General features: G+C 45.8%; 4 protein-coding genes and 1 long non-coding RNA gene across 5 annotated transcripts; 2 read left to right on the forward strand and 3 right to left on the reverse strand.

Moving 5' to 3' along the window:
• Positions 1 to 8417: 8417 nt before the first annotated feature.
• On the reverse strand, positions 8418 to 10698 carry FOXL1 (forkhead box L1). Its single transcript, XM_061369935.1, has one exon. The coding sequence runs from the start codon at positions 10476 to 10478 to the stop codon at positions 9573 to 9575; it is 906 nt and encodes a 301-aa protein (XP_061225919.1). The 5' UTR covers positions 10479 to 10698; the 3' UTR covers positions 8418 to 9572.
• A 6378-nt stretch (positions 10699 to 17076) lies between these two features.
• On the reverse strand, positions 17077 to 19376 carry FOXC2 (forkhead box C2). Its single transcript, XM_061369934.1, has one exon. The coding sequence runs from the start codon at positions 18834 to 18836 to the stop codon at positions 17343 to 17345; it is 1494 nt and encodes a 497-aa protein (XP_061225918.1). The 5' UTR covers positions 18837 to 19376; the 3' UTR covers positions 17077 to 17342.
• A 466-nt stretch (positions 19377 to 19842) lies between these two features.
• Positions 19843 to 40182, forward strand: MTHFSD (methenyltetrahydrofolate synthetase domain containing). The gene is made up of 10 exons (XM_061369933.1): positions 19843 to 19969; positions 21433 to 21652; positions 25069 to 25159; positions 25279 to 25473; positions 27105 to 27218; positions 27836 to 27949; positions 30001 to 30091; positions 30994 to 31106; positions 31320 to 31445; positions 39650 to 40182. Exons 1-10 carry the CDS (start codon positions 19843 to 19845, stop codon positions 40163 to 40165), a joined length of 1707 nt encoding a protein of 568 aa, XP_061225917.1. The 3' UTR covers positions 40166 to 40182.
• Positions 40183 to 52065: 11883 nt separating this feature from the next.
• On the reverse strand, positions 52066 to 56159 carry FOXF1 (forkhead box F1). The gene is made up of 2 exons (XM_061369937.1): positions 54123 to 56159; positions 52066 to 52679 (listed from the first exon to the last, which is right to left on the reverse strand). Exons 1-2 carry the CDS (start codon positions 55180 to 55182, stop codon positions 52519 to 52521), a joined length of 1221 nt encoding a protein of 406 aa, XP_061225921.1. The 5' UTR covers positions 55183 to 56159; the 3' UTR covers positions 52066 to 52518.
• Positions 56160 to 56423: 264 nt separating this feature from the next.
• LOC133221230 (uncharacterized) lies at positions 56424 to 88980 on the forward strand. Its single transcript, XR_009727941.1, has 4 exons — positions 56424 to 56590; positions 71091 to 71262; positions 73540 to 73712; positions 88568 to 88980. It is a non-coding gene; the product is annotated as an uncharacterized LOC133221230 (long non-coding RNA).
• Positions 88981 to 143173: the final 54193 nt, after the last annotated feature.

The following is a 143173-nucleotide window of genomic DNA, read 5'->3' on the forward strand; positions in this document are numbered from 1 at the left end:
GCTGCTTTCTACTGATACTCAAACCATAGTAGTATACTTCTGAAATAAGCCAAGAAAATAAAACTGGTCAATCCAAGGTTTCAAGAGACCCATCATGCTGCAAAGGAGTTCAGAGCAGCTAGGTGATCTGTTTTAAACTTTAACTTAGCCTATTAATATTTACTCTCTTAAATCCAGAGTCATCTGGCTTAAGTTGGTCTGCCAGGAATTATCCGTTAGGATAATTTAGAGTAGGATCAGAGTAACCAGGCTTTTTTGCCCCGCCTTTTAGACAAGGAATAATAATAGAGGACTTTTTTCCATGAAAGTGCATGCAATTTCCTCTATCGCCATCCAAAACAAATAATCAGGAGATTTCCCCATGTTTACAATGGGGCTTTCTACTGACCTTCCCTGCAAAGCAGTTTAGGAGAAATCATAGAATCATAGAATAGTTAGGATTGGAAAGGACCTTAAGATCATCGAGTTCCAACCCCCCTGCCATGGGAAGGGACACCTCGCTCTAAACCATATCACCCAAGGCCGCTTCCAACCTGGTCTTGAACACTGCCAGGGATGGAGCATTCACAACCTCCCTGGACAACCTATTCCAGTGCCTCACCACCCTAACAGGAAAGAATTTCCTCCTTATATCCAATCTAAACTTCCCCTGTTTAAGTTTTAACCCATTACCCCTTGTCCTATCACTACAGTCCCTAATGAAGAGTTCATCCCCAGCATCCCTATAGGCCCCCTTCAGATACTGGAAGGCTGCTATGAGGTCTCCACGCAGCCTTCTCTTCTCCAGGCTGAACAGCCCCAACTTTCTCAGCCTGTCTTCATATGGGAGGTGCTTCAGTCCCCTGATCATTCTCATGGCCCTCCTCTGGACTTGTTCCAACAGATCCATGTCCTTTTTATGTTGAGGGCACCAGAACTGTACACAGTACTCCAAGTGAGGTCTCACGAGATCAGAGCTGAGGGGCAGGATCACCTCCTTCAACCTGCTGGTCACGCTCCTATTGATGCAGCCCAGGATATGGTTGGCTTTCTGGGCTGCAAGCGCACACTGAAGCTGGCTCATGTTCATTTTCTCATCGACCAGCACCCCCAAGTCCTTCTCCGCAGGGCTGCTCTGAATCTCTTCTCTGCCCAGCCTGTAGCTGTGTCTGGGATTGCTCCGACCCAGGTGTAGGACCTTGCACTTGACATGGTTAAACTTCATGAGGTTGGCATCAGCCCACCTCACAAGCGTGTCAAGATCCCTCTGGATGGCATCAAGGTCCCTCTGGATGGCATCCCTTCCCTCCAGCGTATCAGCCGAACCACACAGCTTGGTGTCATTGGCAAACTTGCTGAGGGTGCACTCAATTCCACTGTCCATGTCAGCGACAAAGATATTGAACAAGACCGGTCCCAACACTGATCCCTGAGGGACACCACTCGTCACTGGTCTCCAGCCGGACATTGAGCCATTGACCACAACTTTGTGTGCAGCCATCCAGCCAGTTCTTTATCTACCGAGTGGTCCATTCATCAAATTGATGTCTCTCCAATTTAGATACAAGAATGTTGTGTGGGTCAGTGTCGAACGCTTTACACAAGTCCAGGTAGTTGACATCAACTGCTCTGCCCCCGTCCATCAGTTCCGTAGCTCCATCATAGAAGGCCACCAAATTGGTCAGGCAGGATTTCCCCTTGGTGAAGCCATGCTGGCTGTCACCAAGCACCTTGTTGTTTTTCATGTGCCTTATCATGCCTTCCAGGAGAATCTGCCCCAAGATTTTGCCAGGCACAGAGGTGAGAGTGACTGGTCTGTAATTCCCTGGGTCATCCACTTTCCCATTCTTGAAAATGGGGGTTATATTTCCCTTTTTCCAGTCATCGGGAACTTCACCTGACTGCCATGATTTTTCAAATATGATGGCCAGCGTCTTAGCAACTTCATTCGCCAGCTCCTTCAGGACCCGCGGATGGATTTCATCAGGTCCCATGGACTTGTGCGCATTCAGGTTTTTAAGATGGTCTCGAACCAATTCCTCTCCTACAGTGGGCCCAAGGTCTTCATTCTCACAGTCCCTGCGTCTGCCTTCCAAGACTTGGGTGGTGCGGTCAGAGCCTTTGCTAGAGAAGACCGAGGCAAAGAAGTCATTCAGAACCTCAGCCTTCTCCAAATCCTGTGTAGCTAAATCAATGAAAAATACTGTGTAAGAAATGGGTCACAATTGTTGTTATTGTTACTTAGAATTTATATAGCACCTAATCTGAAACCAGACACAACAGTTAAGGTGTTCTCTTTGTCTTTTTGGTAACAAAGCGGTTATATTTAACAGTAGGTACAGTTAAATTTGACTGGTTTTTATACAGCGATATTTCATGTTTATTAATACTCAGTGTTGAGACCAATTCCAAACATAAGCTATAGTGATGTATAAAAACTTTTCTCATTGGCATAATTGAGTCAACGTGACTGGCTTGGCTCGCCCACTCTTTTTGAACAACTGTAATTCTGTCAATGCAAAACTGGGTACATGAACGTCAATTTGTAGCAAGGCAAAGATGAAAAGAAGTGACTTTAATGTTTTCAGATCACATGAGAAAAGAGGTTTATTTGGCCCATATTTTGATGAGTCTTTGCAAATGTCTTTACCTAGTACCTCTGTTTGGGGAAGCAGCTACTGGGCTACTTTGAAATCACATCAGTGGTGGTCGACTGGGAGTCCCTGCTTTAAATCTTCAGTAGAACAAAACCAGTGACATCTTCCCTCCCCTGCATCAGTCCATGCTCCAGCAAAGACCTCTGTAAAGATCTCACTCATGTGGAGCTTTTAGTGAGAGAGGAACAAAAGGGGAAAGAGAGCTTTTTCAGATTAATCACTATGATATAAATGAAATGTCTTTAGATCTGATGTGGCTCCAAACAGACCTTCTAGAAAAGTGACCTAATCTTTTCTGCAAGGACTGGTGCTGGTACAGGCAGTGGGTGCTGGTTCAGAATAGGCCAGCACTAGACCCCTCATATACTTAAGTTTCTCCAGGACTGTCACAACCATTAAAGTCAATGCTGCTCATCTCAAGTATACGGAGGAAGGTACAGTGAGAAATAAGAGAGAATAAGGGTGATGAAATACAGCCTCCTGCTATTCTGTTGATGCTATCAGTTGCCTACTCAGCATCTCACTCATTAGGTTTCTGCTGTACGAACAGCTGAGACAAGTGGAAAGACAACGCCAGCTTTTGCAAGAGATGAAGAGCTCCTTACACACTGCAAGATCACAAATACATCACACAAATTCTAATGAGGGGGCTGAGCCAGTACAAATACAACTGTTCAACAGCTTACTTCAACCATCCAATAAGAATGAAATAACTTAAAAGGATTCACGTTGCCAACAATCTTTCTTTTTTTTTCCCTCCTTGCATGGTATTTGTTAGAAATCAGTATTTTCCTTAGCTAAATGTCTTGTGGTCTCCTTAGCTTTGTTTCTTAACAGGGTTGTCTTTATGTTAGTTTTCTTTGGCTTCCCAATAGAAGAGTAACAGATTTCTTTTGAAGTTTTTATTGATGAATGAGCTCCTATAAATAACTCTCTGTGGCAGCAGCTTGATCTCAGAGTTTACTCTGGAATAATAGTAGCAATGGGAATGGAGGAAATTTATGGCAGCATGACATGAAATAGTTTAATGGGCTTCATACTGTTTAACTTAATCTTTACAGATGTAAAAACAGAAATACAATTATTTTAACAACTATTACTACATATTGCTTTTCTAATGAAAACAGCAACTTAGTAAGCAATTGAAGATAGGTACTGAAGAATTAAGGAGTCCACCTCACTGTAGATACAGGAATTAGAGTGTTGAGCCAGTTCACTTGCAAACCTTCATCTGGAGAGCCGATGTGGCTGGGAAGGAAGAGTCTACAGGTGGAATTTGGTGCTTGCAAGTAAAGCTGACTCACAGCACTTCAGATCGTGGTGTAGATGTTTGAAGCTGCCTAAAACGAGTGGAAGCAATGGAGCCCTGTCTTTGGAGTTAAAAAAAACAAACCACCCTCAGTATTTCCTTTCATGTCCCCTTATTTCACTTGTCTGCTTCATGAAGGAGCTCATCCAATCCCACCAAAGTTCATGGGTATCTTTGGTGACACCAAGGGACACCCAGCCACATCCCTTTTGTGATCTCAGGGGCGGTACAGCTCTAATCCTCTCGCCATATGAGCCGAAACAGGTATTACACTCACCTCAACCAGAGGATGGAAGGAGATGCTGAAAACTGAGCATGATTTCCAGCTCTCTGATACCAACCCAATGAAAGAGCATTTAACTGCTTAACGTTATAAGTATGATCATCTTCCCATCTCAGGTTTCCTTGTTTCTCTGAGGCAACATCTCCTAATAGGAAGGTGGTCCAGAGGTGCTACTTTTACCTGGGTAAACTAAGGAAGGTGAAAAGGAAGACCTTCAAATCTTCTGCCTTCTGTCTAAATGTCCAACCCACAGGCAAGCTGGTATTTAACCCAGACAAGGATCTGGCCAGAGGACTTCAGCAACCTATGTGTGAGAGGTAAAAATCCAATATCATAATTGCTAGGAACAGGCCCTAATTCAAATGTAAGATTTCCTTTGTAGGAGTTTGAACATGGCTTGTAGCCAGGCACAGCTCCCTTGCACTTTCTGGTGCTTTGCAAAGAGCTCGAGTAAATACTGAAGCGTGTTGATGCTCTGTGCAATTTCTAGTACAATAGCTGACAGATATTGTTTCCTCCTTGAGGGAGCATTATTTCAAATGAAATTGCAATAAAAATTATTAGCACAGTTTTCTCAACTGTCTGTTTAGTGAGAAACTTGCATTATTAGCAACATTTTCAAATACACAGAAATTGCCCGTGCAAGAAGTAACTTGCAAATTCTTACTAGATTTCCAAAAATGTGGGAAAGTTTATTTATTTCTCCATGCATTCCTGATTCGCAATGTGCTCTCTAAAAATGTCGCTGAGATTTTAGGCTAACCAAGCTCATGCTAAATTTAGCAACTATATTTTAAATAAACATTCTTTACGCTTTACTGAACCGTCTTTGAAGCGGGCTTAAAACAAATTGTGCTCGCATGAACATTAACAATGTTTTACTTTGGGCTAAGTGAATCTGAATAAGTAATAACGTATTATTCATTATAAGCCGAAAATGAGATTTAGGCAACCTAGTTCAGCCAATTTAGGAAAGATTCCTAGGAGGAATAACGAATCAGACCCAAGTTTATTTCTGGAAGCATCCGTTCTGTTCTCCTTGACCACACAAAAGTTTCTTCTGGTGTCTTGTTAGACACTGCAAGCTACGAGCCTCGGTGAAATCAGCTGTGACTTAGCACGCAATGCGTTTGAGGAATCTGGCCCATTTTAAAGCACTTAATGATTTGTCTGGATAATGCACTAAAAATATACTGTGGGGAGCAATTATGCAATGTCCAGACTGATGGATTGCATAACCTCATAGACCTTTTCCATCTGTAACTTCTCTAATTCTGTGATCTTGTCTTCTTGGTCTTTCACTTAAAATCAAGTATGTGATCTGTTTAATATCCAAAATGCTGTCTCCCAGGAGATGTTTTGTGGGTGTGTGGGGTTATGAATCAAGCAACAACACAGGTCTCTCTCCCCTTCTCATTTTATGAATTGGCTGCTCTTCATGACAGACTCAGAAGCAATTAGCAGGAAGCCAGTGGGTTTTGGTGTGGAAAGGGGTGCTGTCTACATCACATGGATTCCTTGCTAAAGGATGGAAAGAGAATTAGCTTTTAAAAGCGGGAGAAGAGAGGGGGAAAGTAGAAGCGGTTGCAAAGTCCCTTAGAGTTATGTGACCCTGAAATCAGACATAGGCAGCCATGTACTTTGAGTGACAAGTCTTGAATGTGGCTTCTGCTCATGTGTAAGTACTTTGTTACTTTTTATATATGCTATGGAACCAACTTTAAGAGAACACACACACTGAACATATTTAAAGATTGGAAGCCCCATTTATGAGAAATTATATTCCTGTATTATTTTATTATGCCAAATTTTCAGTTCCCTTCATAGGAAACCTGTGTTTGGAGTGAAGCCGCTCAATGAACCAAACGAATCCACTATAAGCCTCTTCCACTGCGTGCTCTTCTCTGCTCCTATGAGTTAAAATTGGCTGCAGACCTCAGAGACATGAAACCTTGCTCGGCTGGGAGAGGTCATTCCTCTCCAGTGGAACGGAAAGGCACATAGATCGCCCACACAAGAAGTACGCTGTTTATCCTGCATCACTGGCTATTTTCTGCACTTCTTCACAGTATTTCAGACTTGTGTGTATAGCCAGCTCAGAGAGGTTGGGAAAGCCGGGAGGGGGAAGATTCCGGGGATGAGTTAAATACTGGGTGGCAGATTTGTGTTGGGCAGCTGCTTTTTTGGGTTGTGAAACAGGTGTGAAACCATTATTATTTGCAGCTTGTCAAGTCCTTTGTGTTTGTATGACACATTGTATGTCTGTCCTGTACTGCCCAGCACCAAAATTCACTGGATGTATAGAGGATTAAAGGATGCTCCACTATATCCAAGTGGCAGGTACCGCTGTACTGACTTGCACACTTCTTTCTCCTCCCCAAAGCACAGTTGTTTTTATTGTACTATTACTTCTTCTCCTCTCTATATAAACAGATGACGTGGAAAAGCCGTGTGTGGTTAGTCATTCTGCCTGTTGTCAATAAGACCCTTTTTCTTGGTATTCATCCCCTGCAAGTTATATCGATGGCCTGATCCCAATTAATTACAAATTGCCGTTCATAACTATTCACTCAATTCTGAGTTTATTCGAGTTAGTGTCACTTTTGTGCAGAGCATGTTAAGTTTACTAATTTTACTCTTTCAAGTGAAACCAAAATCAGGCCCAGTGTGGCTTTTAAACATTGCAGCTGTACTTGGTCCCAAGCCACTACAACAAAACAGAAATAAAATCAAATGTCACCACGAGCAGACCTTCACAAAAAAATAAATTCCCTTTTCATAGAAAAAGTTGAATCTCAAAAAAAAACACATGCCTGTGATAAAAACATACATGGTGTACATAGCAGACTGCAATCCTAATGTGAGAATTAATCCTTCAGACTGGGGGGGCCCCCCCAAAAAGGACTCGCCACTAAAAAACTGCCCTTGTACAGAAAGGGCCCTAAGGTTAAGGGGGTATATCTATATGAGTAGGAAAGTGCACAACAGGGTTTGCAGGTCCAAAAAGGTACTTTGGGAGCAGGAATAGCAGCTGAGCAGTACAAAAACTGGGGGACAGGGGTCACATCCGGGATGTCAAGTTAGGCAGAGAAAGCCTAAGAGAAGGGAAAGGAGAAGGGAAGGAACCCAGGAGCAGGCAAAGGGAAGGAGAGGACCCTGAAGACGTTGGTTGCAAACGCTTAGAGGGGGATTTCCCTTCTTGTGGGGCTGTCCTTGCACTCTCTTCACGCAGAAACAAGCGCACATCCTCATGACCTAATCTGGATCTTTTCCCTACTCCTGCATCTTGCTGAGAGTGATGCTGACACATGGACTCTAAGACTGGTGGTGTCAGCCTCCAGGCTTGAGCAGAAACCTTCTTACGAGGTGGTCACTTCTTCAACTGGCTATAATACCTGTCTGGTTACTGTGGCACTGTTGGGACAAGGGATTTCACAGGGGATAACCCTCTCAGCACTGGTGGGAACACACGTGGCTTTTCCCCTTTACAAGTGGGTTGTTCTTTCTTTTGTTCCAGGCCACAGCTTTAAAGAATGGACTCAATAGATATTTGAATAGGAATTGCCAGACATAGGAAGCAAATAAGGGGTTTGGTTTAAATAAGATCTAGCTTGAAAATCTATATTAAAAGCCCTCGTCTTCTTTTTTTATTCTTTTTTTTTTTTCACAGTAAGAAGCCGTAGCTCTGCCTATGCAGAGAACCATCTGTGAGCATCCTTCTTTTGGGAAGCTCAGCATCAGTTCCCACCTTTGGGAGATTTTCTGTACTTACTCAGAGAAGGACTCTTTGCCTCAAGTTGAAATGAGCCCCCCTGAGCTCCTGGTCCAAACATCAAGGCATTTTGATGCCGAAGTTGAATCACAGTGTAACCTAGAAACACATATTTACAATAGTCCAGGTGCTAATTTAAGGACAGGCTTTGCTGATGAGAGAGGGTGGGAGAGGGGAAGGGGAGGGAAGGATAAACAGAACCATTTTGGGAACATTATCTTGGTCACAAGGAGTGGGAGATTTCCCAAGGCCCTGATTTTAGCTTCTCCCGCCTTTTACCTCTCCTGGCAGTGTGGTCCATCGTGTCATCGCCAGGATATTTGCACCAGAGCTCACTGCTGCATCCAGCAGCAGGCACCACTCCTTTGCCCTCTGGCTGCACGAGCCAAAGGGTGTTTTACAACACACCAGCCACAGTCCTGAACAAAATACTTTTATTGGATATAGGTTTGGGTTCATAATGAAAACTGAGAATATAGATCTTTTTCTTTTCCAAAAGGGCATTTGTCCACTAATATACAAAAAGCCTCTATTTATTGCAAAAAAAAAAAAAACAAATAAAATAAAAAAAAAGAAAAATATAATATTCCTGATGGCTTCTACTGTGTCTGGAGTCTTCCTTCTCAAAGAGAAAAGAAAGCTTTGGGAACATAGCTAATGTCTTTTGTCCAGATTGTTAACAGAGCTACTTCAAAATATCAAGACCAGCCTCCATAACCCTGCTTCAGTCTTTTTTGGTCAGAAGCAACCGATCCCAGCAAGATATGGAAGCTGGCCACATCCCCACATCCACAATATTTTTGCTCATTTGTCTTCCTCTCTCTGGCCACGAGTGAGAAAGAAACGCTGTCGCGATATTCAGTAAGCATAAGAGCTAGGCAGGACAACAACTTGTGTTAATACCATATATACAGTGCTGAGTCAAAGCGAGCAGGGTTGTGCAGAATGAGCCTGGACTGTTTGGTCTGCCCTTGTTTCAGGCCTGGTTACCTGCCTTTTACGCGCTCAGAGGACTGGACCAATAGAGCAGTACCAAGAATTACTATGTGCAGGCACCCGTGGGTATTAATAGCAAAACACAACTCAGCCTCTTCCCCCAGGGATGGAAGGGGTGGGTTTGGGTTTTGAAATTAAAAAAGAATAAAAAATACAATAAAAAAAAAAGAAGAAAACTGGAGACCCAAAGAGCTCAGCAGAAACAAGGTCTGAGGAACCTGAGGGATGCAAAGCCTAAAGGTGCAGAACCAACCCGGTGGGGCTGGGGGCCAGCATGAGCCCCCCCTCTGCTCCTCCACCACCGAGGGAAAAGAAAACTGTTTTACCTTTAAAAGTCGATCTGGCAGTAGGGGGTGGGATGCAATCGCTAAAGAGAGCTCCGCAGCAATGCGTGTCTTGACAATGCCCTGAAATCCTGAGTCACCTTTAATATCGCTTTTTTTGGGAGTGCTTTTGGTCTTTACCCGCCTGGCAAGGGTCGAGTCCGGTCTCTCCCTCCCATCACCCCCCCCCCCCATACACACACACACACAGAGCAGCGATGGGAGGAGGGGTGCTAGTTAATTATGGGGGCAACTACTGCAAATTAAACACCGCCTCGGAGAACTGGAGAGGGAAGCAGGAGAGTAAGGGGATGCCGATGTGATAAAGCCTCCCGTGCACCTGGGAGTCGAGCGTGAGCGAGGCGCTACAGGCCGGGCCGCAGCCGCCGGTGGCCACCAGGGAACCGACGGGGCCACCGACGGGGCTCTCCCGGGCCGCCCTGGGGCCTGCCCCAGGGGGGGGCTGCCTCAACCCCCTGGCCAGGATGCTCTCGATGCTGAAGCTGCGACCCCGAGGGCCGCTCTTGGGCGGCGGGGCGGCGGCAGCGGGCGGCCGGGGTGCGGCGAGGGCCGGGGCATCGCCGCAGCGGGGGGGACCCGAAGGGGGAGCCGCTTCCCCCCCGCCCGGCCCCGGCACCCCTTCGTCGCCCGAGGCTGCCGCCGCGCTGCCCTTGGCCCTTTTGGGTTCGTCGGGGCGGGCGGGCTGCCCCTGGTGCCCGGTGCCCTTCGGTTCCAGCGGCCCCGGGGCTTTGGGCTTCCTCTTCCTCCGGCGGTAGTTGCCGTTCTCGAACATGTCGAGGCACCGCGGGTCCAGCGTCCAGTAGCTGCCCTTGCCTGGCCGGCCCTTCTCTCTCGGCACCTTGATGAAGCAGTCGTTGAGGGAGAGGTTGTGGCGGATGCTGTTCTGCCAGCCCTGCTTGTTGTCGTGGTAGAAGGGGAAGCGGTCCATGATGAACTGGTAGATACCGCTGAGGGTCACCTTCTGCTCCGGAGCTTCTTTGATGGCCATAGCGATGAGGGCGATGTAGCTGTAGGGGGGCTTCTGCGGGGGGTCCTGCCGGGATATGGCACCGCTCGGGGCGAACCCCAGGGCAGCCGGGAGGTACAGCACGGGGGGGCTGCCCATGGTAGGGAGGGGGCTTCCGTAGAGGTGGCTCATCGCAGGCGCTGTCCCAGCCCCGGGTCTTCCTCAGCGGAGCAGGGCGAAGGGATCGGGTATGGCAGGAACCTGGGACGAGTCCACCGGGGAGCTATTTGTGTGAGCTCAGATCCCAGCCCTGCCTGAAGGAGCTCGTTCTGCCTCTGTCCCCGCTTCATAGCTCTTAAGAAAAAAAAAAAAAAAAAAAAAGGAGGAAAAAAAAAAAAGTTAAATAATTGTTGTAAGTTTGCTATTATATGTTGACTTAGCACTGGAAAATAAATTGTCTCTGATAAACAGTCGTTTGTGTTCTCAGCCCACCCACATTAATTAAAATTTCATTGCTACAAAACTCCAAGCTCTTTCCACGTGTCTCGCTGGTACCAGCCAATGGTCTCCGGGTTATTCCTTCATTTGTTTATAGAATTAGTCTGTTGATAAGTCTGCCCACCCAAGTCGAATCAAGCTGTGTTTATTTGGAAAAATTTCCGGGCACCCAATATATAAACGCACTGATCTGATGTTTGAAATATCACGTCCACCCTTTGACGCTGTGAGCACACACAGCAGAGCAGGATGTACACTGCTGGAGCTCGGGGAGGAGCAGGCGAGGAGCCCCGCAGGAAAACTGGGGCAACAAACAACAACAACAGAAAAAAAAAATTGAAATAAAGCAAAACCAAATTGCAAGGAAAAAAAAAATAAAAATTAAGAAAACGGGATTGGGGAAGGGAGAAGGCAGCTCTGCGATGGGGAGGAAGGAAAAGGGGCTCTCTGGAGGCCCGACAAAGTGGGGCTCAGGTGTACGGGGCTCTGCTTCGGACCCGGCCCGTGCCCCGAGTGAAGGGAAGCCCCGGACCTGCACTGGGGGAGAGGCCCGGGGGCTGCAGCGAGCTTCATAACGAGGGAATTTGGCAGGACCGGGGAGGAGGGCCAGTATTTGTGAACGCGGGCCTGTTGCTTTATATTATGTACTTTCCTGTTTATAACAAGGAGGGGGATTATAACAACTTTACAAGTGCACACAGCTGGCCGGTGCTTACATTAGGAATTTGTGATGCTCTTTTTCTGTATAAACGTCCAGGTTTGGGGCTGTGTTTTCTGTTGTTGGGTTTTTATTTTTTTCAATTTGCTGATGTAACAGCTTTAATCAGAGGCCCCGAGGGATCCCGATGCAATTGGAGGTGTCGGCTGCTTCTCCAGCCCCCGCGGCTCGGACCTGCTTTAGACCCCAGGGGAGACCCCGTTCCGTGAAGCATCATTTCTTCAAGGGAGGAAAGAGGAGGATCCTTTCTTCCTTCAGAGGGAAATAGCCCGTCAGTGCAGCTCCACCACAGTGGTGGGACTTTAACCTGACAGGGAAAGAGGTAAAAGCTCCGAGGTTCCCTCCTGCAAGCCCCCCTTCACCCATGGGGTTTTTCACCCACTTCTGCTCCCTTCCTGCCGTTCTCCCAGCAAAATACAGGGCGAAGGGGGTTAACCCCAGGGTAAAAGCCATCGCGGTGGCTGCGGACACGCAGAAGAGCCCCAGAGGTTGCCAGAGTCGTGCAAGCCTGGGAAATACAGCAGGGGTGCAAAGGGAGGGGGCTTCTCGGGGGCAAGGGGTCTCCCCGCTCACTGTCTGGCCCCACACAGGAGGGAAACCCGCCCCTTTGACACCGCCCTTGCCAGTAATGCAGCATCCCTCCCCCTCGGTGCACACACCCGCCACCCCCCGGAAACGGCAGGACCCATCCGTGTCATAAACGCAATGAACCCCTAAATAAATAAGAAAAGGAGACAGAAGAAGGGTTGAGGGGCGGGCTCCCCTTATGTCGACGCTTGAGGACCAGCATTCTCGCTGGGGCGGAATAGGGCAGAGCCCAGTTGCTCTAACGCATCCTCAGGGCAGCCTGCTGAGGCCGAGGGTCTCTCCCCTTCCGCACACACCACACCCCCCCCTTCGGGGAATCCCCCCCTCCTTGGGACACTCCAAGCACGGATTATTAAAATAATCAATACTCGCGTGTACGGCGGGAGACAGGCACAAGGGCTTCGGCTCACTCCCTGAGCTCCCTCCCCCAGCAAAATTCCTACTTCCTCCTTCTTTTCCCCTCTTTGCGGTAGGAACTCCTTGGAGGCGGGGATGCGGCTTTTCTCTCTGCTCCTTCTTCCCAGCCTATCTGCTGCCTGTTGTGCCTCTCCAGCCGGTGGCATCGCTGCGTTACCCACCCGGGAACAGCCTTCCGAGCGGCTTCGGTAGCGACGGGGGGGGCCGGGGAAGCAGCAGGCGCGGCGGGGAGGTAGGGGGGGGAATGGTGTTACCGCTGCTCTTCATCTAAACGGACGAAGTAAAAGCCTCGGAGCCAGCGATGGAGGAGCTCCTGGACGTGTTTCCCCTCCTCTCCAGCTGACAAGACTCTTTTAAAGTACCAGCAAGGAGAACTCCGGCTCGGGGCCTCTGAGGGAAGCGGGCGCAAATCAGTGCTCCTCACTCCTTACTGTATCCCGGCACTCGGGGAATCAAAGTGCAAATCAGTGCTCCCCACTCGTTGCTGTATCCCAGCACCCAGGGGGCAGCTTGGGTGTCAATCAGTGCTCCCCACTCCTTCGGCATCCCGGCCCCTCGGGGGGAGCAGAGCACAAATCAATGATCCCCACTTCTTGCTGTATCACAGCAGTGAGGGGAAGCAGAGCGCAAATCAGTGCTCCCTACTCCTGCTACATCCCTTTTCCTCAGGGGGAGCAGAGCGCAAATCAGTGCTCCCCACTCCTGATGTACCCCAGCACCCAGGCGGTGGGAGCTTAGGTGTAAACCACTGCTCCCCACTCCTACTGCATCCCGGCCCCTCGAGGGGAGCAAGGAGTAAATCAGGGCTCCCCATTCCTTCCTTTATCCAGGCCTGGGGGTAGTGGGGATGTAAATCAGTGCTCCCTAATCCCGCTGCATCCCGGCCCACGCTCCCTCAGACGCGACGGGCAGGAGCTGACCACCCCTCGCAGTGCAGGGTGCTGTACAGTTGCAAAGCCGTCCGATAGCGGCCCGGGCTTGGACGCGTATTTCGTCCCCTCCCAGCCCTTCAGCGGGAAGAATTGGTGTGGATTTTCTGCAAAGCCCCCTCCAAAGTGACACATGGGCTAGCCGCCTTCCGCAAAACCCTCTTGGCCGGCGCCTTCTCACAAGCGCGTTGAGATCTCGGGGAGATGGGATGGCCCCGGGGGGACCAGAGAGCTTCTGTTCTGGGATGTTTAGAGGCCTGGGGAGTGGGAGGAGGCCTAAAGGGGTTGTTCTTTACCCGGGTCCTGCAGCCCAGGGGAAAGGGGTCCGTTGGCCAGTCCGTGGGGACACCTTCCCGGTGGGAATGAGCTGGAAAAGAGCCGGCCCTTCTTCCCGAAACCCAGAGTTGCCTGGGTTTTTCGGACAGGTTTGCGAGTCTGTAGGTTAACGGCAGCGCCGCAAGAAATAATATTAATAAGAATAAAAGAGATTAAATAAAACCTCATCTACCACCCTCATCTGCTGCCCCGAGCCACGCTGGGCCCCGACTCGCTGCAAACAGCCATGCAACAGTTTCGGCCAGCCCCCACGCCGGGGACAGAGCTTAGCCCTCCTTTATCTAGTCCTGAAGGGAATAATGCTGGTCTTTCGACTGCGAGGGTCTGTGGGGCCCGATCCTGCTATGCAGGACCAAGGGCTTTCCTCTTTTCTTTCACCCCCTTTGCTCCGGCCGGGCTGAAATCACCTGTCCCGGCAGACTCCTATCGCGTTATCCACCTCCATAACCTAGCTTTTAAATGCAGCTCCAAAAACGATTCCCGTGTCCCGCATTTGGCTTTTGCTTGGCCTGCGAGTCCAGCCCACCCAAAGGGCTCCCCCCAGAGAGATGAGGGCTACCGGAGCTCGGTGGAAGGAGACTGAGGGTCCTGAACCCCCAGGACAGGTCGCAGTGGTGGGACAGTTCTCTCAGCTCCTGTCTTTGGAAGGGGGCTGCATACCCACCCTGCCCTGACTGGGGGGAGGCCTGATCTTACCAGCTCCCGGCCCCGGGACTTTAGGATCATATAGCTGGCTTTCCTTTTTCTGCCAAGCTCGTGAAAATCTCGAATCCTGAAATCCTGAGATCCTAACGGCCTTATATCCTGATATACTGACATCTCCGAAGCCAGAGTGCAATATAGAGGGGAGGGGGGGGCAGCGCCCTGGGGCAGTGCAGACCCCACGTAGCAGCCTCCATGGGGACAGGGATGGAAAAAAAACCCACTGTCAAGGTGTTATGGGAGGAAAGGGGACCCCAAGCCCGGCTCCATCTGCGAGCCCCCAGGAACTGTCCAACAGCGAGGAGAGAGGGGAGCAGGTTGCAGCGCCTCAGAGAGCCCCGGCCCCCAGGACCGCACCGTCCGCTCCCCCGTATCTAAAGGGTCCCGTGGCCCCAGCGTCCTTACCCAGCGTGGGAAGATGTGGGAGCAGTAGTGACCCCAGGATTTCTCAACGCGTGTGGGATAAACCCACAGCAAGCACCTGATCTGAGCCATTTCCAGTGGGAAAAGGGGCTGGACAGGGGGAAGAATTCTTCCTGGTTTGGGGTTTTGTTTTTGTGTTTTTGTTAGTTTGGGGTTTTTTCCTATATTTATTTTTACATTTTTACACTATTTATTGTATTTTTACCCCTTTATTCTATTTATTTCTTTACCCTTTTGCTGTATTTTGCTTTTACCTTTTACTCTATATATTTTCTCTCTTTAAAATATAACTTCGGATTCTGTTGCATTAAAAAAAAAAAAAAAAAAGAAGGAAAAGAAAAAATAAAATTAAACCCACTCTCTGAGAGCCAGGAAAAATGGCACGAGTTTTACAAGAATGTTCCTTAAAATACAGATCAAGTGAGGCTTGGACATTTTTTTCTCCTTTAAATCGAGAGTTCCAGAGCTTTTTGCCAGCTTTCTAGCTCATGAGAAGTTTACCCGATCAAAACCAATTTATATCATCGATTACAGCAGCCTGCCACTGGTGTGACTGCTCCTAAACGCGGCCAGGACTGCGAGGGGCTGCGCGGGGTGGGGGGGGCAGGACACACGGCAGGGAAGTGTCCCCGGTAAATATTGGATAGGTGAGCCTTTGCCGCTGGGAAAAGAGCCGGGATCCAGCGAGCCGGACTTGGGAATTCCCAAAGAACCCTCCTAAAGCCTGCTCCAGGCTTTACCGGCATCCCAGAGCCGGGTTAAATCTGCTTCAACAGATAAAAGATGGTCTGGGGGAAAGGCAGAACATGTGTCAGTGCCCGGCATAGCGAACAGGAGCTTAAGCAGGTAAAGAGAAGGTTAAAATCAGCCAAACCTTTAGACGGGAAAGTGTTTAAAAACCTTAAAACGATTCTGAAGTGAACTTTCCGCCTTGGTTTTTGACTCTGCAATGTGTCCGTGTTGAACAATCGCTCTCATCACCCTCACCCATTTGTAGCCTTCCAGGATTCGCTTTTTATTATTATGTTATGCTTTGAAAGGATGGGATTTGTTCTCTTTCTTTTTGCCATAGGAAAGAGCCGGAGACGCGCCAAGCACCGCGCAAGGCCCGCGCCTGCAGGGACAGGCAAAGGAAGCAGAAATCCTCTTCCCTGTGATCCCTTTCCCTCCCCTCCTCCCCCTTCTTCTCCCCAAACTTCTTCCCTAAGTTTCAAGCTGACCAAGGGTTTGGGATGGAGAGGAGACGAGGAACAGACCCGGCCCTCCCTGCGGTGCCTTATTCGTTTCCCCCCCGCAACCGCCCTCCCGGCAGTGGTCTAAATTCCACCTCTAAGCTTTTTCCTCCAAGAAATAACCATCATCAACCTCAAGGCTCCGGGAAAACGACTCAGTTTTAAAAACAACCAGTGCCACGTTTTCTGCATGAAGGTGGAGGGAAGATTAGAAAAAAATGGAAAAAAAAACCCAAAACACTTATACAGACAGACAAGCGTCAGAATTGGAGAAGAAAAAAAAAAAACCAGCATGGATTTATTTTAAGGTAAGTACAACAATTAGGACCACATAAGACAAACGAACTTTGAAGCAGGTTAAAGCAAATAGTCCTTAGGAATGGTCAAGGTGAAATCTATTATACAAAACATCACACGTCGTAAATAATAGTAGAAAAGTATCAGATACTTTGTCTTTTTTTTTTTTCTTTCAAAAAAAAAAGAGAGAATCCACCAGCAAAAAAAAAAAATAAATTATTTCCTCATCTTGTGAAAAGAACAGCTCTAAACCCAAAGAAAGTATGGCATAATTGTACACAGACGAAAAGAGAAATCACTTGTCATTAATTTGGAAGTTAGGAATTGTTGGGCGAGACAAAAGCAATCCAGTGAACTCAACTTTAAATATTATATTAATGGCTCTGAAAATCAGCCTGATTAGAAATCCACACACTTTTTACAGCACAACAGAGAACTTAAAAAATACCCAGGACATATATTTATATATATATATTTATATACTTCCTTTTTTTTTTTTTTTTTCTTCTCTTGAAAAGTATAAATGGTCGTTGTGATATTGGTCCATAACTTATTTTTTTCTGAGATCCCCTATAGTTTAGCATATAAATCTTGCCACTTCTAGATAGACATATATATATAGAATTATTCTTTTTTTATTCTTTTTTTAATTCTTTTTAAATTTTTTTTAGGAGATATCCCCTTTTCAAGCAGGATTTACTTGTCTGCAGTATAAGGAGGCCCGAAATTGGGCTTGTGACCTACAGACTGTGATCCCCATGTCATATTTTATTTTTATTCTTTGATTTTTTTTTTCCTGCCTCTGAAGTTTTTGGTGTATTTTTATTTCTCCTTTTTTTAATTATTATTATTAATAGTAATCATTTTTTTCACTTTTCTTTCTGGCGGGTGGCCCTAGGCGGGGGGTGTCGGCTACTCAGTACTTAGTGCAGTCGTAGGAGTAGGGGGCGGCGTGGCGGTAGAGGGAGGGCGCGGATCTGTATGGGATCTGACAGGCGGAGTTGCTGCTCACCTGGTGGTCGCTGAGCGAGGCGCTCTCCATCCCCAGCCGGTGCGAAGTGAACATTTCCCGTACGTTGGGAAACGTCTGCTGCTGGGAACCGAACGTGTGCCCAGGCAGGTGGCTCAGCTCAGCCCCATGGTTGAGGTACCAGGAAGCAGGGGGCTGCCCCCCTCCCGCTGTCCCCCCACCGCCGCCGCCGCCACCGTGGGGATGCCCGGTCCCCAGCGCTCCTTCTTGCCCTGCCGGCAGGCCGAGGGTGCCGAGAGGCGATGGGGCACCCGGAGGGTGCTCGGCCAGGCCATCCTCCAGCGCTGCGGGGGGCACGCACATGTGGCCCGGCCTCTCCCCGCTATAGAGGCTCATAGCGCGCACGCTGCAGTGGTAGCTCCCACTAGTGTCCGCGGCCTGGCTGCACGCCGCGCCGTACCCCGACGGCTGCCCCGGTGGGTAGCCCAGCGGCAGAGCGGTGCCCGCCCGGCCTGGGGCGGCACTCACCGGGCCGAGCTCCCCCGCCGGGGAAGTCCTCAGGGTCATGATGCTCTCCACAGTGAAGCCCGGCAGCCCGGTGCTGCCAGGGTGATGCTCGGGCAGCGCGGCACCGGGGGAAGCAGCGGCGGGGGGAGAGCCGGCGCTGCGGGGACTGTCCCGCAGCGCCCCGCCGCTGGCCGGGCTCAGCGTCTCCACTTTGGTGATCACCGGCAGCTCGGGAGACGCCGTCTCGCTCTTGATCACCACCTTCTTCTCGGAAGCCGGCGCCGAGGCGGAGGAGGAGGAGGAGGAAGAGGAGGAAGAGGAAGCTTCCTTCGGGAGGTCGGCGCCGGCCAGCCCGGGGGGCTTAGACTGCTCCTTCAGCAGCCGTTCCCGGGCCTCCTCTTTCTCCTTGGAGACATCCTTCTTCTTGAAGCGTCTCCTGCGGCGCAGGAAGCTGCCGTTTTCGAACATGTTGTAGGAATCGGGGTCCAGGGTCCAGTAGCTGCCCTTACCCGGCTTCTTGTCGTCGCGGGGCACCTTGACGAAGCACTCGTTGAGGGAGAGGTTGTGGCGGATGCTGTTCTGCCAGCCCTGCTTGTTCTCTCGGTAGAAAGGGAAGCGGTCCATGATGAACTGGTAAATCCCATTGAGCGTGATCTTCTTGTCGGGGGCGTTCTGGATGGCCATGGTGATGAGAGCGATGTAGCTGTAGGGCGGCTTCACCAAGTCTTTGGGGGCGGTGGGCTGGTGGGGGTGATAGGGGCCGTAGGAGCGCCCCATGCCCGCCGCGTACTGCTCTGCAGGGCCCGGGTACACGCTCATGGGGTTCCCCATCCCGCCGTACGTCCCCGCCGTCCGGTAGTAGTTCTGTTCGCTTAAATACGGCACCACTCCCAAAGCGTTGGGGTCCGAAACGGAGTAGCGAGCCTGCATCATGGAGAGGGGCTTCCAGCGGCCAGGGAGGAGAAGAGGAAGAGGAGGAGGGTGGAAGGGCCTCACCCCCGTTCGGGACCGCTCTGCGGAAAAGGGAGAGGGCGAAAGCAGGGCAAAGCGAGTCTCAGAGGCGAGCAGAGTCCCAGTGTGTCCTCTAGCAGCGGCACCTCGGCAGCATCCTTCGGGTCGCCGGGGCCGGGTGGGTTCTGCCGGCCTCTTCCCACTTTCGTTATGGCTGTGATTCCTGCCTACACACCTGTGACCCGCTGCGGGCGCTGCTGCGGAGCGGGAGGCGGGAGGGCTGTTCTCGCAGGAAAACGGGACTGTTAAAAAAAAAATATATATATAACTTTAAAAAAAGGGGGGAGAAAAAAAGTAAGAAAAAGCAGTCTTGCGGAAAAGCAGCCCTTGTCACAACAACCGCCCGGGGTCTTGCGCAGCCCGCGTGCCCCGCCGGCTCCGTGCGCGGGTGCGCGGGTGCGCAGGATGCGCGGGGGGCGCGGAGCTCCTCGGCCGCGCTGCGGAGCTTCAAAACTCTCCCCGCGCTGCCGACGCGCTTTTACTCCCCGCTGGCCCCGCCCCCCGCTGCCACAGCCAGCCAATGCGCGAGCGCGCCCCCGCCGCCTCAACCAATGGGAAGCGGCGGCGGCGGCCGGGGATGCGGTGGCGTTGGCGAGCATCACGGCGCAGGCTACACGCCACACAGACACACACACACACACACACACACACACGGGCCGCCTCACCCCGTTCTAAACGCCCGTACTCACACATCAGAAACGGGATCACCCTCCCTGCGTTCCGTAATTTTAGCGTTTTGGCCCCAAAATGAGCCAAAGCCAAACGGCTCAGTCCTGGGGTCCCGCTGGCCCGCGGCGCCTTCCTATGCGATCCCCCCAAAAAGCCAAGATTTTTGGTGCCAGGTTGATGTCGGGGGGGTCGCGACATTGCGCTCATCGTGCCAACAGAACTGTGCTCCCCAGGGCTGCCAAGTCCAGGTTTTACGTCGATGGAAGTGAAAAAGCCCGGAGGGACATCTGGTCCTGTCCCCGCGCTGTTTGCCCGATGGCGAGTGGCACTTCGCCCCCGTGGCCCCGCCGGAATTGGGGATGAGGGGTTCTTCTACCGCTTTGGGGGCATTTAATTATTATTATTAATAATTAAAAATAAAACAGTGAATGCACTCAAGCGGCGGGTTTTTTCTTTCGTTCTGGCCACTTAGGCGATTTTGCCCGTGGCTGTGAAACCCGCCCCTACGCCTATTCCTTAACGATTTCATTAGGGGCAATTAGAGAGGGACAATTAGGGACGCTCGGTGACCAAGTGTAAACTCAGATAGTGGGAAAACTGCTGCGAGCTGCACTGTCCCAGCCGGGAGAAGCGCGGATCTCCCAGGCGAAGAAATAACTGTGGGAAACTGTGAATTCCCCACTCGGGAAAAATGAATAAAATTAAAATAATAAGAATACAATACAAATAGTTACCGCAAAATCGATTCGAGCCCGAGGCGACCAAGATAAGGTTAAAATTAATCAGCTGTCATGTCGGCAGGGCTCCTTCCCGCAGCTTCCCCGAGCCCGGCCGCCTCCGCTCGGGTTTCCAAGCGGTGATCTTTGGGTTTCCTACACTGTAATTCTGTCTTTCCCTCCTTGCAATTTGTGTGGCTTCGGAAGGCTTTAAACAAAGGGGGTTTTTTGTTATTTTATATTCTTTTCTTTACCCCCAAAGTCAGACAGGGATAGTCGCTGGCTGCCGGTAGGAAGGGTCCGGCCGTGGGAACCCGGCGGTGCTGCTAATTACCGGAGATTTTCTTAATAAGAAAGGAAACGATTTTATGCGATCGAGGGGAACAACAAAAAAAAATTTGCAACATAAAAAATGAAAGGCAGCTCCTCTGAAAGGAGGTACGGTTAAAACCGATCTGTGATGGAAAAACGAACAGGAAAGTTTAGCCGGACGCTTCTAAACCGTGATTTAATTTTTATGGAAATAAATGGAAACGTTCTGGGACGGTTTCATCGACCGAGCAAACGTCCGGGTGATTTATTTTCCTTTTTTAAATGAAAACAAATAGTGAATTCTGAGAGGTCTGCTGATGCTTTTCATGTACGAGCAACGAGAAAGCATGTACATAACATTATTATTTCTCTAATAATTTGAAAACGACTTCCCATTTTTACCTTCGGTTTTCAAAGAAATCGTATTTCTGCTAAAAGCTAGGGGGTTATCTGACCGCGCACATATGGATTTTTAAAACAATATAACTTTTAAAATGCAGTATTTCTTTTCCAGTGCAAAAGCTTGACCCGAGACAGCCTCACGCCGCCCCAGCGCTGCCCCTTCCCACAGCCTGGTGCGCTCGGGAGAAATACCCTGGACGGAATCTCACTTCTTCTCATCTGGAAGCTTTAATCGAGATGAGTTACTACAGAAAACCCAGGAGCCTCACCGGGCCGAGCTCCGCGGCGAGGAGAGCCCGCGCTGTGGGTAGCAGGAACGATAAGAACACCCTGTTTGTGAAAATAGCCAGCACCCGAAAGGGGACCGTGGAAACCGGGGTCCCTCCAGCACCGTGGGTTCCTCCGCCCGCCCTCCGCAGGGCGCCGCGCTCGTCCGCGTTACCGGAACGGTGGCAGCCGGGCAGGCAGCGATGTCTCACCGCAGCCTTTATCAGCCTTTGGCGAGCACCGAGGGCCGAAGCGCGGACCCTTCCCCTCCTCGGGCTCTCCCCGCGCCGGTTCCCCGGGCCTCGCGGCCGTGCCGGCGGCCGGTGCGGCGGAGAGCGCTGCGCTCACCTGCCCACCCCGGGGCTCGGCGCGGTGGGTGCTGCCCTCCAGGGGACACTGGGAGGGTTGCACTGCCCCACCGGCACGGTACTGGCACCGATTGCCCGCTCCGGGCCACGGTGTGCGGAAGGAGGAAAGGAGACACGGGAGACAGGAGAGATGGGGAGAAAGGAAGCGAGAGGGGAGAGTGGGATGAGAGAGGCGCAAAGAAAGGGAGAGCGATGGAGACTGCAGGAGAGAAACAGAGAGCAAAAAGTGTGCGAGAAAGGAATGGAGAATGGGAGAAAGAGAAGGAAAGAATGAAAGCGGCAGAGGTCGGGCGGAAAGGAGCAAGGACAGGGAGAGTAAGATTAAAGGAGAGAGAAAATGAAAGAAAGAAAGAAGGAAAGAGGAAGGAAGGAAGACAAAGGAAGAAAGGAAGGAAAGAAAGAAAAGGAACAGCTATGTCTGTAGCTGATACTGTAGCCATCAGCGCAACTAAGACCCTCAAATTCACACCGTTTTCTTTGCATCTGTACTGGTGACTGTCCACAGGGAGTGCACCCACCACTGGCTGCAGAGGCTGACCCAAAGCCCACTTCTATTTTTCAGCAGCAGGCAATGTCCTGACAGGTCAGCCCGGGCCTGCCCCGCCTGCCCAAAAGCGCCTCCTTTGTCGGGTTAATTTTCTTTGCACATGAATTCGCTTGTACATTGTTTATTCACACACAGAAACCCACTTCACAGTGGTTGAAAGCCTAGTTTCTAGTACCCAGCTAATATGCTTTATGAATGAACGCATCATTAATAACCGTTGCCTTCAAAACTTGTAGTCTATTTTTGATTTTCAGTACTGAAACCAAAGCAGAGCGCTATCGCTAGCTTAGTGCCCCTCTTTGGTTGTGTTTCGCTTGTTTTTCATGGCTGCCCTGGTGTGTTCAGCCTGCATGTCAGAGAACTTATTCCCACAGCACAAGGAGTTCCTTTCTGCATTGTTCACAGGGTTTGTATTGATGTGGCACTCCCTTTTTCTAGGTGTTTTCACAAATTATGGGTGTTTCACACAAGTGCCGCATTTTTATCTTTTGTATGAAAGCTCAGGATCTTTTTCAGCCTCTTTCAGTTGAGTATTTTATTCAGTTTGGTAAAATGGAAGTTAGAAGTGATGCAGGTACTTCCAATAGAGTAATTCCATTATATGGATGCTGTAGCCCTGCCTGCTTCCCGCTGAAAAGAGAGGCTTTCCCATGGCATCTGTACAAGCTGCATCAGGATATTAGAAGTAACGCTAAAGCCTGAGTGATAGAAGAGACCCTGGAAAAGTAATTTGGAGCAAATTTAAGACCTGTAGAATCAAAGCAGAGAATTGAACCAGCAGAAAAGCCATCATGTATTACCAAACTCCTCATTTGCTCAGGGCAAATTATCCTGGCTTGTAGAAAACCAGCTCAGGCACACATGGAAGGCAAATCCATGTGAGAATCCATGTGAGAAACAGCTTTACTGAGCATCTTGCACGGAGGTTGGAGGGAGACGTAGGTGGTCTGGTAGGATCTGAACGCCCCTCAATTGTTAATGTATTATTTAACACCACTGTTGCTCCTTCACTTGATTCCTCAAAGGGGAGAAAGAGAGTGCAATGGGGTGGAAACTGGTCCCATGAGGTGCAGCGTGGCGATTTTGGGTGACGGTGAACAGGCGCACAGCGCTGGCACTCGCAGCATAGGAGTGCAAATTGCAGTGGTGAATTAGAGAGAGGTTGTAAATTGCTCACCAAAGGCCCGATCCCAAACTCCCCACAGAGATATCAAAGTTGCTGGGAGTTTTCCGTGAGTAGGAAGTGGAGGAATGAGCTTCAAACATTTAGGCCCAGCTCCACATGGGTGGTCTATTATGCCTGGATGGATTCCCACTGGCTCCAGCAGCACTCCGAGGTAGTGAAAAGGCTCTTCCTAAATGCACCCCGTTGCAGAACAGGGGCTCTAAGTACTTTCTTTGAACACTTACGAGGGACTTGGGTGGAAAGGTGAAGCCTCAGGCTCAGCGCAGCTGCTCTGCAGCATTCAATCCAATATACTGATATTAATCTGAGTTTGACAAACACACATAGTTGGAGGGGGAGAGACTCCCAAGCCCAGCGGAGTCCTGGCCTTTGCTTTGCACTGTGAAACAGAAAGAAAGCAGCTCGGCAATCAGCAGCAACCGCAGAGAGAAAAGGCGTTTGCATCTGCCCAGCTACATCTGCAACTATTCAGGGGAGAGCATCCGAATTTGTTCCGCTTTTTGGTTGGCAGAGCAACAGTCAGCTCTGACGGTGGATATGTATCGGTAGCATCCAAGCCAAGCAGATTAGAAACCAAATTCAAAAGCCATTTCTCCCCCCTGATCCATCTCCTTCCCGACACACTTTAAAATAAACCTCTGTCTCATTGTTCCCATGACCCTTCCATCCCGCTCCGCTCAGGAATGTCAGGATTCTCAATGTTCTCGCTCTTCTCGGGGCAATTGTCAAATACGTTAAGTCTATACACAATAAATCATGCAAACAAATCATTTATCATCCTATTACATGAAAGTGAGAAATGTACTTTCTGGAAGCTGGCAGACTTGGAAGCCCATGTAAAGGTTGGATATTGCTTTCTTCGTGACCAGCCAATTTTAAATGGAAAAATAATTTATTTGGGAGTTTGTGTTATGAAAAATGAGGTGTTTTTTTTCCCCCACGGCTACAACACACAATTGAAAACAACACAGGGCTTGGAGCATCCTGCTCTAGTGGAAGGTGTCCCTGCCCATGGCAGGGGGCTGGAGCTGGATGAGTTTTAAGGTCCCTTCAACCCAAACCATATGATTCTATGGTTCTGTTTCTGTAACACTGGGGGCACCCAGCCACAGGGCACCACTTGACAGCAGGGAAGCCTCCAGAAACACCGCAAGAAGGGAGCTGAGAGGGTTCCAAGCACACACGTTGTGTGAGGCAATGCTTCTCAGCATACCCCATTCACCGCAGGCCTGACACCTGAGGAAAGGGCTCGCCGTTAGGCCAAGTGTCCCTCATAGCCTTTAGGCTGTAAAAGGGGGCTTTTGTGGGGGCTCACCTCACCCAGATGCACATCACAGCCATCCCCATCCCTCCACCATGTCACAGGCTGAGGTTTAACAAGGAAAAGGGTCTCTTCTCCTACGTAACAAGCGATGGGACAACGGGAAACGGCCTCAAGCTGTGCCAGGGGAGGTTTAGATTGGATATTAGGAACAATTTCTTCACTGAGAGGGTGCTCAGGCATTGGAACAGGCAGGACAGCGGTGGAATCACCACCCCTGGAAGCGTTCACAAACGTGCCGATGAGGTTCCCAGTGACAAGGTTTAGTGGTGGCCTTGGCAGTGCGGAGAGAACGACTGGACTTAACGATCGCAGAGATCATTCCCAACGCCGTTAACCCTGTCACTCCACCACTTCGCCTTCGAGCTTGTTTGACCCACCGCAGCCACCGTACACGCGTGAGAGGGGCGGGCACACGCGGCGGAGGCTCCTCCTCCTCCTCCTTCCACCGCCTCCGGTACCGCCGCAGCCATGGAGGGGGGTGTGCAGCTGCGTGCGGGTGAGCGGGGTTACGTCACCGCGCGGGGGGTTACGTCACCGCGCGGCGGCTTGGGGCGACCGTTGGCCTGAGGGAAGGACCGAGGGGAAGGGTGGGAGCTGCCCGGCCGCGGTGACGGGGCTCCCCCTTTAGGCGCCCGGCAGTGGCCTCAGCTCTGCCTTCCCACAGGTGCCTCCAAGGGCGACATCCGGCAGAAGGTGTGGGACTACCTGGAGGCTAGCGGCCTGGCCGATTTCCCGCGGCCGGTGCACCGCCGCATCCCCAATTTCAAGGTACGGCGACCCGCCTGTGGCGGGTCTGGGCCGCTCCGTTCTTCTTTCTCCCTCCAAAGCTCCGGGCCCCGGCGAGCTGTGGAAGCTTCCCCCCCCCAGCATCTCCCCTGCGTGAGCAGGCAGCTATGAACTTCGTGTTCTTGCGGGATGTGCCGTTGGCCTGTGGGAGTGGTGGTAGAGCTCAAAAGAACTGTGTGCAAACGGCGTATAGGTGTAACTTAACAGCGAGTTAAGAAATACAGGGGTCTGTACCTGGCAATACATGGCAGGTGTGTGCTGTGTTTAATCAGTGGGTACAAAAACGCCTTGTAAACGCAATAAATATATTTATGGACTGGGGAATCGAGGCATTCTGAACTGATTTCACTTCCCAGGGCCTTTAGTGGGTGCGTTGGGATGGAAAGCTCAAGTCACCCATCTCCTAGAGCTTAGCCTGGGAGCACTGTGCTGCTAAAATGTGAATGGTGTTCAAGGTATTACTGGCAAAGTGTTGCTGGGCAGTGGTGGGAGAATCCTTCCTCTAGCTTCATTGTGTCCCCAGTTTGATGGGCATGACATTTACTCAGGCCACTGCTTTATTATCTGCCTGTTTTAAATCAGGCTTAGAGTGTGCAGATACCTAGCTGCCATGCATTGAAGAAACGATGACCAAATCAGCATATTGGGGATGGATGTTGGGTGTTTTAGTTTTAGGAGAATGTGACGACATAGGCTCTGCTTTTGCCCAGGGGACTGGCAGAAGCATTCTGCCTTAGTTTGGCATTAAGGTCAGGTAGGTGCTAAAGCAGGTGGAGGAAGTCTGAGGCTTTATCACACAAGGGGATGTCAGCTTAAGTTGCACAAGGAGTGTGTGCTCTGTTAAGCTTGGGCACCTTACTGAGCTAAGAAATGAGTCTTCTGAGTTCCGTAACTTAAGAATTAGATTAGATATAAGGAAGATTAGATATAGATTTAGATTAGATATAAGGAAGAAGTTCTTCCCTGTGAGGGTGGTGAGGCACCTGGAGCAGGGTGGCCAGAGAAGCTGTGGCTGCCCCATCCCTGGCAGCATTCAAGGCCAGATTGGACAGGGCTTGGAGCAGTCGGGTGTAGTGGAAGGTGAATATAGTGTCTGGAAAACACAGATAGCCTTGTTCAGAAAGTCATCATCTGAAAGAATTCTGGCTTGTGTTTAAAGGAATCTGTTTGCATTCATTGAATAAAAACGTCTCCAGCTGTCAGTTAGGCATGAGTATAGGTGAAATTGGGCAAAGTGACTCACTTGGATCCTGTCTTTCTGAGGTCTGCAAGATACTAGCCAAGTACTCAGCATCTGTTGGTATGTGAGAGTTTCTCATAGAAAACATCACAAAAGCAACAGTATGTCCCTCATATTTAAAATCTGGGGAAATCCATTTCTCTGTAGGATGAAAGAGTGTAAAATGCCTATCTCTGCTGTGAACTCCTTGGTGATGTGCTGATATCTTACGAAAATAGGGTGCCTCGCATGCTGCGACAAGGCTTCTGGGTTTACAGGAGTTCAAAGCTGCCAAGACTGTAAAAATAAATCCCGATGCTCCCCAGAAGAACGCTCGCTTTCTAACGCTAGAAGTAAGTGAACATGTTCTCTCTCGATTCCTCTCTTCATGCAGGGGTCTCACCAGGCTTGCTGCTCTATTAGGGAGCTGGATATGTTCATCAGAGCACGTGAGATTAAAGTAGATCCTGACAAACCTCTTGAAGGTGTTCGGCTAGCTGCGCTGCAGGTAACAGCACTGTTGTACCCCTGAGGAGAGTGGGACTCTGGTGCTTGGTGGGATCTCATGGCCAAGCGCTGCAATTTCTCTCGTGGGAGTTTTACCAGTCCTTAGCCCTATGAAGGCGTTCATGAAAAGATGTTTTTGCCTTGTTTTGGCAAATGGCAAAGGTGCAGGTAGAGTTTGGGGAAATTAGTATCTTTCTGCAGAGCAATAGCAGTTTCCCTGTCATTGTAAGCATGACAGTTTACATGTTTACATTTGTCTTATTCCCCAATACATATAAGGTAGCCTTACCTCAAATTGCATTATGTTTATCACAACATGAGTGTGTGACAGACTTACCTCAGACCTGTGTGTGTTCACCAGCTTATACGTGTAATTCATGTGTGGCACGCACTTTACATCAACTGTCATGTCTTGCCATCTGTTTCTCAAATAAAACCTTGTCTGGGATTTTGCGATGCTTGAGGGCATTCATCTGCAAGCACTGCACCATCAGCAGTGTTAACTAATCAATAGCAAATGAGATAAACAACATGGAGACCTAAAGCACAATAAAAATATTTCTTTAGTGTAAAATGAGCCCAGTTCCTTTTAATGTGAGAACTTCTTTTGTTACACAGGCACGGAAGACTTTGTTGGTTCCCATGCCACGTCTGAGAAGTGGACTGTTCAATAAGATTGTTCCACCTCTAGGTGCAACTAAGGAGATCCTGCGAATATGTGCTACATCTCAAGTAGGAATGAAGAATGGGGAAGGTCTGAATTAAGTAGTGGAGGAGCATTATGTCACGATAGTCCAACTAAAAGTTGGAAAACCAGGTGCTACCTGACATATTGTTCTGCTAGAGTGTTATTCCTGGTTTTTAGGTACATACTTACCATTAATAATTTTTTGTTGGTAGTGAAATCATGAAGAAATGTAGTATTTTCATTATGTTTTATTAAAAGAATGGTATTGATATTTTCTGAATGCTTTTTGGAACATTGAGCGACTTCAATAGATGAGTTCTTTAGGTTTCTAATAAATAGCCCTCCCGTATTCTGTAGTTTTCAGTTAGTGAGCCCGATGAGGAATATTTCAGTGTTTGCTTTTTTTTTGCATAATCTGATCAATAGAATATTAGGTGTTACTAAACAGGAAAGATCAATTCGTTTAGAATCCTAAGTTTAAAGAAACGTTAATTCCATCGGTTGCATCAAGCCAGGTGCAAAAATGCGTTACCGGTTTTCTTGCGAATTGTGATATGTTGCTGCCCTCTTGTGTTCAAGTACCGTGATGTACAGCTAAAGCTATTCGGCAGAGAAACCCGTGTGGTATTATTTGCATTTTTATTTGATATGAAAATGTAAATTCTGCAGAATGACTAGGTGAGCTATGTGGGTTTATTTTGTTCTTTATCTCCTGCTAAAGGCAATGGAGTTCTACAGTAATCCTGTTTACAACTGAGGGTTGTAAATGAATGGCAATTAGTGGTGACTTTCTTTGTTGGAAGTTCCATTAAAGTTGTTAACTAATTAAGCTTCTCGGTATTGAAGAGCACTTTTGAAAGAGACTTTTCTCTTGACCTGCTTTGAGCCTTGTATCTCATCTGTGATCTTACCACCATTTGTCTGTTTTTTCCCCCAACCAAAAGTACAAATAAATGCTATTAGCAGTTTGTATTTGCAAAGCACTGTGCAAACAATTCTTACCACACTCCTGCAAAGTGGATGATGAGTATTGTTACTGATAGTCACAAATTACTGATATTTTGGGGTTTTTTTGTGCTCTACACAGAAAATTTGGCTTTTTACTGTGATGATTAACTTAGCACAAAGCTGCATTGGTTCAAGGAGGATTTACATTACACTGTACTCGTATATTAAGAGTGAATGGATCAGAAGATACCTTTTTAAAAGTTCTGAACCTCTGATCTTGGAAATCCCAAGTAAAAACCAGGTTTTAATATCTGCCACTCTCAGCAGAATTTTGTTAGGACGTATTCTTTAGAAAGGAGCCCGAAGAGGGGTGGGAAGGGGAAGGAAAAAAGAAAGGCAGGAATGTAGCTTTTTTCTTTCCACTTCTCTTCTGTGTTTTTCTGTTCATTAGCATCTCGGGTAAAAAGTTTGGGTAAAGATGGCTTAGCTTGTCAGTGGCACATCCCAGATGATGATCATGCAGCAAAGTGTTGAAGAATGCATTCTCAGGGAACACGTAGGCAGATTTGGAAGGTGCTTTTAAAGATGCAGGTACAGGGGAAACTGGCAGTATGGTATCTGCAGTGTGGAGTGTAATCCAGCTTGGGTACCTGGTTGTGACTTCTGGCAAACAGCTTAACATCTTTATGCTGTAGCTGTCTGTGTGTAAATTACCTTTGTTATTTGTATGTGAGAGTTAATGAATGTGTAGTGCTCTGTTATTCCTCATGGGCATGAATTTACATATTAGGACTTTGAGCTGGTAGTAGTAATAGGGTAGGAAGTGTCATTTGCCCTAATTTTTAGAAATTAATGTCCAATAAAGGGTTTCAAAATACATGACTTTGATCCTAAATAACCTTGCTTTAAAAAGTGCCCACCTCCCTCAGCCCTTCTTGAAGTGTGCCAAAATTCTTGTCATTGTAGTAGGGAATCTATTCTAGGATTCCCTAGAGGATAACTTTCCAGACAGATGCAACTTGGCTATACATGGAAGAAATGCTTTGAAATGTGGGGAGTTACTTGGATTTATCAAAATACTCTGAATTTCTGCCTCACTGGTTGAAAGACTGCACTCTGCGAACCTAATGTTATGTTATTCTTGCAGGGTATAAAAGACTACAGTGTGCCTGTAGGTCTTGAAGGGAAAGCACAAGTGGACTTGGTTGTTGTAGGATCAGTGGCTGTCTCTGAAAAAGGTAAGCTAAAGCCTTGTCAGGAGCTTTTCAGGAGGAGGGTCCTAAGTCACGATTCACAGTCTCAGTTGGCTACACTACATGTTCCTTTTGGCAGACCCACACATGTCTTTGGACCTGAATTACAGTCTTGAGTTCTGTCTGTTCTGTGTGACAAGTCACTGATCCCAGTTCAACCAGGAAGAATTGATGCCTGCTTCACGACAGTGCTGGTAGAGCTTGGTGGGCAAACAGCAATGTGATTTAGAGTGTGAGGGACAGTGTTTTGGCCTTCAGTAGAACTATTCAGCAGTCAATTTTTGTTTCATTTTAATTTTTTTAAGAATCAGAAAGGGCTCCCTGTTCAGAGGATCTGCTCTGCTTGCAAGGGCATGTGAAACCACATGTGTTACTGCTGATTCAGTACCAATTCGGGGATCAGATTTTGCATTTTCCAGTATTTTGAAGACCTGCTGGTGGTGAATAATTTTCCACTGATTTTATCCATTCTTTATCCATTGCCTAAAACTAACATGGTTTTTGTATGTGAGCTGAGGTTCCTCTTTACCCACGTAAGGTTAACCTATGTTTGACGTGAACAGAGGGTTCTAATTACAATGGGTAAACAGGATTCTGCATTAACTGAATTGGTCTAAATGTGATTTATTCTGAATTTGAGCCTCCTGGGCTCCTTTAGGAGTTCATTGAAACTAATGTTTTATTTTCATTTCAGTGCTGATTCAAGGAAAGCTGCATTCTATGAGAGACACTGATGTGATTTTATTTTTTTTTCCCTGAATTACAACTCTGTGCTTGGTTTATCTGTTGCAGGCTGCTTAGTTTAATTGCATGCATTTGACAACAAGCCACCTTTCCACTCTGCTGTTCCTGCACTTACTATCACTGTTTACTTTTGTGTATTTTAGGCTGGAGAATTGGAAAAGGGGAAGGTTATGCAGACATGGAGTATGCAATGATGGTGTCAATGGGTGCGGTGCAGGAGGATACACCTGTAGTTACTATTGTGCATGACTGTCAGGTAAGTTAAAATGTCCCCTCTTTAGTGGTGAGTCAGAACTATGTGAGAGTGAATGGTTTGTCTGGAGAAGAGACTTGGCATGATGTTGGTGTGGCATTTTTACTTTGTTTCCACCATCACTGGCAGATTTTCCTATGCTGCAAGACATCAGGGATGGCATGTGATTTTAGCTAATTCGTTTTACCTGCTTAACAGATCCCTTGTTCCATGTAGGTGGTCGACATAGCAGAAGAACTTCTTGGGGATCATGATTTAACTGTGGATTATATACTCACTCCAACAAGAACTATAAAAACCAACTGCAAACGACCAAAGCCTCGGGAAATAATATGGCATAAGGCAAGTTGCTTCTGCTAATGGTGGCGTGGTGGTACCAGCATTCTGTTGATCAGTCCCTCATTTTTACGTATAAACACATTTCTTGTGTTAGAAATACTTGGAAAAGTAGTAAATGTGTTAGATGGTTAGATGAAACAAAACAGCAGCATTTGGGTTCAGTGGGTTTTAAGTGGTAATTGTGAGGATGAGAAATACACTACTGGAGCCCAGGTTGCTGTTCCAAATGGAATATAGGGTAAGAGTAAGTGTTGTGAATTTTTAAGGCTGAGTTTATTTCTTGTAGTTGTTTGTAGTATAATAGTCAATGTAAGCTGAGGGGCTTCTCTGCCTTATGTTTTACTCAGTGCTTGTTTAGATTGGCTCTGTTCATTTTCTGGAGCCTATACACAGAGAGAACTTCATTGCTTTAGGCCACGTGGGAGTGGTAGAGTATGTGCTGCTCTGGTTGTGAAAGGAAAGGACCTTGATGGCTGGTACATTGCTGTTTACGTAGCAGATTAACTTTCAAACAATATATTAAGTTTGTGGCTGAAGTTTGTTTTCAGGTGGCGAAATACATATATAGACTTTATAGTACTTCAAGTCATTATTTATTGATAACTATTTTTTATGGGTTTGGACCCACCCATGCTTCAGATTGTCAGAAACTTTAACAGCTTCGCAAATGGTTTCAGAAGAGCATTTAGTGAATTGTTTTACTGGAAGTTCACGCTGGGAAAATTCTTTCTTTGTCATTAAATTTTCATTCCTAAAATCAACCAGTTAGGGAGCAGAGGCAATCCTGCATGAGTGAGTAACAGTAGGAACACTGAAATGAGGAATAGTGTACCAATGTCTTGCAGAAACCACTGAGGAATTATTAGTGAATACTTCTAGGGGAATAAAGAGTTATTTGTTAAGCATGTGCCAAACAGCAAAAAGAGTTAAGTTTGTTAAGGTAATGTATCTACAACAAACAATTCTAGGCAGTACTATTTTTGCTCCTATAGTGGGAGAGTATTTTACGCTTGTGGTTGAGGATTTGAGGTTATAAATAAATAAATAACAGCTCTGTCTCTACCAGTGCATATTTTCCATTGAATTATTTTTGAATACTGATTTTTTTAGGATATTATTGAATGTAATTGTTCTGAAGGCCTACCCCTTTTGCTCCATCCATCTTGCCAGCATACTTTTGATCACAGGCTGACTGCCTTAGTGTCAGACTTCAGTCTCAGTAAGTGGCCTTGCTAACACTCTTTTTTTTTTTCTTTCTTTTCTGTCTCATTCCCTTTAGCAGTGACATTTTTTAAAGGTCTGGGGAACCTTGCAGGGGCTGTTGAATTTCTGTGAAACTTTAGCTGCTCATGAAAGGTCAGTCAGACACAAGCGATGTATTAAATTTGATGTTACCTTTGCATTTCTTGGCTTTTCAGAGAAAAAGAAATATAATAATATATGTTTCATAAAGTAATGAAGTGTCTGCCACAGATCCTTATCCTTTTTTGTAAGGCTTGAGATGTTTCCTAGAGTCATAGCTAAAGCTTGTGCCACACTGACTTCAGCCAGTTTGCATGAGATGGTGAAACTTTTTCTCTAGTAATCTCCATGTTAGTGATGTTGTCTGGAACAGGGCTCTCACTGAATATCCTACAGCTTTCACTGAGAAGGGAGCACGTTGCACTATGGACCCTTTATTTGAATATTTACATGTTGATTTAACATGTCAAGCAGCTTTTGGCTGTCCTTCAGAGCATATGTTGATTAGCTAGTAATATTGGAGAATACTGGCCTGAGCAGGAATAATCTTTGCATTTCTGTAGTTTTGGGACAAGATCAAAGTGTTGTGTCTATATGAAAAAGGTGGCAAATAGCATTATTTTTTTTCAGAGAGCTGAACAACTTGTGTATTTGTGTATGTTTTCTTTGTGCTTGTGGTGGTAACTCCTATGTTCAACTCTTCACAGAGGGTCTTGGAGGTGGGAGGTCTAGTTAATCAACAGGGTGTTAAAAATGCAGGATTTGGTACAGACTATTTAAGTGTTTGTCCTTTGAGGTTTCCTGGTTGCTTTTGCATCCTTTTCTCATCATTGTCTCTACATCCTTTTCTCCTCCAAATCCTGGCTTTACTGGTGCATTCCTGTTCCTCAGATCAAAACTAAATGACCCAAGAGGTAGTCAGTAAATAAATAACCCACTTCTAACTATGGTGTTTTGTCAATAGAAGGTAGATAAACTTTATTGTTAAGATTTGTGATGCGTAAAATACATTGCAAAAAAGTTCTTCAGGAACATGTCTGGATCAAGCCAAGAGAATGATTTAAGAGCTTAAATTAAAGGTGTTTGCAAACATGGGATTACAGCTAAGTACTGCTGAAGGATGTGCTTTCCTGAAGCTGTTAGGATAAATAGCCATTAATGCACACACTGCTTTCAGCTGGAAAGAGGTAAGTAAGAAAGTATTTATGCAGCTAACAAAATGCATGTCTCCAGGCTAGATTTCTGTGCTCAAAGAGGTACTGTATTTTCCTGGAATGGTTTTGTATGTTACATCCTATGTAGGAAAGAAGTAAAGTGTCAGATATGGGAAGGGGTAAATAGGTTTTCTTCTGTGCGTGATTTGCTTCTTGGGGTAATTGGCATGACTTGTTCTCAGTTGCCTTCTTTCAGTTCTCAGTGCAGAATTTCCAACTGAGCTGTTTCTTGCTGTACGTTTTTACGGACAGGAGGATGTGAATTACTTGGTGTGAGTTTTGTAACAGAAATGCCAATTTAAAGATTTGTAACGAAGTACAGGAGCTACCATATTATTAATACCAAAGAAGCACTGTCAGTATCAGTGCTAGGCACTCTGGAAGCACTTCGAAATACAGAGGTAGTACTGCAGTGTGTGTATGAGGAAGCTTTCTCCATCTCAGTTCAGGGTTTTGAGAAATCAGTATGTGCTCTTGGAGAACAGCAAGAGCTGCTAAGAGCTGAACACTCTGGAAAACTGTATTTGGATGCCAGTGGAGAGTTATTTGGCTTCATCTATCTTGCAAATCTAACCCATTGTTTCTGGGAACTCTGAACTCATGAAGCAACTTACTTCTCATTTAGTATTTTGTATGGGTAGCTATGATCTTTATCTGTGGCACTGTATATTATATTGTCACAATTACAAAGTTATTTGTGCTGTGCTTATTTTAAATTGAAACTGTACAGACCAATTAAAATATTTGGGGTCATGAAGAGGGAAATGAGAGTAGTTAGTGGAAAAATCAGTATATTCTAGCAAGCATTTCCTTCTGTTTTTTCAATCATTCTTCTGCTGAGAATTTTATGGAAGTAGGAAAATGTAATATTTTTTCCCCAAAATAAAATGAACTGGGGGGAATCCCTGCATTTAAAGTTGAAAGAATTTAGTGTGCAGTGACAGAGATGGAAACTATCTGACAATGAATAGCTTTTGATTCGGGTCTGTGGTAGAATATGTGGTAAGTAAAATAATGTTGTTTTAAAGTTCAAATTCACACTCATACTGAAGCTGGCAGAACCTTTAGCAAGGACATAGCATTGTCATCAGAAGAAAACTGTGGTTAGTTTAGCCAAGGCTTTGCTTTGTGGAGGGATAGCGTGAGCAGGGCACGCTTCCATGCATGGTTAAACATCTCAACACCTTTGCAAATCTGACCCTTGCTACAGAGTCCACAGATTCAGTTTTTGCTGATGGATTCCAAATGTGGGTTGCATAAGTTTCTCCTGAGGGACACTAGCAGACTTCATGGGCTGCCAGCTCCCAGAAATATGCCCTGGGATTGCGTGCACATATTTGGACATTTTGTGCAAATGAATGATAAAATGTTAAACTGTGCTGGCCCATCCCAGCTGTCTTGGCTTTCTCTGTGCTTTAAAACCCTGTGAGCTCAGTGTTCATTTAAACAAGCAACTGATTAAGGAGACAACATGAGAAGCAGACTCTGTCCTGAAAGCCTTTATGAACAGTCTTGGGTCAGAGACCCCTCTGGGTGGGCAAAGATGAATTTTTCAGGCATCTTCTGCCTATCAGCTAAATACCTGGACGGGCTGGTGGGTCTGCTAAACATTGATTGTTGTGTTCACAGCCTTCCTCAAAGGAAGCAGCACCCTCGTCTCTCTCCATTTTGAGCTACATGTTCCTACATCAGTTGGTGTGTCCAGATGGGTAGCTGTGTGAAGCAGAATTAAATAGCAGACCTAGAATGCTCTTCAGTCTCTAGCTGCCCTTCCCTCATGTGCCATACATCAGAACTGCACCACTTCTGCTGCCAGGGAAATCAAAGTAGTATTTGGCTTAGCCTGTGCTGTATCAGGGGTCAGCATTGCTCATTCTGTCAGAGGACAAATACATCTTTCATTTTGCCCAGCAAAATATTGAAAGTGGCCACGTTCACTGTTCTGGAATAACAAGGCTGAAGAGAGGCTTGATGTTCTAGCAGAGCAGTTGCAGAAGTCCATCTGCCACTACGTTGTTTTGGGACCAAACCAGGTGTCATAAGAGTGGATGCTCAGGGTTAAGTGTTGGCAGATTTGTGTTGGCACTCAGTACCCAAGACTCTGTTTTCTTCAGGTTTCTGTCAGAAAGGGGCCACGTTTCCCTTCTCAGCTCCTTTCCCATAGCCCACTAGTTGTGGGTCAGAAGAATTCATCTACCCTGCTGTCCTCTTTCCCCAAGGCTTTCCCAAGCCATGGCACAGAGTAGGCAGGATTGTTAAATGATGAATTGCTTTTGGTGAAGTTATTTTTAACCTGGATCACATCAGTTACTGAGTTTATAGCACAGACCCACAAACACTTCTGTTGGCCAACCCCAGAGGGCTGAAGTATGGAACTGGCCTGGGAATTGGTGGTCAAGGAGTAATAAGAAACTTCTTCAGCTGGCTTCACTGCCAAAGCCAATCATTTAGCTAAATCCCAACACTCAGTACAAAGTTTACAAACATCAATAAATGGTTTGGCCTTGACTTTTTAGGGATGGGGGGAGCAGGGGAAGAAGCTTCTACCACTGGGTTTGCCCAGATCTTCATAACTGGGTCAAGCAGACCCAGGGTAGAACCCAAGTCTGGCTTAGCCTAAAGCAGTAGGTCAGGCTAGGAAGGAGTGACCAGACAGCACAGAACCAAGAAACGTGCAGCTTGTTTGAAAGAGAGGGGGAATATCTTTGGCCTGTTTCCACATGGAAATAAATCATTGCAATCCTCCACAACTCAAAAGACAAAAGAAACTTTTTGCATGATCATAATTAGCAACACATTGTACTACCACAGAGCTCTTTTGTTTGCTATTTTGCAACAGAGCAGAGGAAGCTTTTCCCTCTCCTCTGCCACCCACTGCCCCCTTTGCCCTTTTGGCTCTCACCCCCTGCACCCCAAAAAAGGTAGTGAATTGGTTTGTTGATTTGAAACTCTGGAATTCCAAAAGTGAGTTTCTGTTGTTCCTTCAATAAAAAAGGCGGGAAAAATAGGGAAGTATTTAGGAGGTTTGGCCCAGCTGAAAGATTCTCCAGGACCTCAGGGAAACAAACCCTTAAGGTAAATCCTCTCTCTCTCTCTTTTGTGGCAGAAGGATGTCAGTTGCCAGTGTCCGTACTGTCTGATGTAGGTTGTTCTACAGAATGTTTTCTATTAAAAAACAAATCCAAGTGCCAAATCATCTGCCTTTGTTGGTTTGGTAGTGTAAAGGCAACTTTCTGTTATATCTGCATGGGACTGAATTTAAGGTATTGATAGGTTCACTTCATGGTGGTGTTTGATCAGAGCTTCAGCTTTTATAGAAAACAACAGTTCATAGCGCTTATGAAGACGTTTCTGCTGTTGTAACTACATCTTCCCAAGTTTGCAGGGAGCCTGAAACAGTAGCTCCAAGAGCTCTAGTCAGATGCCAAAAACTACCGGTCATTCTAGTGAGAGGAGAGGCCATGCTGAAGCCTGGCCAGGCAAAATCTTTTAGAGAGTATGCTAGCCACTGGCTTATCTGAATCCTTTCCTTGGTTTGTCCTTAAAAGAGTGAGAGTTCCAGAGATCATCCTCTCAGTGCCTTTTTCTTTGGTTCTCTTAATCTACAAAGTAGTGAGGATTTGCCCTTGGTAGCATTGACCTTTCTAACTGAACACCCAGTCCATGCCTCGGGGACCAACTTTAATTTCAGGGTGAAAGGAGCTGTACATACGCTTGGTAAGAGGTTGAGGTTGTGCCTTGGACCCAGGAGTGATTAGTTGCATGAGAATAGAAAAATGTTTTTCCTGTTTGGTTTAATTAGCATTACACATAGAAATTTGACAGAGGACAACAAATGTTCCTAATTTTTGGCCAGTAAAAACAAAGTAAGATGTTTTCAACCGTTGGTGTTGTATTGCCCAGGGAAGAGGAGTTTGCTATCAAACACAGCAGTCTGAATTCTTGGCTGAGAAAATCAAATCAGTCCAAAAATCCATAGAGCAATAACTCTTCAAAAAGCTGAAAGTGGCATGTACCTTTCAGAGCACAGGGGCTCCCGGAGCCCCAAAGGAAGTCCTTGCTTCTCTGTCCTGGCTGCCAGATCAGGACACATTTGTTCAGAAATTGTTCTCAGCCGTAAAGCTTGCATGTTTGAGGGGCATTATCCCAAACACCTTGACTAGGGGTCTGCAGTGTGGCAGAGTGGAGGTGGCCTCTTCCATACTGGATAGTCCTATTGGGCTGTTTTGTTTTATGTTAACAGGTTAGACAGTCTTTATGTAAATTATAATTTTTTTTGTTTCAGCCTCAAATAAAACTTGCTTATTTGCTCCTCAGAAGAGGAGCCCTGGGAATATTTAACAGACTTTTGTTAACTGGCTTTCCTGTTACCTTAACCTGCTATTGCTCCCACCCTGTCTTTGATTTTACCCCAGTCACTTTAGAGCTGGGCTGCTCTCCGTAGAGATCTGTGAATTTTAGACTTGATGCGGTCCTGCCAGATACAAACACACTTTGACTGTAATTGTAGAACCAAGAATTGAGGGGCTTGGAGATACAAGGGAAATCTGAGCTGGGAGATCTGCAAGCGTATTCTAGCTAGGGTATGCTTGTGCTAGTCCAATGCAGCCTTCTGTGAAGTATAAATACATATGTATATATATAGCTCATAAGCTTGGGTGCAGTATCCTGCTAGAACGGCTTGCTCACAGTGTGTGTGGGCTATTAGCTTGGGTCTCTGCTACCTCAGGTGTTGCTTCCCTGGGCTCTGTTTTGCTCCTTAAATTTAAGAACTGGATCTTGTGTTGATGGATGTTCTGCTTGTCCAGCAGCCAAGTACAAATTATTCCTCTTTCCAACTGCAGTTTGCAAGCCAAGAGCTAGACCACATTAGCCAGGGAACCACTGTGTTTCCTGCCAGTCAGTGAATGCAGCCTGGGGCATCTCATGCCTGAGATGGATAGGGTTCAGCTGTTGAGAGGAAGAGCCCTTCCAGCAAAGCTGCTTGTGAACTGGGGGTGGATGGAAGGGGTAGAAGATTCACAGTTTTGAAGAATAGCTGGGTCCGGGTGCTCTTCCGTTCCGTGACCCAACCCAGCAGACTGTTATGAGATCTGATGAGTAGCTGCGGGTGGTGCATGAAGTCGGATGACAAAAGGGAGAGGGAGGCTGTGATCTGCTGATGTGCTACAACCAGAGAACGTGCCTCCAGCTGGGCCCACATTCAGAGGAGCCCTGCTACAAGGCACGCTCCCCAGCTGCAAACTTCACACCATCATCCCTCACTATTGTGTGACCCAGCCTTTGGGATATCCTGTTCTGGGGGGGAAAGAGCACAAGGAGATACGTAGGATGAAAGTGCCTGATGGTTTCATGAATTACGGGCATGTAAGATTCTGCCAGAGCAGGAGCACAGGCCCTCAGTCAAAGCAAATATTAAGGGATAACAATGAGAATGCAAATCTGAAAGCACTCTGATAAATAAATGTCAAAATCTAGTAGTTCTGAGTTTGGTTTTGATTTTCCTGCTGGATCTACATTGTACTGCTTGCTTAAAGAGTAACTAATGTTTATTTTTGTCCTGCAGTGTGTATTTAGGGAGCAACTTCAGAATCAGGCCAGCAATTTGTAGCATTTTGAATATTCTGGCACTCTGAATGGTAGCAGTATAATAACGTTCCTCTTTTTATAGTGCAGATGGGTGCTAATGGTTGTTGTCTCTTTCTGGAAGGTGAGAAATCTCATAATTGTATCTGTCTTCCTCCTTTTTAGGTCACCTCTGAGATGCTGGGAAAAATCCCTATCCTAAGGAGTCTTCACTACAAGGAGAAGCAGGCTGGCAAGGACGTGACCCTCCAAGATGCACATTCAGACTTGGCAAATACCAAAAAAACAGCAGCATTAAATCAGAGGGCGACGGCTGAAAATATAAGACCCCAGGCTGCTATGGGCTCAGCTGAAATAGGAAAACACTGTGTTGAAGGTGATTCTTTAAGTCCCAGATTAGATGGATCTGACAGGATTACTACCGTGTACCTGGGGAACATATCTCCCAGCGTAAGAGTGAGCGAGCTGAAATGTGCTTTAAGGGAATTCCATGTAACTCCTTTACGACTGAATTGGCAAGGAGCACAGCACAGGGCTTTTCTCGATTACAAGGATAAACCAACCGCAGAGAGTGCTGTAGCCTCTTTGAAAGGCTTGAGCCTCGGGGGTTATCCTTTGCGAGTTGAGCTGGCCAAAAATCAGAGAAGCAAAGGGCAAGTAGAAATCAATAGTCAGAAATGAATATGAAGGGGGGGAGGGGGGGGAATAGGCATTTTCATTGTTTTCTGAGAAGCCAGTCTAAGTTTTCAAGAATATTAGCATTTCCTCTGCTTTCTGCAGGCTAAACAACAAAGTGGAGACAGCTTTTCAAACAAATGAGGCATGCATCTCACAGCTGCCTCATTTCTGCAGTTGTATATGTAAAGTGTATTTGTCAAGACAGATGACAGAAGTGCCATTTCTCTGAACAATTACCCACAAAGTACCTGCACTCTGTGAATTTGTTTTTGGTTTGGTTTTTTTTTTTTTTGGGGGGGGGGGGGAGTCGATTTGCTATTTGATTAGTACATTTTTGAGGCCCGGATCAAAAAACTGCCCCTTGGTAGCTGTGTGCGGCCATGTATAGTGAAGTGGTTATGTTCTGTCAGCTAAAGGTTGTACCTGCAAATGCGTGCTTGTGAGCTTGAAAGCCAGCTGCAGAAAATCTGTCATAAGGCTTGCAATTATGTTTTTCAATAGCTTTTGCCTGTTGGAAGTTTTCAGTGTATTTTTAATAAAAATGGCTGGGGGGGGGGGAGAGAATGCCCTTTTCGTGCTCTTGAAGAATGTCTGTGGAAACACTGAGTTCCAACAATAGCTATTACCACCAGGTGGAAGATTCTCAGCTTGCTTTGTTAATTCAGCCCTTTGTCAATCTTGTATTTCGATTTTCAGTCTGGCAGGGGAAAGTGAAGACCAGTTTTCTCCTCTGTTTTCCCTCAGAACATTTCAGGTCCCTTCTTTATGGATGCAGATAATACAATCTGGTGTGATTATATTGGCTATGAAATGACATGAATATTAATCATTGTAGTGGAAATGAAAAGCAGACAGACCACGGTCAAAACCTGTGGGTGGCTAGTTTGATATGGAGTTGTTTGAAGAGCTGCTGGAGATGCTAGAAAATCCTGTTCCTGCTGTGCCTGTGTCACAACTAGCCTCGTCTTCTTGCACCCACAACATCAGATAGCAGCACTGGCAACTTCTGCTTGTGAAAGGGCTGTCCAGGACTAGCTTGAACAGTAAGATTTGCACGCATGTGAACAGTCACTTACGGTGTAACAGAGAATGATGATTTATTTGGTATGGCCTTTATTACTACTTTTTTCCCCTTTGGTTTCCTATTCCTGAAAAACAAGTTGAATTTTGGCCGAACCATCCTTTCTAAACAGAAGCACTTTTGCCATTGACTCTGGGCACATAGTCAAAGTAAGCATCTAAAGGGGATATTTTTTTAAGTATGAGCTGGAAATTTTTTTTAGCCAGAGGGTACTGTTAAGTGTATTTTGAGTGTATTATTATGCCTCAAGGGTCAGACATATCATACAGGATTGAATGAAAAGTTCTCATCATTATTATGTATTCTCTGCACAGGGCTCAAGGGAAGTGTTGCTTCAACTTTTTGTGAGGTAAATAAAAGAAAGGTTTCTGAAAATAAATACTGCCATGCGCTAAAATGCTCTCTTTAGCTCAAAATTATTTTCAGTATCACTTACTGTGAATTAAAACCTAAGTGCTGCAGAGTCCTCTGCTTTTTGTTTCAGTAGTTGTGCATTTCAAGGGTAAGAGTCAGAGGTTAACACTTACACATACTCATTGTAACATGAGCTCAGAAAGCAGAGGAAAGAAAAGAAAAAAAATAATTATGTGTCACTGCCTTCCCCTTCCAAATGATGGCAAATTAAATAACATGATCATTTGATGTTCTTTTTGACTCTTGCAATCCTGCTTGATTGGGTGAAGACACACAGGTGACCTTCACAGTCAAAAAGTACTTATTCTGCCAAAGAAAACTTCTAGTATCGCATACTTCCCCTGTTGCATTATAGATGGAACCAGCCTTTCCTGGTCAAATTTGTGGGAGTTTTATTCTCTACCTTATTTCATTTCTTAACAGTTGAAGTTTTAGTACAGATATGTTTGCATGATACGTAAATGCGTGATGCTGACTTGCTCTGCTCTCAAGGCTGTGCATAGTCAGGGGCCAGTTTACTTTGGGCAGACATGTCTAGATAGTATTCTGTTTGGAGCTGTGGTTCTGTGTGTAACCCACAGGGTGAGAGCTGTGTGAGGTCTGTATGCAATTGAGCAGATCTCTGCAGTGTTCCTCCAGCCTGTCACTTGTTTCTATCATGTATTGTAGGGCCATTTTCACGTATGCAGGGCCATGTAGGGCCATTACAGTTACCTTCCCAACAAGCAAGGTACAAACCACTGCTGAGAAGATAATAACTAGACAGAGGTAGGAGACTGTATTTAGGCTCAGAGAAGATTCATTACTATAAGCTTAAGGTAATGCACCATTCATTAGCATTTTGAATGGAATAATAATGATGCTATGATAGTTGTATTTCCAACTCATGGAGGCTGGACTGAGAGCAGCCCGTGGAGAAGGACTTGGGGGTGTTGGGTGATGAGAAACCGAACATGAGCCAGCTTCAATGTGCAGTCGCAGCCCAGAAAGCCAACCATATCCTGGGCTGCATCAAAAGGAGCGTGACCAGCATGTCGAAGGAGGTGATCCTGCCCCTCAGCTCCGCTCTCGTGAGACCCCACTTGTAGCACTGTGTGCAGTTCTGGTGTCCTCAAAATAAGAAGGACATGGAACTGTTGGAACAAGTCCAGAGAAGGGCCACGGGGATGATCAGGGGACTGGAGCACCTCCTGTGTGAAGACAGGCTGAGAAAGTTTGGGCTGTTCTGCCTGGAGAAGAGAAGGCTGCGTGGAGACCTCATAGCAGCCTTCCAGTATCTGATGGCAGCCTGCAAGGATGCCAGGGAGGGACTCTTCATTAGGGACTGTAGCAATAGGACAAGAGGTGATGGGTTTAAACTCAAACAGGGGAAGTTCAGGTTAGATACAAGGAAAAAGTTCTTCCCTGTGAAGGTGGTGAGGCGCTGGCACAGGATGCCCAAAGAAGTGGTAAATGCCACATCCCTGGCAGTGTACAAGGCCATGTTGGACAGAGCTTTGGGCTACATGGTCTAGTGTGAGATGTCCCTTCCCATGGCAGGGGGGGTTGGAAATGGATGATCTCAAGATCCTTCCCAACCCAAACCATTCTGTGACTGTATGATTCTATGACTTAAGAGTCTTGCTTGATGAGAAGCTCAACAAGACCTAGCAGTGTGTGCTTGCAGCCCAGAACCCCTGTGTGTACTGGGCTTCATTCCCAGAGCATGAGCAGCAGGTAAAGGGAGAGGATTCTCCACCTCTGCTGCACTTTGGAGGGACCCCCTTGCAGTCCTGTGTCCAGCTGTGGGGCAACAGCACAAGAGGTACATGGAGCTGTTGGAGTGAGTCAGGGGAGGCCACCAAGATCCTCCAAGGGCTGGAGAAGCTCTCTTCTGGAGGCAGGCTGAGAGAGCTGGTCTGGTTCAACAGGAGTTTGTGCCTGGGCACTCTGAAGTCAACACGATTTCTGTCTTGGACAGTGAGGGAAGCGGTGACAAGGATGGAGCCCTTACTGCTGCTTGGGGAGCTGCTCATCTTTAGCTAAAGGACATTTCAATGAAAGACACTAAATTGCTCTTTAATTAAACAATGCAAAACTGCCCAAGGCGCGCTCCTGCATGGACTCCTGGTGTCTTTAGTTGTATGATGTGGATTTCTTCTTATGGGCTGACCGAGTTTCTACTTGAGGAAGCAGCAGATTTTGAAGAAAAAGTGAATGGAGCAGTCTGTCTCTCTTAGATCTATTGTTTCAGGCTCTCTGCATGCTCAGGAAGACATCAGTTATACATGAGTCATTTCTGTCTTTAAATCCACAAAACTCCAAAGTGCAGTGCATTTGGGTGAATCCTTGGACACTGATCTCATAACGGAACTTGAGGAACTGAGGCCTGCTTATGTTTTAGTTTGTCCCAGAGCAAGATATTTTACTGACAATCAGAACATGAAGTCTGAAGAATTTACAGAACCCTGAAGAATTTACGGGCAGAATTAACAACTTTTAATGATGAGAACCTTTACTCAAGTAGTAATTCTTCATTTAGTACCTGTTGTAGCTGTGGCCCTGCTGCTAGCACGTAGGTTGACCTTGGTTATGTCTATCTACATGGAGTTTGTGCTCATTGAGGTGGTACCAACCCTTATGTCCTCTCTTTTTTGTTGTGACTTAAGGATTCCTGGGATTAGGAAGGAGGGAGATATTCTTCTGTCTTAAGACTCATGCTAAAACATCTACAGTGACAAAAAAGTGCCTGGATGCTGCTGAGAAGTCTGAAACACTGGTGAAAGCTGGGGAGTCTGCTTTTAATAGGGGAACAAAGTGATCCCGAACACAGGCTTGATTGCAGTTCACTTGCAGCAGCAGAGGAGCCTTCACTTCTCTGCTGTGTGATGAGAAGAAAAGTTCAGCAGTACAATGGGAAATACTTTACTGAGCCAACTTTGTTCAGAAGTAATTAAAAATGAGGCCTTTTTATTCTCTGTGCAGCCTGATGTCCTTGCCTGTCATGTGGTTCAGCACATTCTTTCCAGCTCCTTTCATGGCACAAACAAGTTGGGATGTTGTTATTGCACGCCCCTCTTTTTCAAGGTTCAGTGGGGAAAGATGCTGAACAGCTCCGGAGGCTGGTCAGTGTGAGCAAACCCAGCTCCATGCTCCTGGCAGCAGTGTGGCATCCAACAGCGACCACCCTAGGTGTTACATTGCAGACGTGAGCTTCCCAGGGCCATTCCACCCTTCTTCTTCCCCTCTCTTGTGGGAGAGATGCAGGGACAAAACAGTATCAGATGAATGGAGCCTCTACCCGATCCATTAGGCAGGAGAACATGGTCACTTCGGAGCAGATTTTGGAGGGGATTTTCTTTTGTTGAATATTAGTCACAGCGTGGTGTGTGGCACAGAGCAGTGAGGCAACACTGTAATCTGCTAACAATAAAAGCGAGGTGGCGAAGTGCCACTCAGTGCTGAAAACTATACAGTCATTCCGGTTTTCCTTCAGACAGCTATGTCCATGCATTTCCTGGAACAAGGACAAGGCCACACAGCTTCAAATTCACCCAAGACAACAGCGAGTAAACAAGCTGTGTTGCTGTGTAGTCTTCTCCAAGTGAAGAGAGTCAGAGATTGTTTCCACAGAGAGAAAAAAGGGAGGATTAAATCTCAGCATCAGGGTGGGGAGGGAGAAGAGCCCTCTTCTGGGTCACACCACCAGGTCCATATCTCCATCTCCATGCCATCAGTCCCTAGTCCCCTCCTATAAGCAGTCTTCACAGACAGAGGCTTTATCCCATTATCTTTGGAGACCAATAAAACAGCTCAAGAAAGGGATGGTTAAATACTGTCTTCAAGTCATGTCTGCCTCTTTTTCTCATTGTCTTCTACTACTCCTAAGGGAGAAACAAATGGTTTTTAGGGGAATGTTTCCATTGAGAAAATCTAGTACTGGGGCTGCGTTTTACTCCACAACTGCAGCAAGGGGTGAGGAAGGGGAGGAAAAGCATGTGCTGGGCTTTCTCTCATTCCTGTTCCTCAGGAGGAACAGCCTCATGTAGTAGTTCTGGCTCTGGAGGAAACATCTGTGGCTTTGCCCATGTTACTCAGGCAAATATACCCCCTCCGTGAGGGAGGCTGTTGTGTACGAATGCTTTTATTTCCTCATTGCCATCTATTAAAGATTATCTCCCTACAAGAAAAGTGCACCATTTCCCATGTTTTCATATGTAATGTCCGTGATGTCTGCTATAAAAATCATTAAACCTTTCCCTGCCCCTACATTGACATAGGTATAAAAGTCACCGCTTTTCATCTTTCAAAGCACTGCAGAAATGTTTAGGGTCATGTATCCTGCCATTGTTCTGGGCTGGGCATCCCACTGAAGTCACTGGGAGAAATTAGTTCAGGATATGGACCTATCTAGTCAATCGTTGCAGTGGCCCCAGAAACATCTATGTTTTACAGATGGGAAAGTTGGGAAGGTGGAGATGGCTCCTGCTAGGCTGGATGCAACTGATAATTCCCACCACTTTGGAAAACAAATAGAACAGATCAGAAACCCATCAAAAACCTTGGTAGCCTTTGGACTTCTCTATGCCACAGGTACGTCACGTCCCAGAAGGGCATCTTGTTGCTTCCCAGTGGATTCTGCAGATCCCCAAGCTCCGGAGGAACCTTCCAGGCCTGGCACACAGCACCTCCCTCCAGTCCAAGGGACAAACCACAGCTGTTTTGCCCTGGGATACAAGACACGAGAGAGAAACTGAGATACTTTCCCCTAAATGTGCCTCCTCCAGAGGTCTGGCAAGTCACACATGTGTGTTACAGTCCACCCATCCCAGGCAGGAACACATGGAGCTTAAACTGCGGTGATTTTCTTTCTTTAAGGAAAAAGGCAAACATACAGGACTGTTGGGAAAAGGGAAAGGAGAGAAACAGTCATGAAACGCTGCAAAAGCTTTGACATTTCTAGGCATTAGTGTATCCATTGCTGCCCTCAGTATTTTTGAGCGACTAATTGTTCAGACAAGAGTAATACTTAAATTTTTCCAGGGGGATATCATGTTTTCAGAGCATTTCCAGGCACCTCCACTGCTCAGTCTCCAAAGTGTGGCGTTTCCGTCTCTCTGAAGAGGTGATTACTCAGGTAGCTACTCTACAGCGGCTTTCTTTACCACCACAGAGGAACACAACTGCCATAGCAAGTTCTGCTCCAAGTGAACTCTTGGTACTGTAAGCCCCCGCAAGGCTTTCCAGGCCATGTCATCTTGCTTTCCCAGGTGTGTTTGCTTATTTTTGCAGTAATTAGCCTGAAACTGAGCCACAGAACTGCACTTTCTGTACCAGCCTGGCTTTTTCAACTCATGATGGTTTAAATAAAGAAATGCCTATGTTTAAGCTCATATATGTACACAAAGGTAAGAACTCCTGAAGTGGTGCTGCCAGTGTCCCCACATCTCTTTCCATAGTTAAGCAGAGATGGTTTGACCTCGAAAATTGTCAGTCACTCTGATGCTTGTCCCAGTGGCCTGCAGGCTTCCTGGGATCTCTCAGAGGACCTGTGGGAAGTATCCAAGAAGAGGAAATTCATGTTTATGACACAGTGATTCACCTCAGTGAGATTTACTGGTGGATTTTTACAAGGGCGTGTGGTGACAGGACAAGGGGGAATGGCTTTAAACTGTAAGAGGGTAGATTTAGACATTAGGCAGAAGCTCTTCCCTGTGAGGGTGCTGAGACGCTGGCACAGGGTGCCCAGAGGAGCTGTGGCTGCCCCATCCCTGGCAGTGTTCAAGGGCAGGTTGGACACAGGGGCTTGGAGCAAGCTGCTCCAATGGAAGGTGTCCCTGCCCATGGCAGGGGTTGGAACTGGATGAGTTTTAAGCTCCCTTCCAACACAAACCAGTCTGGGGTTCTATTGTATGATTCTGTGATCTGCATCTTCCTTGCAAAAATTTAGCTCATCTTAAGATTCGAGTTAAAATCAAGTTTATCAGAAGTTTGGTGGGTCAGAGCAACCTGTAATAGTAGGAGTTGGTCTCAAAGAGGTTTTTATGAGCTGTACAAATAGATCTCCAGCCCAGTGGCTCAGTAAGGTTTATTCCTTCTGCTGTCTTTCCTTACTAATATTCTAATTTTAGTTTCTTACCAAGCAAGATGAATACTGGCAGTGAAAGTTACTTAAAGACCCAACTGAGCTGCATGCCTTTCCTCCTAATTGTTTCTGTGAACATCAGCTCAGGATTGTGGAGCTGCTGCTAGTGCTCAGGACATACCCTGCTCACTGGAGGGGGTTCTCCATTAGCCAGACACATGCTCACCTGCACCAGGTATTTCTTCCTAGAGGATGGCTCCCAGCGGCAAAGATTTCTTTGGAATGTGTGAACACAAAGCCCAAAGTATAGTCTTTTCCTGCAGAGATCAGTTTCAGGCAGCAGTTAGCCTTGTGAATATGCATGGAAAGGGAACAAATGCTCAGGCATGGTCTTCCAAAAGCATTGCAGTAACACAGAAATCAAAGCTCTCTTTTCAAATGTGACAAGAACTGTGGCATGGATTCCCGTATGTACATAGATCCCAAATTCCTTGGTTCTGAGAGAGGAATCAGGCATCCAGTTATTTGGATGGATATGAAAATCTACCTGCTAACTAATCTACCTATCTCAGACTTGGCTTTCCAAATACCCATTTAAGGTCCAAGCTGTCTTCCCACCAGTTAAGTCTCCAAGGAGCAGGTTTTCTGCTAGTCTACTTAACCAGCCTCATCCAAGAGCATCGTGTGCCAAACATCTGCATTCATACGCTATTTCCTCCTATCCCATGCCGAGTGTCCCTGCCTGGGTGTAGTACAGCCCTGATCCAGAAGCCCCCCATGAACCTGGCCTGTTCAACCCCAAACATCACAATGCTGAATCTGAAGATGCGACAAAGGGACGATCACCTTCAAGATTCCGGATGCCAGGAGGGAACAAGAAAATAAAGCAAAAGAAAGGGAAGATTTAACACACACATGCACGTAGGGATAGGGGAGGGCAGAAACAACCTGATCCAGCCGGGTTTGAAGCCCTGTTTTGGAAAGACAGGCGTCCGGGGGCGAGCCGTGCCGGTGCTGCCGGTCGCTGACAGCAGGTGGCGCTGCCTCCAAAGGGAACGGCGCCGTCGGACCCCTCTTGGGATCCCCCCACATTCCCGAGAGGCCCCTTGACGGCAACGCTTCCTTCTCCAGAAGGACCGCAGATCCCCCCCATAAACGTGTCCCCATGCTTCTGGGGGACCCAGCCCTGCATCGCCTGTTGCAGGGGCTCCACAGTGTATGTCCCCGGTTCGAGATCCCCCCATCATCCCCAAGCCATGCCCCAATGTGGTACCTTGCATCCCTCATAAACACACTGGGGGGCACAAACTCGGCTGGGATGGCAGCTGCCAACACGGGATGCAGCGCTGGGTGACCCTGTAGGGGTGGGAGAAGTCCCCGGAGAGGAGAAAAGGGAAGCACTGAGGCTGCCAATGCACCCCAGCAATGGCAGGTGATGGCCCTGATCCCGGACTCCCAGCTGGGGGTACATCTTGCATCAAATCTCATTGGATGCACCAGGCCCTGTTTCTCAGTATGCTCCAAAATTTCAGCCCAATTTCGTGGGCCTTCACAGGGCATCTGCAATGAGGAACTCCTTCCTACAGTAGAAGTGCCAAAACCCCACAGAAAACCGTGTTGTTGTGTCACATATGGAATGGAAAATGGGTGATGAGATTGCTGACACTGAACTGTGCCACAGCAGCTGACCACGGTCAGATCTGGGCCATTACATGAGAAAATACAGTGTTTCTGAGCAAGCCTATGTCTCATCTCCTCGCACAGGAGATTTCTGAGCGAGCTGACTTCTACTTGACTTCTGCCAGAGCCCAACAAGATGAACGAGTGAAGCTTGTACAAAGGGACTGCTGTGATAGCAGCTAGAGGTTTTTGCTATCCCTTTGGACAATACATTCAGGGAAAAACTCGAGTTTGTCTTGTGCAGAAGAGCTGGGGACAGGAGCTGGTGGGGTTTCATCTTCTCCTCTCTGCTGTAGGTGTCTGAGATGGAGAGCTGCCTGTTTAGACTGCGCTCATTGGCTTGAGGAATATGTGGCGTCCATGGTATGCGGTGGTTCTGTTTTTCCAGGTTTGGAAAACGACAGGAGGGAGAAAAATGAATCGTGTAAACCTTTGTTGGGAACAAGCCCCTTCAGACAGGACCTTAGGCTTGCAAGGTGCCTGCCTACCCTTTCCAGCCTGGCAACGGTGCCACACACAAAGGGGCACGTCCAAGATTCATCCTCGAGGATGAAGATGAACCTTAGGAGCAACAGTGAAATATCAGCGAAGGAAGAACCACTTGGTAAAAACTGAACTCCTAAGCCTGGACTTTTATCTGAGCCACACCTTAGCACAGATATGTGCTTTAAGAGCAAAAAAAAACCTCAGTTTTCAGCTTGGATATAAAAAGGATGGGAATGATGCGGCTTACCTCCAACAGGGGTGGGCAGCAGGGCAGACAACGATGGAGGGATCAACCCATAAAAGCATAAAACCAGGAAAACCCCACTAATACTGTGGGCTGATTGTTGCTGGCTTACTTAAACAGATATACTCTAAAAATAAAAATCCAACCAAACAACCCCAAAATCCCCAAACCAACCCCCCTCAATAAAAACCCCAAATAACAACAAAACCCCCACTCACTGTGAAAGGCCTTCACCATCTCTGACAGAGCCTTTCCCACCTGCCTTAATTAAAAGAATGGTTAGATTTGTTGTTGTTACCGGCTAACTTTGGTTTTAATTAAGCTGATTACACACAGCTGGGCTAATTACCGCGCACTAACCTAATTTCCCCATATAAAGGCAGAAACACACAGCCAACTAATCAGATTAATTTGCGTGCATCTTTCCTTTTTCAATGAGTGTATAAAATTCATAGTGTGAGCGCTGAGACAGGCGTATCGGACCACGGATCAAAGCGAAATTCCTTGGGTAGGGCAGGAACCTAAATTAGACCAAATAAACCCAAATTCTGCAGAAAAAGACTTATTTTTCTTATGAGCCGGGTGTGTCCCCACTGCCTTCTCTCCTCTCGCTGCGGATTTATCTCTGCCCGGAGCAGGACCGTGATGGTGCAGATATCAGTCGGTTTGAATATTTTCTCATTGCTATTATTATTATTGCTATTATTACTATCGCTCTCCTGCGGCCGCTACCAGCGGAGGTTACGCGAGGATGCGCGGTTCGGGCTGCCCGAAAATGACCGTGTCCCTCCCGGGATGGAGAAGGAGAGAGAAGGAGCCACAGGCTCCATCCCCGCAGCGCCGCGCCTCGTCCCCGGATAAGAAGCAAAGAATAAGTGTTAAACCCCTCCTTTCGCTTTCTCCTTGGATGGTTGGCGTGGGGAAGAGAATTAAACTATCATAGAGAGAGAAAAACTTAAATCGCCTCCGGTTTTCCTCTTTTCCTTACCCTCATTCTAAGTATTTCCACGCTGGAAGCCGCCACCAAGCCCCCCCACCCCTTAAATTCCCTTTCGAGCCCGCACCGAGGTGGGGAATTATAGCAGGAATGTTTGTGGGAGCGCTTCTCGGAGCCCACGGACTCCTCAGATATAACTACGCGTGTTACACCGCATGCTCGTTTATTTGCTGCTCGTACAATCGTGAAGCCCATGTACAAATAACATACATGTTTTATTTTGGTTCGATTTTTTTTTTCCTTTAGGGACAAAACGTACAGAAAAGGGCACGGAGAAAAAAAAATAACCCCAAGAAGTTACAAATTTATACAGTGCAGAAAGAATTAAAATAGGTATCACCGAACTGTATGAAGTCAGGGCAAAAAGACAAAATACGGAGGGGGGGTGAAGGGAGGGGAATAATCCTTCATTATATATATATTTCTATAAAAACATATAGGAGAATTGCCTTTACACAGAGACCACGATCAGCTTAAAATTTATAAAGGTTAACTAGAAAAAATCTATATGGCAAATATTGCCAACAGAGATTCACCGATTTAATACTGATCAACTGAGACTACTCGTGTCTCGATTATTAGCAACAACAACAAAAATAATGTAGAATAAATAACAGAATGAGCATGGCTGTCTCTTTTCAAAGTGCCTTTTTCTCTCTGCGTTGGGTCTGATCCTGCAGTTTCTATGCAGGCAAAAAAGTAATATTAATAGCTAAAATATAATCCCCTCTGAGAGATTTTTGCCCGCTGCGTGTTTGCTGGATAAAGAAAAGGAAGATGGGGGCATTTCTTAGAAGAATGGGCTCGAAATGAAGCGGGACAGAGGGGATCGAGCTGGGGGACCCCGGGCGCTCCTCCCGCGGGGCAGGGCGGAGGGTCCGCGGGATGCGCCCGTTTTGGGGTCGGGAACGTTTACAGGCCCCCCCCAACCCCAGGTCGAGCCGGCTCCGCACCCGCCAGTCGCTCTGGTGGCACTGCTCAATGCCAAGGACAAAATTGAATTAGTAATTGAACTATATTTTTTCCCCTTTTTCTTTTAAAAAGAAACATCAAACCCTCATTTGTCGAATCCCTTAACGCAAACTCGCAGTCAGGGTTTTTCGCGGGGAGGGTTCTTTGCTTTCTTCTCAACCCAACCCCAAACGAAGAAGCAGAAGAAGGCAGAGACCATCTGTGATTGAGGACCCGCATTGAAGGGTCCGGCCGATGCTCAGCTGTGGGGCAAGTTTAGCCCCTATCCCCCAACCCACTCCCGAGGAGCCGGGATCTCTCTCCCGGGCACAGTCTTTTTCGCAGAGACCCCTCTCATTTCCATCGAGGGTCCGCGAGGGGGGCGTCGAGGTTCGGGTCAGGCCTCGCCGCCCCCGGGAGGTGTTTTTTCCGCGCTGTATCACATAACGCACGGCTTGATGTCCTGGTATGTCACTTGTTGGTGGTAATAGGAGCCGCTGCCCGCTGAATGCATGGAGGAGGAGGCCATGGCGTTGAAAGAGAAGACGAATTCCTTTCTGTCGCACATGCTCGGAGACTGGGAGTGATACCGCGGGATGCCTGCGGGACGGAGAGGAAAGATCGTCAGGCATCGACATTATATTTAATGGGGAAGTTGAAGACGGGGAGAGGAGGGAAAATGCCGCCGTCTGGGTTAAAAAACTACAGCAAAACAAACCACAAAACAACCGCAAAACCCACCCCAGCCTCTCCGCAGCCCCCAGGTCTAGGGCGGAATTGGTTGTATTTATGCGTTTTCACACAGATACATGGGTGCTCCTAGGGCTCCGCGGGTGCGGACAGGTGCGGTGGGGAAAAACTCCTGCCCGGCCTTCGAGGAGACGGAGTCTGGGTCGGGTCGGGTTTGATTTGCCCCCCATTTTACGCTCTTGAAGGCACCGGCTGCTTTTCCCCTGGCTTCCGCAGGGACCGGGCAGAGAGGCCGAGGGCGAAGCGCTGGGAGGACCGGAGCTGTTCCTGCGTTTTCTGATGCCACTTGGGGACAGAAAACCCCCGCTAAACTCGGGGTGCTCCAGGGAGGAGCAGCCGCTCTGAGCCCTGCTGCCTGCCGCGCCAGCGCCCATCACCCGGGCGTTAAATCAGAGCGTTCTGGTTAAGGCCGCGGGCGGGCCCGGAGGCTCCTCGGGCTTGATTTTTGCTCTGTTTTCCAGCAGATCCGGGTGCGATCACCGCCGAGGAGCGGCCCGGGGCTGTGTTCGAGCCAGGCCGCTCCGTCTGGCCCTGCTGATGTGCGGTTTTTCTCCACTTCGTGGTTGTGCCCCGCTAACGCTCCCTTTCACACCCGTTTGCGCCTGGTACTTCTCGCTTCCCCAAGCCCCGGGGTGATGTGCAAGGATCTCCAAACCTGTCCCTTTAACGGCCACAGCTCCCAGGGCTGCCCGGTACACTGAGATTCTACTCCCGAGTTGAATTTGGGCCGCAAGACAAAGCCCAGCTCTGGCCTCTTCCCTCCTGAGGCCTCCTCCCGGCCTAACCACCATCTCCCCCCTTCCGATAGCCAGGGCAAATCCCCTCCAGCAGCTCCACATAGGAGCCGGTGGCGATGCCGGGCCGGGGACGCGGGGTGAGGGGGGGCTCCGATTTCCGCATGGGTGGAGGGAGGCGATGGGCCTGGGAAAGAGCCCCGAAAGGAGCGGATGGAGGGGTCGGGAATGTGAGGATGGCAGGCACCCTAGTGGTGAAATGCTCCCCCTTGCTCTCCCTCCGGAGCTCCCCATGTCCCAGTAGAAGGGGAAAGAACCCTAACCCCGCAGCCCCCCGCCTGGCTGAGCCCGGAGGCCTCGACAGCAGAGCGGCTTCCAGGGGTAGCAGAGCCCCGACCCGGCCGGTCACATCACAGCAGTAGCAAGGAACCCCGACGGCTTCCCGGGTGCGGTCGGAAGGGAAGCGAGGAGTGGATCCACGCATGGCCATGCCCCCCCCCCCGCTCCGACCCCCCTGCGGCGGTGGCCTCGGTAAGTCCCACGCGTGTCTGCGTCTTACCTTGGAGCTCGGCGGTGTTGTGGCTGTTCTGGTGCAGGTAGGACTGGTCCAGGGAGTGCGTGGAAAGGCTGGAGGACAGCGGGTTGGCCGTGGGGTTGCAGGGCGACAGAGGCTGCTGCTTGATGTAAGACGCGCCGGTGTTCAAGGCCGCCGAGGCGGAGGGTGCCCAAGCTGAGGCCGAGCTGGAGTAAACCGAGTGAGGCTCCATCACGCCGCCGCCGGCGAGCAGCGGGGAGGCGGGCACGGAGCTCTCGTGGTGCGGGTATTCCCCAGCCGAGGAGCCGGTGCAGCCGCCCATGTAGGAGTGCCCACCGTTGGCGGGCAGGTGGGGCACGGAGTGTCCCGCGAGGCCCATCCCCTCCACGTTGCTGGACAAGTGCCCGTTCATCATCCCCAGACCCCCTTCAAGGGAGAGGCTGTTGGGGGGGCAGGAGAGCCCCCCGGCCGAGCCCTGGAAGCCGTAGCTCTCGGGGAGGTGGTTGAAGCTGAGCCCGTTCATCATGCTGTACATGGGCTTCAGCGCTTGGCATTTCCTCCTGAACCCGCGGGGTCGGCGGCGAAACGAGCCCTCCTCGAACATGAACTCGCTGGCCGGGTCGATGGTCCAGTAATGGCCCTTGCCCGGGCGTCCCAGTCCCTTGGGCAACTTGATGAAGCACTCGTTGAGAGAGAGGTTGTGGCGCACCGAGTTTTTCCAGCCCTGGTAGGAGCCGCGGAAGAAAGGGAAGCGGCTCTGCAAGAACTGGTAGATCTCGCTGAGGGTCAGGCGTTTCGAGGGTGAGCTTTGGATGGCCATGACGATGAGGGCGATGTAGGAGTAAGGAGGTTTCTCCGGCCGCCGTATCCCCGCGTTGGTCTTCTTCGCTTTGGGACCGCCGCTGCCCGGGGCTCCACCGCTACCCGGGGCGCTGCCGGTCGCCCCGCCGGGCGCCGCGGAAGCGGTGTCCATGGCCGAGCTCTGCGGCTGCTTCTCGGCCACGGAGGACATGGGGCCGTAGCTGCTCTGCACCGGAGGAGGAGGGGGCTGAGAGGACAGAGCCTGCTGCGCTTCTGCAGTCATCTACGGCCGGGTCCTCGGCGGCCAGCCCCGGCCCTCCTCCGCCAACACCCCCCCCGCGCTCCCCCAAAAGGCCACGCTGCTGGGGGCTCGCCTCCACTCACCCCGCCTCCGGCCTCCTCCCGGCCCCCCGGCGGGGTTTTCTTTCCACCGGGAGACTTCACCCCTCCGTGGATAAACAAATGGAAGCAACGATTCCCCCCCCACCCCAGCCCCCCTTTCCCTCCTCCTCCCACTTTATCCCTAAATCCGAGCCCGGCTGCAGAAGGCGAGCGAGAGGCGGAGGGTCGGGGGGGCGGGCAGGGAAGCGGGATGGGGGGGGCGGGTGGAAGCGAGTTGAGCTCGGCTGCTGCGAGAAAGAAGCCGGCGGCCTCCGCCTTGTCCCTCGGCCGGCCGGGATCCCGGGGCCGCCGTCCCCGTTCCCCCCCCTGCCCCGGCTCTAACTGGGCTGGCGCTGCGGGTGCTGCGGGGAGCTGCTTCCCATCGCGGTGGCTGTCGAGTCTGCCCCCGGCCCCGCTGCTCGCCTTTTACTTTATCTCTAGCGGCGTCGTCTGCCGCTCCTTGACAGACGTAAGAGCGGGGAGGGGGGGGCGATCCCCGCCCCGGCCCGTCCCCCTCCGCACCCGCTCCCAGCTGGTGGGCAGCTTTTAAAGGGCCCTTTCTACGCCACCCCTAGCGACACAAGGGCTGCGCGACACATCCCAGCCCGCTCCCGTGTGGTTGTGTGTGTTTTGGAGGGGGGACTTGTCAACCGTGGCCGTGGCGCTGCGTGGGGCTCCCCCATTTACCCCCATTTTCCCCTGCCACCCCTGCTAAAAGTCACTGGAGGGAGGTGGGAAGGGCCGTGGAAGGGGCCGGGGCGCGGCAGTGTGGGCCTGCGGGCGACGCGGAACTTCCGCGGGCGGCGCAAGGCTGCGGAGGTGCTGCCCGGCCGCGGGCTCCGCGCTGCGCGGAGTTTCACCCACTTGAAACCCCCTCTTCTTGCGCTCTTTTAAGCTCGGCGGGCCAGGGCAGGATGTTTATACTGCGCAATGTAAACACGGGCTCGGGGGTGCTTTAATAAAAAGAAATCGGCGAAAACTCCTGCTGCCTCTTGAAATGCCCTTTTCTGTCTTTGCCGCCGGGCCGGGGATTAGGAGCGGGCTTCGGACCCCTCGCCTGCTCCGAGGCTGCCTTAGGATGAGGCTGGGGCGGGCTATTTTTGAGGGAGAGTTATACAAATCCGTGCTGAAGTGTCGCAGGAGCCTGATGCTCAGCTCCGGCGGATGCCGCGGGCACAAACGCGGGGTGGGGGGAAAGAGAATAGGAATGCAGGGGGTCGAAACCCCCTTACCCTCCCCAACCCCTTCAAAAATACCCCCCCCAGTGCACCCTTTTGAGCATCGTCCCATCAGGAGAGATATCACTTAAGGTAAGTCGCTTAAAACCTTTGTCACCTTCTTGCGGATCGCGGGTGGAAATCTGCGCTCTGGAGGGGGGGGTGTGAGGGTGGGCGGCAGGAGCCTGGGCTGCTGGCTGGGAGCGGAGCAGATGCCCTGGTTGCTGCAGCGTGCTCCCTTTCAAGACTGGGGAAAGGAAAGGGGAAAGAAAAGAGAAAGGAAAGGGAGTAAAAAAAGAGGAAGAGAAACCGTACATACATACACCCCCTTTGGCCTTTGCAGGCCGCAGCGCTGCGGGTCCGTCCCTCTGAATCCCTTGCAGAGAGAAAGGAGGGGGAACCTTCCAAAACCTCCCCCCCCCCACACGTCTTCCAGATTCGCTTTCAAAGTTTTGCAATGATCATTTAATGCTTTTTAAAAGAACGATAGATACCGATCGGGTTGAGAAACTCCCTCCGCGTTATTCGCGGGCAGTTGTGAGCAGCCTCCGGGGCGCCTGTCACATCTGTGACACCACCGAGAGGGATTTCACATCAGGAGCTTCCCCCCACCTTCTTTTCCCCCTTTCCATCGTATGCCCCCTCCACGCAAAATAAACCCTTCTGCAGAAAGCACCGGCCCTCCCGTTCCCGGGGCAATCGGGGGTACGGGATGGGACATAGAGGACAAGCAGGGGACAGTCGTGGCAGCCAGGCGCAGGCCGTGGCCAGGTACACAGTGAGGGGATACAGATTTCTGAAGCTTCTTCCTTAAGGAGGAGGAGGGTGCCCCGGAAAAATCGGTTTTTCGGGAAGCGATCACCTTCCGCGGGTGTTACAGCCCCGGGGCGGCTGGTCCAGAATAAACCCCACGCTTCTCGCTCTATTTCTTTGTATTTTAGCTGCGGGAGCGCATCGCTGACCCTGATCTTTGGTCTGCATCGAATGCCCCTCCCCGGGCTGCCAAAAGGGTGTTTTTCTTTGCTTTGCATCCCTCTGCGACTGAATCTCCCCAGCGTGTCTCCAAAACACCCGGAGATGGAGCTCGAAACGCAATACAAAGAGCTCGTGTAAAATCCGCGTTCAAAACCGTCCCACCCGCACCGTTTCCACTAGGAAATAAAATAGCTCCTAGCGGAAAAAAAAAAACCCAAATAACCCAAAATAAACCAGCAAAAACACCCCCTCTGAGGAAATCAAACGGTTCCCTTTCAAAGCAAGTAAGTCCTTGCGGGAGTGCCCTCTCCGTCACTCGCACTATCTTTTAGAGTGTGAAGATTTGGTTTCCGATGTATTTATTATAGCCAGCGAACGTGAAAAATGCAAATATATCCCTCCGGGTTTGATAGGCCTAGCAGTGGGAATAGCAAAAACCTTGGAGGGTTTTAAACCGAGCCCGTGAATTGGGGAAAAGGAGAGTTTTAGGGCGGAAAAACCGGGCCGGGCGGTGTCCGATGAACGTGGGGGTCATGGTGGCTGTGAGTGTGACCTGCCTGTTTGCTGGTGCTTTGTGTGCTTGAACCGATGGGGAGATGCTGGGAAGGGGGTGAGAGAAGAAGAAGAAAACTAAAAGATGATCTAGAGCAATTTGCCCTGCAAATCCCAGCACTGTTTGGAACCCGTTTTGCCGGCCCGATCCTGCGTATTCCCCGCGCCCACCCTCAGCCCTTCTACGCTTCCTAACCGGCTCCTTCCCAAACCCTCTCCCCTTCTCTCCCTCCCTCCCTTCCCGAAACCCGGCAGTGTTTTGTGTAAAAATAGACAAATCCGAGCTTTCTTCCTTTTCCTGCGCCGAAGGTATTTTCACTAGCTAATTGCTTAAGTGAAGTCAACTTTGCAAAGCAGGCCGGGTGTAACCCGAGTATGGAAATGTATATAGGTAGTATTGTTATAGGCGGGCTGGGTGCTGCTCCGAGAGGGGCCGGGGTGTTCCTGCGAGCCCAGACCACCCAGGGCGAGGGGAGTGACCGCCTCATGTCCCCCTCCCCGCTGCCCCTGCTTTGCATTAACACCACCCGCAGGACCCCCCCTCCCCTTCTTCCCCAGCATCGGCTCTTTTCCCTCGATGGGTTTTGCGTTTTAGGAGGGCTTTTTTTAGTTCTTTGTACATATATATATATATATATATATATATATATATAATATATATTTCCTTCAGTCGCGGCCATCTCCGTGGCCTCTGGCTCCAGGTCCGCGGCAAATCGATCCCTAAATGTTTAATTAAGGTTGAGGGGGTGCGCTCAAACAATGGGGCTTAAGGCTGGGAGAGGGGATGTGAACGGGCAGAGGGAGAGGTGGTATTGGGGGTTATTATTTGACCATTTTTGGGGGGGTCCACCACACGGAAAAGGCTTGCCCCACGCGTGTGTGTGTGTGTGTGTCTGATGGCGGACGGGCCCTTTCCCGGTGGCACCCGGGGCTCCGGGACCGAGCGGGACCTGATGGAGGTTTTGGGGGAAAAGAAGCCGAAAGCAGGAGCGGGTGCGAAGTGAAGCGCTCGAAGCGCCTGGGGCGGCTGCGGGGAGGTGCGGGCTGGCTGTCAGCAGCCGTGCCTCGGGCACAAGTTCAGCCTTTGGTCAGAAACAGGAAAAAAAAAAGGGAAAATCTTACACTTCCCCCCCCCCCCCCTTTGTCTCCCTTTCCCCCCGCTCTGCCCGTCCAAAGACTTCCCCCACCCCCATCCCACATTTTCCATGACGTCCTTCGATGAAATATTGCAGCACAGGAATTTACAGCCCTCTTCAGCACAGGATTTTTTAGGAATTTTCTGGCAGGACCCGGTCCCTGCGATACAAATCGGTTCCAGCGATAATAAGCCCCGAGCGCTACCACTTAGACACGATCGCTTCCCACAGAGATCTTCTAAATATCTCCGGGTATTTATATCCCTGCTCAGGGACGGATAGCTAGAATACTTTCCCCTGGGGGATGCTTTTTGACTGGCTGGGATTATGAGCTGACGACCTGGGTACAGAGGGAAACAGCGGTGCTGAGTAGGGGCAGAGCTGGGAGCCTGCGAGTGATGCTCCGGCCACCACTCCGCGAAGGAGCTTGCCCTCAAAGGCAGCCCGAATTGTTAATTCAGGTGTAAATCCAGTTGTAAATCCAGGCTGGTATTGCTAAACCATCCATGCTTTCTAGGGCAAGTTTTCTTCCCTTTAGTAATAGGGCCCGGTGCTGGGAATGCCCTCATATTCTAAGCAGGACCCTCGAGAAGGGTTGCCCCCCTTTCACAGCGCTTGGGCAGAGCACTGTGGCATGCAAACAGAATGGGTAGCCATTTCTAGCTTTTCCAGCAGTAAATTCACCCGGGTTAGCGGTAAAATGGGGAGAGCGGTGCCGGAGAAACCTTTCGGTGCACTGAGTTTTGTGAGCCCCGGTCCCCGATGTCTTCCAGAACGAAAAGCTCTCCTGAGCTGAGCCGAACGGAGGATGGAGAGGGGTTTCCCCGGGGCTCAGCCCTATTTCCAGGCTTAGTAACCTTTTTTCGTTGTTTTCTTCCCAACTCTAAACCAAAAACCCGTCGAAATCGCACCGATGCTCTGTTGTTAGCGCACGTAGGGGGGAATTTGTAGCGCCAGGCAGGGGAGGGTAGCTGGCTCCCCGTTTCAGGGTATCATCTAAAATCCGTCTGCACGGAGAGGTGAGGAAAGACAAAACGGAATTGCCCACACCAAGGATTAAGGGGTTATTTTTTAACACGGGTACTGAAAGCCGAGGGGACCGTACATTGTGGGGCTAAGTATTAACCAAGCTGGAGACTTCGTCTGCTCCCAAATATTGCGGAGAGATGCATAAAACAAACGGACGCGTTTGGGGCAGGATCCGGTCTCCCAGTGCTGTCACTAGGTGCACAGTCCCGGGCACAACAGACCCTGGACGTGACCGCCCGCCCCAGTGCCCTGGGCTGGGGATGCGGGCAGTGGGCTCCCCAACAGGGCTAACTATGGGGACCCACAGGGTCTCCGCAGCCTTGCAGAGCCCCGAATAGGTCCCTAGTACTTCCGAAGCGAGTGGGCTCCGAGGAAGGAGAAATGACCTTCCCGGGACCACCGAGGCATGAACATCACTTCCAGGAAAGACGGGGTGTCAGCACCCAGGTGTTCCGCAGGGCATGTGCCCTCGGGGTCCCAGCATCGGTGTCCCCAGCAGCCACCGCCATTTGTCACCTGCCGAAAGGGGAGAAGAAATGACAGAGCCATCCACGCAGGATGCGGTGGTGCCCCTTGGGGAGGGATGCAGGGAAGGATGCTGAGGGCAAGGCTCCACTGGCAGACCCGTGATAACGACCGGCCAGGAGACACCGACATGCTCGGGTACCTGTACCTGACAGGGGGAGGACAGCCCTTCTGCTTGCGGAAAGGTTCCAGCTGCAGCAGAGGGGATTTGTCCCTCTGGTCTCTGCCTAGGGGGGCTCCCATGCCCTGGGACCGGCCGGGTCCACACCGCTCGCAAAAGCTGGTTTTACTAGATGGAGCCCAGCAGCATCCCTCTTGGGGTGAGTGAACTGCCCATGGGCCTTTCCTCCAGGTCCTTTGCTGCTGGGAGTGTGGCTGCAGAAGGGCCTTGCAGTCCTCGGGCAAAGGGACAGCTCACGGCAGTCCCCCAAGGGAGAACTCCCCTTCCCTGACAGAGGTCAGCCACCGCCTGGTCCCCACAGCTACCTCCTGCGTGTTTTAACTGTGTTTCTATAATAAATCTCTCATCTGAGCTCCATTCTCCCCTTCCCAAACACAAAGACGAGTCGAGGCTTATGTTCACAAAAGACACCCGCAGCTCCCTTCTCCCTGCTCCCCTCTTTGCAGAGACCTGGGAGTGGTTTTCCTTGGAAACTCTCCCAGCAAAAGCTGATTTCCATCGTTGTTGTTGTTATTATTATTAATATTATTGTTACTATTACTATTGCTATTACTATTACTATTTATTACTATTACTATTACTATTACTTTTCTCACTATCAAATGGGTGAACCTCCGACTAAAGAAACACCGTTTTATCGGCGACTTCTGGCCACTCTGTAGTGGCCCATCGAGCTCTGGATCGTCGCCGCGGGTTGCTGCATATTCATGACACCGTTTGCTTTTCAGTTACCAGCGCAGAGAGTGAAAAGACACCAAAAATTGGTTGATCACCTTTCCCATCTCTTTAGAAAAACAGAGGAACCCCTCGTAAAACGATCCCTTTTGTGCAACCGGTCCCTAGTTAAATATCCTAAGAGGGTTTAATTTTTGGAGATTAGAAACAGTTCGTCAGGAAACAGGGCTCTCGTTTGGCATTCCCAGGAAAGATGCTCAGTGGATGCCTGAAATGCCCGACGGAAGGTGGGAAAGCTTTACAAATCCCAAAAGTTGACCGATTTCTGTATTTGGGGTTTATATGTGATAATCAGGCTGATAACGGGAACGGGTACGTCCATATTCCCATTGCGCATCTGGGATTCTGGGGAAGGAGATGTGCGTGTGCGAAAGACGGAGGGGAAACGAGAAGAGATTGGTAAAAGAAGCCCCCCAGCCCTAAAACCAAAATCAAAATCCCAAAATCAAAACTTACCAAAAAAAAAAAAAAACCCCAAACAAAAAAAACACAACCCAACAAACCAAGAAAACCCCCACAACCCTCCCGCAGTCAGACCACCAAAAAACCCTTCACCAAAGCTGCACAGAACTCAGTAATAATTGGAGTAACGACCCCAGAAATGGTTTTGCTTTTCCCGTTTTCAGAACCGCTCGCTGAATTACAAAATGCCCCAGCGCGTTTCGCACAGCACTCTCAGCTCCGTGCTAGTAACCTCGCTTCAATTCTACTAATTAAAATAGACCATTTTTCGTCTATTCCCTTTATAATAGCAGAATGAGGGTCATTTGTGCCCTTCCCGAAGGCACTGGGAGAAATCCCTTTCTTTCTCCAGCAGATTTTGCTGGCTACCTGTGCGGAAAGATGCTGCCCGGTGTTTACATTGCAGCATCATCATCTTTCTTACAGGATTACTCGTTTCCCCGTTAGAAACGATCGAATTTGATTGACTTTCTCAAAGCATCGCGGAGTCGAGGACTTTACCCCCTCAGCGGTGTCCCGCACCCAAGAGCAGACCCTGCGGGGACGGGGCAGAGGCAGCCCCGGTCCTCCGTGTCCCCCGTTAAGCGTGCAATTGGGAGAGCCACGGGCTGTACCGTCGGGGCACGGTGCTGAGCCCTTACACCCTATCGAAATCTGCCTTGGGGAGGGAATGGGTCCGACCCACTGCGGGGTTCCGATCCTCGCCACTGAGGTTAAACGGCCGCGGTTGAACCATATATCGGCGCGTTGGAAAATCTTGAGCTGACAGAGCAGGAAAGGGAATTTTCCTTCAATCGGGAAGAGGGTTTGGCGCAGAGCTGAGCGGAGTCCTGGGTCTGGTTTGCCCCGCAGCCCCAGGAGGGGAAAACAGAAGTGCCTCCAAATGCTGAACTAGATAAATGTGTACGGAGAGAGCCTGTCCCGGAGAGGAGAGAAGGAGAGAGAACAGGAGTGTGCAGAAGAAGAAGACTGAACGACGTGCAGAACTACATAGAGAGAGAAAAAAACAGAGAATAAAACAGAGAAAGAGAGAAAAGAACGAGAGAAAGGAGAGTAAAGAAAGAGAGGAAGAAAGAGAAAAGAGAGTAAAGAAAGAGGAAGAAAGAGAAAGAGAGAGAAGGAAAGAAAGGGAGAAAGAGAGAAAGAAAGAAGGAAAGAAAGAAACAAAAGAAAAAGACATAAAGAACGAGAACTAGAAAGAAAGATTATGAAAAAGTGAAACAAAGAGAAAGGAGAATGTGAAAGATAAAAGGTGAAAATAAAGTGAGAAGAAAATAAAGTGTGCAAGAAAGAAACGGAGAAACAGGGAAATGGAGAGGCAAAATAGAGGGAAAAAGATCAATAAAAAGAGGCAAAAATATAAATAAAAAGAAAGAGAAAAGTAGAAAAAAATAGAAAAAGGAAAAGGTGGAAAGAAAGAGAGAAAGAGAGAAAGAGAGAAAGAGAGAAAGAGAGAAAGAGAGAAAGAAAGAAAGAAAGAAAGAAAGAAAGAAAGAAAGAAAGAAAGAAAGAAAGAAAGAAAGAAAGAAAGAAAGAAAGAAAGAAAGAAAGAAAGAAAGAAAGAAAGAAAGAAAGAAAGGAGAGGCAGAATAATACAATGAAAGGAAATGAGAAAGAAAGAAACAGAGAAAAAAGGGAGAGAGGAAAAAAACAGAGACGGAGAGAAGCAGACAGGAAGAAAGAAAGATAAAGAAATTGGAAGAAAAAAAAGGAAAAAGAAGGAGAAAGGAAGAAAAAGGAAAAAAAAAAAAAGAATAAGACAAAGATAAAAGAGGTAAAGAATAGAAAAAGAAAAAACAAAATAAATGAAAACAGAAAAGCGGAGAATGGAGGGAGAAAAAGCATACAAAAAAGAAAAACAACAAAAAAAAACCCACAAAAAACAACTCCCCCCAAAATTATCAAACCCAAACATTAAAAAAAAAAAAAAAAAAAAGCAAACAAGCAAGTACGAAAAGGGAAAAATAAATTTCCCGCAAAACCAGTGCTAAGACACAGATTATGTGATTATCCTGTCACGCCGGGATGAGTCGGGGGGGACGCTCAGCCCCAGCCCGTACCCATGGCCGGGTCCTGCGTACCCCCGAGCAGGAGGGACCCCCGGGCTGGGCAGCGGGGAGCGGGTGCTGCCTTCCCGCTTCCTTCACCCCCATTTTTCCCAGTGGTGGAAAACTTGGGGGGGGGGAAGTGACGGCCTCTACACCCCCAGGGCAGCGACAGGAGTGGGAGCCGAGATTTAACCCCGATTTCAGCGTGGGTTTCCCACGCCGCTCCTGCCCCGTTCCGCTACAGTTAAACTCGGCTTAAAACCCGCTCTCGAAGCGGCGCGACCGGCTCCGCATTGACTTCAACCGGCTTGGTAGGTGGCCGTGTATATTTTTGTTGAAGTAGTGTTTATGTTAATGAAAAAGGCTGAGATTACAAACAGACCACTGAATGCACGGGATGTTGCTGCCGGATTGGTCTAAGCTGTGTACTTTAAGCCTAATCGATTTTGGGGGAGAAAATATGATTTAAAAGAAGAAGAAGAAAAAAACATCATTACTTTTAGCAGAAAGACATTTAGGATCTTTAGGGAGCCCCGTGCTGCCTCTGCCCTCCTGTTTGGGGCTGTGTTTCAGTGTAGCGGGCAGGGATGGAGGAGGGTTGCAGCGCAAAGCGTCTCCAAGAATGATCCATAAAACCCAACGAAAACGAGCCCTGGGCTCCTGGTGGAGGGCAAGGGAAGGGGAGTGTTCTCCGAACCCCCTTTGAGTCCCTCCTACCCGCAGAGGGGCTCCCGGTGGCAAAGGGGACCGTGTCCCCCAAAGTCTTGGCTGTGCAGGGGAACCACAGGAGCGGTGCAAATGGGTCATGTTCAGGGTCTGTTCTTGCGGCCGGAGATCTATAGAACCTGAAATTTGCTTCAAAGTCCAATAATCCACCCATTTATGATGCTTAATATACACACACATACATGTACTTCCAGTTAGAGCAGGTATAAATTAGTTAATTTACATAAAAATTAAAATATAGATCGATTTTTACTTTTGTTTTTGTGGGAGCAGCAATCATCAGCCTGTCACTTTGATTTCAGAGCCTGATTTTAGGGTCAATCTCCTGGTTTGCTTAACAAGAAAAAAAAAAAATCCCCTTTTTCCTTAATTATTCTTGTCCCCCATTGTTTCTATCCCCGTCTGCATTTGCAAGCCTGAAACATTGATAGCTAAAAATTCGCGTTTTTATGGATTTTACAGACTTTTTCCCCCCCTCACTCCATAGTTTCCCAGCATGGAGGGATCCATTCTGGGTCTCAGCGAGTGGGTTCCTCCTTGCCAGGAGCTCTGCGAGAAAACAAGTGCGCAGCATTTGGCATCTCGCTCCTTTTCAACACTTTCCTTTTGTGGGCAAAAGCTCTCATCGGAGGAGCCTCTCCGGCAGAGCCAGGCAGACCTGGAGGATTTGTGCATTCTGATGGTTTACTACTGTTACGATTCCTCATTGACTAAAGCACAAAGAAAACCGGAGCGCAAACAAGTCACCATTGGAAAGGGATGCTGGCAAAATCTAAGCCAAACGTTAGCAGGGAAGGGATTCAAGAAAACAAGGGTAAAAAAAGGGAAAATTGAGAAAACCGTAGCCAAAGTTTTCCCTGTGTGATGGCTGTGCTGCACTGGAGCTGCGGCAGGGATTCCCCCCCCCCCCTCCTTGGTTGGGAGGCAGAAGACTGCTCTGAAAACAGCTTTTTCTCCCTTAAAATATCTTTACGGGGTCAAAACACACTCCTGGAGAAAAGGAAGATTCCCAGTGTGGGGTTTAGTGCAACCGTAGAGGAATTTCTTTGTTCTCTCCTCACACCTGGGATTAGCCTTTATTACACGATGCTTTATTTTTCTCTTACTTTATCAGTTTTGGGGGTTTTTTTCCTTAATTTTTCAGGGATTGGAGGAAGAGAAACCCTGTGTTTTTTTTTGCAGTGACATTAAGTGATTCTGTAAGAGGTATTGCCAGGGAAAAAAAAAAACCAAAACTCAATAGAAGCAGAGAGTTTTAGAGAGAACATCACCAAAATCAGCCTGTGCTGCTAGGGCCAGGTAGGCCCTGTGGAAGTGCTGAGGGTGGGAGGTCCCCCAAACACCCATCCCCTTGTTGATGTCTTGCCCTGTAGTGGAGACAGGTCTAGTGCTGGTCACTATGGGCAGCCTGTGGGGACTGGCTAAAGGACAGGCACAATGAGCTGTCCCCTGCCCTGACACGCACACACACGTGTGTGCACACACATGTACACGCTCTCATAGACACCCCCCTCCTGTAACCCCGCATCCGACCGCGCTGCTCCCTAGAAGCACTAATGATGCTGCAGACCAGCTATGCGGTGTGAGGCAAAAGCAGATGAAAGTGATGTCACATTAATGTCAGCTCACAACTCGAGCCCACACAGCCTTGATTGCTCTTATTAATCTTGCCAATTTGTCTGTCAGCACTTGGCTAATCCCTAAATAGCCTCCCAACAGGTGCTTTATGCTTCCGCCACATCCCTGCTCCCCGGCACCCCCCAGGAGCCCTGCTCACCCTCCCCGGTGACACTGGCTTTCTCCTGTCCATCTGGGACCGGCTCTTTTCCCCTGGGAGGGCTGGAGGGGAGAGAGGCGACTTTGCAGATGTTGTTTAGTCTCTCCAAAGAGGGGTTGGAGTTTTGGGCTTCCCAAAAGGAAGTGATGAGCGGGATGGTGGGGGGAAGAGGAGATGCTGGGGGAACTGAGGGGTGGCAAAGAGGAATTACCTGGGGGGTGAGCAAACTCGCTGCATGAGCTTAGCCTGCCATCACAGTTAGAAAACATTTAGGCACCCTCTGCCTCAGTTACCGTGTAATAGCGAGCCATGTTGCTTTTATTTGTCATGGGTTTGGTGGGTTTATTGAGAGGGGAAAGAATATTAAAACAAAAGGTTCGAACTGCAGCTACAGTGGAACAGCCATGTTATACCCTAAGAGGTTTCATCCTGCAGTTAAGCTGAGTTGTTTATTTCTTTTACTACGTTACCAGAAAATTCACTGTCTTATTATAGTGTATACTTAGCCATAAAGCAACAGCCTGTATTGAGTAAAAGACAAAAATTATTGTGTTGCAAGGCTTCATCTTTCTAATGTTGTTACTTAGCACAGTAGTCTTAATCGCGAAACACGGATTTTGTGTTTAAGACTGCCAAAACCAATTAACCACTAAACCCTATTAACTGCTAAAGCGGAGTCCAGGCTGCTTTCCTCTATCTGCATGAAGAGAAAAATAAGTGTTTTATTTCTGTTTGGCAACTCTGCTGTGTTAAACGGTTCATGCACACGGATTACAAGCCCTGTGCATTGCAGTGGTCTCCTCCTGCAGTTTGCCTGGGAGATGCTCTGCTCTGGAGGGAAGAGCTGCCAAACCCAGCTTCGGTGCAGCAGGCTCGTATTTTACATCCAAAGTTGGCTCAGGCTGTTTCCAGCCTTGTGCTCAGCACAGCAGGAAGGAAGAGCTTTCAGGAGCATCTTCAACCGTTTCTCCTGGTGCCTGGTCCAAAGCGGCCAGAGTCACCAAGGGAAGTATATCCACTAATTGAGTTCTGGGATGTTCATCATTAACCCTTAGGTGCTTCAGATCAGATCTTAAAAACTCTCTAAAAACACCATTCATGACTGCAAGCTGTTTCACTCCATCCTGGCCTGGATTTATTATCAGGAGACAGATAGATTTTCTTTATTTCCTTTCTCCCAAGCCATTTATTTCACCCAATAAGACCATCCATCACATTGCGCTGGAACCGACCTACGATCCAAGGATATTCTTAGAGACTCAGCATGTCAGGAAACGGCTAGCAGCCCCGTGTGATGCAAATATTTGGATGACCAAGAGGTAGGAAGGATTGTCCAAATGTTTACTGAAGGCTGTTGATAGCCTAAGGATTTATAACTGGTGTATAATGTCTGCCCCCACACAGCTCCTTTAGCAGGTGCATCCAGTTTCAACATGACACATGGTATGTGTGTGCTCTGGGAAAGGGGATGCAAGAGAAAACCTTTTCCCAGCTCTGTGAAGCTGCTTACTGGTTTAGAGCCCATGGAGCAGCAAGACGGGAGCCCAGGATCCACTCCAGTAATTCATGCCCCTGCTAGAAATTCAAGCTATTGCTGACATTTAAAAACAAAACACAAGCATTGAGCATATATAGTTGGAATTTCCTAAGTGAAATTAACATTCTGAACTATTCAGGCCCATCAAAATATTCCTTGTCACACTCCCTCCGTGCTGTGGTGGAGGAAATTCATGACATTGTTCTAGTTATTGTTCTTGGCATTTCACTTCCTAATTTCCACCGTTGGGATTTCATCTCTTCTGCCTCGCATTAAGCCCTAATTGCTGCTACAGGCATATCAGAAGTGCTAACAGATCAGTCTTAACCATTTCTGGTGTCAGATAGCTACAGCTTTCCACTGCAGACCCCACTGCCAATGCTCCATACCTACTGCCAGGGAGCATCTTCTTCTGCCCTTCCAACCAAAAGAGCAGCATACATCCAATATAGATCAGGCTGGCAGACTACTGCTGGAAATGCAGTCAAAGGAAGAGCTAATACCTTGCTCAAAGCCAGCTCTGGTGCCTTGGTAACCCACCCTGCAACCTACTGTCCCGATGCCTCTGCTTTAACAGGTATCTACATGATTGAGACCTCAGAGGGCTCCAGCCCAACCTTTTGCTCCAAGGAAGTCCATCACCAGCCACAGACTGGGTCGGTCATGGCTTTCTTCAGCTGATCCTTGAAAACCTCCAAAGACAGAGTCTAACAACATTGATAGTCCAGGTAGCAGAGGAGCTTGTGTCCATCCAACCAGGTTGTCAAGCTCTGTTATCAAAACAACAGCCGTTTTGGTTGTAAGCATTCCAGCTACCATGTTATTGAGAAACAGTATCCTACCAAATGGGAGAAAGCAACAGGGCTGAGTCACGCAAGTCTGGTAATCACCTTCCCCTCCACTATTTTGCAAGTTTTTACTATGCTGGGAACACAAACATATGCATGTAGCATGCTGCAGACAACCAGACAACGAGCTTTTCTTAGCAACGAATAGCAATTGTATCTGCTGCCGAAAAGCCTTTAATTCATTACAGCCCTGGACTAGTGGAGTTTATCGACGGCTCAGATGGGGAATACAATGGCTCTATTGTTTTCCAAGGGAAGATTTCTTAGTTACATGCTGTTGCATAAACTGTGTGTTTTCTATTTGTTACCTGTTTCATTTCAATGCCTTCCCTTAGATAGGGTTAAGGCCATTTGTCAGCCTCTGCTGAAGCAGCAAAAGAAACTGTCACAGGCTGTGTACCAGATTATTAGTACTACCCCTTTTGGCTTGTTTAAAAAAAAAAAAATAAGAAAAGAACTTGGTATTTCTTCTAGGAGGAAGAAATTGCGTAATAAAATATATGGGGAAAAAAAATAGAAGTAAGTGCTCAAATTCCAAAGTCATCTGTTGTGCTCCATGAATGTTTTTTGTACATTAAAAAAATTCACTCCTGGGTTTCATGTCACATTCTCAGTGTGACCTTAGATGTGGAGTCATAACTCAGACTAATCTGGACTTCTGTCTCCTTGAACCTATTTCTCAACAATTATCCACCAGTACTGGAAATGCATTTGCTGGGCAAAGATCTCGAGCCATTGGCTGGCTTCAGTACAGCAAGATACAAGGGAGAACCAGATGCATGTGGTGAAGTGGCTGGTTAGTTTCTTCAGCTTTTCACTGGGGCTGGTGACATCTAGAATGTTTGATCTGGGTACCAGAACTGCAGGTGTAGAGAGATCATAGGCAAAGCATTAACTGTGGCATTGCTTTTAGCTCAAGAGTTCCCACAAATGCACGTGCTGCTTATCTTGTGGCCATACTGTGCACAGTCAAAAGCTTTCTTGACAGTCATGCCACCGATGCTTATACCTCAATATCTTCAGTTTTGATCATCCATGAGCCTTTGGTATATATTTTCTTTCCATGGGGATGTGTTATGGAGCTGGAAGAATCTTCCTGCATGTCTCCCTCCATGAAGACAACCTTATCTGCATACCAGTGTGGCTGGCTCTCCGCTTTTCCCAGACCCATGGCTGGCTGAATCAGTGGGAATGTGAGGGATTAGGTGAATAAAATGGCAGGATGGGCTGGTGGGGACATACACACTATCCTCGCACCAAGAGGAGGTGAAGAAATGCCCCCTGGAGTCATCATTATGTTTCCATACTGCTGGGCCACTGGGTTAGGAACTCACACCCTCATTGTGTGCCAGTTGTTTTGTGGATGGATTATGAATTTTCAAATACTGTAGATACTATAATTTTGAGATTAAAATAAATGGCAAATAAAAAGATGGGATAGAAAGCATTCCAACCCAGAACTGCAACCCTAAAACCTCAGTTTCCCTGTTGTTTGAGCCTAGAAACACCCACTTTGCACAGGGGCAATTGCAAGGGCAACCCTCTCCAGCAAAAGAGAGAACCTGCTGCTGACCCACTGTGTGTCTGTTCTCTAGACTCTGTGACAGAGCAGTTTTAGGAGAGAAAGGCCACTGATAACCACTCTTAGAGAAGGTATTTGTGGATAGAGTCCACAATTCAGTTTTAGGATTCACAGCTCTCCCTCCCTGCTGACCCAAAGCAGCTGCGCTTGGACTTGCTGGCTTTAGGTTGGTGTAGGCTCACCTTGGTAAGGGAAGATCAACAGGTTTTTGAAGGCCTGATCACCCCCCAAGCCCCAAAATTCAATCGTTTCACATGGATTCCTCTTACTTGGAAGTGTTGCAGCTCTTTGTCTCACCTTTGAGCTGAGTCTGGTACTTCGCAGTGCGTTTGGTCTTGGAGGCTGTGAGCAATGGCTTGTGATCCAGACCACTGTGGTGCTTTCAGCTGCACAGAATCAGATGTTTCTCTAAAACAAGCCATTACTGGCAGATTTGAAGTTTTTTATTCCACAGGATTTTTTTCCTGCCTCATCTCCCAGGGAACATGCAGGACTCACTCGAGCTCCACTTCCTTGGAGTAAATCACAGCCTTATCTCAACCAGAGACCCTGTGCAGGAATGTTCCAGCCTTTGGGCTGCCCACCCCTGATCCCAGAATCAGCATCTGCTCCAGACCCAAGCTCTGACCCTTCAGAGACATATTTTTGCAAGGTCAGGAGGTTGGGTGGTAAAAGGGGAGTGGGGAATAGCTGAGAGACATTTGAGGCTGGCTCTGCAAAGAGGTTTCGGGGGGGGGATGTTTACACTGACCATTAAATGCAGACTTAAGCTTGTTCCCCTCACCAGATTGGCCACCCATCTGTGCTGTTAACATGCAAACATGCATCAGGCACAGACACAGTCCCAGCTTCAAAGTCTTGTGGATGAGGGTGGCCCATGGTATACCCTTGGTCGTGCGACTTGGTCCAAGTGGACCAAGGAAGGATCAGGTAAGGCAGACAGCCTTGCTAACCGTCATCTTATCCTCAGTTCCTTTGTAGGGTGATGAGGATGCTTCTAGCATAAGCTGCAACTGAGATACTGTGGTACAAGCAAAGGGAAATATAAATAAGCAGAAAAGCCATATAGGGGGTGATGACAGTCACAGCAGAAAGAGAGAAACAATTCTGTCAGGTGGTAGTAGATGGCTGCCAGTCTCAAATGGATGGAGATACAGCTCTGTGCATTTGTTTCATCTATCATGGAGCATTTCTTGTTGTGTCATGTGTTGGTGATTCACCACCTGCTGGCCTGTCAGCAGAAAGGATTACAGAAAATACCATTGCACTGGACAGCTGGATCCATTTTGTACACATCGATGAACAGCCCTACCCCCTGCATGGAGACATTGCCCTTTGGGATCAGGTTAAAAAATGATTTAATGTCAGGTTTCTCTGTGAAATTTCTGCTGTATTTGTCTGGAAAACTCAACTAACTGGCTTAATCTAAGAAATAGCTATGTAAGGGGTCACTGAATGTGGACTGATTGTCCGTCAAAGACTTTTTCTATGCTCATCCCACCACTTTCCCAGGACATATTTTATTAAAGAGAAGGAAAGGGAGGAAAAAAACAATTTTCCAAGTAAAATTCTGATTGTCTTAAGTTGCTAAACTGAAATCAGGTTATTATTTTTGCATGACCACTGGTGTATAAATTCTTAAATGAAGGGGAAAATGCAATTCCCTTTTGTCTAAGGGCTGTCCTCAAGAAAGACTCTGTTGCCCAGTGAAATAAGGATTCAGGGTCCAATACAGAAAGTTGCACGGTGAATTCTTCCCTAACTACTCATTAAAATAAGCTACTCCAACTCCTACTGAGCCTTTTAAGCATTGCTAGGTCTGAAGTGAGGGAAGTCAGGGCTGTCCATCACCCAGCCCAGGCTGCGATTCCCTGTGATCCTGTTCCCATCCTGCTGAAAGACATTCGGGGCTGAGCCTTTCACCACAGTGTCCCTGAATTCAGTTCCCATTTCAGCCTTTGCTCTCCTCTGTGGCAGAGCATAGGAATCTCCTTCCTTTTCTCCTTCTTTCCCTCCCTTCCTCCCTCCCTTGCCATGCAGCTGCTTAGGTCTGCAAGGGAAAGGCTCCCAGATGTGCTTGGGAAGGAACAGGCAGAGCCCTGAATTCCACTCCGTGCTGGGTGGACTCTTTGTATATTTTGTTTTAAGGAGAAAATATGTAGAGAGTCCTTGGATAAGGGCCGGGGACCCATCACATCCCTGTGGGCACACTAATCGCAGTGCTAGGAGGTCCTGCAAGTCATTCACTTTTGGCTTGCCTTTGCCTGCAAGAGGGACCGATGGCTGACGGGCAGCTCTTAGCATCATCGGCAACTGAAGCCCATCTGCATCACACAACAGATCCCTAAGCCCTTTCCTGGAAATGGCTCAAGGTGACCAGATCCTTTGAGAAAATGATGCTTTACTCCAAAGCCAGTAAGCACTGCAACGCCTAAACACCCACATTTGGTATTTTTGGCTTATAAATGATGTACCGTATCAGACCAATAAATATTCACACAATTGTTAAGTCTTTTGCAGAGCTGGTTTTACTGAATTTTAAGTGCATTTAGCTGTGGTACTTGGTAGCTACTTGGTTATTGCGTGATACAATACATTTATGAAGTGTTTGCCTTCATTTAGTTAATCACTTCATTGACGTATAATAGAAAAATGGTATGAAACTAATTGTTTCCATGGAAACAGGAACCTGACAAATGATTTCATATCACAGCTTGGCAAAAGAAAAAGAAGAAACTTCTGTAATTGTTCCCATTAACCAAGTGCAAAGGATTCATGTGCAATCTCTACGACGCTCTGCTTCACTTCTGTTGTGAATTAGGGGAGAAAAAGTCAGCACAGAACCACATAAAAAAGCACCAAAACAAGCTGTGCTTTATTGAGTATTTGTAGTTCTGCCACCAAAATAATTTTCCCTTCTGCTTTACAGGTTTCTGGCCAGCAACACCAATGCCTGTCACAGCCAGCTGCTAATTCAGAGATGTCATGCACAGGGCCCTTAACCATGCATGAGCTGTGTGCATGCAGGAGGAGGGAGGACATCCCCTACCATGCTGTGGGGCTGAGCTATGGGTTGGAGACAGAGCAACCCTCATCTCAGCGGTGAGTGCCTAGAAGGTGTAGGCAAAGCCAACATCTGGAGCAAGTAATCGTGGCAACCCTCCACAGCCCTAGGTAACTGAGATAGGCTGCCATGCAAATAAGCCTGTGTGGGCACAAAATGACCGGAACCTCACCTGAACTGAGGTTTTCCCCTATTCTCCTATAGGATGTACAGGGGTCATCATATGACTGGGCCATCTCAAGGGTTCTGCTGCTTTAGACACACCCCATTATCACTGTATTAGAACAACTCATATTTTCCAGTTCTCCCAGTTTCACACCAGACTGACATTTTCTCATCGCAGGCATCTCAGTGAGGAGCAGGAGGTCCTACCAGGGTGCTTGGTGGTCATGCACCATCATGTGCAAGATCAGCCTGCCTAATTTTCGTAAGACCAGTGGCTCTACAATGCCATGGGGTGGTCTCCAAAACACCCTCCCACCATTCACCAATTTGCCTGGGGGGTCTGCCCCTAAACCCAGCCCCATCACACACAACAATACAAGGAAACTAGCAGCACAGACCCCATCCTGGCTACCAGGTCACTGGCCACACAAACCCACCAGCATCTCTAGAGGCACTGAGAGACAGGGACTTCCTCCATCCTGGGAGCCACCAATGAACAGGTTTCTCCCTAGGCTAATTGCTGCTAATTGTGCCACTTTGCTATCTCACCAGCCTGAACGGGGCTGATAGGGTATCAGTGAGATAAAGAGCATTCAGCACAGGTAACTGGTAAATGTTGTCAGACCTGGGGTGGGGTGAGCTGCCTTCTGGAAGGGTTATCTCCCCCTTGGAGAGTCCAAAGCATGGCTTTCTTACGGGAGACACTGCTGTCCTAAGGATCTTTCCAATGGGAGACACCGTGGACCTAAGGATATGTGGAAGGTAGCTTCCACTGCCACGCTCCTCTAAGCTTTTTAGGAGATGTTATAAAGGATTTTGGTGAATGGTGATTTGCAAACACTAGAAAAGCAAGCTGGCATTTCTTTTACGGTAATTCTTTTAAATTTACTTAACATGCAGTTTATTCTTTTGAGTGCTTTTTGCTGTTGTTAATTTAACACTGTGGAAATTAACGTTTCATAATTTCTCCCCCTTTGTTTTTCCCCACAGAAAAATAAATTCTATTCATTTAACAAACACTGTATCTCTCTTTTATTTTTCACCATCTCTGCTGACCTACATGGAGTAATTCAGCTCCTCCACTGGCCTGAGCACTAGGTAAGAGTTATTAACACCTGCTTACCAGTGGAAACTTGGACAAGTTATACTTGAAAACTTTGCAGCCAACTCAGAAAGAAGCCTTGAGTGTGGATGTAGATTCTGGCCATGAGTAGAATCACACATCACACATGAATGCAATGCCCGGCTGCATCAGGACCTACATTTTGTCTTGCATTCAGGTGTCTTGGTGCTTGTTGCAAAAACTAAGAGGTTATCACTAATTTTGTTAGATGGATGAGTCAATAGAGCTTGTCCATAATTATCAAAGTCAATGGCAGCTCAACTCACATGCCTGAGAAATCTGCTGGGTCCTCTAAACCAAAGCTTGGGATGTTTTCCATGTCAAGTATCTCCACATCTTAGAGCAATGTAGGATAGATGGATAGGCAGACAGACAGACCGAGCTTTTACTTCCTCAAAGCACCTCAATCATCTGCTTTTCCTTTTACCCTGCAAGTCTGGTCCTCTTTCAGTTTGGTTTAAGTTACCAAAGTTTCTCAGCTTGTTACAGTAAAGCTCATAACAAAGTCTGTGGCCAGCTCGCTGTTTGATAATTCCTTTCCCCCCATTTGTTTATCTCAAGCACTGAGCTTTGTTCCAGGCCCAAAACCAAAAGTCTTTCCACCCTGCTCTCTTCTTGACTTGTTGCAGATGTAACAAAATAAATCTTTAGAAAGAACAAACCTTCACTTCCTCTCTCCTGTCTGATTCAGTCACAAACCCCAGGAAAGAAAAATAAATCACAACGTGGGCTAGCCCTGTCTCGAAGGATACCACGTTTAGTCCTGTAGGCCACCATTCAAATTAGACATGTCCATCCTTGGAGAAGTCAGTGATCACAGTGACTGAATGAGCTGAGCAGCCTCAACCCAGGCTATTGTGTGAAATCACCCAAAGCCCCATACATTGTCATGAAAGAGATGCCCATCTTATCCATACTTCCCATTCTACATGTTATTTTTCTCCTCTATAGTCTGACAAGGGGGAAAAAGATCTGATAACCATGAAACCCTTATATTAAGCATTGAAGTCAAGGGCCAGCAAACAACTTGTGATCAGCCTGAACTGAGGCTGGTGTGTAATGGTGAGCAGAGGTTTTAAGCACAACCAAGCCATTGGTACCTTCCCAGAGCATGTCTCTTGAGCACTGCAGGGTGATGTGCACCAGTGGCTCTTCTCACAATCCGACTGGTAGATCTGCGCCCCTAGTCTCTCCCCTGTCACCCACCTAATCATTTGACACTGTAATTAGAAAATCAGCTGCAAGATATGTTTGTTTTTCTCAACTGGCCATACCAAAGAGGTAGAAATGTCTCTTCAGATAGAATTTCTTCTAAGAGATGTCTCCATGTAAAAGCTGTGTTGATCTCTCATCAGTCATCAAAGGAAGTCTCAAATGATCTGTATTTCAACCAAATTATAGTGGCTTACCAAACTCTTGTTTTCAGCCAACATGCCATAGATCCCACGTATGGATCTACCCTGTACCCTGTTCTAGCTCTGGGGTGAAGCACATCAGGCTCTTTCCAGTGCCCCTGTCATTATGCATTGCCCTGGACTAGGACCAGGCAGATGTTCATGGTGTTCCCACCATGGGAATTGCTAGTGAAGTGGGGCACAAGTTCCTAAAATGAGGTTAGCTACATCTGTGTCTTCAGTTGACATGGGTCTAAGCTAAAGACAGATGTAGGTTTAAGCTGGTCAGTACTGGAACTGTATAAATGGGATGATTACACCAGATAGTACCTGGCCTATTGGTTTTTACCCTTTCAAGTGTTCTTGGAGTAAGAAGTACAGAACCATGAACAGTGCTGAAGTCAGAAGACATTTAGGTTATGCCTCTAGTCTCATACCTTCACTCCAGAGGGATGAATCAAGACTTTTCTTTCCTTTTTTTCTTTTCTTTTTCTTTTTTTTTTTTACTTAAACAAGAGTTTTTTTTGCACATTTGAAACAATCTGTACAGTTAGCATTGAAGAAGGTGTAATTAGACACTTTGAGAACTGGAAGAAATTAACTCCAACCACAGACCATCACTCATACTATTACTTAATAATACTTGCCAAATGTGCAAAGTACTTAGTTTTAGAATAACAGGAAAGCAGTATAACTTCTCATAGAGAGAAAAAGCTTTGGTCTGTGAAGTGTGCACAGAGAAGTCAAAAGCCACCATTCTCCAAAGCCAGAAGATGCTTTGCCACATCCCATCACCTGAGGGGTACCAAGGCACTGGGCCGGGACAAATATGCTTGGCCATGGTGCTGGTCTTTGAAGGATGTGATTCACAGTCTGCAGCCCCATGGTGTTTGAATGGCTGGAACAGAGTCAATGGGAGCAACCAGCCTGAGGTGGAATGATCTGCGTGCGAGAAGATCGCCTTCAGTTTCCAACATGCCAAGGAAACCGCTGAGAAATTGCTGTTTTCCGTCTTCTCCAGCACCAGGCAGAGATGTTGACTCACGCCATGCTACCGAAGCCTGGCTAGAAAGGGATTATTGTGATTTCTGGCCATTTCTTTCCTCACTACAAAAGGCCCCATTCATCTGGCTAATTTTGAAGGGGAGAGCAAGGGGTATCAGTAGCATGAACTGTATCTGAGTGTCTCAACCACATTTCAGCAAGCCACGCTTGTTGGCCAGTCCAACCCAGTGAAATAGATATCTTTCATTTGGAGCTTTTTAGTGGATCGTTTCTCTGATTTTAAACAGAAGCATCTTTTCTGGCCATGGCAAGTTTAAAAAGTACTGACGAAGCAGGGACGGCCATTTCCATAGCAAAAACAAGAGGCCATTCAAAAAGTGGGGAGAAATGTTGTTCTTGCAGCAGATACATGTTTCTGCTGCTGCAATCAACGTTCCTACATTTGCCTACCTAAAGGTACCCTGTGTGTAGGCAATAAGGCTGTGTCCAGAACAGAGAATCTCTTGCTTTATTTCAAAGCAGTGTTCAAAAATGGACTAAAAAATCCCAAAACATACATGATGTCTTATACGTTTAACTGCTTGTCTTTGTGGAGCACAACTGGGACTGCCTGTGTGTGTGGGAAGAGCTACAACATAATTGCTTTCAGCAGAATATCACTGCAGTCTATAATTAAAATATATGAGGTTGCTGGTTTCAAAATCTTTAAGTGATTTCGTCTGTATTTGGGTGATTATGTCTCTCTGAGTGGCTCATTTAAGATGATACTTCTATTTTCAGCACACAAAATGGTTGCTGGGCGAAAGAGAAGGGTAATTTTTGTCCTCTGCCTCTTACAGCTTCCAGGTATCAAGGGAAGCCTGGAGAGACAGAGATCAGACTTCAACAGCATGTCCCATCACTGGGGAAATCTTTAGTGAAAGCTGCTCATGAAGTGTCATTCCAGAGATGGACTGGAAGGTGTCAAGAAAGAAAAGAAAAAAAACAGGGGAAAAAAAATAATTAACAGAAAAATCTGGCACCTCCTAAATCACAGTGACAATTTCAGCACTGTGTTTACACAGGGTAGTAAAAATAAATTGCCTGAGACTGATTATACCCACATGCCACTTGCCAAGCAACAGGGATGTCCCAGAGTATCGGAAACCAAACACAAGGGAACACGTGCCAGTGGCAATCATCATCAGTGCGACAGCATTGGTGACAGGACTGCTTTGTCCCATCCTCAGTAAGTGGAAGCAGCAGTAGGAAAAGGGATGTGTTGCTCCTTCCCAGCACTCAGACATGATTGTGTGAAGGGTGACACTGGAGGCCACCACAGAAGAGAAGTCCTGTAAGGACCATGGACAAATAAGCAATGTTGTTTTAGGGTGTCCTCAAGCTTTGATAAATTAAACCTGCATAGTTGTGAAACCCCTCTGTGATTTCTGCCACAGCTGGGATCTTGTGAGATCAGCTGGGGAGTTGCAACTCCATCCATGGTCCTCTCCTAAAGTCTTCATGGTCCCATCCTGTTTGCAGCCAGGCGTACCCTGAACCACATGCAAAAGGGAAGGGACCTCTGCCGTAACTGCATTGGGAACAACAACAGGGGAATATCACAGTCCCATCCTAGAGGTGAATAACTCGGGGTATGTCTGCCCTTAACACATAACCCCCAAAGTGTCCCAGATTATCACAGGTGGGAGGTAACCTTTTCCATATCCCCATCATAGTGCCCTTAAAAACCTGTCTTCTATTTCTGGTCTTTATCCAAGGTAACTTCTGTCTTTAAGAAGAGGTCTTTGCCACAGGAGGTTGGATGGCTCCTCACAGTGGTACGGTCCCGTGTCAGAGGGCATGGCTAGTTTTGGTGGGTTCAATCTCCCCAGAAAGCTTGTAACTCTGATGTTATCCCTTGCTGAGGGCTGTTGTGGCATCAGTTATCTCATGTGCTCTTACAGGAGCGAATGAGCATTATCCCTCATCAAAAGAAATTGCATGCACTGACATAATGGAGAAGTTAAAAAAGAGATCAAAACACTCAGCCTGGTTAACATATGTGACCACGTACAACTGTCTCCAGCAGAACAGGGCCTCTGTAGTCAATATAGTTGGTTATTTCACCTGGTGGCAGGGCCAGAGGAGGCGATGCAGGCACTGAATTACCTTGCCAGGGCTTGCTGTTGTGCTTAAAAGGAGAAAGGGCAAGAGAAAAAACCTCTGGAGAACAATTTTGAGCAAGAGAGGACAGTACAAGTGTGCTGACTGCAACATGCAACAGATTCAAAGGCATCCCAACTATACAGAGATGTCATGAATAAATCTTGTGCATATTCCAGTCACTTGTGGGCTCTGGCTTTCAATATGTGTAAAATGTCTTGGCTTTGTGGCTTTCAGCAGAGCAATAAACCAGCTAGAGATGTGTTTGGCTCCTCTTGACAGATGCCAAGGCCAGGCATACCTCAGCACTGCTGGGAAGCACCCTCTTCCCAGTGCAGGAGGGATGTACACTCACGAGCTGTTAAAGGTATGCGTGGCATGCAGCGTTTTTGATCAAAATAAGTAATATAAGAAGGCAAAGATGATAGCATCGCTGTTATAATTGTAATGAGTCACAAATGCTATTTTGACGGTTTTCTTTGAAAGAAATACACAAAACCCAAGCGATTTAATTAAAGATCTCCAAGGCTGTCTAATCAGCATGGCCACAAATGAAGGCAAATCTACTTTCATGTGGCAGAATACATGAGTAGGTTTCCCATTAAAATAAAAAGAAAGAAAAGAAAAAGACATTTTGAAGAGTTTTGTTTATAACAATACTAGGATACAACATGAAGGATCTATATCCCCCCTGAGAGAGAAAGACTGTGATTAGCTTAGATAATGCACAGAAGGTCTGGGGGTTTTCTAAATGGTTTATGAATATATGAATTACATTACACATGTCTGCTCTAACACTGAGTGCATCTCCAGTGGCTCCTTTGGCAAATACATTTGGGAACAAGAAAAGGAAGAAACTCCCAAGGAGTCAAAGACAATGACAGGTAGCTGAAAGTGTTCACCAGGCTCAATTTCTGAAGCTCTTTCTGAGCTTTTCCGGATCAAATGCCCAAAACCCAGGATGCAGAAACAGCCTTTGAAGCTGCTGAGATCTTTAAACCAGAGAAGTAGGATGGGTCACTCAGCAAAAGCTTTTTATTTCTGGCAACCAGGCATAGGGAAGATGAACGTTTTTGACCTGAGTTTGCGTGGTGCTCTGACCACCTGGGACTGATCTGCTCAGAAGAGCAGGAAACACTGTGAGGGTTTGATACTGATAGAAATAGCTACCATTTCCTTTCAATCATATCACCCTTGAGCCTGTGAGATGCACAGAATCCTGCATGTATCCAAGATTTGCTGCAAAACATCAGAGAAATGGCAAGAGGGCAGATTAATCCCATTTACTCCAAAGAAGTCCATGATTAATGCAACTTGGACAGGGCTGTAGGAAGGGGGATGGCTTAAAAAGATGGAGGGAAGTCTCTGGCTGTCCTTAGTTGATACTATATATGGTATTTGGTCAGTTCTACTTTAGAAGCTGCAGCCAGAATCACATTTTTATTGTATTTCTTTTTAAAGCAGAATAAGAGGTCAAATAACTTCACTGCTCTCAAAGAGCCCATGGTGATGGATAGTGCTGCAAGTGGCAGCTGCTAAGCTTTGAGCCCTGGGAGCAAAAGCAGGGGTTATGCCCCCAATTTGGCCTCTGCCAGATCAGTGAGCCCTTAGACTGCCTGCTCCTTTTCCCTTGGGACACCCCCAGCACATATTTTGACCCACGTTGACTGGCTTGGTGGGGAGTTGTACTGGGTTTGATACATGAGCCCCCTGGACCAGAGCTGTGGTTCCTGATGGGTGTACAGACATGGATTAGCCAGAACCAGAGCTCCATGGTAGAAAAAGGTCTGTCTTATGCTGTTACTGATTCCCATCACACGAGTAACACCAGAGTAGTGCTAGAATCTGTATGGGTGGTGACTGTCGATGTTTCAGCTGATCAGAGAGGATACTCACAGGTGATAACTGATGGTCACAAACCGAGGAACATTGTGTGGGACAACAGGACAATCAGCAAGAAGTGAGTTTCTGTCTACCTCAGAAAGATCCCAGAGGATCACAGCTCCTTTCCTGTCCCATCCTGCTGCAAAGAAAGCCATATGCTCACCTTTATCCTCAGCCCCCAGAAACCTCAATGCTCCTTTCAACCTGTCCAATAGGCTTATTTAATGGGACTCCTTTGCTAGCAGGACAGGTCCACCTTTTATTCCCACTATGAACTGGCCGCCCCATCAGGTTGATTTCTTGGGGCTAGGGCCATCTGTTTGACCCACGTCCTCTCCAACAGCCCTTGGTTAGGGTCCAAAGCATCTGGGAACTGCAGCCTCACAGGCCTTTCCCTCTCTGATTCAACCAGCACTGATAACCAGCACTGCTGAACGCGCAGGAACATCCCCCCTTCCCTCCACTCCCCTTTTACATCTGCTCTACATTTGCATCTCAGAAATTAGAGAACTTAGTTATGCGGCATTACATAGCTGGGGCTGGAGTATGGAACTGATTGGGTATTCAAGCTAAATAAGACGAGTTTAAAGATCTTTCCAGGAAATTGAGTGGAACACCCAAACTGACATTCGGTATTAAATATTATATTTGTGCAGTTGCTCTTTATAGCCCGTTGGCATTGAACATCTGGGAGCACGATTTATAACATACAGAAACTGAATACCTGCTCAAAATTATGCTCATCAGAGCTCAGAAATTAGAATATTACTGTGTACACTCTGAGCCAGTCCATTCCTAAAAGGTAGGGCTATTAAAATATGATTAGTTGAGCCATATCTGGTCTCAGAAATGTCATACAACATTACAACTGAAAAGACCTTGATGCAATACTATTGGCAAAGTCCCCTGCTTGATCAGCAGCGAGATGCCAAAGAATGAACCTTGCAAATACTTGCCCCAGCACCATGAAGGAAATTAAAGAGAGAAGGGGAGTCTCAGAGCCCTTGGTTGTACAGATTGGGGTGGCTTTGGGTTCCTTCTTAGGGCAAGCTGGAGCAGAAAGCTTGTAAGGGCTTTTTTTTCTGATGTAGGAAGAGCTCTGCTTCCCTTTCCTGCCTCAAGCACATGCTATTTTCACCCAGGATGTGGTGGGATCGTCCCCTACCACAGCCCCATCCCAATCCCCAGCAATCACAGCTCCCCATCCCCAACATGTTCACATTTCCAAGAGCTCTGCACACTCCATGGGTGGTCAGGTTTGCGTTCCCCCCCCCCCCCCCCTTTGCTGGAGAATAAAATCCAAACAACAACCACAGAAAACCTGCAGATTCTGGGCTCAGGTTGAGGTAATTAAGATCTTCTTGCTTCTTGCAACACAGTGTTATATATATATTTATATACATAAAAAACTCCTTTGCAATATATGATCATCTCTCCTAATGAGGTGGATTGACCTAATCAGGTCGGCATTGCACCGCATTAATCACAGTAAGCATCTCTGTGCCAAAACCTCTGCAAAGGGCAAATCACCCCTAGGGCAGGGCTCAGCCAAGGGGGGGCTCAGCATTGGGTGTCCCATCCCTAGTACCCACAGGCAGAGCCCCCCCGGCCTGATCTTGGCCTCCCTAGGGGCTGGCCAAGGGGCTCAAGGCAATCTCCTGCCGTGCAAAAGCCACTCCGAGGCACTGATGGGTCGGTGCAATTACAACAGCAACCAAATCCCCCAGAGCCAGCCCTTGTTCTCTGTAATTGAAGACATTTCCCATAGGCGGGTGGCATATTCTGCTTTTTTAAGCGTGGCTGCGCTAAACCAAACATCTGAATAAGACTCAGTTTTGCAGAACACAAGTCAGAAATGCAATCGGGGGTCTTTTCCTCCAGGTCTCAGTCAGGTCCCAGCCCTGGTGCCCCCACTTTGCTGTTCTGCTCACCCCTACGCTGTGCAGAATTCCCCCCTAAGGCGAAGGCAGTGCTGCATACCCGGCCCGGCGGGACCTGCCGCTGCCTGGCTTTGTCAGGGCTTATTACTCCGTGTTTTCACACTTATCCCCAAGGTGTTGAACTCGCCCTGAAGGTTAATTAGTAATTTATTGCGCTGTCATCAGTTCGAGGCTACTAATGGCTTCAATTTAGCCCCAGGGCTTTGGGTTTTTTTTTTCCTTTCTTTTTTTTTTTTCTTCTTTTTCCTCCTTTCCTCCTGCCTGCTTTGGAGGAGCTGGGAGATGGGAAAGCAGCAGTAAAATCACCTAGAATTAAGGTCCAAAGGAATAGATGAAGATGCCTCCTCCCCATCTCTATATACCTGGCCTGACTTGCAGAGAAACAATTTAAAGCAATTCACAGAGAATTGCAAAGCTTGGTATGGTTTTTGGGTGCTCCTAAACGCTCAACTTGAAATAACACCCTTTGGACAGCTTTTTCCAAGGCAAAGCGGCCACAGGGCATGAACCTCGGGCCGAATGGTGCTGCGTGAGCTGTCCCTGCGGTTAGCAGCATCCCCCTCTCCCCTTGTAGGACACAAAATCATCTTGGCTGGAGAAATGTAAACCAGCTTCGTGCTCAGTGAGACATCTGTGAGTGGGCAGAGGGCAGCCTGAGAGGAGGACACACCGAGCCCATCACCCCAGCGTCTGGGAGCCTGCTTTTCGCATGCATGGCTTCAAGGCTTGTCTGGCTTAGCAAAGAGCTGTGGTTTGATCCACCAAGGACTGGGGTTGGGAGCACTGGGGTATGGAGGTATTTTGCCCTTCCTGTGATGTGCGTCCATCGTGCCTCAGTTTCCCCGTTTATTTATATGGTGGATGTGCAAAGCAGCAGGCAACCTGACAGCAAACTGCCCTTAAACCCCACAAACCTGCCCCAAATGCCTCCACCTATCCAGACAGCACTAGATGCTGTCTGATCAGCAATCCCTCTTCATCCTGACCTCAGATGCTGCTTCCTGGGGCTTTTGTGCCCTCCCCATCACAGGGATGCTAAGCAGAGAAAGTGTCCCTGCATCCCCAACAGCCCTGTCCTTGGAGCGCCTCTTGCAGAACAACCACACACCAATTTTCCATTGGTTTTTGGAAAGTAAGCACATTTCCTGCGTTTATACAGGCTGTTAGGTAAACTGGCCACAGGGAAGGAGGATGTGAGGTGCTAATGACGACTGGCTGGGGTGGCTGCTGCCGCCTGTGTCCAAGGCAGGAAGGGATGGCTTGGATGGAAATGTCCCATTGGGGCTGAGCCATGCAGGGTGCAGGGACAGGCAGCACCAGTTGTCTTTGCCACCATCACCCATTTCCTGCTGGGGACATGGGGATAGCAAAAGTCGGTGATTCTGAGTGCCAGGATCTCAGTGCATTGGGGACTCATAGGGAAGAGGGATTGGCTGAAGAGGAATTGTGTGATTTCAAGAAATGAAACTGTGTGACCTGGCAGCCAGAAAGGGAGAAGGTACGGACATTTCTTTGGATTTTGATTTAAAAAGAGAAAAAGACCCCAACGAACCACCTATATTTAGTTTTCACCTTCAGCTGCATGCACGTGGGTTCCCTGAGTAACATCTGCTATTCCCCTCCCCTGTTTAATTTATGGCCGTTAACTTTAGGGCTAAGGACAGTTTATGGAAAAAAACACCTGCTTTCCCCTACTCCCAGGGCAAGGGTGGAATTTTCTCTGACTCTGCATCCTAAATAAAGCTCCATTCCAGGCCCCAGTGATTCATACCATGGCTCATGCACACATGCCTTATGTTAGGAGGCCCTGTCAAGATGCTCGTGCCCCTTTGGAGTTCGAGAACTCAAAGCACAGGCTTTACACAGATCTCATTTATACACATCGCTGGGGCTTTCTGCAGAGCCCAGGGGAAACCTGAGTTCTGGGACTGGCTGCCCTGGTGTTGGGATATGCGCTAACCTCTCATATAGTGACATAGGGAGCAATGTGTATGTTATTAGGACACCAGTAAAGCCACCCAGTTCTGGCTATCATCCTGTTTTTGCTCCATCCCATACCTATCACAGCAGTCTCCATCATTCCGAGCTTTTCTCCAAATGCACCTTATGCACGGACCAAGCTCAGGCTCTGGTTTCTCAGCGAGGCAGTATCTCAGCCCTTTGACACAGATCCCTGGCTCTGGTTCTGTCATTATAAAAGATTATCTTTCCGTGATGGAGCTTTCACTCATGAATGCTTGTCAAGAAAAGGAAAAAAAAAAAGGGGGAAAAAAGAGGAAAAAAAAATCAAAATGAGAATTGTTGGCAGCAAATGGATGATAAAACCTGGACGCTCATCCAAGCTTGTATTTGAAAACTGATAGCCAGCACTCAGGCAGCACGCAAAGACCCCACACATAGCAAACCACCCCTGGTCCAGAGCTCTGCACAGCACGCAGGGATGTAGCATGGGGAGGCTTCAAACCCTCTGCAGCAGCCACCCCATAGACCCCACATTAGCGCAAGGGGAGGCTCGCTGGCTCTTTCCAAAGGGGAGCAAAGCAAGGTGATGTTGGGGCGGGGGGGGGGGAGAAGCCCATGACTAATCTGGTAACCTTTCCTTTTAGTGTTTAAGAGAACCCGAGTCTGTTTACAATAAAACGGAGTGATATTTTTCATCCTTCCAAATGGAACAAGGATTATATAAACAGAGCAACCTCAGACACAGCAAACACCTGTTGAAGGGAACTGGCTTGAAAAGACACGCAAAAATCTATCTGTCTATCTATCAAGGCCCCTGTCGACTTGTGGTCAAGTTCAAGTTGAAGTGCACGTCAGAGATCTGTTGATGGGGGAAAGCTGTGATAAGCAAAAGCATTAGCAAACATCCATGGGTTTTAATCAGGAGGTTAGAGAAGGAACAAGGAAGAGCTTTCTACCTCTTGAAACCAAGGAGTTTAACTCTGCAAGTTGTAGATAATTCTTCAACTGGATTGGAGCAACTTTTCCTGTTCTCTGGCATCTCACTTCCAAGAAGAAACCCCAAATTGGGAAGTTACGGAATAACCTGTCAAAAATCTCCCTGTCTTCCTTCTACCCTTCAGCTCAGATTTCAGTCATGCACCAAAACATGTAGGTTTCCATTTCATCCAAACTGCTGTGGTTTTGATTTTTCCCCGGACTAATCAAATTAAACATAACCTTGTTCACATAATCCTACAGGCTGGGTCTGAAATCATTAAGTCCTTCTACTTCAGCCATGTCTCGTGGTGGTGAGTTCCATGGATTAATTATGTATTTCTTACCACAAAATGGAGCTACATCGTATCTTCCCTAATTACTGACCTAAAATAACTAAATCAGTTTTGCTGTTTTTTCTCAAAGGTTTTTCAAAACCATCCAGCTCTTCAAGCAGAGCCATGCCAGGAAAGTCCTACACCTGCAAGACAGCCATGGTTTTAGGATGAGCTCTAAAGCAACAGAGAGATGAAATATGATCAAGTCCTGGTTTGCTCTGTTGTGCTAGCAGTGCCTCTAAAACTCTATGCATTTTGGGAACCTGCTGGAAGGATGCACCAGGAGATGACTTGGGTTTTAGCTAATCTGGTAGTACTTCCAGGCTTGCTAGAAGCTGCATCCTCCATGGACCACAGCAGCCCCAGCACTGGAGCCATGGAAGACCATCCTCCTGTCATCCTGCTGATGGACCAGGCCTGTAGCTTGGGGCAACTCACAACTGAAGGATTTATTAGGGTTTGGCATCTTTGAGGTCAGCAGTAGGTGTGCTTGATGACTCATTTTATTGTGTTCTTTGATTAGAACTGAAGAAATGAGCACAGGCTTTTCCAAAATGAAACTAGAGGGAGATGTGTAATCTTTCAGAAGCCATTCCCCCTCTTCCTTGAGAAGTGATATTCCTCATGAGTTGTGAGAATAGGAATTTCCAAAGCTATTGTTCAAAACTGTGACAATTTCATCCTCATTATGACATTTTCCTTTTCCCACCCCTTTCAAGAGCAAGCCAAAGAAATATTACCTATTCCAGCACACCATAGAGCTGATTGCTCAGTTTGCCTATATCAACGTAACTCCACTGACGCCATGGAGGCATGCCAACTTACACCTATCCCAGAATCTGGTCTCCTATTTTATATATCTCAGATTTCAGCAGGTTTCCCTGGATGAGGATGGAGGGCTCCAGCAAAGTACAAACTACCTGTTTATCTGACATCCCATCCCAACTGACAAACCGACATCGCAGGACCGCGTGCATCGGAAACACGGCTGATAAAGCACAAAGAAAAACTTCATCTTCCGCTGTGTGCACACTGTTGTAATTCTTCCGAGAGCTTTGCTTAAAAAAAAAACCCCTATTTTTCCACCTGTAATGAGAGGGGCTGTCTTGCTTTGCCTGGGTTCTGGAAGTGCGCGTTGACAGGCTGTGTGTAATGTCATCTCCCTGTTTTAAACGCTGTTCCAAGCTCGGAAATCCAGCGGGATGTATGGAGGGCTGCTCTGGTGGAAGGAGGCGGAGGAGGGTTATTTTAGTTTTTAGGTTTTTTCAAAGGCACTGGACTTGGTCTTAACCTAACAAACAAGTTGACACAGATGATTATTAACCAACGTGATTTAAAGTGAAGTCCTTCAAACCAGCAAATATCTGCAATCATTTGGTGCCCAGTTCACCATCTATCCACAGCAGCCTCTGCACTCATTTCACATAAAAAGCACCCGAGGTTTCTCTTCATACGTATTTTATGTATACTATCAAATTAATTAATTCTCACAACCTATTTGGGTCCAGAAATCAGAGGAATTAAAGGCTAGAAAATATCACTAAGTTGTTGAAAATTTTCTCTATGAAGTGTTGCCTCCATGCTGAGGAAATGTGATCCCAGAGGGATGCTCACTGGATGTTAATCTGTGCCCAAGCACAGGGGCTGCTGATTCGTACCAGCTCTTCCAAGCCACGCACATTTTGCAAACTGTGTACTGCTACCCTGAGCTCTATTTTCCAAGAGGCGCAGGTCTGAGTCAATGGGAACAATGAAGTATGGTATTCCCAGTGCTGTGAGATAGTCCTTTACTGACTTCAGTTCTAAGTCTTTACAGTCTCAGCTCTTTCCAGCTACACCATCAAATATTCATTTGTCCTGAAGTCACAGCAGTCATCCTAATGATCCTTCTTCTTCTTGGTTTAACACATCCTCTGTGCACCTCTTAACCTGCCTTTTTCTGTAGCTATTTCAAACCACAGCCAGGAGGAAGATCCTTGGAAACGGTGACTTATTCCAAAATCCACCTTTTCCAGCCTTGTTCTACCTCACAGACTTTTCATGAGATTGCACTGCTGTTTGCCACTGCCTTTCGAGTCTGTGGTCAGTGCGCATGACAGAAATGCAGTATTTTACCAAGACATCCATTGCCCTGCAATATCAAGCCTTGGCCACAAATGTCTTTTCTGAATTCATACCTATATCTACCAAGACAGCAGTATCTAATAAGCAAATAATGGTAATTTGGTTTCCGGGCACAGCACGTGAGACTCTTTTTACCCTGTTTCTTGTTTGGCTGCTATTGGGTTTTGTTTGTTTTCTGGGTTTTCTTTTTTCAGTTCTTTCCTATGAAATTCTTCATGTTGGAAAGGAGATAGTAAATCACAGAGCTCGTAACATTTTCTCTTTGTGGAGAAATGTGGCTTTTCATTTTTGAGTAATTATTCAACTTGTTCCTTAGTATAGTCTTAATATAGCTGCTTTACAGTGTTCCAGTAACAGCCAGGCACTATCTCATATCCTTACAAAAACACACAGCTGAGCACTCTTAAATATTTATCTCATCCCCAAAAGAGAGATGACTGGTATCAGTAGATCTGAGCCAAGGCTCACATCCAGGTTTAGAGCCCAAGTTCTCAGCTCACCCTGAGTTTTATAGAAGGGTCAAATTTGACCACCAAAGCCTTGCTTCTTGGCTTGGCTCAGTGGTCTGCATGCTGTTTCCTGCAGATCCCATTTTTCTGTTCCATTCTGTCTTGGGAATTTCGGCTGGATGAACTGAATAGACCAATGACACAAGGGGTATCTAATACACTCTTTGCAGGTTCAGAGACAAAAGGATAACTGGGTGACATTTAGTCCAACATCTTGGAACCAGCAGGAGGGAACCAGATTGCAAGTTCAGCTTTGAGTTTCTAATGCAACATTGTAGGATTGACTTGCTCTAGATCAGGTCTGACCAAATTGTGATCCCACCACTTCCACTGATTTTGCAATGTTACAAAAAGCTCTGACACTAGCCAAGTCATTCCCATATAAACAAGAACAAAATCAAGCGGATGAAACTTGGATCTGGACAACGGTGCTAAGATCCAACTTGTTGGCTTGAGCTTTCCTGTAACTAGCATCCAACCTGGGCAATGAGAGCCGTACAGCGGAATTTGAATGACTTTCTCTCCTTTCCCAGCCTGTCCAAAGAGTCATTGCTGTCCCAGGCAATGACCATTGTTTCTAACACTCAGTGCTTTCTCTATTTATACATGCACTCTCTCTCAAGGTCACCTTTTGGCTGCTGCTTTTAAACCTCCTGGAGTCCAGCATTATCTCTATCCGTTGTTTCCAACTATAACACATTCTTGATGTTTTTTTTTACTTTTCAGATAACATCAAAACTAATTCCAAGCTACTTCGCCTTCCCGCCAATATGTTTTCAAGCTGACAGGAGATGCATGTGTCTTGTATTTCACAAGATTGGCTTCTCACTCAAGGCACGTGGGCACAATGCGATCATGTCAAAGCATTACGTATAACACTAAATTGGACTAATACAATGTTAGCTTTAAATTAATAGCAGTTCAAATATATCTATACATTGTCTGATTACTAGGCTGTTAGAAATCCAAACTGAAGACTAAGAAAACAGGGATAATCACATCCTGGTATTAGATAACATCTCCATGAACTGCCTCATACAAATTCCTGCTGGGTAGGTTGGCTGCCTCTGAATGGAGCTCCACAGTTTGGTGTCTTTCACTGATTTCCACTGGACTATGCAAGGAGCTATGTACTGTAACCCCAATTCAATCATTAAGGGCAGATGATCTGCCCTTACCAAGGTGGGCCTACCGAAAGCTTTGCAGACCCACAAGTCTGACCCAGCTCTAGTTGGGCAGCTACAGCTATTTTATTTGTGCCAACCCAACCATAACCCTAGCCATTACCTCATGGCTCTGTCACTCTGCCTTCACCTTTTTCCTCCAATTCCTCCTCCCACCACAACAACAGCAAGAGCCCAGCTTGGCTCTGGTTCCTGAGCCTTTGGACCACAACAAACAGCTTTGCCTAACACTGATGAGAAATCTCGAACTGCTTTTCGATAATCCCACTCCCACCAAGGCCAGTGTGTTAGCTCCTCGGTGGCTGCACATCCCAGCGAAGCCACTGAAGCCAACAGAGCTGTGCTGAAACACACCACCTGACTCACTTGGCTCTAAACCTTTGATTATTGACTTCAATGAGATGAAACTCTGGGCCTCCATGACTTTTTGTTGACCCCAGTAGAGTTTAAGCAATAAACTGTTCTCTTGTCATCTACAACTCCCATAGGATCCCTCAGTCCAACAGACCACAAGTGTTTTCAAGGTAAGCAGTCCAGCATTTGGAGAGAACAACAACGACACTATGGCCGAGAATGGTAATTGTTCTCTATTGCCTCCAGTGATTTGGACATTTCATAATTCCCCTGCTGGCTGACAGCTGGATTCTTCCCTAATTACAAACCACTTGTAGTTGAAAAATCAGACATTTCCTGGAATTTAAATAACCAATTTTCCACAAGTCAACATCCAACAAAACAATCTTACAGTTTCATTCTAAGCCCATTGGAAGTAAAAAATATCATCAGAACATGCTCAATAAGTGGGGGAAAAAAGGGATTTTAATGACTTCACACAGTCAAATATACTAATCCTGGATCTTTGTATTCCAGCTTATTTTGTAAGTTGTTGAGGCTTTTTGTTTGCTTGGTTTTGATTTTTTTTTTTTTAAGGCAGAAATAGTACCATTCATATTCATTGGAAAACCCCAAAATTCAATGTTTTTAAAAGTCAGCATGTTCTTAAACACTGTGACTGTATCTTTTAAATACAGAGCTGGCATCTGACAATACAATTATTCATCTGTGCCTTAGGAAACATGTCTTCATATCTGTTGCAGAATAAATATTGATTTTTCCTCAATCTATTGGCACAGGATTTATTCATTTTGTCTCTGCAGCAAATTGCTGTGACAGTAAGGAACAACTCTAAACTCCCAAGTCTTAGGCTATTGAGAAGACAAAAGGAAAAGCCCTTAGAGAGCTGCTGGCTTCCAGGAAACTCAATGAATGGAGAATGATGGTGCTGTATCCTAATTACATCCTTGGGGAACTAGGCAAACAACGGAGCCCAAACACTCAACACTGGTGCAGTCAATAACAGCAGCACTGTTTGACAGCTCATCTTCTTGGCTGCTATGTTTTGTTCCAGAACCCACAGTTTCAGGCATATGTACTTTTTTATTTAATCAATCTCTACCTCTTGCGAGATAGAAACAACCCTTCAGCTGTAACTGATTAAAGAGGATGGTACTTGAGTTTGCAAGCAGCATGAAATGGAAGTTGGTAGAAATTTTAAGAGCCCGCTTGTACTTGTGAACGGGGTGACATGACCTCCTGAATGGATGTCACTTAATGGAGTCTTTGCCTTAATTAAAAGAGGAAAACTGAAAATGGAAAAAAAGCGTCTCATACTTAAAATGACCTTTGAAGCTGCGACTGTGCAAAAAAAACTGCCCCAGATTTGAAACCTTGAGGCAAGAACTTGGAAGTTGTGGCATCTGGGGCATCTGTGTACCAAATACTTTCCAGAAGGAGCTATTTTATTTGGGACGGAAATTAATGGAGCTTCCAGTTCTCTTTGCATAATGGAACCCAAAGAATGTATATATTTTACACTGGGGTTTTCATTTTCCTTCCCTTGGGAGCAGTGGGTTTTCCCTAGAATATCCCATTCTCATGGTCTTGTCTATTTTGCATTACCTTCATGTTACTTGCTTTGCATATGGGACGAGGGCTCCTTAAACAGCTCAGCCTCTTCCATCCTCAGCTTCTGGGATGCAAACTGCCTCCTTGTGTGAGCACGGTGCTGTCCGTTGGGCAACATGCTCAGAGAAGGCAACAGAGGAGCCAGGAGGTATTTACACATGTGGGCTCATCGATTAAACCAGAGGCAGCTTAGGACTTCTCTGCTCAGAGCATTTGCACAGCTGAGCCTACAAAGGGATGATGCAACTGGAACCATACAGCATTGTCCCACCCCCAGGTCATTTAAAACACAGGTGAGAAGCTGTGGCAAACCCTGTGGACACCACACAACTCATCATGAGGTATAATTTGTCCCTAGATAGCGTGCTAGACAATGTAGGGTTTGCCAAAGGCATTTCAAAAGCTTCTTTGGCCTTTATCAAACGAAAGGGAAACCAAGGAAAAACACCTGTTTTAAGGAATAAGAGCGATTCTGGAGAGCATATGCAGAGGCTTCCAGAGGGGTTTTAAAATGGACTTGTCAAGCAACTTAAATGGAAACGTTATTCCCGAAGTTTATTCTACGATTTGTGCATACTTAACCCATAAACCCACAGCAAACAAACACTGTATGAAAGCCCCAAGGGTAAATAGAAAGAACAAATCCCACATAGATCATTACAGTTGTGTTGGGGGAAATCTTTGTGGAAGAGACTGTTCGACTCATTTTCAGTCTTTCTGCCAGCACTTGGTTGTATATAGCACACAGGAGAATATATTTCATCCAGTTAAATTCTGCGTAGTGGGGGTACCAAAGCCCATTGAGCAAAACTGATGATGCCAAACTAAATCTTAACCCACTTATTAGTGCTTGAAAGGTATGTGAAGATTTTTAATAATGAGGAAGGCTAAACAGAGATGTCTGTTTTTCATAATTGCACAGTGCTCCCAAGACAGCTGCTCAGCCATCTTGAAAATCAATGTTTTGATGCCCTTTGAACCTTCTTTTCCTGTTGAGTGTCTCTCCTACAGGTTGCTCCCCAGGATGAAAACAATAAAAGCAAATATATAACAGTAAAGGCCTGAGGTTAATGTCTTTAACAAGATAATGTTACTTAAGGGAACTGTAAACCAAATCATTCCTAAATTCCATTTGTTCTTTGCAATCTAGGATATATTATGAAACCATATGTGTGCATATGGATGCATACACAGTGTGCAAGATTTTTTACAGTAATGACTGCGTTTTCACATTGCACATACCAGTATTCCCATATTGCATGGTTTCCTGAGAATTACTATTATTCTAACCGTTAATCCTTTTATTAATAACTTGCTATTGCAGCTGCGTCAAAGAATCACATCGTAACATAGCTGGCTATGAGTCTAATGTGCAAGATCTAAACAAATTTGCACCAGGTCATTTTACCAAGCAGCATTTCTTTCTTTGGATTTAGTATCAAAAGGTAGTTCATTCCAACAAACTGGCACATGCCCTTAATGGTTTTTAATTTTCACCAGAGAAGAACTTGCTAAAATTACTTCAAGCTGCATTCCTTGTGTATATATGGATTTGGGAGGAAAAAAAAAGAAAAGAAAATATGAAAGGGTAAACAGTCTCCTCATGCACATGGGCTGTTTTTATACCACTGAAAATTTATCTCAAAACATGTTCAGGTTACTCTCTCCAGAAGTTACTTTTGCAGGATTCTTGGATATCCGCTGAAATTCAGTTAACCTTGGGCAGATTTGATATGGAACAATACTCTGTCCCTACGTGTGTGTCTTTTCTTGATTTTCATAGAAGTGGTAGATATAAATAAGTGTAGACCAAAGGAGTGAGATTAGTTTATTTAACTTTATATTATCTACAATACTATAAATCCTGGAAATAAACCAGAAGCATAATCCTACCAAAACATTTTGGAGGTTTTCCAGAAAAAATCCAAGGACACTTGTTTCTGCTGATATCTACATCATTAAACTAATTTCCATTTAAACGAATAAATGAAAATCCCTGCCAGGGGGAATCACAAGCAATCGTATTCACTTCACAATGATAAAAGTCTCAGCTCCATGTGCCTTCAAATTTCAAACCTACTTAGATGCTGAGGTAAAGGATATGAGAACTTGATGATATGGTCACCATGAAACAACCTGTTTGGAAAATTGGAAAGCCAAGTCTGGAAAATGTCACTTCTTCCTCCTCTTTTCTTCCTCCTGAGTCTGAGTTTTGCTACTGCTCATACGTAACTCTTAGAGGACAATGAATATTTGGCATAAGGACTGCCATAGGCATCAGGTACTGGGGTATTTGACTGTGAATCAAGAATCTCTACAAATGGTCAAGAGGGAAAGGAGAAAGCTCTTCAAGACTATTTATAGCAGTAATAGACTTAATCATCCCTTTCAATTATCAACACCATCTAGCTACGCTCCTGCGAACCATCACAGCTCTCTGGAGAGCATCATTTTGGCTTGCAGTACAGTATTATTCGTACAGCCGCACAGACTGGAGGCTTTAGAGCACGGATGATCACAGCAGGACTGCATGGCCTTGCCCAAGAGACTTTCCTTCTGGGACAGAAAATAGGTACACATGGAAACCAGGGCAAATTGTATCTTTTGCATGCTCCCTTGGGATCATTGAGTTTCTCATTAGCCTAATAAGCTTCAGCAGTTGTTTCCTCATCTATTCTTTGTAGAAGAGCAGTAGCCTTAAGATCTCTGATGTTAGTCCAATCCACCCACTCCATGATGGGCACGCATCATCTATCAGCAAACACTACAAGGCACAACAGAACAAGACCTCCTTCCTCAAAGGGAGGTGGTCATGGACTCTGCTTTGACACTGGCCACCAGTGTGGTGTCAGCATGAACTGTGACCTTTGTGGGCAATAAAGCCATGGTGCTCCAGCAAACTCAGGTTTAAAAGAACTTGCGCAGGTTTTTAGTGCTGCCCTGTAAAATACCTTTCAGAAATAGGAACATTACCTCTTTCTCCTTGCATAGATTGCAGGTTTTCACACCAAAACACATTTTAGATAGGCTCCAAGTGTTTCATTTGCTCTTCTAGCATTAATTACAGATTAACCTGACCTCACCATGGTATCACAGCTGCTGGTATAACACAGCTTTAGGGCAGTGGACGTGTTTATCATTAATTGTTAAAATGCTTCTTTCTGTGCCATCAGCAGAAGTATTGCTGCATAGTCCAAAGCAGAAGGGATAAACCAGAACCCTTGTGTCATCCTTCCCAACTCAGGCTACATGTACATTGACCCATGTAGTATCTATAAAGGGATAGGAGATGCTGTTTAAACCAATGGATGCTTTCATACTTATTTATTAAAGGAAACAGATGAGCATGCTGGCAGATTTTCTTGATAGTAAGTACATTCCCGGAACTAGTATCTTCTGTAAAGGACTGAAGATCCTACGGTATGAAGAAATGAAGGAATGGCAGACAAATTTCATTGTCACTCATCTTTAGCTTTTTGACGTGGAGAAAAAACTGAATTATAGCTTGGCAAAACAGCTAAAAAGAGAGGAAGAATATTTGACAAACATTTACCTATGAGTGGTGGACATAGGGCATAAGGAACAATTGCTCACTATTTCTCAGAAGCTGGAATCTTCAAATTAGATGATGAGGCAGTGGTTCTGAAACAAATGAAATCTTTCTTTCTTTAAATACCTCATCATAGTATGTGGCAGAAAACATTTCCCTAAGGATGTTTTGGGGTACCAAGTGTACAAATTTGTCCAAAAATCCGCTGTCCTCTCTGCTGCCACTTGGAAAAGAATTGCAAATTTGAGTACAGACATGAGACACTGAATAAAATCAGCTTATTTATCTCTAAAAACCTTTTAGATCTCAGCTCTGTTTCCACTGATTGAAAGTTTCTCGTAATTTGCAACTGACTTTTAAAGCCATCCAGTATTGCAGCTTTTTACTGTGTGAAACTTTTTTACCAGTGTGAAACTTTCATTCTGGAAAGAGGAATCCCCTTAGCACAGGATTTGGGATCTCTGGAGGTGGAGACACATGTATTTCTAACATTTATGCCAGAACGACAAACTGACACTCTACACTAATAAACATATTCTGAAACAACTGCAAAGAAACATTTAGCTCGACCTCCCACCAGCAGGTTATTTTTAGATTATTTCTTTTTTAATAAACCAAAAAAGCCACAAAAAGCCCCCAAAATCTTTTAATCTAATCTTGGCTATATTTTCCCTTTCAATGCCTAAGGGATATGAGATTATTTATAACAGGAAACCTTTGATTTCTGAGCTTTTATGTTTTTGCAATGTTCCAACTCACACACACACACACAAAAACCGCCGTGTTGATTCTTAAGCAAAAACACAAATTGCAGCATGCACCCAGGGCTAATTCTCCCATTCACCAACACTACCCCTGTTGCCTCCTGCTAGCATGATGTGGAACAGAATTAAGTCCATGCAAAGGGCTTGGGTAATCCCACCCTTATGCAATGCAACCTCAGGAGCACGCAAACCCATTGGAAGAGCGCCTTACAGGAACAGCCAGAAGACAACAGTGACAGACACATTAAGGATCCCCCTGGGCATTTGCCTTCCCATTAGCACGGTCAGCATGAGGTCTGCATGCCGGGTCAAGGCAGGGAATGAACATCTCCCTGACAACAGCACAACTGTAGGATCCCCCCAGTGTCCCCAAGGTCAGTGGAAAGTTTCTCTCTGACTTCAGAGGTTGGAATTAAGGCCATGAGAAGCTTGTATATGGCACTAAACCCATTTTTCCACATCGTACAACATGAACGTATATAATGGTAAGTGTAAAATCCCACTTCAGCTCTTGGAGAGGACCCCTATCACCTCACTATTACCCATCCTCTCCAGCCCCATCCAATGTGCCTGTGACCTTGTACTTGAATAAGTCTGTTGTAGCTCTGGCAACTGTCTTTTTAAGTTCCACTCTTCCCACCAAACTGGCCTTGATTCTTATATTCATAAGCTAAGCATCTCCAATCCCACATGAAGAAGCCAGTGCCTTTCCAAGTGACAGATCTCAGTCACTGCAAGAGATAGCACAGGCACAGGGCTTTGATCCAGTTTGGTGACTTGTGCAGGCACAGGTATGCTGTTATTTTCAGTAAAACTTTCCCTAAAGGAGACAACCCAATGAAAAAACTGCTGCTGACAAAATTTCAGCTGTATGGGGGCTTGTCCAGCAGAGATTATTTCGGAATCAGGCGTTGGATCATTGTTTCCCTGCAAGTTCATCAGGGTCTGCAGTGATAGGACAAGAGGCAATAGGTTTAAACTAAAAGACAGGGAGTTCAGGTTAGATGTAAGGAAGAAGTTCTTTCCTGTGAGGGCTCTGAGGCAATGGAAAGGGTTGCCCAAAGATATAATAAATCCTCTATCCCTGGCAGTGTTCAAGGCCAGGTTGCACAGAGCCTTGAGTGACATGGTATGATGTGTGGTGTCCCTGCTCATGGCAGAGGGTTTGGAACTGGATGATCTTAAAGTCGTTTCCAACGCAAACTATTATGTGGTTCTATAATTCCAAAAGCCTCTTTGATGTCTAGGTCATGGAATCATAGATTACTAGGTTGGAGGGAACCTCGAGGATCATCTGGGTCCAGCCTTTCTTGGTGAAGCATGACCTAGTCTAGGTGTCCCATCACCCTGGTCCATACAACGGCTCAAAATAATGGTATGTTTGTTGTGAGAGATTAATCCTTTTTTCTTGGAAATTTCTCCTTTGATTAATTTAACAGTTAAAAATGTTGTTGAAAGCAAAATGAAGGCAAGAAGCTCCTCAGTGGATAAGAATTTACTGCCAGGTCCTGTCACTTCCATTGACAATTTCTTTCTAGTGATAAAATATACATAGAACAACGTGAGTAAAACTGGATGGGAATATGTTCATAGAGATTGGCATCAAAGTCTAAGTGATTGCAGACCTGGAAAAGCTAAAAAAAAAAAAAAAATGAAAAAAATCATGTAGTGATACGTTTCTTGCAAGTTTCAACGCTCAGAAAAACAGGAAAGTTTCTCCACATGTTCTGAGGAAATATATATAAATATATATAAGTACATAAAATTAGGTCTTTGCAGATGGTATAATGAATGGCAAGCTCAACATATGAAGGGTAAATCAGATTTCTTCACATGGAAATTTCCTCTTCCTGCATCTGAAAGTTAAATGGGATTTTAAAGACATTTAACCAGACCCTATATAAATTCAACCCAATAGCTTCAGGTGTTCCCTTTTAATCTTGCCTTAATTATTGTTATGAAGAATGTGATAATAGTTTTACTGGCAAGCTAAGAAAACTGATTCTGTTGCTAGCTTAGCCAAGCACTTTTTCAACCTGTTGGGCTGAGCCTAATGCCAAATGTGGTCTGAGGTTGGTTTATCCTTTGACTTCCCCACTGACGTGATAAGGGTAGACGGAAGAGGCTTCAGAGAGGATGCTGCAGCACATCCCTGGCTGCATCAGCCAGAATCTTACCTCTGACCCAACCATTGCTGGTTATTTCTTCACTTGTATTCACACACACAAACACAAAGACAGTGGCTTCTTTTAACCATGACAAAAACTGGAGCCATCGCACATGTCCAGCACAGAACCCACTGATGTAGGATCAAAATTGGTTGATCTGATTGAATTTGAAAGAAATAAGAATATTCTTAGGACAGAAATTTACTCCTCAAGCCTGGATAGAAGCTTTTCAGTGACAGAGAAAAGATGTGACAGAGATGTGACAGATAGGGATGTTATTTGTCCCATCTTATCAAAGTTACAACCACTTTGCAATTGCACTGACTGGTCCTTACATGGGTAGAGGCTTGATCCAGTCTGGTTTATGCATGTTTCAGAGGTGGTCCCCTATCAGCTAGGAAGTCAAACCCACAGACTGGAATAAACCTTAGAAGATTGCTTTTAACTCACAAAAGTCAGAATAATAAAAATAAAAATGCTGCACTGAGCTCTGGCAAAAACATTTCTTTCGAAGTTCAGTTCTTTTCTTTCCCCATGAAAAATGATGGCTTCCCCTGCCTTTTCTTTACCTTTAATCCCAGCAATGCTGCGTTTATTCTAGCTGACCACGTTCTTTCCTTCTCCTCTCCCTCTCTCTTGCACTGGAACATTAATGAATGGGAACATTTTTCTTACTTTCAGAGGTATTGCGAAAAGTTTCAAAGTAAATTCTCTGGAAGCCCAAAAAGAGCCCACACTTTCCTCTGTAGTATGCTCATGGCGAGGAACCCAGCAAGGAGAAATCACCGTGACCCCATCCTCATCAGGAAAAATAAATACGTTTTCTTCCATCTGAGCTGCAATTCTGCGTGGAACAATTTAAGCTTTTCCTGCCACCTCCAGGCATTGAGGTTTGTAATTGAAATCCTGAGGAACAGAGTTGGCCAGCAAACAAACAAGAAACTGTCATCCTTGTGCATCTGCTTTGCTTTTGGATGAGTTAACTGGCCAATTGATCTTTGCTTTTCATTAATATTTAATTCCAACCCCTTTCCTCCTGAACAGGGCAAGGTGTTATAAGCACTACTCTTTGGAACCACGAATGAAAGCTTCCATCCACCATGCCCCTCTGCTAAGCTACCTCCAACACAGCCTGGAAAAATCTCCAGGGGAAATAAGGAAACCATCTGGTTTCTTGGGATGCTTAAAGTGCTTGGCTTTTCTGCCAGAAAGAAGCTGATCACTGTCGGCTCTAGCAGAAGGCTTTCCAGTGTGATGCCTGCCTATAAGAAATTAGGCAGACTGGCGCAACCTTGTGCGTCCTCAATGCTGGTCATGTTTTGACAGGCCAGAGGACCTTCAGAAGTTCCTTCCAACCTAAATTACTCTGTGGCTTCTTTATCATAGTTTCAATTTTCATAAGGCGATAAAGCCCAGAGGCAGGCACTGATGCACAATGCTCCAGCCCAAAAAGGAGTCAACATGTTGTGGAAAATCACAAGTAAATCTTCAATCAGAAAAGTGGGGAGAGGGAGGCTGGGAGGAACTGACTCTAGAAACGTGGATGCATTGAGCTCCAAGCCTCCAGCACCCAAACCTTTTCAAGGGACCTTCCAAACACCATCTGTGACTGAAAGGAACCTAAATCCCTCTAAAGGATACCCATGTCTAAACACAAGAAGCTGGCAGGTACCAGAAGGGCTCCAGTAAACTCTTACAGACCTCCTGGCTTGTTTACAAGGTGTCTTAGCTACAATAAACAGCTGCTTTTTTGTCTATGAAATGTACCAGGAAAGAAGCAGGGAGCAGGAAAAAAGCAAGGAAACTTGGCTTGAGAAAACACCCAAACACATCAAGATGAAGAAATTGTACAAAGCTTGGAGCTGGCATCCATCCTCTGCTCCCCTTTCCCTCCTAGGATAGTTCTAGAGGTACATTAGGGATAGATACAACCGTTGTTATTTACCTTGGACTTGTGCTGATACTACTCATCCACCAGCTTTTGGTGACCCTGACATGAAACTCTAAGGAACAAAAATGGGTGATAATCCCAATTAAAATTACTGGAAGCTATTCAACACACATTTTCCCCTTTCCAAGGCAACAAGGCTTTGACTAACCAAAGATATTTGGGAGAAGTCATTTGTTTTCTCAAGGCTTATTTTTGTATTGTTTTTTTTCTTCTTTCTATTGGTGGAATAAAAACCAATATTCCACCAATATGGAAGGCCCAGACAATTTCTACAGCACCTTTCTCTTTCGACTTTCTCTATCTTTTTTCAGTTGATTTTAACCAGTTTAGGGCTGATATTTTTGAAAGAGTAAAATCATCCCTCAAAAACATAGTAAAGAATATTGGAATAAAAGAAAAAAAACTGTGGTCATGAGCAAACCTAGAAAGCTCAACTAACATCAAAATACCCCTTGAATCTATGGGCTTATCTACACATTTTGCACATAGAAGATGCCCTAACCAGAAGAGTTTGCTTATCCACCTACCTGCGTGCCCTGTTTTACCTTCAGAACTTGGAGCAGCCCTTGTTGACAGCTATGAAAATCCTGCGTATCTACAGAAATCCCAGTCCTTTCATTACCTGTCTCCTAATTAAGGTGCAGGCAACTTCTCATGAGCAATGTTAGAGGGGGAAGATCGCTGGTTTGTCACAACACATCACAGGGAACTGGGAGAAAATAAGTTGTATTGGATAGAAAGAGTTCAGTTTGGTCCTCCCACTTTTCTAGCTCCAAAGTTCTGTTTTATTGTTTTGGACTCTGAGAGTTTTGATGCCATTTTTGGAGGAAAAAAAAAAGCCTGTATCGACACATTAAAAAAAAGTGAAAAAATGATCATTTTGCTGCACTGTATATTCTACCCCAATGAGCACTCTAACAGATGTAAATAAAACCAGCTTTTCCTCTTCTGACTTGTCCCATGAAGCTTTAGCTGGGCCTCTACATAATCCATGGGATTTCTGAAGCTTTTAGTTTTAACTAAGTAATTTGTACGGCTGCCTGAGATGCTTCCAAATGTGCGGTAACTTGAGTTTGGTATGCTCCCAACCACCTAATTAAAACCATGGAATAAAATCATTTGGCTTAGGTGATTTTTAATTCTTCTTTCCTCCTCCTTTTATTTTTTAATCAAAAGAAACCTTCTGAGTCACATATCTAGGGGATTATTCTAAACAGCACTTTGGAAAGGGCACACTCTGGAAATCCTATATAGCAGTGGAGGAGAGTTGTCACGCATGTGTGTAGAGCTCATTTAGACTGAATGCCAAAGGTTATGGTACACACAGGAAAAAAATCAAATTGCTTGTGATCCTCCTTTTACTGCAGCATCCCTTTCAGGATGATGTAATGAGGAAAAGAAGATTTCCTCTTCCAAAGCCTTAACGAGGATTTTGGAACGACTGAAGAAGGAACAGCCCTGGGGGGCCCAGTGTGGATGTCAAATATGCTTGAGGGGAATGGTGCTCTTTGAGGCACCAGCTCTGTGCACAGATCCAGAAAAACCCCATCTATAATGGGAGAAGGGAAAAGTTTCATCCAGAGGAAACCTACAGTCTGCTACAGGCTACCTTTTATGGGGAGAAACTTGAGCAACATGATGCAAAAGCTTTTCCCCTAACACACGCAGTCTATTTGGAAGCAGCAGCCTGTGAACAAGAAATGGCTTTCCTCCTTTCTGTGTTGATATAGTCAACAATCAAGATCTGTGCTTTTTGTTGTCATTGTTTGGTGCAATAACACACAGATTGAAGTTTGGTTTTCACGGTATCTGGCTAGGCATGTTGACCTGATGTGGATCAAAGGCTACATGGTAGAATTAAGCAAATACAATCAGTGTAATATGATTCATTCTTGTCCTGCTGAACAGATGTTTGAACAGATGTCAGGTAAAAAAAAAAAGTACTGGGGAATTAGTGCATTATTCTAAATTAATGTGTTTAAGAGAAGGAAGCACCTTTATTAATCCCATTTAAGGTGAAGGGGAGTATTTGTGACTTTGGTTACTGGAAAGTTATTCTCCCTTTGCCTTTTAGTGGCCAGCAATCACTAGTTCCCCTATCAGAAACACAATGGTGGTGGGCTAGGATGCTTGCCTATCCGCTTTCTCTGCTTAAATCTCCATCACCTTGGGAAGCAATATTGAAGATACGAAATAAATAGAGGTTTGAAAATGTTGAGTCATTATTAGCCTACAGTCTGAGGAAAAGGTTTGATCTGGATTGTATTGTACAGTTGCCATCCTTATATTCTTGGGAGTTTCCTAGGTACCTTGTTTGCTGTTTGTTAGACATGGTAGAAAAGTCTAGCTTTTATTGGTATTTCTCAGTCAGCATTAAAAATGAGGGAGTCCTATTATGCACCTGATTAGCCATATAATTATAGTAACTGGATGAAATCTGGTAATTGTGGAGCCAATGTTTAGCTAAACACTCATTTAGCCGTGCATCTGCAGACTTATTAACCACACAGAGATCCTACCACCCAATTTAAAGACTATAGACGTGGCTAAAGCAGACCTCTAGCTTCCACACTTTGCTTGGCCACGATTGTTTCTTCATCATTAAAAGCTGTGCCTCCTTTGTCAGGGAAAACTCCAAAACCACTAAATATAAAAATAAAAAAGAAGTCAATAAAGAGCTCCTTGGACAAGTGCCTGGAGGTGACTAACCCATCTCATATTCTAGATATTCAGAGGGAAATCGCCTGGCCCACCAGAGCAGCAGTGCATGACAGGTTGGTGGAGATGGGAAGTGAATTTCTTACATATCCAGTGAAATTCTTGTTTGATTATACTGTAGATTGCAACCAACTGATGGTAAAAACCTCAGGTTATGGGTGGCCTTTCCTTACCAGTTCTATTTGCTGGAGAGCTGATGTTCTCCATTAACCACTCTCTAAAAGGAGGACAAACCAAAACAAATAAATGGGAAGGGTTGGGGTGACTGTTCCTCCACTCAGCACTTTTGTGTCAGAAAGGAACATCAAGCCCTTCCTCTTTGAGGGTCATTGATTTCTTGAGGGATCCTGGATGGCTTCCCTATGAATCTCTGTGGAGATCATTCTTTTTATAACTATCTGATGTCACTGGGGAACATTTCTCCAGCCAGCACATTCACTCAGCCACCAGTGCTGCCTGACATTTACCCTATGATGTGGCTTAGTTAACTTTGTCTGGCTATGCAGAGGCATCCACATAAGGTCATACTTTGCAAGAACAAGGAATTCCACAGCCACATTATATTAAGGCATCAATGCTTGGGAAAACCATGCTTCAACCAAATTGCTTTCTCTGCTACTCATTACCCAATCCCCATTTTATTTGCCATCAGGACGTTACGTCTCTGTCCATTGCACACAGAGAAGTTCAGACATCTTGGTAACCTTTCAACTGGTGAACATATTACGATACAAACCAGAAGACTGTGTTGTGGGGATATGGATCCTGCTTCAGCTATAGGGGCTTGGGAGTTCAATTAGGAGAAGAGTCTGTATCAGGAGGCAGCAGCAGATTGATGGGCAAAACTCTTCCTAATGCAGATTTGCTCACTGCTAAGACACTCTGGGACCCTCATCTTGTCACTTCACCTCCACATGTGCCCAATTCCTTCCCATTGATTTATTTTGCCTATTCCAGAGTCTGGTCCTAAAGCCAGCAAACAGGCTGGATAGAGGATGCATATCCAAAGGCTCCTACCTGGGCTTATTTCCAGCAGTATATTTGTGAAAAGGTTTTGCTAAAGAACCCTTTCAAAGAGCAGCCAGAGGCACAAATGTCCCCACTTTGCTGTATTTCAGAGCAAGCTGAAATAACCCCTTTAGCAAAGCAGAACCCCTTCTGTGATCTGGTGACCAGCTTCTGTCCTGCTTTTACCCAGGAGGTGCATCATAATGATGCCGGTTGACAGGGACCACAGTGGTTATTTAATTTTCAAAACCAGAAGAGAGACAGAAAAGAAATGCTCCAGGCAAAATTCTTGCACATGAAGTGCTCTAGCCCTAAAGGTGTGATGAAAGCATAATCCTGCACATAACCCTCAGTTCTGCTGCCTAAAATAATACTCCAGGATGCTGGCAGGGGAATACTATGCTTCCTGTGAGTGTTTCAGTTCACATTCTCCCAAAAATAACACAGCGACTGTTAACACCTGCACTTTTCAACGTTTCCTTGCTAACAACAAGGAGATTAATGGGTTCCATTCAAAAAGACCTTTTCGACCTCATTTATGATGTTGAGAAACTCAGGAAATTTCTTGCAAATCCAAACCTTGATAATCCCAGTATCCTTCAAAAAAAATCTCTGCCCAGGGCATACAGCAGGAGAGCTGTTTTATCAAGGTAGAAAGGGATCCACAGGGCATCACAGCAGGTGGATCCCTGCATTAAACAGAAACAAAAAGCTGGAGGGGGAAGCAGGAATAGAGATTACCCAACCTGCTGCCCAGTGGTGCAAACCCCATGCAAAACTTCATTTGATCAAGTTTTAGCTCCCATTTTGGAAAGCCTGTGAAGATGGGAGGGATTCCAACAGTTCCCCTGGGGAGCTGCTTTAATCCAGCGCTCTCTGGCAGGATTAGACCAGGCTAATCCTGCTGACAGATGCTAGAGTGATGCTTGATCCAGCAGCTCCTGATGGCTTAGTGCCACAGCAAGCAGGGAATGGGCATGAGAACCAGAAGCTGCAGGTTAGCTGCTTCTGGGACTAGTTCAATCTGTGATTTCCAGAGGAAGTTTTCCTCCAGTTTTTCCATGTACAGTTCCAGCTTTCATCCAGTTGCTCAAATGACATCTTAATGACCAAGCTTTGCTAAGCACACACATGAGCCAGAAGTGCAGGGATCAGGACCTGTGCAAGTCCAGCACAACCAGAGGGAAAACATAGCAGAAAACCACTGCCCAGGTTCAGCACAGAATGGTCAGAGACATCAGGGTGGCAGCTTCTCACTTGCCACCTTTCAGAGGGCATGCTGAGGATGCTCTTAGAAAAGGACCAGCCTCAAAGAAGGAAGGCTTGTACAGAACTGAACTACTGTTGTCGTCTTCTATATTTTCCTGCACCCTTATGGGTAAGATCAGCTATTAATTGTCCTAGAGGAGCTACAGTTAATAGACATGTGCCTCTCCTGGGGAGGGAGATGGGTATTTCTCATGCTAAGGTGTAACATCTTCCTTTTCCCCAACAATGAGCAAATTAACTTCTATGTCTCTAAGATGAAGAGAACTGCTTTGCTCTGAAAAGGCCTGGTGGGTAGGGATGCTGAAATGAGATGAGGCAAAGAGCAGCAGACAGATGGCACAGCTCAGGATTTCTGATTGAATAAAGCTAACTAGACCCTCTCACTGCCAGGGAAGAAGAACACATCTAAATGGTGACTCCATCCCAAAGAGGTCTCAAAGCTTTAGGTGGCCAGACTCAGGCAATACACTCCCTGTGCTGGTGCTCCTTCCTGCTTGCTCTGATCCCCTTGCTTTCATTCCCATTGCCCATTGATCTGACACCCTTAAATGACTATTTCTGGTCTCTGTCTCACCCCCAAGCCCAATTAGAAGTCTTAATGATATCAAAAATAGTATTTTTCCAAGTCAGCATTGGGCACAAAACCATCTGGTGTGGGAGCAGGAAATAACAATGAACCGCCATTGTAGAAATTTTTACGAATTGTACTAATTGAGTTGTTTTGTAGGTACCAAGCAGTTGGGGGGAGGTAAACTGATGTGGTCATTTAAATCCATTCCGCTCAATAGGAAGTTTTCAGGCAGTTTCAAACAATTGGGGCTGAGAAAGTACAGCTGATGTTGTGTGTGTACACAACAGTTCGCAGCCGAAACACAGAAAGGTCAAGCCATTGAGGGCTGGTAGCTGAAACCCATTGTTCAGGAGACCGGGTTCCCCATGGACCTGCAGGAAGCACAGGGCAAAGCTAAGGCTACCCTTGCCAAAGCTTCTGCAAATATTTTCCAAAGGCACAATTTGTATGCTGTTTTTAAAATAGAAAAAGTAAAGAGCATCGTAAACACATCAACAGGTATGGGGGCAAAAAATACTTTCCGTATGTGTATGTTTTCCCAATGATGATTCATACATAATGTAGGGGTCTTGGTAGGATCATCTTGAGTGAGAAAAGATGGTAGGTCTGTCAATGAAAAGAGATGCTACATTTAAGCAAAGATGTCTTCCATAAGCATCAACATCTTCCTGATCTATCTAATGAATTATTTCAGTTTGGGATCTCTTCACAACACAGATTTAACAGTGAGAAGGATTTTATGTCAATTTGCTGTACAGTCTTCTCCTGTGGACCACTTCCTGAGTTGGTCAGACTAAAATCAAAGAAATCTGGTCAAAAAGTGAGCAGAAACGTTGTTTCTCTCAAGAAAAAGTTTAAGCAGCCTTCTAAAACTTGTCCCCAAGTCACCACCTTATGATACCTTTCTTCCATGTTGCTCAGTCATTTCATTTTCCCAGAAGTAACTTCCTTTGCCTTTATATATGGAAAATAAGCAGACTACAAAGAAATCATGCTTACTGACAGGTATTTGAAGAGCTTGGATTGGCTCTGGCCTCAAGCTGCTCTAGGTAAGTGTCAGATCTGCTGATTTGCCAGTGTTCATACCTGACCATCCTTAAAAAAATTACTCAATTCTTTTAAACCATGAACTACATGCTGCAGTCACTGCAAATTGATGATGGTCATTAAGTTTGAAATAATCTCTCAGGCCAAGACTCCATGCTCTTTATGCTCCCTCAACAGTGGGAATATCCCAGAACCTCTGTGTACAGCTGTCTCAGCTGTGCTGTTAACCAGATCCCTTCAATGCCAGTGGTTAGTAATTGCAACAGCACAAATTGCTCAGCTAAAAGGTAAGCTGGGAGATATGAAAAAAAACATAAAGAAAAAAAAAGGTCTGGAAAATAGTTCAGGAAGTTGTTGATTCTGAGCCGAAAAAGCAAAGTTGGCATTTTTATAGAAAGATATCAAATCAAGAAATCTTATGAACAGAAAACTTGTGGAAGAGCGGAGTAATAGGAAGTGCTGTAGGAAAAGTCAAGGATAACATTATAATGCCCACACATAAGCTTTCTTTCAGTGCTGTTGCCTGCTATATGTGCTTACTGAGTTCTATCCCGATACAGTGCTTTCCCAAAGCTGAGCACATGTTTTCATTCAGTCCCTAGGACCAGCTACAAAGTCACTAGCAAAGCATATTATGATCTCAGACCCAGTGCAAGCCCATGCACCAGCATAGCATAGAAGCATTTGTGCTTCATTGAACTGCGGTAAAGATCTTTCAAAATAGAAAAAAGATGGTGAGAAATCACCATGTTTCAAAGCTGGAAATATTTTACCCTTCAAGAGCAATGAATGAAAGATAAAAAACAAGAAATAGAAGCCTGGCCAGTGCATTACTACAACACTGCATAGGTTTCATAGGGGTGAAACAATCCAGTGTCGATTTGTGTGTCTCAGGTTTCCCTTTGTGAGAAAAACAGAATGAAATTCAAGGAAGTCTTCATATTGTGATGGTCCTAAACCTGCGTTTACCCTGACTGACACATGGCCCTAAGTCTGTTGGAAGCACTAGAACAGGTTGCCCAGAGGGGTTGTGGAGTCTCCCACATTGGAGATATTCAAGGCCTGCCTGGACAAGTTCCTGTGTGATGTACTCTAGGTTACCCTGCTCTTGCAGGGGGGTTGGACTAGATGATCTCTTGAGGTCCCTTCCAACCCTTGGGATTCCGTGATTCTGTGATTTCTGAAGAGTTCAAGAACAGTAGACAATCTTAAATTTGCTACCTAAAGCCTTTTCTCCAATGGTGAGAAAAGTAGAATCTGAAATTCCATTCCCCCCCCCCCCACCCCCAACCCCCCCCCCCCCCCCCAGGAGCTGAATTCTGATAAATCACTGAGAAATGCCCCTGAATTGAATGATGGATTGCTGGTTTACCCCAGGATAAAAGCAGGATTAGCCTCAGGTATCTTGAATGCAACGAGTCTGAGGGTGGGCAGGCTGAACGCTGATGGGTTTCAAAAGCATGAAGAGCCAGGCTGCAGCAGTGGCTCTGTTCTACCATGAGTAATTAAATGTTTTTCAGTTATTCTAAAACATGAGATAGTCGATTCAGAGATCACGTTCCACTCGCAATCTGCATAGGATAAAGCAAATTTTCTCCTGTTCCATCCAGCCTCCTCTGCAGGGTTCCTACTTTCTGCATTGCCTGCATGCCAAGGCAAACACAGATATTCCAAGGAACAGGAGGGATTTAAAAAACCTGCCCTATTCCAGCAGAATAACCATAAAGCTGTTCCTAGATATGCACAGATAATTTTTGTGCTAATCGCAAAGCAAACTCCTCTGCAAAATATTATTCATGGGACTGAACATCTGCCAAATGCAAAAACGCTTTCTTAGCTTGTGGATAAACAGTCATGCAGTATCTGCTTAAGATAGAAAGGCCTCCACCTCCCAGCATTAGCGTGATTTCACACTTTACCAAATAAAACACCCAGAGGATCCCAAGCTGCATGTAGGAAAATTGCAGCAAATTAAAGAGTTCAACAATTCGGTTTTGTCGAAACTGCTCTGGTCTTTGTTTCAATTTCTTTGCCTGATTTGAGCTGAGCTTCTGAATTAGGAACAGTGGGTCTGGGATTTATTTATTTATTTAGGATGCCGTTTTAGGGAAGGGTGTTATTTAGAGAGAACAAGAGAGGGGGGGAAGACTTACCAAGGTCAAGACAAACTAAAAGGAGCTAAACAGGGAGACAGAGTATGCCCAGCAGACCAGTTTGGCCCTGCCTGTCTGCATCTATCTGCTGTTTGGGTTTGAAACACAATGGCTTGGGATCTCATAACAAACATACAGACAGCAAACAGAGACCTCAAAGAAGTCCGAACCTCCATGCTAGGTGTCAGAACTAATTAGACATTTCTAGTACCATGTAGATGAGTTTTTGAATCAGGGCAAGCTCAACAAAGCTGCATCATCTTATAAAGCTTATTAAATAGTGCCTTACCAGCCATAAAGAAAGAAGGCAAAAACTCTTCCCTGGACATCAAGGACTTTACTCAGCCACAATCTCAACACAAATCATCAGTTAATCCTTTGACTGTCCATAAAACTAAGTTCAGTTTATCCTACTGCACTGTCCCCAGAAGAGGACCCCAAAGTCATTCCCTAACTTTACTGAGGCTCTGGGCAAACCCAAAGGTGTGAGCCAGGTCTGAACAGCACCATGTGTCAGAGGTGCTGGAATGCGACCTTTTAATCCTGGTCCATCCAGGAGAAAAGGAACATCTCTGTTCTGGCCTGTTGTGCACGTTTTGCCTCATTTTTCATCCTGCTCTTGACATTCAGATCAGATACCTCAAGCCCTAGAACATTTAATTATAGCTCATGCCATCATTTACCTTGTCCACTAAGCCTTTGATTACATTAGGCAAGAAAGAAAATTTCATCTATGTTATCCATTTATTCCTTAGGCTGAAAATAAAACCAGAATTGGCTAGAAAGAGATGATATTTTTCTTCGAGACAGCTGAAGGAAGCATGAAAACCGCTGTCCAGGATATCCGGAACTTGGCTGGTTCTCTTCTCTTCCCTGAGTTTGCTCACCAAATGATTTTTGTTTATTTTATAAAACGCCTGTTCCTCTTTGACAGGTGTCCTACAGGCAGAAAATGTGTCTTGGCTAGGGACACATGAGGGAATTAGCTCTGGGTTTCTTCTAGGGAGTAATGGGAGTTTCTCTGCTAAAGGTCTGTGCATGGGCAGCAATATTCTTTCTATGTTGAAGTTAGTGTGAGACATTCAGGCACAGAACATCAGAAGTGATAAAATGACTGAGATTTGAGTGAATATAATAAAAGTAGAAGTGAACTTGCAGTGACAGGTGAAATCGGATGTTTGGAACCATGAATTAAACTGAACAGAAGAACCAAGTCAGGTGTGCCAAGGTTTGGCAATTTCAGCATGGAGTTTTGAAAATCCAAATTAAAAACTTCCAACAGCCAAAGATGCAAAGTCCAAATTACAAAATTAAGAGAGTCAAACGGGCAGTTAGCCAACATTTAACCAACTTTTACCTCTGGTTGTTTTAAAAATACTTGGTTACTATCAGTTGCATAAATTCAGTTCAAGCTTAAGTATTCTGCAAGTTATTCTAATGAATGAAGGTGGATGAGTCTGCTCTAGCTGTAAAAAGTGTTGAGCAAGAGCAGTGTTGCTCATTTCCACCTCTGCCATAGATGGTCTGCAAAACCTTGGGTCTCTGTGGGTGAACCCAGAGTCACTAGGGCTGAAAAACCTCAGTTCCATTGGATATGATTAAATAAAAGGCACCATCCAACAACAGGAAGATTTACTGCATGAGCCACTGTGTTTTTTTAGTTTAAGTAATACCTGAACAGTAGTAATGAGAGGGTGGTATAAAGATACAGCCCCATTTACTTGTCCTTAGGACCAGCTTACATGCTCACACAACAGCATGATTACTCAATTTACCAGAAAAGAGAGCCTTAAAAAACCATACAGCAGTTTCTGCTGGCTCAATCAGGTCAATCGAGTCCTAGGGCCAGCAGAAGGGAAAGGATGGAGGCAACATGGCAGGTTGGGAGGAAAGGCTAAATCGCAGTTGTAGTGATGGAGATTCATTTATATTATCACAATACACCCACAGTATTTTGACATTAGGTTGCCATCACTGAAATGATTTCTCATTTTGCTGCCTCTTATTGCATTGTCATCCAAGCCACCTTATCGTACAGAAATTCAATGCTTAATGCTTCTTCAAAGGCTAAACCTTTAACACGAGTTAATGTCTAGATGGTAAAAGTTAATGAGCCAGAATTGTTCTTCACACCCCCCTCCCAGAGCAAGCTCAAGGAAGAAACAGCAAATGAACGAATCAGCAAGGGCTGGGAAAGGGTATCAGATTAATAACACAAGTCAGGGGAGGACAGGGAGTAGCTGTACACATCATCCACATGAGTATAGCCCACAAAACTCAATATAACAAAGCACCAAGAGTCATGCTTTACTTGAAACATGTTCCACTCGGTTGCTTAATCACTGTAATAAATGCAAATGGCCTCAAACATTGAAGTGCTTTATTAAATAACAGTACTTTAAGACCAACACTGCCAGCAGAACAGAATCCTTTGCACCCACAGGTAGGAGTCAATCAGTATTTCCAAGTTTTGTAATAGACAATTCGTACCCTGAGTAGAGGTACCAGTACTTTTTAAGGAGATAATTTTTGCACCTTGTATCTATCCTTCAAAGTGCCTGTTTGGAAGCCTTGATTTGAAAGAAAAGGCAGTGGAAGAACTCTATTTAGCAGATTTTGTAAATATATGGGCAGGTTTTATTGATTTGGGGAACAAAATTTTGCATTTCAGCTCACACAGTGGTTTTTGTAGATCCCTGGCAATACAGGGCTAATTGGGAAGTCTCTTCATGAGCCTTCCTAATTGGGGTGGTGACTAATAGGTGTCCTTTGTCCTAGCAAAGTTTCCTTTACCGCTGCAACTGCTCAGCAATTAGGTTCAGAGGAGCGGCAACCAATTGACACGAAGATCTGCTCCTTGGGACCCACCAGACTACATCATGGTCACCTTTGGGGTCTAAGAAATCAGAAGAAAGCTCTTTAATGTGGGTGGGACATTTAAATAATAGATTAAAGGAGTGAACCCGAGCCCAGCCAGGCATTTTAAGTGTCTTTAGCATATTTCAATGAGAGCTTTCATGCTATCCAATGTGTGTCAAGCCATCCTCTTGGCCTGGCAAGCATCCAGATGGCAGTTCCCCTTTTCCCCTCCACAAGTCGAGAAGAGAGAAGGAGTTAGAAAGTGACATGGCAAATCTCCAGTCCTCTCTGAACATATTTTACTAATATGGCAATTAATATCATGGACCAGTGCCTACTTCATAAAAGCAAATTCAATGTCGGTAGGAATGTAGAGTGCGAGTGATTTAGAAACTACGATTTCTTGGACAAGGGCATACTTAAAAAGCATGATCTCATAAATCTGTGGTTTCTCCATATTTTTAGGTTGTGTATATGAGAACTCCCACACCAGATAGCAGGACGTGTAACATTCTTAACTCTATGAACCCTAGTCACATGATGGTAATTACTGAAGACCTTGAAACAAAAAGACTAATAAATTCAGCATTAAGAGCACAGCTCCTGTTCAGTTACTCATAGTACAGAACTGAACTTGGACAGAACCCATGTATGGAAAGGTCTTATCCTTTAAAGTATCTTGATTTCTCAACATGTTGCTGATCATTTATATACCTCTGTCTACATTTTGGACAATAGTCCATGCAAGTGCCTTTGAAGGGCTCAAAGCATCTAACCCAGAGGGTGCTGGCTCCTAATTCCTTTGGCCTCGTCAGAAATCCAGCATCAGTAACTTCAATAGGAAGGAATGATAAAGTCCAACTCAGTGAAGTTTTGCCTTTCAAATACAGAGGTTCTTTAGAGAGCAGAGTCAAGTAGCTTGGACTGGCTTGAGAAATACAGGGTCACACGTATCCTATAAACCACATGTATGCTGGTGAAGAAAAGCTGTTTGAAATAGGAAGTGGGTAACTTGGCAGGAATGGGGTGGCAAGCTCTCAAGAGGGAGAACAGTAGGAGCAGAAGTATTCACCTCCCACTGCAGTGGATGAGAAGCACCCTCGGTTTGGCATCTCCCCAGGTCAAACTCCTACGGATGAATGCAGGTTATCATCACACTTAAAACTTCCCTGTCCTTCTCTTTCTAGAGCCATCAACAGAGGTTACTGTAAGGGAAAAACAAGAGATATTCTTCTCTTTGCTGATGCTGTGGGTCTCTGCTCCGATTCCTGGTGTGGTCTGTGCATGCCTGGTGCTGTGACTCATTAACTGAACAGAGCACAGCTTGCCTCAATGTTCGACTCTTCTGCCACGGGTAAAGCTGCCAGCTCTTTGAAGGAGATAATAGGTCCACAGCTTGGCCAGGGCAAATTGGCACCTCTCCACTATGTCAGAGCTTTACATACATATTCTTTAAATGAAGCAGTCATCAAAATGTGCTTAACTCTGATAATTGCAATTATCCCATTCTTTCAGTGGCCCACTGTAAACAGAGAGTTCACTGTCTTGTCTTTTGCTCTTGCAATAGAGTCATCTCTGTCCCAGGACTTCCTCTTTGGCAACAAGCAATCCCATCTGAATCACTACCCAGCGCTTGCTTCATCCTTAGACTCTGATGGTCTGATAACATTTACTCAGGACTATAAGCAATTAAAACAGAGATGACACATTAAAACGATCTCAATTTAGAGTCCATCTTTAAATGATTATTTACAGCTGATTGGGAAATGGAATTTCTGCTCTGCAGGAAAGTCAAACGTTTCAAAATTCCCTTTCATCACAGACTGGAATGCAACCTGAATTTGGCTTAAATCCCATCTTAGTTGGACTTTTGGCACCTGGGACTTAGAAACTGCTTAATGTCAGCCATCACTTCATCCTAGAGAAAAGCGCAGCTGTTTCCACATGGGGCAACAGAGTAGCCTCCATTAAAATGCGCTCAGCACCATCCCATTAATTAGTCTTGGAACAGGTAGAATCCCTACTTTCTCCCCAGAGCTTCCACATGGGAACGACTGTGCCCAGGCCACACATAACATGAGACAAACCCAAAGAGACACAAGGGCAGAAAACATGAACTTTAGCTCAGTAGAGTCAGGACTTGTCCATGGAAGAAGAGTTGCGAGTCTGAGGCCTTTCTGTACTGGATGGAGATGAAATCTGTATCTGGCTACCCACCAATTTACAGGTAAGTTCAAAACAAGTTTTTCCCCATCCTCTCCTATTGCCTATGAAGAGAAAGCAGCAGTTGGTGAATGCAAAAAGTCTCACTTCACACATCAGGGAGGTGAGATTTCCCCAGCAGAAGGGTACTGCGGTCTCCCTTCTCAGTCCTTTCACATTGCACACAAGATGAATCAGCAGACCCTGAATCCTCTTCTATAGTGATGAATTCATCTGACACAACAGGATCTGCAGTTATAGGGAAAACCACTGTGATGACATCAGAACTAAGTATGACCATGTTCCATGAAGTCACTCTTCCTATTGGATTGGAAAAAAGATTGTTCTTAGAAGTACTGCTCTTGCAAAAACTTTGAACTGACGTTTTTGGCCATAACTCATCTTTGACAGAACTCACTGTCACTTTTGGTCATTACTCACTACTTACTTTCTGTAGTGGGTTAAGCAAAGCAGAACTATCATTAGAGCCGATGTGATTTTTGACCAACCCCCCAGTATTCAGCAAGGTTAAGTACATAAATGCATATAACTGCTGTCCTCCAAACAAGAGTCTGCAGTACAGCTTTGGGATATCTCCAAAGAATAGGATTCTGAGGAAGACAGCAGTGGTGCTGGGTCAGGATTTCTCAGAAGCATAAGCAAGGCCAGATTGCTGTCTCAAGTGTTAAGGAACATGGCTGGATGAGGACAAGATGCTCCTCCATCTGAGAAGGCAGGCATGGTCTCCCAGTTCCCAAGTCTATATAGATGGGTGCCTTGCTGCTCTCCAGCCAAGGGTCAAAGCAAAACTGGTCACTCACTGTTCTACTCTTTCTACTGGAGTTGCTGGGGGAGTCAGGGGGAACTGAAAGGAGGCTGTAGCAAACAATGGTCCCATCCCCAGTATGGATGATGGAAGGCCTGAAATCCTTCACTGTGCCACACAATTAATCTGCTGCAGTATTTGGACATGCTTTAAATTTTTACCCAAGCCAGGACTGAAATCATGGCTATTAAAAGCACCATTCTTCACCTACATGTTGTAAAGGGCTTTTCTTTCACAACTGCTTGAGTGATAGGTCATTACTCAACTGCCCTTACATAAAAGCTATTTTCAAGTTCCTTGCAAATCAAACGACTTTCTGGTTTATTGAAATTGCATTGGTTTGAGTACCCATGTCATCACCAGGTCCCTTTGACACCTATGGCAAAAGAGCTCACAGGAAATTTGCCACAGAAAGCAGGTAGGGAAAGAGGGAGCAGTGGCCTTTTGTCAGATGAAAACACATTTCTGAACATAAAGCGCTCCTGAGGGAGGAAATCAGAATATGGGCTCTGATTCAGCAAAGCAATTAAATACGTGCCTTAAGTCAAAGCCTTACTTAATTCCTTTGACTCCAATGGGATTTAAGCAAAAACTTAGGACTTAACTGAATTCAGGTCTAAAAATTCCTTTGACATTTTTTTCCTCCTGGATTATGGTGAAAGAAAGTGGTTACAGTGCATGCTTTTGGGAAGCAGGGGGGTGATGAACTGTGATGCACATTGAGGCTAATGTAAAGCTTTAAAAAGCACTTGGCAGGAACTGAGTAATAAATTAAGTAAGTTGCTCAACTGGTTGTGCTTTGCAACCAAAGCCATTGTCTTCTAAAGTCTTCAGCACTGACTTCCCAACTGGCCTCCACTCTGCTGTGCCCGATCAGAAGAAACTTTACACTTGATAAGTCCTCTAATATGCCAGGGAGAATTCCTCCCTGCTCTCCTGCTCTCCTCCTACCTCTTTAATAAGCATCACCATTAGCCTTAAAGTACAAAGGGAGTTCACTTTGCAAGCCTTTGTGTTCTTTGCATGTTAGGATAGTGAAGGAGCAGTTCAAAAAGCAATCTGCCCAGAAACCACAGTTTATTAGTCCCAGAAGTTTCATTTGCTCAGGTCAGACTGAAAGCTTGGCTGAAGATACAGTAGAAATTTTTCTCTGTCAGGCAACAGAAAGCAGTACAAAGAACCCAGCTGTTAGGTCTCATAGCCCAGGCCTCTAATTAAAACAGTGGAAAATTAGATAACTTCACAAATTCATCACTGCCACCACTGGCTGTCAAAAAAAAAAAGCTTGGGGGTTACCACCCACCTTTTGTTTATGTTGCTAACCAGTGTCTCCATCTCGTGTGTGTGTGCGTGCATGCACAGAGGAGTTTTTCTCCCTTCCCCCTGCTTTCAGCCACTTTCTGCACCTCATTCAAGAAAACTTCCGATGAGACTGGAAAGTAGGCTGTAAACCAGGTTTGCAGGCATGCCTTCCCGGACAGATTTTCCTACAGGGAAAATGAAAAGGGCTAAATTTTATTGTTCTCAAAGGAAGAGGCATTATTCTTCCCAAAAGATACAGTCAATGCAGTGCTTCTGAATGTCCGGCCCGAGGTCAACAAATGTCACTTGTAGCTTGTTATCATCTCCATATTAAAAAAACCCCAAGCAAACAATACTTTTGTGCCCTAAAATAAAGGAGGGAAGACCTTGTAGTGCAGACACTTAAACAGCCAAGAAAGAAAGGTTCCATCTTTTCAATTGTTCAATTGTTCGAAAAGGTTCGATTTGTGTTACAGTGGATGAGTTGAATAGCTCTCAAGACAGAGTGATTAAAAATGTCTCATATTAAGCCTTGCTTAAGGAGAAAATCCTCTTTCAAAGAACAAAGGAGAGACTTACACCGTAACTATGCAGAGCATGAACCATGCTTCTGTAGTTGTGGCACAGGGGACCACAAGGGATCAGACCATGGTACCACACAGTACAAGAACCAGGTTAAAACCACAATCAGTTCAAGAATACTTTAGTGGACAACAAGTTTGGGGCTGCATCTGGGAACTGGTCTCAGTTTAGATTTCATTTGGGACTACAGCATGGCAGATGCTCCCATATACACCAGGGAAATCCAAATGAGACAGTCAGCTCCATGGTTTTGGTACTTTTCTGGTTACAAACACTATCATAATGCCTGAATATCTAAATCTGTGAGCAGAGCCCAAGCAGCCAAGGCTGGTGAGGGCAGTAGGTTGCGACCTGTTCTTTCCCTCATGTCCATGTAAAAGTGGGCTGGGGCACCAGCAGCCACTGTTGGTTCTCTGCTTTCGCTGTCTTGATCTCCTACAGCACTTGCACTTGGGAAGTGTGGAAAATGAGCACTGTTTTGGCATAGAAGATAGGACTGACGAAGCATGAACAAGAATAGAGCTAATCAAGACAACCTTCAAGGTGAAGAGGAAGATGAGGCATACTGCTACTTCAAGACACAGGATGCCACTGTTACATTAATTCATCAATTAACTTGCATTCACGGAGCAGGAACAGCTAGAAGCTCTTTATTTTCCTCCCTAATGAAACAAAACAAGTATGCTTAAAAGCACTACAAAGGCTCCACGTAAGGCACATGTGGTTGTGTCAGCCAAATGTATCTTATAACCAAGGTGAGATTGGAGCATTCAGTCAGCTCCCAGCAGCTCAGAAGTGGCTCAATCAAAGGCTTGTGTGACCTTACACACTATGGCTGTTCCTGTGGTGGCCCAAACTTGTACCCGAAGGATAGAGCTAAGGTGAAACACATGCCTACAAAAAAACCTTGCTGAAGTCACTCCTGCTACAATCAGACCTACATGGCTTACAAGGAGGCCAAATCGCCCACAGCCCACAGTGCTTTGCAGTGATTTGTGTCTTTGGCGTTCTATAATTGGCAAGATCCTTCTAAAAACAAAAAGCACCACCACCAACCCCTTCCCAGTTCTCACCAACAAAAGGTAAAGACATTGAGAAGGACGGCATTCTCTTATCACATGTTACCTTCTAAATCTTGAGTCTTCCTTTGTACTCTGACAGTAATTTCACATATAGACATGGCTGCCAAGCGAGGTTTGTTTGATGTTCTTTCCTGCCTTTGTAATGGAGTTTCCTTTTAAGCAGGAGGAGGCGGGGGGAGAGGGGATGACAGGGGCTTATAAATATGGAAAAGACACTTTTTGGCATAAAATTCGCATCGCATTTAGAATATCTCTGACTCTTTTCTTCCCCGCTCCCATTAAACCGGCCACCTTTGGGATTGTCCACTTGGAAAATATTAAAAAAAGAAGCACAGAAGGGAAAATCATAATTGCTGGAAAATATTCAAAACACTGGGATGCCAAGGTTTTCACCCAAAAAATAACCCTTAACCAAATTCTCTACAAATTCTGGACTTATGTCAATATCACCTCTGCTCCTCTGAAAAGCCAGACTACCACTGATGCATCTATGGCAGCTGCTGTCAGAAAAGTAGTTTCTGACAGTTCTGAGTGAGTTGATTCTCTCTGAAGTGACCAGATTTTGGCTAACTTATGGAGTCCATTGGAGAAAGGCCACAATACTCATGGTAGGTCTTATTATTAAGGTTTAGAAGGCAGCTCCCATGTTCCGTATTGATAACACAAAGGCAGTGATGATCCAGTCTGGTAGGACAACAGGCAGAGAATTGCCCATCAGAGTTGTTAGCTTACACCATACAATAAATTATCTCAAAGATCTGAGTGGTATCCCCAGGGTTACACAGGAAAATGAGAGAAGGAAACACTTGTCATCCAAAACACAGCCACCTTGTCCTCCAAGTCACTATGCTGATGTGTAGTGCCAGAAGACCAGACCTGGAGTGCTTTTACATCCAGAGCATGAGAATGGCTAATTTAAAGCACTGCATGACCAAAAGGACACATCATAATTGTTCTAAGTGCAACAGAGGACCTCACTGTGTTATCCCAAGTGTGAAGGGATTATGGGATGTACTTGGAAGTACACCTGCCAAGCCCGGAGAGCTCCTTGCCACCAGTGGCTGATGAACCCAGGCTCATTCATTTTGACTCAGCTGCCTGCTTTGTCTTCATTTCCTGAAGCTTGGTCAGAGCAAGAGCTTCTCAAGAAGGATCTACATGTCTCCCTATTATTTAGAGCATAATGTATATGCATTTCATTTATCCCCGTGACTGTTTTCTTTAGATTGCTCTTGACACTACACACTTTGCCTAACACATGAACCACCCCCCCGCCTTGATAAATTTATACGTCTTATAAACAAAAGCTAAAAAATGCAGCCAACTGCCCCATAGCCCTGCCAATTTGAGCATATGGAAGAACAAGAAGATGACAATGGATCTTTCTTTTTTTTCTTTCTGTAGGAGCACTAGAATTTGAAGCAGAAAGATCCTTTAGTCCAGCTAATGAGGGATTGGTCCTGTAGTATATTCCCCTCAGCACTAAATGACTCAAATGATAGCCCTCCCAACACTTCCCTGGGGGAACTATTCCATAGCCTAATAGATCACACTGTCAGGACTTTTCAGCCAGCTGTATTTCAAAGGCTGCAAAACGTGCTCGAGTGTTTGACTTGGAAGCTGTTTAAACAGTTTTTGGGTCTCATATTTGTGATACCACAGGCATGACTTCAACTGTTGGGCCACACCATTCAAGTGCTGCACACCTCAGTCCTGTGCTCCCACATGCCTGGGATTGGGCTCACACGACTTGCTCTGCAAAGGAAGGATTTCTGCTGAGTGATGGTGTATGGGGAACTGAAGCCTAAATTGTCATGCAAGCTTGGAAGCTTTGGGCTGACATTAATCCAGGGAAAATTATTCAAGAAAAGAGAAAAATTAAGGTATTTCTTGCCACCAAATTGCCAAGAAATGTGTATACTGCTAATAGAGAAAACCTATTTCTGTACTGCATTCTGCACTGCACTGTGGGCCCAGGACCAACAGTAAAGCTCCTAGTTTTCTGCAAGTGTTCTTCTCTTAGCCTGGCTTCAGACAGTATGTAAACCCCATCTATCTGCGCAGCAGGTGGGATCAGAGCTAACTGCTTTACTGACCTGATTCTTCCAACCCCCCACCCCAGCCCTATCAACACTGGCTCAACAGCATCACTGTAAAAACAGGACAGCTGGAGGCACTGGATCCATTTTTCATTGGGATAAATAGAGCCAAAGGGAGAGCTTTTTAGTGTACTGCTAGAGCTGGAGGTATCCCACTGGAAGGACCAGGAGGTCTCTAGAGAGCTGGTCCTGAAGCAATAGCTTGCAGTATTGATGTAGATTGAATCAATGGTAACAGTTGAAAAACTGGTGCTGAAGTTAAAAAAACTGAAGATAATAAAGCTTTCCAGCATCTGGCAAGCACATACTGTTCTTCTGACAGCACAGGTTTAATGCTTCAGCCACAGATACACTCTGGGATGATGCACTGCTTGGGAACACTTCATAGCATTTTGTAGGATTATTACAGGGAAGCAGAATACAGCTTTTACTGAAGCCTTCCTAGGACAGGTTTGTTATCCAGACAGCAATATCAGACCTGGATAATTTACCTCCTTCAACCATAGTTTTCTCTCTCTAGAAGTTTTAAATATAATATCTCAGTTTTCTTTGAAATAGAGATTTTGGAAAAGCTTTGAGATATTTGGAAGTGGACAGAAAGTAAATCATGTCTCACCTAAAACAAGCTCCTTTTGTCATCATCTGCATTAACGTAATGCTTGTAGTTATCTGCCAGAATATTGTTGTGCTAGATGCTGTGCAACAGAAATAGGACCCACTTTACCCTGAAGTTTATAATCCACTTGAGCTAGGACTTAAATGTTCTGATTTTATACCTAAAAATAAACCAGAATAGAATGTACTCTTCTCCTCTTACCACCCCCATCACCAAGAAGAGAAATGCCACTTTTAAGCTTGAAATGTGAAGGTTTAAGGTCTAACAAGTGAAATAAAACTGTTTAACTGATCTAAGACTTCAAATGCGTGCAGAATGCTCTCACTTTCTTAGTAGAACAGATTTTTTTATGCAGTTTAGGCAGGGAAGTTGCACAAGGCATCCTTCCTCATGCACTTTGCTGGGAAGTAAAGATGTCACTGAAATTCCTGTGCCATTAAAGTAGAAGTGGACAGTTGAGAAATATTCATGGAAGAAACTGGCCTGAAACGAAACCTCAAAGGTGCTGGTTTCTTTCCTCTCTCCCAAAAGACTTTGCAGTGGTTTGAAATTCCTGTACTGATTTGACTGAAGCTATTTTTGCACACCATCCAGATCTTTGTAAAGGATCACACTTTCATTGTCAAAGTCAATGGAAACAAGGTGAGGATTTCGGCACTACAGATGTTTGACCTATTTCAGATCTATGAAAATGGAGAATCTAAGCTCTGTGGCTTAAGCTGTTTCTTTAGCTAGAGGCAGGCATTGATGGTCCAACAAAAATAGTGGGCACGACTTCTGGGAACTAGGTCTGTTCTTTGATAGCTCTCACACAGGTTTTTCTTCTTGTTTAGGTAACTCTATACCGTGTAGATATGAAAATGAGAAGCTTTGATCGATTCCACTTTGCACAAAATGCATTGAATGGGCTCCGGGAAGGAAAGATGACAGAGGGGATTACTGTAGATGCTGGCTTCAGATAGCGTTGCATTCCTTCTACCACATTAAGCTGCTTTATACCATGCCATGACTTGACAAGATATGATAATGTAATACAACAGGACATGATACCACATAGCAGTGGCTGAAAGAGGAAGAAAAAAGAAGGAAAGGAAGGTTTTGTTTGGGAAAGGATTATCTGTTTCCGACGAGGGCAGTCCCTCCAGCATTTGGGTGGGTATTCAGTCAGGGAAGGGTCTGCTAAAGGAATAGTTAGCTTTGAGCATCCTCTGGACTTCTGAACACTACAGATCTAAAAGTACTACAAGCAAGGGTTTACAGTCTAACACCTTGTAATCAAGAGAGTAAAACTCAAGTGCAGGATGAAGTTTTTATCTTTCCGTATATCCAATCCAAACATTGTTCTGCTTTCTTAAAGGATTAGTAATTATTATGACAAATAACATTGCTTCATTCCAAGTTACTCGACAATTTCTTATGAGCTGCTTCCTGAGACCTCACACTGCACAAACTTGGTGGAAAAACCACCATCTTTGTCACAAGTTTGGAGAATCGTAGTTGGTCAGCCTGGTGTCTACAAAAGGCAAAGATTTATTTTACTTGTGGACTGACTGAAACAGGGCTGGTTTCATCTTATTTTGTCTTCAAATTATTATTCTACTCTAATTTAACCCATTAAAAGCTATATCCATTTATAGATGAAAGGTATCCAAACTGAGAATTCTGCAGCTTGACAAAGATGCTTTCAATTTTCTGAAATATCTTGGTTATTATAGTCAAACACCTGCTAAATTTAAGTCTAGGTGCTTGGTCTCACGTTAAAAAAGAATCATCAGTTTTCATTGAACCCACTCCCAAAATCCACTGATCTTTTCTTATAATGTATTTCTGCAACCTACTCTGTTGCAGAAGGCACAGTTACCAGATTGATGACTACTATGGAAGGAGGAAAAGTTTCTTTTGAAAGGTACGTTCTAAGAAATCCCAACTAACAATCCTTTGGAAAGGCCATGAGAGGAGTGCATTGGAACAGAAATTGCCCATAGCAAATGTGCTCACTAAAATGTTAGTGCTTACTTAAATGCGTTCCTGAATAAAGGCCTGAATTCCTGTTTTTATTCAGTTTAGTAACAGTGACAGAAGGATTATTTTGTAAAATGGCTTTTTGGTGTTATTTCAGCAGATTGTACTAAAATTTGAGCAACAGATCAGGTTCTGTGATACTCCTTTTGTGAGGAGATGGGACCAAACACTGAAAATTGATTCTTAGTGTTTGACAACACCCCTTAAAAATAGATCGTCTACCTTAAATGTTTGTCGCCAAACCTCACACAAAGCTGGGGATTACAGCACGGCATCACTTTTGAGATCTGGGTGAGGCTCTACCTGTCACCTGAAATAAGGACATGCCTTGATGCTAAGCTCCTGTGAGCCAGATTTCACCTCTTTCACCCCAGGTTTCAGCCCTTGGAAGCTGCAATCCACCATCATCAACACTAGGTATCTCACAATGTTGTAGCTCATGTCAACAGGCCGGAGATAAATCAGTAGAGCTATCCTCAGTGCAGAAACATGAGTAGACTGTAAATCCCCTTCAGTGAGCTAAGTGTATACATATGTTATCTCACACTGAATGCTCTGCTGTCACAGCAGTCCCTGAGGTACATGGTGTAAAGCCATCTCAGCTAGGGCAACATGAGCTGCATTCCCAAGACTAGGAGTCTACACCAAGTCTACTGGTGCTGTATCAGCAACAAGGAAAATAAATAGGTGATGCTTGTTTGCAGAGGGCTTTCTAGCCATATTCTAGTCATTTCATTCACCGGGATCACCAAGAAGCACATCTTGCTTGTGCTTGGATATAGCCAGCTTCAACATTCAGGGGTTAGAACGTATCCAGCCTTCCATTCCATGCTATGACCAGCTAGCACTGGATTTCATGGAAGTCTTAGAAGCTGTCTCCAGTTTGGTACATCTTTCTAAAAGCATGAAGCCAAGCAATAGACTTTGGGTGGAATTTCAGGGGTTTTATTGCGGTTGCAGGTGTCAATAGAGGTCCTGACACAGAGGTCCCGTAAGTTGGAGGTACTGGTACCAGCCTTCACAGAAAACAATACCTACATTCCTGTTATGCTATTTTTAGACCAAAACCTGAGGTGCAGCCTAACCTGAAGCAGAAATACTTGTAGCTCAGGTCTTGGTATTAAGCCCAGTATGGTGCATATGCCCACTACTGAATGCAACTGATGTGATCCACAGTATCCTCCAGTTGCTCTTAGATATCAATGTTCTAAATTCTAGATTTCAAAACTGGGCCCAGTTGTTACTTCTAAGATTTTACTGTTGAAACTATTACCATGTAAATCAGTATCTCACATACACCACAACCACAGTAAACACCAGCATCTACCTCATAAGGGTGGGGATGGGGGGAATGGTAGAAGGGAAAAAAGTAATCAGTTGGATTCTTGGTATCGAGCCTGAGTGCTCTCATAGAAATGGATTTGTTCATCACACAACTTGAATTCACACCATTTGCCTGATCCAAGGAGACAGATGACATCAGACCCTTGGCAGGAGGTGCTTTAGAGGAGACTAAGCCATATACTGACAGGAATATTCACTGGAGCTATTGCTCATATTCTGTGTCCAAAGTTTCATCACGGCTTGAATATGGACCTCATCCTAGCTGACAGTAAAAATACTTTGTGGCAACTGACAAATGAGGCAGCACCCCATAGATTTAAGTGTGATTGCGATACACAACATCAGCCCAAGAGCCTGAATTGAATAGGGAATAAGGGTTGACATTAAAAGTCTAGCTGGGCTCAAAACAGCAGCATGTGCTGCATACTTCCAAGATTGCTGTATCTTCATCTCTGCCTGTGGGGGAAAATAAATGGATATGTTGGGTCAAATCTGTGTTCCCTGTTGTATTTTATCACTGCTTTACAGGCTTACAACTCATGAGTGAATAGATAAGGGTGATGTAAAGTAGTTATCTAGAAGAAAACACTGGATTCTTTAAGACATTGATCACAGTAAAGGATTCATTTCCAGCAGCTAAGGTTAGATCTAATGGGCATTATTCTCCTCTATTCAGAGTCCTCTGCAGCTTTAGCAATTAGGCTTATCTTCCAGCTTAGAAGCAGCTGAATCATAAAAAAGTCCTCTGCCGTTCTATTCAGAATGAAAATTGGTGACCATTTCAGCTTCCTCTTGGAAAAGAAGTTAGAGGATAATCTATGGGTCACCTGCCAGAGGAATCATGGAAAACAAGAAAAGAGCATCAGCAACGATGCAGGCAACACTCTGATTCTGAACTCCCAAAGTCTGGTGTTCCATCTTGGCAGCTGGCAAGGCTGCAGGCTCTGGTCCCAAGCCCAAAGTCATGATTCCCCTCCTCATGCACACGTAAGCAGCTTAATCCAGAGCGATGCTTTTAAGTGTGACTCAGATGAGTGTGTTTGGAGGAGAGGATGTTTTGGGGGGATCTCAAAGACCTGGATGAAAGCCACTGGCCTTAAAAGCAGAAAGAACGTCTCCACTTTTCCCTAGATCCTCAGCCAGCATCTGGAAATACAAGCTCTTCCCAAAAGAGATTTTCTGATGCAGCCAGACTGATTAACCCAAGGTAAAGCACTGTCATGCTACCAGCTCTCAAAGAAGAGCATGGGGTCAAGGAGAACACATTTTGTCCCTCTTTCTGCCCACCTTATGCCTTTGGCCTTATGCATTTTCCTTTGCAAGTTGACCAAAACACCCAAAAATTTCACTCGAGCAGAGGGGCAGGCAAGGGATTTGTCTGGTTACTTAGTGTCCAACACAGAGGCGTAGGACTGGAAAGTGCCAGCAGTTAAACCTTTCTCAGTACTCTCTACAGCTGTGCCTTGGAACTTGAATTGTTCTTGAAGTGCGCTACATGTGGACATGCTTAAGAAAAAAAGATGCTGAAATTAGGAAAACATTATTTCACTGTAGGAAAAACACATTTCAGCTGCCTTCATTGCTGTTCAATGAGAAACCTTTTCCAGCAGAGAGAACTTTGTGAGGAAACAGAGACACACACACTAGAAGAAACTCTGGGATTTGGGTCTGGGTGGTTTGAGGCATGGATGTCCTAGATAACATTTCTTTAAGTGCTAACTAGGCTGTGCTGCCCTTCATAGTGTTCAATGACTGCAAAAGGAGCAAGGAGGTGCTGGCTTTCATACATAACTATCTCATGCATGATTAGAAATGGCTGAAAGCTCCACCTGGTACTTCTATGAGCCAAGGATGCGTTGTGCTCAGTATCAGGGAGGGCTGGTGCCACCCCATAGCTGACAATACCCTGACTCCTTTCCCAGAAGAGTCCTGGTCCTAGAGACAAGAGAGATGGCCAAATGTTTACATGAACAGTTCTAGTGGTAGCAATTCTGTGGTAGCTACCAGCCTCTCTAGATGGTCCTCAGATCAAAGCCAAGAGGAGCCAAGAGGTGGATATATGTGAGATATATATATATATATATATATATATATATATATATATAAAATAACTTGTACAGCATATGTGCTTCTTTAACAGGACAGGAACCGTGTAAGACTTGAACTTACCTCTGCCAAAAACTGCTGCCCATCCTTTGTACAGGTTGGCCAGGTTAAATCACCCAGCAGAAGCAGGTTTGTAGGTCATTGGCAGAGCTGCAAGAGCACAGGAGGCACTACTCTGTACTAACAGCCATCCAACAGGACGAGACTAGAAACAGACTCAAGGAGTGTTTCTGAAGGCAGTATTTTTGATAGTTTGTTTTTCTGGTTTGTTGGCCCTTTCTCAAAAGGGATAGTGTTTCTCGAAGGGAAGTTTCTTTTTGCAAAGTGACTGACCCGCTGGCACCAGCACAAAGTTTTAAGAGATGAACTCATACTTCTGAGTATGATTCCTTTGCACTGCTGAGAGCTGCTAATGAAGAGGAGCAGAGAGCAGCTAGAAGGGAAATAAGAGCCAGCAGCTTGGGAAATGGAAAGCAGGGGGTAACAGAGGCCACAGGGTCCTGATCTGCTGCAAGCATCTCCAAACCAGAGGGGTCAGTTCACCCCTCCTCCGTAGAGAGAGGGCTTAAGGACCATCAGCAGCATTTGAGCCTCAGAAATCTCTCGTCCCTCTTGTTCATCTGCTGCCTGATTCTGAAGGAGCCTAATCTCCCCTGGGTTTCTTTGAAGTTACCCAGGGATTTAGATTTCTGCCTCTTTTAAGGCAAGGCAGAGTGCTGCAGCCGGGCTAGGCAGCAACTTAACGGTTCCTCCATCCCCTTAACACAGAACAGGCACTGAAATGTGACAGCGTTAGCGGGGGTCAACTCTTCCCCTCCTCCTCTGTCCATAAAACACTTCTTTCTCCTGGCTGGTTTTGCAGGGGAAGGGATCTAACATGCTCTGCCCATCTTTTCTGGCCAGCTACCATAACATCACTGCCTTCTGCTGGCTTCTTCCTCCAGCCTTTCTGCAATGCCCTCTGTAGTACAGAGGACAAGACATTGCAAACCCATCTGTTTCCACTGCCCCCAAAGCTGGCCTATGGGTGTTTCCCAATATGCCTTAGTACATAAAGATGTTAAAGGGTAACCATACCAAGCCTTGCAGCTTGCAGAAGCATCGCAGAGGGTCACAAATGCAGGTAAATCTCAGAAGCCTTGTCCCATCACAGTGATTTTCACCCTCAGAATCTGCTCGGCTTTGTACACAGCACCTTCCACTCAAAAGAAGCCATTACACGTTGCAAAAGGGAATCTGAGATGTTAAGATGTACTTAAGACAGACTGCTACTCTGATTCTTGAAAAGGAAGAACAGAGCCAATGTCATGTTGTGACTTAGGAGGAGAATAAAACTGAATTTTGAGGACATTTGAAAGCAGCATCATAAGGGATTTTTCTCTCCTGTTTTTCAAATATTCTTGAATTTTTTCACCCCCAGTCACTGGACCATGGCATTACAGGAAAAGCACCTTCAAAATACCATAAAGGCTTTGGGGTTTTCAGTTTCCAAACACTTGAAAATCTACCTGCTCACTCCAAATTGCTTATTAGTGCTGAGAATCTTGCTGTGCCAGGAGGCTTTTAATTCCTGTTCCTCTCTAACCTTCAGGCATTGCCCAGCACAATGAAGGCTGTCAGCAAAAGGAACCTGGCCAAAAGCAGATGCCAGGAAGGTTACCCAGGCTTTGTTCACATGTCAAACAGGGATGCACCCATGGAGACAGAAACAGGAGACTCCCAAGTTGATTCACAAGCCTCCATCCAGGAGAGAAGGTGGCTAAGATCATTTGTGTCTCAGTGGAAACCATGAGGCTTTATACTGAGTATGAGGGAATTCCCAGGCAAGGAGTTTAGGGGAGTGAGAGATTAGCAGCACCTCTGATTTTTATTCCCTGTAACAGCTTATCTTCTCTTGCATCATGAAGCATCTGGGAAGCAGCCAAGGGCATACAGCAAGGGAGACAGCAAGTGGAGAGGGAGAGGAAAAAAGTCAAGGGGAATACAAGCATATTTATAAAAATCAGAACAATAGTTTCCCAGAGCTGTGATAAGAACTATTTTCTACTCACAAATAAAGATGCAACACTGATTTTTCCCATGCATTTCTCCTGTCTTTTCTTAAAGAGCCAAACTCCCACAGCTTCCCCTAAAACCAAAGCTGTCATGAAAGTACTAGTGAGGGTAGGAGTTAATCCTTCTGCCTCCCAGCAGGGAAGCCATCTGCCTGCAGGCTTTGGAAAGACCATAAAGCTGGTGGTCCTAACTCAGTCCCTGGTGGGCATTTGCCCAGATTATAAAGATCAGTGTGCTTTATTACCTGCTCCCTCCAGTCTGAATCAATTGGCAAGAGCATCTCAAAGGGTGGCCTGGATTTGTAAACAAGCAGAGCTTTGCATACCCAGCTAGCAGTGCCGTGCTTCACTGGCAAAGCTGCCTTATGCTGTATCCCTCTGGCGCTCTGCCTGGCTCTTGCAAGTGTTATCAATCGCTCGCTTCCATGAACATTAAAGAAATCAAACTTTCCTTCTTTTCTCCTCCCTTTCCCTCCCGCCCCCACCCCTCAGCAACTTAAAAGGAACCAAACTTAGATCAAGGTCAGAGGCATAAAAAGTCTGCTTGTCATGCTCTGAGGAAATCCTAGCAGTTGGATGGTGGATGAAGTTCTCTCTCAGCTCTTTCTGGACACGAATTCAGAGAAAGGATGGGAGGGATTTGCCAGCATCTTATAATCCTGCCGCTATCCCCTCCTTCCTGTTGCAAGGAAGGGTCCTCTCTGCCCATCATTCCCAGAGATCTCGGAGTAGATCCCACATATGGCAACATGCAAGTGTTCTGCTCAGATGTGCCCCATCCAACAGAGCAGCTCCGGTCTGAAAACCCCAGAGCCACTCTGCTGATTTTAATGCAATTGTTCACCCAATCAAAGACAACCCCAGGGCTGCAGGTGAGGATGAGGCAAAGTCACATGTGATTAACACTAGATCAGGAGAGGTAGCTGTGTATGTAGCACCCACTGGAATCAAAGCATTACTTCAACATTTCTAAAGAGAGAAATCACACTTTCAGTATGCATTTAGTCATGTAGAATTAGATATAAGCTTCACTAATTAAACACATCCTTGCAAGGAGCTAAGGAAAGATCAAGCTCAACAGAATCCGTCCTCCCCAAATAATCACTGGTATTTCAGTAGAAAGCCGAAAAAGAGCTTTAGCAGTTTCTAGTTAGAACGACCTATATCACCCCTGCAACTAAATTCTCATGAGCATACCTGACTAAATCTTATAGATAATTTATATAATAATAATTGTTATCTTTAATTTAATTAATTAATTAACAATTTATAGTTTGTTTGGTTTTTTTTTAATTAAATCTTATGGAAAAAGAAGGAGATGTGGAGTAAAGGAGAAGTGACCCACTCAGTAGTAAATGGGAAAACAGAATTAGGATTAGAAACCAGCTATCACCAGGGCTCCTCATCTAGGCACAAGACATGTTTTCTTCTTTCGTCCCCCTTTCAATCACAAAGCAGCATCTCCCTTTTTCATTCATGCTCTTTGCCCAAATAAGAACAAATGGGGAATAAAACAAAGAAGGATTTTAAGTTCATGTTTAAAATAGCTTATGCATTTTGGAGCTCCTTCCAGCTTCATCTCGGCAACATTGTGCTGCAAGCCAAGGTTTTATACACTGTGTCATCAGGGGATCACATTTACAAATAAGATTAAAAAGTGAAATAAAAATCACTTGAGATGGGGATAACTCACTTGCTGGCAGAAAGTAAGGGTCTGAATTGATCTCCTGGCCCATGCACACACTTTTCCATCTGCCAATAACACCCAGCAATTAGTCAGTGCTGCAGCACGCAGTGTTTATAGCCGAGGGTTGTAATGAAATCAGCATCTCACACAGGGAACTTAACCCCTTGATAGATAACTGGGATGACAGAAGTTGCCTCTATGGAATAGAAAAGGATTACCTAGATCAGTGCTGGCTTTGACACACAAAAGTCTCTGAAAGCATTCAGAGCCCTTAAAGGGTTATTGATAAACTAAATGAAGTTCCTCTGGCATATGAAAGCCTGGAGTAGGGCTTTAGATCTGGGTACAACTGCCCAGGGTTGCTCTGAGCATATCGAAGTCACAACCACCCCCTTTGTGCCTCCAGGCTGGATAGACTTAGGTGAGCATCAGCTTGGGCATTGTACTTCCACTTCCATAGCCCTTCCAGGAAGGGCTCAGCAGTTGTTTTATCTGCCCAACATCAGGGAGCCACCTGCAAGCACAGACCTGGAAAACAGTTTAGGAGGTGGGTTAGGACTGTTGAGAGCTGAGACTTCTTCATTTGTGACACAAACCACCCATCCTGCACTCCTAAATGTACCCCAGGATGCAGGGATCATGCAGCAAACACAGATCATGCAAATAGCTTTAAGACGCAGACAGTACCCTGGGTCTAGACACATTAGGCTCATTGCAAAGCCTTCCAGAACTTCTAGTCATTTCTGGCCTACAGAACCACATACCATATGCTAGACATCTTCTCCAACTTCAATGAGAAGGAATTCTGATGTATCGTGCGCCCACCAACTCTGGACCTAACCATCAGTGCCCTGAAAAACTGATGTGGTGTAAATCATACTGTGTAGGTCCACTATGCCATAGCCTTCAATTTGGTTTTCCTTTCCCCTAACAAACTGTTTTATGCATGAGACATTTTTCCAGCCCAGGCTTTCCTAATGAACACTGCAAGGCTTACATAAACAAAGAAATGAAGCACGGCAGTTCAAGACTAAGGAGAAAATATCACAACCATACCAACAACATCAACAGTTTAGAGAAAACGCTTGGAGCTGTCAATACCCTGAGATGAGTGGTGAAAGGTTTGGGATATATTCCAGCTTGGAGTAATAGACAGCTTGCCTGTTTGCTTGCAGATCTTTGGGGAAGACTGCACTTTGGAGCTGCAATTCAGAAATGGCACCAACTACATGGAAATAAGAACATAGAAAAGCCCAAACCAGGATAAAAGCTAGCAGCCATGAAAAATCTGAAATTCAAGAGCCTCTTTTCCAAGACAGGACATAATAGCTTGGCTCCCCAAAGATCAGGTCTTAAAATATATCTCAGCACTTCATAGCTGTACATTCCTAACCCCAGGCTGCTGTCTGCACACGTCCAGGGCATGTAAAGAAGTCAAAGTCATCCCGGTAGAGGTGTCTCAAGCCATGATTTCTTCCTTCCAAAACAAATATACAGTGGTGCAATGATCCCGCAGTACTCCTGAATGAAGTTCTATGAGCCATACTGATATCTTAATTCTGTGCTGAGACTGGGCATGAATCCACACGCAAGTCCAGGGCTCACCTTTTGGGCACAGATTTAAGTGCCCTTGTACGCTTGGCACAGCTTTCAAGCTTTCAAAGCATACTGGGAACAGAGCCCACAAGTGGACCTCGACCAAGACAAGAATAGCCAAGCTCAGCAGAAAGAGCCATGTTTAAATCCAGGGGCCAGCACTGGCGACAACAAAAGTGAAGAATTGAAGAAATCAAAGAGGTAATGGCCTCAAGCTGCTCCAGGGGTGGTTTAGATTGGATATTAGGAGCAATCTCTTCACCAAGAACATGAACAGGCATTGGAACAGGCTGGCCAGGACAGTGGTGGAGTCACCATCCCTTCAAGTGTTCAAAAACCGTGCAGATGAGGCCCCCAGTGATATGCTTTAGTGATGGTTTTGGCAGTCCTGGGGTAATGGTGGGACTTGACGATTTTAAAGCTTCTTTTCCAATCCAGTTGATTCTATGATTACTCACAGGTGACTTGCACTGCAAGCATAGCCAAGGACCCTAATCAAGATGAAGAACCAGCATTGGGAGTGCAGCAAAACACCACCCAAGGGTCTATCCCCAGAAGAACGAGCAGCAGCCAGAACTGAGCTAGTAGAAATAGACCCCAGGAATGCAAACCCCACTTACACTGATGATGGGATTTACTCACCTGTCTGATGGACAAAGGGAACCATCAGACAGATTCAGGCCAGTTCCAGCTAATGGAGTCCTGTGCTCCTAATGAGAATCCTATCTTCAGGACAATGATTGGAGTCAGTTGCTGTAGAAGCTCTGGTATGTGGGTATCTGTGGGGCCATGCAAGGCTCAGGACCTCGGCACAGCTGTTCTGCAGCTGCATTTTGCCTGTACATGAGCAGCATGCGGCTGGGCTATGCAGATAGGCCCAGAGAGACTTGCAGCTTCCTTGAGCTTCTGCACTCAGGCTCAGCTCCCATAAAGCCGAGTTTTTACAGGCCTCCCTGTGTGTGTGTGCATGGATGTGTGTATGTAATCTCTGGGATTTACAATACATTTAGGCATCACTCGGGGCCAACGTTTTCAAATGCTATATCCAGAAGCTTGGATCCACTGGGTCTTTGGTTTGATTTAAAGCTGGTTTGTTTTGGATTTGAAAACATAGACCTCCTCTTCAGCACAAATTGACTTCCTGAGCTTGCTTGCTTTCCCCCAACTCTTCCCCTGGCAGTTCCTACTGCTTTAGGGTTTGTATATAACCTTCTATCATCTCCTGGGGACATACCTTCTCTCTCAACCTTTTCCTCTTTTGATCACTGCATGTGTAAAGTTGTTTATTCAGTTGGCAATAAAACACTCCCTGTCTCAAGCAAAACTAAGAGAATGAATCAGGTAGAGTTGTGTCAAATCTGAAAGGCTTTAATGAACTCAAATTTGCAATATTTGTCTTCTTCCCTCCTTATTTGGCTTCCCCTTTATGGCTTTCTTTCATGGTTACAGTTCTATGCTGTTCAACTTTCTAGACCTCTGGTTTCTCAGTTTGTATTTTTATGTTTGATATTGCTTAGTTTAACCTAGTGAAGGGGAGTCCAGACTCTCAACTTAAAACCTTCATCAATGTAGATTTACAGTAAGACATGTAGTTTCTCATGAGACTTGTCCCACACAGCTCTGCTGGAACGGAAAATGTGGAGAGCCATGGGGAAGCTGCATCTTAAACAGGCTCAGCAAGACTCGGAGCATAACTGTCAGCAGCAGAAGTGGCTGGCCAGGGGGCAGGCTTCAGTAATGAAACCAAGGTGGCCAAGCTGCCGACAGCTGCTGAGCAAGCCAGAGGAGAGGTGGGTTTGGGAGCGGAGGGGAATATTTCATCTTTTCTGACTTGATGAGTTTGCATTGGCACAAGACAATGAAGAGCAGATGTCAGATGGAGATGCCAAACTACCCTGTGCTTTTTTACAGCAAAAAATAATGACACTCAGACCACTAATGTTTTCAGTTTCTCAACAACATTGACTCATTGGTTTTAGATAAACCCTCCTTGAAGCCCTCCAAGAACGGTTTCTAACAAGTGCTCATTGCAGTGCTCCAGCAGCAAACCTTTCACATGGTGCTTCACATCTGCAAACTAGCAATCAATAAAACCCACTTCCCAGAGGTATCTGGATGCTAAGCAGACACTGAGCCATCTGCATCGATCAAAGCAAATTTACCTAGGGACTGTTAAACATTAATTTCTTGCTCAGCACTTTCTCATAGTCCAAGTAACCTGGTTTCTTCTCTTTTGCTGAGAGGCTGTGTTAATTCCTAGATTCATAGAAGCATTTAGGTTACAAAAGATGCTTGAAATCATCAAGACCTCTGTAAAAATTCCTGTCTAACAAAAACACTTGGAAAAGTGAAAAGCTTAGCTGGACTTATTTTCATCATGGGTGCACTCTGGGTAAACCAAATTTAGGAAGTTTCAGATCTAGGAAACGTGCCCTGTGAGCACCCATAATAATAATAAAGGTTAAAATCACAATGGATTTGTTCCTGGTAGCTAGTTGATTTAGCAGCTGCACTATGTCTGCAGCACAACCATAGAATACTTCTGGTTTACTAGACACTGAAGCATCCACTGAGAGCAAAACAGAGAGATGCTGGCTGATGAATGGATGCTGTGGTCTCCAGCCAGCGCTGAAACCCACCCAAACTAAAACCTACCCACCCCGTGCATACACACAATCGTCTTTCCCTTGAGCTCTGGTTCCTGTGGGTGTTAATGTGATCCAGGCAGAGGGATGTGTTCACTCTAGAGTGTGAGTGCTGATGCTGTGCTAGAAGTTACAGGCACACAAGTATTTGGCATCTGTTCCACTCCCTGCTTACGCACTGTGAAAAAGCATCGCCTTGGTCCACAGCAAACTGTCATATTTGTGGTGTTTTAAGACAACTTGTTGTGGAAAACGTCCTAGTTTTCCTTCTTGTTTATAACAGGATTGTGGAAGGTTAAACTGCTTTGAAATCTCTGGGATTTAAGGATGTTTTCTCATTGCAAATGCAGAACAACCGTAATCTGGTTTGGGGTGTTAATGTCTTCATTCTGCTCTGCCATGTGATCAGGTAAAGCAAAGAAAAGACAGGTCAACAGAGGAAAAAACATGGTCTTTGGTAGGGGAAAAAGGGATAAAGGAAAGAAGAAGGAAATGAGAGAGAAGGGAAAAGGAGAAGATGTTAATCCTGAACTCTCCTGACACCTAGTCCTCTTGGCTGTGGTTGACACCTGGAGATTAGCACCTCAAATGAAGATGGGGTGCAATTGCTGCCCATTGCTGCTGAGACCCTGATGTTTCAGATCTTCATGGGCAGAAGGAGGAAGGAGGAATCTGACCTGTTACAGGAGCCACTAGGTCATTTCACATCTGATTGGCATCAACTGACATTCCATGGGATTTGTGAGCAAGGAGCATCCTGGAAGAGGTAGTGCATGGGCGAAAGGGACTGACTGCAAGCCTGAGCTTGGGCTGCCACAAGGCTCCGCACGAGCTGGGGCCATGTAGGACCATTGAGCTAAGCTGAAAACCCTCTGTTTTGGTGATATTAATCATTCCCAGAAGAGCGTACTGCTTTTATAAGTGTTCCCCTGAAAAACAACAAGATCCATCCCATGAAAACATGCTGACCACCTGAGGGGTTATTTTTTGGAGAACACGAAAGAAAGAGGGAATTACACCATGATGTAATCAGCTGAACCAATTGAACTAAACAGAAGCTGTTTAATTCAAGGGTTTAAAAGATCTGCATTTTTGCTAGAAAGATCATACAAATCTAGTGTCTGAACTATAGTTACCTCTTTACAACCTGCCAGATTTTTCTCCATTAATGAAACACAGCTAAAATATTCCAGTTCACCTTCTACAAATCTATTGCGGCATGTCCTGGAATCCAACTCATGTCTATAAATGCATATACTATTATCTTTACTTCCTCCTGCTTATTGGCAATGGCTAGTAATCTTTCAGTTGTGGTACGCAAAGCCAAACATGAACCAGTATTTTCCATTATGGTTGTAATTTTGGCCTGTAATTTTATCACTCAAATCTAAATCCACTTCAGAAACACCATAAACTAATTGTCACAGGATAAACTTAAACTTCTGAGTGGTTTATAAAAGTAATTTAATAAAAGGAAAATAAAAAACAAATGTAAGCCATAATATTTTTTGGCAAAAAGGTCAAATATTTCTTTCTCTTTACCTCATCTGAATGCAAGAACCTGCTTCTTTTAAATGCACTCACAGCAGGTTTGTTTGTCTTGGATTATGCAGTAGCAGATATAACATTTGTCCAGTGAGAGTTGTTTAAAAAGACCAAAAAACCTCCAAAAGCAAGGTAAACAGATCAAATTTGTATGCAGCAAAGATATCCTTGCCCTAATTTTTTAAAAAATATCAAATGCTAAGTGCTAACAATATGACCATGTTCTTATTACACAGTTTAAGCTGTTTTCACAGTTTGCAAAACCAAACACTTCGCAACCCGCTGTAAGTTTATGTTAGGCCATAATCTGAATGACTGCTGCTTAGCCTGCTTCACTTCATTCATATTAAGAAGCAATATACAGAGGATATAAAGTGATCAACTGTGTTTACACTGATGGGGGGAAGAAAAGCCTTTGCATAAGTAGCAAATAAGGAATCTGGGTATGAACATGAAAACGGCTGCTGGTCATTTATGAGTGGAACGTTGCAGAATACAAGGAAAACGATAAGTTCCTGAATGAGATCTCCATGAGTATCCCCAAAATAACCCCTATGTCCCACACACGACTCCAGGGGTCACACATACCACTGTGCTTCCAAGGTCTGCAGGGGTGCTTGGTATTTTGACGTTGACGTGTGAGGGTCTGCAAGCAATAGCTTTGCAGAGGAAGGAAGAAAAAGCAGCCCCATGTCTATTCATAAAAAATAGATGCTTCAAAACTGCAGTGGGAGCCTGTTTATAATAAACCGACAAATGATATAGAGGCTGCTGTTTGGCACAGGAATGGGCTGGGAGAGGCTTGTATTAACATTTCTCTCTCTCAGTGTTCATGGTATAAGGCAGAGCAGGCTGAAATTTATGCTCTTCTTGGTACTGTCGCTCTGGCTGTGCTGCTCTGGAGACATTTCTGGCATAGCCCCTTGCTTATGCTAGACATTGCATCTCCCTAGATTTATTACTAGAGGTTGGGGTGAGGGCACAGGGGCATTTCTGGCTTCTTGATGGTGATGGAGGCACTTGAAGAGGCCAGGACAGACACAGATAAGTAGCCCAAGAGCCAGCTACTGACCACCACCCTCCCACTTTCCCATGTTTTCTTGTGTTACGGGCTACTTTGGTTGTTAATACAAGACCATTGCTGCTGTCTGGGTTATGTGCAGGTTTGCAGAACATTGGGAAAATTATAATTACTTAATTTTTTTTTTTTTTGCTCAAGTTTTGCCCTTTCCTTTTTCCTTAGCAAGCAAAGGTATGTGATTGAGTCCCATCCTTCCATCCATCCATCCATCCATCCATCCATCCATCCATCCATCCATTCCCTCCATCCCTTCATCCATCCATCGATCCCTCCACCCATCCATCCCTCCATCCCTCCACCCATCCACCCATCCATCCATCCCTCCATCCCTCCACCCCTCCACCCATCCATCCCTCCATCCATTCATCCATCCATCCATCCATCCATCCATCCATCCATCCATCCATCCACCTATCCTATCTTCATCCTTTGGTCATCAGGACATTTTCTGCTATAGGCAGCCCAGAAGGGTTGTGTCAAACTTGCAAAGAACCAAGTCATTAAGTGACATGGTCTAGTGCTGGACTTAGCAGTCCTAGGGTAAAGGTTGAACTTGATGAACTTAAAGGTCTTTTCCAACCCAGTTGATTCTATTATTCTAAGTCAGGAAACCCACATCTCACCAGGATTTTCTTTCCCAGTGCCTGAGCAGGAGGACCAAGCCTCACTGATTATGCTTTCCTGGATCATGTTGCTTCTTTTGGATGCAGCAATTTCTCCATCACTGTAAGAATCAGTGCAAAGAAGATGTGTTGTGTCCTCCAAGTCTGACAGTAGAAAGAAAAGGCCTTCCAAATGTAAAACAAAAATGCTACCCTCAGCATCTCCATCTCCGAATCATGTTATGAAGGGGCATCTCTCACCCTGTGAGAGAAAAGCTAACCCTGGTAAAGCTGTGCATCCACCTCCATGATGTATTTTGATACCAAACCCACGACTATGAGTCCACAAAGTTTCTGTGCTGAAGATGTTGTGGTTCTCCATGTCCCTTTGCAGAGAAGCAGCAGCTCTTCAGACCAACTTTCCTGACTTTCCTGCAGGATTCCTGACCATAGTATTTTGATACTGAGTTTGATAAAACTACAAAAGCTCAGCAATGTGGGTTGCAAAACCAGTTTCCATCAGGACCAGGAGAAACCCCTGACTGAAGCTGCTGAAAAGTTTTCTCCATTAAAGTAATCACTCTAATGCTTTTTCCCTTTGAGAAATGTTGAGAAACTCTGATTAAAAGCTTTTCCCAGAACTGGATATTACTATTTATTATTGTTATTATACAGAATTCACTCTCCACTGTCAGTGAAACAGGAGCAGCATAAGATACAGAGCTGGAGTTACAGTGTATGTCTTGACCCCAACAAATTACTCCTCAATGCAACAGCCAGGCAGAAAATGGAAATCAGGAAGAGAAGAAACAAGAGAAAAGTGTTTTAAAATACAAACCTCACTGTCTGCAATGTACATCACAGTTTTTAACATAATGTTGTTTCATCAGGGTACCACTCCCTAAATGCTCAGAAATTCTATTATGTGATTAATAATACATATAAACTTACATAGATATACACACACATTTACATTGCATGCGTACAGAAGGAAAGGAATTATTTTTGGTGGCAGGCCATGGAAACTCCAGGGTTCAGTTCCCACCAAAGTGGACAATTTATTTACATTTCTTCTCAGTATTATGAATTGATCTTTCCACCAGCACAACTAAGAGATACTTAGGTCATTTCTTTCCTCCTTCTCCCTCTCTGCTTTCTTTATGCGATAATAGTCAATTAGGACTCAAAACCAATCAGAACTCTTACACATATTAGGGCTTGATCCACTCCTGACATTACTTGATAAATTACTCCTCTGATTTCTTAAGAGACTCAGTGTCTGAAAGATACTGAGTCTTTTTAACCACTTCTTATGCTTTATGCTACATATGACGTTTTCCACGTCACCTGGAAGAGGGACACAGCTTGTGCTGTTGAACTTTGGACAATAGCTCCCTGCAAGTCCCTTTTTCCCTTGGATTCTTATGACAATAGAATCAGAATCACAGAATTTGGGTTGGAACAGACCTTAAAGCTCATTCAGTTCCAACCCCCTGCCATGGGCAAGGACACCTTCCTCTAGACCAGATTGCTCCAAGCCCCATCAAACCTGGTCTTGACACACACTGGGGTGTCCCTGTGTTTAGACTGCAAAAGAGAAGGCTGCTGGATGAGTTTTGTCACTTGTTTAAAGGTAGTTTCCACTGGGGCTTTTTTTCTTAATGTTGTTATTGTTGGTTTTAAATTATCACATTCCCATTGGCCTCAAATTCAAAGTGGCAGAAGGGGGGCCAGAAGAGGAAGGAGTGGGAATTCAGGATGAAATATCTCTAGTGGAAGTGTGAGGAGGGGCTGCAGCAAAGACTGAAAATCAATAAACGGAGTGGAGGGCATCACAGAGAAAGAGAGAGGAATAATAATACAGGTGCCCTCTAGCCAGTACCAGTATTTCTTATCTCCAGCTGGATTGTGTGTCCCCATGTTAAGGTTGAGGAAGGATTCCAGGTCTGGCAGCTGGGGAAGGGATGTGATGCCTCAGAACTGTGGTGACCCAGGAGCTTGGCACATCAGGGCAGCCAGCATGGAGCCCCTTGTACTCGCTCCACCCAGTGCATAATCTGGGTTCCCCTCTCATGTCACGTTTGGACCAGTAAGTCTGCAATGGCAGTGCTACCAAGTCACATGCCCTGTGATATGATTTCCTTTCATGGCCAAGTGATTTTAACAACCCGCTGCCAACTGCAAGTGGCATTGCTGCAAATTGTGCCTGGAATGAAGAAAGAAAGAAAAGAAAGAAAAGAAGAAAGAGAGAAAGAAAGAGGAAAAAAATGAAAGAAAGGAAGAGAAAATGGAAAGAGAAAAATAGAGGAAAAAAAAGAGTAAGAAATAGAGAAAGAAAAAGAACGAAAGAAAGAAGTCAATGAAACAGAACAGATAATTTTGCAATTTAATTTTCCATCTTCTCTAATAACGGTACAAGTGTCATGCTTGATGAATGAAACTGCTACATATGGCCTCTCAAGATTAATTCCCCTCCTATAACTTCAGCCGTGATTTTCCAGAGCACCCTCTTGGCTCCTTTATGCAGTCTTCCCCCTGGTCCTTTTCCCTCTCCCTTCCCCAGCCTTCTCCTGCTTGGAAGAATGTTTTGGATCAAAGCCGACAAGGAGAATTAGACCGGGTATAAGGGCTGGCTTTCATGTTTGCTGAAGAGACTCAAATCCTTTTCCTGAAGGAGAGAGCAGCTTTTATGTGGAAAACATCAGCAAAGCAACAATCAGACCTGAATATCTTCCGTTCCTTATCTGAAACTGCTGACTACTGCACAAATACGGCATATCTGCTCCTTCCAGGATCTTGAAGGAACTACATTTTTTACCATCCCGCTTGGGCAGAAATCACTGAAGCCCATTAAAAGTTACACCGTAATCTGATCTCCATATTTTCTCAAGCCAGGAGATCTGGAATTTAAAGACAAGGTTTGATCTTATCTATTTTTTATCTGATGATGCTGGCTCCACCAAATAAGATTTATCTGTAAAGAAAATAATGCAATTAATGTCCCAGCTGCCGAAGCCTTTATGGAGACCTTTCAGTTTTTGCTACTCAGGGCACTCCAATTAAATGTAACTCTGTAAACCTGAGCAAACCAAACCCTTATCTGAGAACATGCAACGGTCCTAAATTCAATTTGTTGATTTGGTAAACCCTGTGGAAAGGGCTCAGGCTTTCTTTGCTTTTTGTGTGTGTGAAGGGCACGCAGAGACGCTGCTCTGAATAAAACCCAAGTTCCTCTCCTTTAGCCTGGCAGGGAGCACACATACCGCTAACAAGTGCTATTGCTGCATTTACGTCATTGAAGAATTTTCTCCTTCTGGCATGCTCTCTGGCATCCCACAGCTGAAGGAGCTCCAGGGAAAATCAGGCTTGCTGTCCTGACATGGGGGCAAGGGATACACGTGAAAGGTTGGTCCCCAAGCACCACAGTGTCCTTGGCTCACCCCAAGTGCCAGACCTAACTGAGTCTCACTGAGTCCAGAGGGATCAACCTAGTAGGTTGTCCAGATGCTTGAACATCTCCAATAGATCTCTTCTGAGTAAAAACGCTGAAGATTTTCCTCCAGCTGGGGCTTTCTTAGTTCTCCAGTGTTTTGGAGACCTCATGGAGTGTCCCATGGCACTCTTCAAATGAGATGGATACTTTGGTCCTGTTATGCAAAGTGGGAATGGACACAGAAAACAGAGTTTGAGAGAGCCACAGTAGAAGGAGCAAGGCTGGGCTTGAAAAGAGTGGGGGGACAATCTGGAACTGCCGTTCCTCTTTGAACTGAGCATTCATGATGCCACCCTGGGCATCACCCACAGAGTTTCTCAGCAAAGGCAAGCCAGATGCAGCACGTGGTGTGAAGGGTTGGCAGGACTTGCTTAGAAGAGGACGTTTCATAGTGAGCAGGTTCACCATGAATGGGTTCATTCACTGCAACTCTAATTTTTGGCTTTACTTTCCCGTGCAAAAGCAAAACATCATTTCTGGCTGATCTCACCTGAATTATTTCCAAACTGCTTTTCCTCTGAGTTATTTGGGTTTGGAAACAGTCTGAAAAAATTAATTGTGCACCCAGTCCTAGGGTTTTACCCTATCAGCTGGCTTCAGAGATCCCCGAGCTGCATTTTGTCTGCAGCAACGTCCAAGATGGAAAAATATGTTCATGTCCCAGAATCTTTCTCAGCCTTTCAACTACAGCACAGGTTTTTCCTTTTTTTCAGAAACCTCTGGGAATTTACCATCCTCCTCCTTTCTGGATCACTTTTATTAAAGTCTACTTTCTCCACTTAAAACTTCATTTCACAGGATTAATGTTGATGGCCTTTGCCTTACCTCTTCATGGTTGTTTCCCTGCTGCCCCCATTTTCTTTGTTCATGGAAGACCATCAATAGCATTCCCTTGTTGTAAGTGAAAGTCATTTTTTGATAAACACTGCTTGGTATAATACGTCTTTTTGTTTATAAATGGTGATGCTACTTAATAACAAACTGAGGCCTTAACATATGAGCATTGCAATCCTGGCTGGAAATAATTTAAAACAACTTTCACAGATGTATAGGGCAGGGGCAAATCACAAATCCACTTTGTTCACAACCTAGAGTAACTAACCTGAAGCCATTAGCAATAGACAGAACCCCTCTCTCACAATGATAGACCCCAGATCTTCAGCTGATCTTCACACCACCTTCATCTGATCCCTGTCGATTATCAGATGAGTTGAAGGCTTTGTAGTAGTTTAGTCATGCTGTATTTGAGGGCACTGGCCACTCGACATGGAGAATGATGACCTGGTGGCCTTAAGAGTAGCTCAAGAAGGTGGTGAGAAATGAAGATGCCACTCTTGGCAGCAATCAAGCCTGTCCAGACCTCTTTTTGACCTTGCTTTCCTCTGATAGGAACCTATTCATCTTCTCCTGACTGTGGCAGGAGCTTTCATGCAGATGATCAGGGCAGAAGCAAGCACTTACCCCATCCCACCTAGGAACAGGCTTTTAATACACCTCTGGGATGTGATGGGCCTCATCAAACCAAAGACCTTGCCCACCACAAGCTGAAGAAATCAGTTACGTGCAGTAAACCTGAAATTTCCATTCCTTGTGTAAACACCATGTATCTCTCCAACGGTGTCCATAAAAATGTGGGAAAGTGCAAACTCAGCAGCTGGAGTAGGCTGGGTACCTCCATGCAGTGAGCCTATACCAGGTGGTCTCTGTCACAGGAGGTGATTTATGTTAACTCTCTCTCTCTCGGGCTGCTTTTATTTAGTTAGTGGGAGTTTGACAGCCCAGAGGTCACAGACACTCCAGTCACTAGTGGTTTCTCTACTGAAAAGAGAGAGGAGGGGGGAAACAGG

Source organism: Neopsephotus bourkii, unplaced genomic scaffold, assembly GCF_033783945.1.
Source record: "Neopsephotus bourkii isolate Nb327-2 ecotype Australia unplaced genomic scaffold, CSIRO-AGI_Nbou_v1 NB_1525, whole genome shotgun sequence".
Lineage (NCBI taxonomy): Eukaryota > Metazoa > Chordata > Aves > Psittaciformes > Psittacidae > Neopsephotus > Neopsephotus bourkii.

What these genes read in the sequence shown, in the direction of transcription:
- FOXC2 (XM_061369934.1), bottom strand. Translation starts at nt 18,836, where the DNA reads ATGATGCAGGCTCGCTACTCCGTTTCGGACCCCAACGCTTTGGGAGTG.
- FOXL1 (XM_061369935.1), bottom strand. Translation starts at nt 10,478, where the DNA reads ATGAGCCACCTCTACGGAAGCCCCCTCCCTACCATGGGCAGCCCCCCC.
- FOXF1 (XM_061369937.1), bottom strand. Translation starts at nt 55,182, where the DNA reads ATGACTGCAGAAGCGCAGCAGGCTCTGTCCTCTCAGCCCCCTCCTCCT. An exon ending in CAACACCGCCGAGCTCCAAG is followed by an intron (nt 52,680 to 54,122) that starts GTAAGACGCAGA and finishes TCCGTCCCGCAG; the next exon opens with GCATCCCGCGGTATCACTCC.
- MTHFSD (XM_061369933.1), top strand. Translation starts at nt 19,843, where the DNA reads ATGGAAGTGAAAAAGCCCGGAGGGACATCTGGTCCTGTCCCCGCGCTG. An exon ending in GTTCTTCTACCGCTTTGGGG is followed by an intron (nt 19,970 to 21,432) that starts GCATTTAATTAT and finishes CGCCCTCCGCAG; the next exon opens with GGCGCCGCGCTCGTCCGCGT. An exon ending in CTATTGTGCATGACTGTCAG is followed by an intron (nt 31,107 to 31,319) that starts GTAAGTTAAAAT and finishes TGTTCCATGTAG; the next exon opens with GTGGTCGACATAGCAGAAGA.